The sequence below is a fragment of the Plectropomus leopardus genome, chromosome 8, assembly GCF_008729295.1.
Source record: "Plectropomus leopardus isolate mb chromosome 8, YSFRI_Pleo_2.0, whole genome shotgun sequence".
Classification (NCBI taxonomy): Eukaryota; Metazoa; Chordata; class Actinopteri; order Perciformes; family Serranidae; genus Plectropomus; species Plectropomus leopardus.
Window position 1 is genome coordinate 33207816 of NC_056470.1, and position 144179 is coordinate 33351994.

The 144179-nt window shown below is 39.8% G+C and overlaps 3 protein-coding genes across 3 annotated transcripts in view; all 3 read right to left on the minus strand.

Annotated features, from left to right (window-relative positions):
• Positions 1-5967, minus strand: part of cables2b (Cdk5 and Abl enzyme substrate 2b) — a 32933-nt gene extending 26966 nt beyond the window's left edge. The window contains exon 1 of the mRNA XM_042491551.1: positions 5338-5967. Within this exon, the coding sequence (XP_042347485.1) occupies positions 5338-5936 (599 nt within the window). The 5' untranslated portion in view covers positions 5937-5967. The remainder of the gene's footprint in view (positions 1-5337) is intronic.
• A 5201-nt stretch (positions 5968-11168) lies between these two features.
• ccm2l (CCM2 like scaffold protein) lies at positions 11169-23446 on the minus strand. The gene is given in 14 exon segments (XM_042492204.1): positions 11169-11734; positions 12748-12895; positions 14073-14211; positions 14826-14861; positions 14863-14983; positions 15349-15406; positions 16298-16427; positions 18166-18272; positions 18275-18540; positions 18542-18773; positions 19419-19602; positions 20223-20306; positions 20380-20547; positions 23224-23446. Coding segments are annotated over 14 exon segments (1836 nt in total). The 5' UTR covers positions 23254-23446; the 3' UTR covers positions 11169-11601.
• A 13590-nt stretch (positions 23447-37036) lies between these two features.
• LOC121947286 (XK-related protein 7-like) lies at positions 37037-119858 on the minus strand. Its single transcript, XM_042492267.1, is given in 6 exon segments — positions 37037-37844; positions 40122-40341; positions 45898-46097; positions 117415-117482; positions 117485-118092; positions 119838-119858. Coding segments are annotated over 5 exon segments (1836 nt in total). The 5' UTR covers positions 118025-118092; positions 119838-119858.
• Positions 119859-144179: the final 24321 nt, after the last annotated feature.

Consider the following 144179-nt stretch of genomic DNA (forward strand, 5'->3'; position numbering starts at 1 on the left):
GGGAATATATTAACACTAGTGAGTCCATTTCTGCATGGAAAAAAAACTACTGTATTTAAAGCAACAATACAAACAACTTTTTAAATTTCTTATCTAGATTGTCTGTTCATTTGTTATTTAACTAATCATTTCAGTACTAATCGACCTAATGAGCTCGCAGCCGTAGTGTATCAGTGGAGGGTTTATCTGTGTATGTGAGGACAGCTGAGATCCTGTTAACTAGCTCAGAATAGCAGTGAGCAGTGGAAACAAACTGAGCCAAGTGCATGGCGGGGAATCCTCAGTGTCACGGTCGGCTTCTTCACGCAAACTTGGTTGACACCGCAGCTGAATAAAGGTAAATACAGCTGACACTGCTGAGGGGAGCCGTTAATCCTGCAAAGCACACATCAGGTTCACTTGACCTGACGTCTTAATTAAAGAGTGGATGCCGTCAGACTGAAGAGTATAAACCTGAACAAGCAGGTAGAGCGTGAAGCTGTGTGGGCGATCAAAGCTGAACGTGAAGATCTCTTTTCCAATTCATAATAAATGAACCCTCTGAAACCTGCTACTCCTACTTTCAGATGCCTTTAATTAATATTTAAACCTTTGAATTTGGAGCAAATTGGTACAATTTCTTTCAAAAACAAAGAAAAAAAGGCAAAGAACTTTATTTCTTAAGTGGCTGCTTAATCTTACTGTAGTTCATTTAACAATTTTGTATTATAGTAGTTTACAATAGAAAAGAGGATATTTCAAAATATCAAGATATATATTGTGTATCGCAACATGGCCTAAAAACATTGTGATATTGTAAAGCCACATCGCCCAGCCCTAGTTTAAATGTTATTAATAGTGCAAAAAGCTTCACAGATGAGTGAGTAAATGCACAGATGTGCACAGAAAGCCTTTCATCTACAGGATGAGTGATTTGCAGATGTAGTGAAAACTGTAAAAAGTGATCGTGTTAATTTGCCTTACATGGTAGCAATTAGATGTGAAGAATATCTTGCTTAACAAAACTTGTAATTATCATAAACGTTTCTTCGCCACGGGGCTTATTTTCTGCAATGATCCAAAAAATCTGATGAAAAAATCTCGGGCTTTTTGGCGAGGGAACCAGGGAGACGCTAACGTCTGAGCTGGTTTACAGAAAAACGTCATCCCTCGGGCACTCTGTTAATGCCCCTAATATCATAAAAAGCTCCATTACAGTTAGACTTAGGTTCAGGCCAAGGTCATGTTAAAGGATCAGGTTTAGTCATAGAGTTGTTTTGACTATTAAGGTTTGGGAAATGCATTACATCATCATGTCCTCACTCTGACTGCAGTGAAAATGTGAGTGTTGTCTCTGCTTTTGTCCTCAGAAAGTGTTTATTGTAGTTTTTAGCCCAATTCATGAATGTTTAACATTCAGTTTAGTAGAAACATCTCATTGTCCAAAATTCTAAAAACAGACAGTAAAACAGCAGCAACAAAAACACACTGTGTCTCTTCAGCTGTGAATGTCTCGTTCCTTTTTCTCACGCCTGAAACCATTACGTAATATCGCCAGGCTTCTTGTAAACAAAGCAGCCTCTGAAGTGATGCAAATTTTTTCGTTGTTCTCACTTTTTTTCACAATAAAAGATGCAGATTAACGCCAGTGAGGCAAAAACGCTTAAGCTTGTCAAAGGTCACAAGTTCAGTCCCTTCAGCAGCCAAAGTGTGACTGACCAGCCAAGTGTCCTCGCTCACTGTATGTAGAGCATCAGTTAAACAGCGCTGACATGTCAGTGTGTGTGTGTGCGTGTGCGTGTGTGTGTGTGCACGCTAATGAAGCAGTTGGCTGGCAGGACTTCACACACTGAGCCTTGTTACAGACAGAGATGCTAAACAGAGCGTGACTGATGATCGTATCTGACGACGGCCAAAATCATCACACCAGGAAGTGTGCAGGTGAGGAGAAGGAAACTTTAACTAGTTGGCAAGATCTTTAGTACTCAGATTAAACTTTAATGACTTCCATTGAGAACTGGGTTCCCGCAGCAGCAAAACAGCAGCAGCTACTTTAAAAAAAAGGTTTAGAAAAATGTAGTTCAAGTACAGTAATCATTAAAAAGTCAGTATATTTACATGATGTTAGAAAATTTCAAATTATTGTGTTAGTCCTACTAAAACTTGACTTTTCAATTACATGTAAACATATGAGTTTGACTAAAATGGGACTATATCAAATTTCTTGAAAACCTCCCAGATAATGCAATTAAAAGGACCTGGACCTTTAATAAAACATAAAAATGCATTTTTAAAAAAATGCTAGAGATTAAAATAAATTGCACATTCTACATGACACTAAACATTGCTTAGTGTGTGAATTACACTCGTTAGTAACACTGACAACAACCATTTTGGCATGAAATACAATGAAATACTGCATCAGCATCATAGTAAATCCAGCAGTACAGCAGGAGCTGTATATGGCAGCTGGTGGCTGCTGCCGCAGTCTGACTGATGAGCTGTTATGTGCTGGTAATTTCCCGGCCCGTTGTTAGGTGTAAATAGGTTAAGCAGTGTTTATCGCTGCAGGGCTGATTCTCAGGCTCTGATATGCTGCCAGCGTGGTGACGAAGCTGATCCATCCGTCAGCACTCACACAAGCGTATCGAACCACTGTCAGATGTGTGCACTTGGTACAATCTGTCACTCACGTTCCACAAACCACATTCACACAGTTAATATTTATTTTAGAAAGATCGTTTTTGTCCTGATGCATCTTTGCGTTCTCAGTCAGTCTCTCTCTGAATTCCCCCCTCTATCAGCACAGAAAATCCAAACTAATCCTGAGTTACTGTAGTAAACACCCAAATGAAAATGATTCTGGGTTACTGTGCCGCTGAAAACAGCTTGACTTCATGTTGTCTGTTAGTGGTTTTTAACCGCCCCGAGGTTAACTTCCCCTCTACAAAGCCACCAGCTACTCCAGCGAGCTAGCACTTTTACAGTGACGGTTCCTATTAGACTGCGTGTGCAACCAAGCTTAAAGTTATCAACAAGGCTTATATATATCGATTCCTGCAATATATATGAAAATCTATTAATAAAACATACCAAAGACCACTTTCAACAAAGGCAAACTGTACAAAGACAACTGTACAATTAAGCCAAATGCCTAACTGAAGGGAAGTTTGTGTTAGATTAACAAAAATATCTGCCTGGACAATTATTGGGGCTGATATTTGGCATTTTGCACATTATCTTTATCAAGATTTTATTTTAATAAATGCAGATAAAAATAATAATAAAAATACTTAAAAAGTGCAAAGAAAGTGTCAGCATGAGAGGAACTTTTACTTTGTAAAACACCAGGGAGCCGTTTTTATTTATTAATTTTGTATTTACATTTCCACTTGACTAAAAAAAAAAAGTTGCTTGGACATGCTGCAATGCTGCATATAATGTTGAAAGTTTTGGTTTTGATTAAACATTTGCAAAAGCATTTAAACAAAGTTATGTGTTGGAGTTTGTTCTAAATATTTAAAGTTATATTGTTATATTGTAAAGGCAGATCGGTTCCAAATATCAGTTATCTGGTCATCACACTCTCTAAAAAAAAAAAAAAAACTCTACCAATGTCGCTCAGTCAAACTTTCTCAAAAACACTGACGCTATTTTGATTCTGTTTACAATAAGTTAAACTTAAGGGGGAATCTACAAGTGTTGAAAAAACAAGGCACAGGTACTTGCTAGTTTAGGGAAAACAAAAACTTAAAGGAATTCTCAAAATAAGCAAAAATGCAAATTGTAATGCGGTGAAACTGTGATATTTTCTGAGGCTTCAGTGACAATTACTGTCTAGTTTTGCAAAAACAGCATTAAGTGAAATGCGCAGAAGGCAACAACAAAAGCTGACAGTGTCCTGAACTTTTGATAATCACCACCACCACCTCCGAAAGTCAACACATCAGTCATTTAATTCATACGATCTTGTCCTGATGAGCCGTCACCTGAGCATGTGTGAGACACGTATGTACACATGAAGGCTCTCTGTCAACAGTTAATGTTCTGCGTTCAGTTTCACCTGCAGGCAGGGAGGGAACAACCAGTGACACGCTCTGTCCTAATTACTATCCTTAATTCACTGAAATCACATGACAAACATTAAGGGGAAATGATCATTTACAAATCTTCAAATCTAGTGCCAAACAGCATTTCTCAGCATGTGACTAAGCATGTGAATACCATGAACTGGATCAAACTTGCCAGCAACAGATTACCACACATCTTCACGGACAAAGTTTCAAAACTTCAGTTTCCTACATAAGGACTGTCAGAAACTTGAAAAATCCAACAATAATTTTTTATGGTTTCTGACTGTGATAAATTGTTTAATTTTATCAATTTTTAAAGAAAGCACTCCTCTGAAAAATTTAAGAAAAAATGCCCCAAAATGTTTCAGTTTTCTATAAAGAAAATTTCAATGACTTACAAGCTCTATGACATTTCAAGGCCTGAAAAATGTGATTAAGAAATTCCATGACTTCCCCTGGTTTTCCATGATTATGGGTACCCTGACTAGAACCATATCACAAACACTAACGGCAAACAGCAATTTACAGATCTTCAAATCTATTGCCAAAGCATCCCTTGGTGTGTGAATACTCCGAACCAAAGTTAACCCCTTGAAACCTGAGCAAAAAAAAAAAAAAAAAAAAAAAAAAACATGGGCAGGAGACAATGAGCATCAAGACATGGCCCCAAATTTGGCAAAAAAGTAGTAAATAAATAAATTATTTTCGGTAACACAATTTAAATACCAAATTATTGTTATTTAATAATAAAAAAAAAATAATTATTAAAATTGTTATCATAAATGTAGCTTTTGGGACATTTTCCATATTTTTGGGGATAATTTTCTAATTTAAAACAACCCTATTGAATAATCCTCCCCTAATCTTTACAATTATTGTTTTGGGTAACTTGTCACAGTTTACTAATCTCTTGCAGTTTGTGGGACATTTCTTGCCAGGTTGGCCATTGCGTTTGCCCCCAATGTTTTCAAAGGATGTCAAGCCAATTTGTTAAGGTTTCAGAGGTTTAAATGCCTGTAAAATGCATCTGAACTCAGCACAACAAAACTGCTGTCGATCCAGTTTTTAAAAATGGTTTAACTGGATCAAACAGCCACAGTCTACCTACACACAAGTTTAGTGTGTGATATGACAACAGTGTCCTCCCTCAAACTTTCAGGTAACATCCAAGCTAACCGTTTAAAGGTGGAAACTACCAGCCACACACACAAAATGTAAATCCAACCGTGTAGCTTGATCAAACTGTCATCCGATTAAAGAACAAAAACACAGCCGTGTGTCTTACCTTTGTCGCGGCTCTGAGGACACCGAGTTACAGCTCTGAACCGACAGCAGTGTGGAAGACTTCCGCGGTCCCAGCGGCGACGGTAGCAGGCTAGCGTTAGACGGGGACGGCGAGAGCAGGTTACTGTTCCCCGGCGAAGGGAAGGAGCCTCTGCGGCAGCCCAGCAGCAGCTCCGCGCTCCCCACGTCGTCGAAACTCGCGTCCGAGGGCAGGACGAGGATAGGCGGTATGTTGAGGAGTCCTGTCCTCGGTGCCGGGGAGGGATTCCCGCTCACGTTAGCGGACAAGCTGGAGAATGTCCCGTAGCCGCTGTTGTTCCCCGGCTCCGGGGATAACCCGGCCGCCACCGCCGCAGAGCCGGAGTCCGCTCCCTCCAAATCGGTCTCTCTGTGGTGGCGGCTTCCTCCGTGCTCGGCTGGATTACTCTGGACCGGCCGTCCGTCCAGGGAGATATTACTAAGAAATAAAAGAGCGGCTTGTCTCCGACGTGAGTTCTCCCGGTTCCTCCGAGTGTGTTCCCGGTTACTATGCGTCTTTTTGCCGCTAACAGCGGCCGTGATCGCAGCGCTGTGCTGGCCGCAGGCAGCAGCCGCCGCCATGCTCTCCGTCCCGCTGAGGAAGTCAACTGAAGGACCAGCGCGAGACGTGCAACTGTCTAATCCCTTTTACCCGGCGCGAGGCGGCTTTACGCCCTCCTCGGCTCTGATTGGCCCAAACCGAAATACGTAATGACGTATGAAGCCCGAGCGTTCGGAGGGGCGTTTCTCCCGCCTCTTTACCATGTATGTTTGGCGCAGTTTCCGCACTTTATTCGTATTTTTTTGTGAAGATTTTCGTTGTGTTTGTGTTTTTGGCACTCATTTTGGCGAGATTTTGTATTTTTGTTTAATCTTGGACTTTCCAGATTAGCTGCTACAATAAGTCCAAAATAAATCGTGGAAATAATATGCACCATTGGCACACATTCAAACTGTTATTTTCATCCAACAGCCATCAAAGCATAAAACATGAATTATATAATTTCTGGGTGTCATTCTGGGCTTTTGCCTTAAAATTTGCTTTTTTTTTTTTTTTTTTTTTTACCATTTTCCACCTGATTACATCATTTTTACCATATTTGGGATATGCAGAAAATACATGTCTATTTCCACTTGGTGCACTGTCACAATCAATGTTGCTGCAAATGATTGCAAAAGTAGAAAATCGCATTAATATTAAAAAAAAATGTATAGCCTGATTTTTGAAAAGCGCATTTTGTGTGCAGAGCGGTATGAGTTTGAGTATTCAACACTGCACAAAAAGAAACAATGTATAAAAAACAATGTTGGCTGTATACAGACATACACACACACACACACACACACACACACACACACACACACGCACACGCACGCACACACACACACACACACACACACAACACACACACACACACACACACACACACACACACACACACATATACATTAAACCTGCACGTTTCGGTAACATCCAGGGACGGCTCATGAACAGTTTTTTAATGAGATCTGGTGAAATAAATACATTGTAATATTAAAATTGTGTCTTTTTGTGACTGTCTTCTGCTCTCATTCTTGCAGCGTCAGGGCTGCTGGGGCATTAACTGAACCGTCACTGCAGCTCTACCTGACAGCAGCTTTGATTGGCTGTTGGCACTTTGTTATGAAACCTCTGTGGATTTGCTCCGCACTGATCCCTGCAGTGACACCAACACTGGACTGAGTGGCACCTGGCCAGCTCAGCAGGATGACCGCACTGTGTAGTATGACTGTTAGCCTGCTAAATATAACCGCAGGCTGGACACACCACACGGTAATCCCTGCAGGCTGCGAGTTTGTTATTTTACACTCACCCCCTGATCCCCTACATCTGCAGAGCAACACATGAACCGCAGCTGACCTTCCAGCTGGACCAGCAGCAGGAAGGAAATCCAAGAGTGACATCACTTAATTCAGGTTGATCTCACAGGAAATTCATTTTTTATTTGCATGATGTAATGTTTTATTATACCATGCAATAGGTGTGTTTTGTCCATGTGAAGGAGCTGTCTGGGGCTCGACTATAAGCTCCACAATAGGGTTTGTTGGAAAGAAAAATACTTTTACTCTGCCCTCTTTGCATTGGAAAATGTTAATTTCTTAAACATTGATCTTAGGTGCTGTCTGTTGTGTTCATTGCCGCACCCAACTATGGTATTGCATTTCTCTAAACTGCAATTTAAAGTGCAAGGGATGCAGAAAAACTACTGAGAAACCTGTACTTAGCAGCAGAAGCTAGAAAGTTGCCTTAATGTAATTACATTTTAAACTGCAATTTAATTAAGCAAATCTTAAAAATGCAGCATGTATAAAAATGTTCTCAATACAAATATATCATCAAATGTAAAGCATTCAGTATACAATACATTTTATAATAATACATCTGTAGTGAAGGTAAAATAAAGCATAAATATTTAATAAAAACATTTCTAGAATTATGAGTGAAATTATGTTTTTAAATAAATGTTACTTTACACATTAATATTAACCAAATTTGAATATGGAATAAAAAATAATTATGATTTAATTAATAATTAAAATAGTTATACTGTAGCACCAGAGTCTTCAACAGGGGGTTCGTGACCCCAAGGGGGTCCTCAGAGTTACAGCAGGGGGGCCACCAAAGCATTGTTTGATAATTTGATTTAAATTTCAATTTAGGCTTTTTTTTGTTGTTAATACACATTAAAGTGTGCATATAACAAATTTGGTAATGAGTTTGTCACACCACAGAAAAATGTGTATTAAACCATCCAGTCAAATTTTAACTATTGAAAAATCGGCATGTATATAAATTAGGTTTTAAAATTGGGAAAAAATGAGCAGTATTCTCTGCTCTCAGGCGGTGAATTTCCCGTATTTTTAGTGTCACGGTGAACTAGAAATCTAACATGATTAAGTAGAATTATGCAAAATTAGCTAAAGATATTGTCAAGTTAGCTGTATTATTATTCCCAAAAATATTCTAATGAACCATGATGGATCATTTCGTAACTTTTGGAGACTCTGACACACTGTCCACCTGAAAAACTACCGACAAAAGTGCAGAGGGGGAGGCGAACGCACCTATCCACCCTACAACTGCTGCCGACTGAACAGCTACAGGCGAGTGCATACGAGAAACATCCGAAAATAATTTCAAATGCAACTCAGTTTTATACAAAACGTGTAGTTAGAGAGAGACCCCTGCAACAGAAAACAAAAAGTACTATTTGACCCAGGACTGACAGAGAGCGGTGCAGCCATAATGTTGCATGCTGGAGGAGATTATGTGTGTGTGTGTGTGTGTGTGTGTGTGTGTGTGTGTGTGATGATGATAAATGCCGCCACATGGATGATTGCAGAGGTTACAGAGCTGTAATCCGATGATGAGGATAGAGTTTATACAATGTGTCTGCTCCCTCTGACACACACACACACACACACACACACACACACACACACACAAAATGACCTTAAAATTTATCTCCTTGTGTTAACGGAACCAAACGTTATCTCATCGAATTTCCTGGGATCCTTTTGACTGATATGAACTCCTCAAATCACGACCTTTGACCTTTAGTAGTAGCTACATTGTTTGCCTGCAAAGAGCCCAAATTTGATTTATTCTCCTCGTGCATTCATCCTATTTAACCCTTTGAAAACCGAGCAATTTGGCTTTCTTTCTTTAAAAATATTGAAAAATAGCCATAAGCAACTTAACGAGAAATATGAGCAGTATATTAAAAAAAAGTTAAAAAAAAAAACAACAAACCCAAACAAACATGAAATTTACCACAAAAAGAAAAGTTTTTTTTTAAAAAAGGAAAACAAACAAACAAATAGGAAATCACCTGAAAAAGATGTTAAAAAGTTGAAGATAATATGTAAAAAATGATAAATACACAGTATATAAATACACATACACACACATATATTTAGTCTGCAACTCAGTTTTCAATAGAAAATTATAATAATTAGACATATCATTTTCTGAAAATGTTTCCCTATTTTTTAAAATCATTTTCCAATAATCTCTCTTTTCTTTCTTTCTTGCTAATATTCTCATCATCTTTTTGTAATTTCTTGCGATTTGTAGAACATTTTATGCCAAATTACTGATTGCCTTTTTTTGGGAAGAAATCAAACCAATTTGCTCAGTTTTCAAAGGGTTTAAATGCTTGTGTAAGGTGTCTGAACTCAGCACAAGAACACTGATGTTGGCCCAGGCTACAAAGAGTTAAATAACTGTATCTGTTACATTTCTTCACTGTGCTTGTGTTTTATGCAAAACCATCTGGTGCATTTACACAAATGTGCATCACTGCTGCTGTTAAACAAGTAACTTGGGATAAATTAATTGAAAAACTAAAAGCACGCAGCCTGTTACATAATGAGAGAGGAGACTAACTCGGGTGAGGCCCATGGGTGCACTGACTCCCTCTCTGATGCTCAGTGAGGCTGGCAGAGGAGAGGACCGGGGGGCACAGAGAAGCAGTGCACCATGGGAAGGTCATGATGCTGCCGCCGGCAAAACGGGTCAATGCAGCGTTAAGAGAGAGGAGAGGACATGGGAGAGAGATTTTAGATTTTCTATTGATGGTTTCCATCATTGCCATCACATTCAAATGTGAAACTACGTTGTTTCAGTAAATTAAGCTTTTGTAGAAAGCAGTCATTAACCCTTTAAAACCCTTTTGGTCGTCAGTTTTCTTGTTCTGCATTCAGCAACCTTTCACAAGCTATTTAACCCCCAAAACATTGGCAAAAAGGCAATGAGCAACTTGGTAATAAATGTTCCACAAATTGCAAGAAATTAAGTAATGTAAATGTAACTGATGAAATTAACCGAAAATTACCTTTTTAAAAAGGAGGGAGAATTATTAGAAAATGATCAAAAACTTGTACAACATGTTCAGAAAACTATATTCTAAATCATTATAATAATATATTTAATGCAGTTACAGAAAAAAATATACATAATTATATGTTTTTTTAATTTTCTGTGCTTTTTTACAATTAATTTTCTTTGTTTTTGCTTTTTACTTCTTTTTCAGCTTATTTTCAGGTTATTTTCTTGTCGCATTTTTACTAATATTTAGCTACTTTTTAGGCCATTTGTTGCTAAGTTGCTCGTTGCCTTCTCGCCATGCTTTGAAAGAAATCACACTGATTTGTGCTGGTTTCAAAGGTTAAAACTTTGAATTCTACCTCATAAAGCATCATTAAGCTCAGCAGCAGGAGTGCAAATCAACTGTTTTATCCTCAGTTGCCTCCCTGTGGTCACTATTAGGTATTACAATCCCTGCAGAAAATACCACCATAGTTCATAGCAGGTCTGTAAATTATGTTGAGGCCCTAATTTTAATGCAAATTAAATTGCACTGACACAAATTCAAGACCCCTTTAAATGATCCCAGGTAGCCAAAACTGGCGCGACTCGACCGAGACTGGGCATGGATGACGCCAAAAAACTGTCCTGATTCCTGCTGTCAACGCTGCAAACTTTGAGTTGCTGATTGATCTTTTTTTTCCATATTTTTGAAAGAAATCAAATCAGTTTTTGTGGTTTCAGAGGTTTCAATGCTCATGAAAGGCATCAGAAACCCCCCCCCCCCCCAAAAACAAAAACCCTGATGTCCATCCAGGTGTAAAAGGGTTATAATAATAACATTTTCCAAAATGGTAAAAATACTAACACTGTATCTGAGCTGACAGACTCTCTTGACTGAGTAATAGCTAAGAAATGTAGATGTCATTCAAATAAAGTAAATGAATAAATACATAAAACATGAGTCAGTTTTTTTGCATTTTTCATTTCAGTAACAATCATGCATTTCAAAACGTAGAAAAGAAATAAAATTTGTAATATTTGATCGTAGCTTTAATTGTGCTGCTGTGCATTTTTTGCTTCATGATACCCAGAAAATACACTACACTGACGACAGTGAGTTAAACTGAGTTATGTCAGTTTGGTTTTCTCTACTATTGTCTTGTCGGTTTTATCTGCTGTTCTTTATGTGCACCGAGAAGGAATTGCAATCTAAAACATCAGCTTTAAAAAAAGAGATTCATCTGTCTAACAATTTATATTTACAGTTTAGCAGAGGGAGAGCTTAACCTGTCGCTGCTCTTGCTCAGTTGCACTTGGGCAGACTGAAAATGTAAAAACAGTCTGAATTTATGAGGAATCAAACTCTGTCTCACAGCATTTCCCCTCAGCCCTCCATCAGAGGTAGTAGTCCTCCTCCTCGATGTCTCCGTGTGTGTCCTGGAAGCCGAGCGCCTGGATGTCGTGGGTGATGTCAGTGATGCGGCGGTTGAACTCCTGAGATCCTGAAGCCAGAGAGCAGTTGTCATATCTGCTGGGAGAAAAAATATTGACAATAAAATCAACAGATGATCTTGATGTTCCCTTGTCTCTTTGACCCCCTAATTGTGCTAGAAGGGGAGAATTTGGATTTAACTTGGACTGGTTTTGCAGTAAAGTAGGGCTAGTCGATAAAACGATAATGATATCAATCGCAATATAACTTTTCCTCGATTGAAACGTAGTTGATCGAGACGTAGTCCACAGAACGCATTACAGCCATGTTTTGACAGACAACACGAACAGCCACTGACAAACAAAAGATGAACCAAATGCAGTAAATGACTTTGACTGTAGAACAGCTGAGTGTTTGACAGCCACAGCACGTCATCATCGCAGATCAAACAGCTGATGGTCCGACAGCAGCGCAGTGAGACAGACGAACAGAGCGCAGCTTCTCCTCACAGCACCAAAGTGTCTGAAACAGACACATCTGCAGAGGTGGACAGTGACTTCTTTACACTTCTACAGACTACTTTGTGTTAGTTTCCGCTTTAATCAGAGTTTGGATGAATTATTTAGAAACACCAGGACGCATCGCTCCGTGTCTCATCCAGCGCTCGCGCTGAACTCTCATTATTATTACCAGGGGCAGATGTAATGTTTTGGGGGCCTGGGGCCACAAGCACATGACCTTATTTTCACCCCCTCTCTAACTGGGAACCTTGGCAGGCTGTTTGCAGCTATAGGAGAAGTAGGCCTACTCAAAAGTTTAAGAAGTTTAATAAATAATAATAATAATTAATTAAATACCCCTGCTGTAAACCATCTTCAAGGTGATACCACAATTATCATCATAGATCATCATTCCAATTATTATATATTATTATTATACATAATAACTCTCACATTCAAACAGACTTTTCAAATTCTATGACTTTCCCCGGTTTTTCATAACCGTACAAACCCTGTCGATAAACTTGATGGAATGGGAGACAGCAGTCAGAATCGATGTTCAAATCACACAAATCCCAAATCCCAACCTGCACCTCCTGACCTACGTACCCTCTCATGGCCGTAGCCGACGTGTTGCTCATGCTGCGTTTGATGCGTCCGAAGCTGTCAGTTAAAATCCCACCCTCCCGGATCCCGATGCTCTCCAGGAAACTCTCAAACACCCCGACGTCTTTGTCCGGGATGAACGGGCGCATGCCTAAAAGAGACAGAGAAAAAGAGTCAGATATCTGTGTGTTTGGATTGATTCTTAATCAGAATAATACAGCAAAAACATTGCTGTTAATAATATGTGTGAGTGGGAAGTGAAATAATTACAAGATTACAAACAATGTGACAAAATTTTACTTGAACAACAATTCAGGTCAACATGATCAGAATGAAATCAAATCGCTTTAAAAATAGGGCAAAATTCTGACATCAATGTCCAGTTTTTTGAAAAATACTGTAAATCCTAAAGCTTTTTGGCGCCAATATTTTACTGTAAACCGCACACTGAAGAATACTGCAGGTTTATTTGTTTAGTTAACGAAGTTACTTTTATTTTTTTATTATATTTTTTGTCAGATTTTTAGAATACAACATTGATAACATTGTTTTTTATCAATGTTATACCAATTTTTTTTTACTAGATTATTTTTTTATTTTTGCTTATTTTTATAGTAGGAAGTTACTTTTTTGAGATTTCTATGAAATTACATTGACTTTTGCACTTTTTACAATACATTTATTAATAAACTGATGCATTTTTTTTAAACACATTCTACAGTCTATAATGTGTATTCTTTTACAAAGGCATTTCTTTGTGTGACTGTTAAAGGGTTAAAGGTTTTAATACTTGTGAAAGGCATCTTAATGCAGTGCAAGGAAAGTGATGTCAGTCCAGGTTTCAGCAGGTTAAATACAGCACATGTGTAAATGTAACTGATTACATTTCACCACATGAATTCAGTCTGTGTGCGTCTTCCTCCTAAAGCCTTCATCATGGTGATTACACACCAGCATTAACAGCAGCGCCGCCGCACTCACCAACAGGAAGTTTTGGTTTCCTCAGTGGAAGTGGGTCAGAACTGATTTTGTTGTGGTAAACTCACACATAACAAAGAAACTCACACATGCAATAAACTCACCTACACACACACACACACACACACACACACACACACACACACAGACATGTTAATATCCAGCATGCAGCTCAAACAGCTCTTTCCTCTGCAGTACTACCACAATAACAGTTAAATAGTAGGTTGTGGTTTGCCGCAGAGTTTCAGTCAGGTAATGAGCTGCTTCCTGTGTGTGTGTGTGTGTGTGTGTGTGTGTGTGTGTCTGTGTGTGTGTGTATGTCTCGCTCTGTCTGTCTCTGTGTGTCTCACCCATCAGCAGGAACTTGCGGTTGTCTCCATACAGTTGCAGCAGCTCGGAGCAGAAGTGGTCGATGTTTGATCCCAGCCTGTACTCTCTCAGCAACACCGCGAAGTGCTGCAACTCCACTGGACTCAGCTTGTTACGCAGCTACACACACACACACACACACAGAAGAGCAACAAACAATGCATTTTCTTCATTTGTTTTGATGCAGACAGATCCTACCTACTTTTAAGGGACTGTACTTTATTTATTAGAGGAGTGTGTGTATTGGGTGCATCTTTTGTATATATATGTACCTATATATATATGAACCTAACCTGAAGCTACAGATATTTGAGCCTCCTTGAGGGTGAACAGGGTGTTTGACAATCACCAGGTGTTTACAGAGGTTACTGATTACGGATTTGCTTAATAATTATTTTTTTCTAGTTTATCTAAACACGTTTGTGCTTTTTCTCACTCCTTTTCAAATATGTAAACCAAATCATCATGTGTTTAACCATTTCTTTTGCTTTTTGTTTTTCCTTGTCTGTAAATATTATGTTGTTTTTTTGTCCATCTGCTTGTTTGTATAATCATATTTCTATTTCATTTTTTACATGTTCGAAATCAAATCAATAAATAAATCAGTAAGTATAAATAACCATATATATATATATATATATATATATATATACATAATTCTTCTTCTTATTATTATTATTATCAAACCAAACAATGGTCACTGGAGCTGTGGACACACACACACACACACTCACAGTGATCATGTACTCCTGCATCAGCAGCAGGGCGGGGGTTACTGTCTCCTCCATCGCTGGCTGAAGCGAGACTGCGATGGGAGTCCTGCAGCGAGAGAGACGAACTCTCACTGTACGTCTCACTGTAGTAGAGCTCAAAGGCCTCCTGGGAACCATCGCTGAGAGAGAGAGAGCTGATAAATACTCGTGACTACTGCAGAGTTATTTAACGAGGGGTGTGAATGCCGATTGTAGCCTTTTCTGTTACATACACTAAAAAGTACGTCATTAATCGAAACATCTATTAATCTTTCCCCCATTCCACTTTATAGAAATCATTGTCACTAAACTATCAATCATAAAGTCATCAAACAAAATAAAGAAAACTGGAGCAGCTGCTAATGAGATTACTTCATGTGGTAAAAGTTTCTCCAGCTGTCTCTTCAGACCGTCTGCGTCCAAATATGTGGGACATTTAGTGAATTGATAAGAGTGTATTTATCTGGAGATGCCACAGCTTCAGTCACGGTCGAATGTTACTCACTACGAGCTGCAGCAGCTGAACTCTGGATCATAACTGTAGTCAGTCAGACAGCTGTCACCTGCACAGAGACAGACAGAGACACAGACACAAGGCGGGTTTCCATCACAGATTTGCACAAAAATGAAGAGATATTTTTGAGAATGTCGATAAAACACCACTGAGAGATGACTGTGTTTCCACTGAGTGATGTAGTGCGACTTCTCCTCTGGCAATACATTTCAAAAAACATGGCGATGGATGTTCAAAACATTAGCAAGTTTTATTTCCATTGCAGCCACCGCACTAGCCGTCATTATTTTCTGTGTTATTCTGTGTTTTTACCAGTTTAAATCACTGGGTCAGTTTGTTTTAGAGAGAGGGAAACCTCTGCGGATAACTCAGCTCACGCTAAAATCCTTCTGAGCATCTGGATCAGGAAAAAGGTGAGCACATATTAGCAGGTGCTGCGCTAGCAGAGCATTTCTGACCTGCCAAACAGCAAAGGAAAACACTAATCTGCAACTTGAAACTGCTTGAACTGTGTTTTTACTGATTTGAAGCACCTGGTCTGTTTGTTCTGGAGAGGAGGAGACAGCTCCTGGAAAAAACCTCCTACCAAGAAGAAGTTTCAGCTGGTCGTAACCTGCAATCCTCATTGCTATATGCCCCTAAATCCTCCGAAATCTTACACATCAGACCTTTAAGCTAACAGGACCAAAAACAACAGGAACTTAAAAAAACAAAAAATATATGTATAAACGTATATTTTGTCATCAATATCTGAAGAATGTCTACCAGAGACCTCCCAAGAATGTGTTCAATTTAAATTACTAATGAAGTATGTGAAAATTAAAAAAAAAAGTCATAAAGCACATGCAAATTAAAAAAATAAAAGCTCATCTTTATGTCCCGACGGATTATCTTTTTTCTCTTCCCTACTTTTGGCATACAGAATATGTGTCACACTCACTCCTCTGAAGCCAGTAGCGGTCCGGCATGGAGTGGTGAAACCCGGCTCTGTCGACACACTCGATGGTCTGATGGCCGTAAATGATCTGGAACATCTGACAGATCAGAGAACAGTACTCCTCTGCAGCATCCTGCGCAAAACGAACACACAAAGAGGCGATCATCACACCGAATAAGTTATCACATCAGTAATATCTGTGAGTTTCTATGAAATGTTCTCAGTGTTTTAAACTGTGAATTTTCCCTTAACACACTTCTGTGGAGTGAACAACTTCTTCTGTGTGAGCGTCTTCACATCAGCAGTTTGCATGCGTTATTGCCTTGTTCAAGGGCACATACGCAGTAACAGGTGTTAGGATTTGAACCAGCAACCACCTAAAGCTGAGCTGGCAGTCTGTTGTTGTGGTGAAACATGAGTGGAGTCTGTGAGCTCCATCTGAGCCAGTTAAACAATGACACACTAATGATGCCAAATTAAACAAACTATTGCTCCAGGGACAAGGATAACAATGACTACACACACACACACACACACACACACACACACACACACACACACGCACACACACACCAAAACACACACACACACACACACACACACACACACACTCATGCACGCACAAATGCCATGACAAAGCTACTTGCAAATGTGATGTAATACTCCAGATTATGCAAGAACGCAGAGTCTCAGTACGAATCTGTGTGTGTGTGTGTGTGTGTGTGTGTGTGTTTATGTAAATGAGTTGAACAGTATTGTCCTAGTTTCCACAGTTCCAACATGTGAGTCAAATAACTAGTGAACCCCACCAATCATTTGACTCTTTTTGCAGGCTTATTTCCTGTCACTTTTTGTTTTTTTCTCTGTCGAGTCAGAACATCAGACGGAGTAGTAAATGTCCGCATTGAAATTTACATTGGCACATGTACCTTTTAAGTTTTAACCCTCAATTGGCATTGGAGCATGGGAAGAAGGCAACAAGAAACTGAACCAGAAAATGGCCCAAAAATTAGCAAGAAATTAGTACATAAAGTTCCAAGAAAATGACATTAAGCAACAAATATCATATAGTAATAATAATATAAGAGCCCGAGTGCACTTACAGGGCGGACGGGTGGGGAAAGTGGATGGATCCCATAAACAACTGACTTTTGCGTGGGAGTCCATCTGTCTCTTTTGCCTAAACCTAACCGTACGTGACTTTGTTGCCTAATCGCAACCATCATGACAGTCGGCACTGATGTGCAGATGTGTTAACATAAGGACTTTGCTGCATCATCCCACCATTTGCATTTGTTAATATCACAGTAAAGGCGTCCCGGAGCATAAACAGGTGACGCACAAGGATACCTGAAAGTAGCAGGGGTCGACAGATTAGTGGCCTGGCCGAATATTGGGGCCGATATTTGGCATTTTGGCGATTATCGGTATAGGCATTGTATGTTAATGATCGCCAATGAAAAACTAATGAATTAAAAAGTGCAAATAAGTGTCAGCATGGGAGGAAAACCTCAGGGAGCTATTTTTAATTATTCTTTTGTTATTTGAACTTTCACTTGTATTTATAAAAAAGTTGCAGGGAACTTGCTTTATATGATGTTGAACGTTTCAGTTTTGATTAAACATTTGCTGAGGGCATTTTAACAGTTTAGTGTTGGAGTTTGTTATATTCCAAATTCTAAATACTGACAGAGATATTCATTGTTATTGTAAATGCATATTAGTTCCAAATATCGGTTATTGAAGAATAATCGCTATCGATATCGGCCCTGGAAAAACAATATTGGTCCACCCGTAATAAGCAGACGCAGAAGGTCACTGCCAAAGCGCCTCATGTGACGAGATGGGATCGAACGTGTGATGTGACGCACCCTGTTCTCCACAGCCAGGATCACCAGGTTGCAGTAGGCGTCGGGGCAGGGCGTCGGCTCCAGTGGGTTGTGGTTCCTCCGCTCCCAGCTGCCGTAGCTCTTCCCCGCTCCCAGCTTCCCGTGCAGGCTTGTCGCCGTTCCCAGCTGCCCCCGCCACCGCCACCTCCTCCCCTCCTCTCCCAGCTCCCACCTCCTCCACCTCCCCCATGCCTCCTCTCCCAGCTCCCTCCACCGCCTCCTCCCACCCCCCAGCTCCCGCTCATGGGTCTCGCTCTGCGGTTCTCCCAGCTCCCTCCTGTTTTACGTGTTTGCTGCCTCCTCTCCCAGCTCCCTCCCCCTCTCTTCCTCTCTAAACTCCCTCCTCCTCCTCTCTCTCTCCCCACCTCCTCCTCCTCCCCCTCTCTCCACGTTCTGGTTTTTGTCGTGGCTGCTCCTGGACAGCGACGGCCTCCAGTCGACTCCACAGATGGTGTGCCGTCGTTCCATCGTGCCCCCCGCAGGCCGAGGGTCGGCGTTGCAGCTCATGGTTTGACGTCGGCCGTCGATGCCAGTTGGCTTTTTCCTGTCCAGACTGTCGTCCCCGGCAACCACTGTATCCACGTTCAAACCTGTGGGTTGAGGGTTTAAGAGTATGTACACCTGATTTTACTTACACAAAACCAAAAAGAAACAATAAATGCGAGAAATCCATCAATTAACCACCTGTGAACAGCAATGGATGTCTTTTTTCTTCACCCTTACAAAACAAAGTCAAAGACCTAAAAGTTGTGCATCAACAAAGCAACAAAAAAACAATTCAACGTGTTGTCATTCAAACTCTTCAAATGGTGCTCTGTCATTGACCTTCTGTGTCTACTTATGATGTTTTAGGTATTCTTCTGCGTCAGCTGTTTACGCATCAGGATGCTGTTATGGTGAAGTCAACAAATGCACATGGCAGGATGACCCAGCACGTCATTCTTTTTTTTAAACGTCATGAGCACATGGCAACGGCTCCAACGCCAACAATGGTTATAATGAGGCAAAAGAAGCACATGGTAAGGTGTAGAAGAAAAACACATCCAAAATGCTAACTCATTCTGGGTTTTAGGACTCCTTGCTGGGTTGTTGGGTTATCAAAAATACCTGTTCAGGACAGACACATCCACTGTGAGATGCTTTCTTATCTCACAGTCATCAGATGATATTACCGCCTTGTTTTGGCAGCGTAAAAAAAAAGGGGTGGTGTCTGGTCTGCAGGTGTGTCCTCTCACCTGTCTTGAGGACGAGCAGGTGCAGCGCGTCGTCCCTCAGGTAGGACGCGGCAGCGATCTCGTGTGTGGGAATCCTCACCAGCAGCTTCTCGTTGTCTCTCCACGTCAGCAGCAGACAGCGAGCGGAGAGACTCAGAATACAGTCCTGATCCACGCTGGTCTTCAATGGCAGCACCTTCAACTGCTACTGACCAACACACAGGAACACGTGATTATTGATTACTAATGATTAATGATAGATTAATGATTTATGAGTCACACATAGTTGCAGCAGACAGATAAAAGACTGTAAATACTGAGATTAGGGATTTAAGGATCACTGATGAAATGACTGACACATATAGTTTGTTTACCTCTGCAACTGTCAAATATTTCTTATTGATCATTAGCACTGTGTTTAACAGATGCTGCTCAGTTGGGGAATTTATCATTAAATAATGAGGTATTAAGTGGCGCAAATAATATTATTTCATACTTTTCTTCATTGAGTTAGAGGAAGTTTCCAGTACTTAATACTTTTTTTTTTAAGCTGTCAGTCTGTTGGGGAATCCTGGTTTTGTAGACACATACAGTTGAGTGTCATCAGCATAACAATGAAAAAAGATTGTATGATTAAATATTATTTGCTCAGAGGAAGAATGTAAATGCAGAATAAAAGAGGACCTAGGACAGAGCCTTGAGGTACTCCAGAGTGCATAAACACAGTGTATGACTACAAGAGTGACTTTAAACTGTGTGTCTGATATTATGTTATAGGTACATATATATATATATATATATATATATATATATATTATTACTTACCCTGGCCGTGTCCAGTAGTTGAAGCAGCTCGTCTCTGCTGGAGGGGTTCAGTGAAACCGACACCCACGTCAGGTGACCAAGGAACTGAGGTGAGAGGCAAAAGGTCAAGCAACCATTGTTTTTGTGATTTTATTTTGTTAAGTTTTTAAATTTCTACCTTGACCTCCTTCTCCACGTAGTCAAAGATAAGTCTCTCAGGATGAATGAGGTAGTCCGGAGGGTAGAGAGGGACGGTGTGCAGTCGGCGGCGGTAAACGCTGCCTCGATCCACCGGCCTGCGACCAGCTTTTGACCAGACCAGCCGCTTAATAGGAGAGACAAAACCCTGAGGGGAGACAGAAAAAGGGTAAAAAACTGTCAGTACCTTTACATGATGTTAGAAAAGGTCCAATTATTGTGTTGATCTGACTAAAACTTACTTTTAAAATACATCGCGTAAGTCTCGCTGAAATTGGACTAAATGTAGTTTCTCGAATACTTTGATTGGAAGTCGAGCTATTCCATCATGTAGACACTTAGGTCATATTTTAACAACAATGTGATCTGCTCGTGCTCTTCGTCGCCACACTGGTCTGTTTACGGTTAGGGACTGTTCGTCATTTATGGGGGAAGAGGTGCTGCAAAATGAGTCAGGCATTTTAGAAAAATGTAGGCACGGAGGAGGGATTTGCGTTTTTAATTTTGGCATGGGTGAGTGACATAAAACTTAATAAGGTAGTATTTTGTACTTGTTTTGAATAGATAAGTCATACTCCAGCCACCCCCCTTCTCTGAAAAATACAGTACAGTCCCACAACACCAGCACAGAAGCTAAGCGACGTCCTGCTGTGGTAGAGCAGCAGCTCCGCCGCTCAGTGGAGTAAAATTATTTTTTGATATAGCACTTCCAATCCCTGTCTGTAAGTGCTACTTTACAGAAAGGTATAGTGGTGAAATATTCTAAATATATAGCGTAGGCTACACTTAAAGTTTTCTTTAGGTGGTTCAAAATTGAGATTGCTCAGCGCCGTTTGATTCAGGACATTGATGCGGCAGTTTTCTTCCCTGAAGTTATTGTAAATAAACAGTTATGATTGTGGACGAATGGACGGTCACGTGTGATTGGATCACCGAAGACACATGTCAGCTACACATATGAACATGGTCATAGACGCAGGTGTCAGCGGGATGTGTCTCTGCTGTCCACTTTAGTTCGGATCAGTGAAACCTGGTCAAATGACGGCTGTATCATCAGCACGTTTATTTGTTACAACTCCTTAGTTTTCTGACTGTAATTATCACAGCCGTCACCGGGACGGTGTTTTGGGTTTGAATTTGAACTAGAACCTCACAGCGGATTTAATTTGTCTGTACATACATAACTCTGTGTGTGTGTGTGTGTGTGTGTGTGTGTGTGTGTGTGTGTGTGTTAATGCAGTACACCCCTTTGGCTTTTTCAGCAGTGATTGACAGGTGAGCAGTGATCTCTGACAGCTTCCTGCTGAGACTCACTGTCAACACTGCACACACTGTTAGACACCCACTGACAGACAGACAGACACACACACACACACACACACACACACACACACTCACAGAAACACATTAATATACCGTGGCTGGAAGGCAGGAGGCGGATGGACGTTATAGCACAAACACACACCGAACAGGGAGGACATTAGCTGGTTTCAGAATGAGAAAAGTTGTCTTCGTCTTTCTCTCGGAGTAAGAACAAGGACAGATTTCTACATATCGGAACGAAGCAGGTTTCTGATGAACATCTCTGTAGTCAGCTGAATTTAATTGTAAGACAGACGGTGGTTATAATGAGTTTAGTTCATCCTCTTGTTCCCGTGTTACTTTGAGGAGACAGAAAGAGGGAAATAATTGGATTTTGTAATGAATGTGCTTAATGTAGCAACCTGCCCAGGTCAGACCAGGGTGCTCTGCAGCTTGAAACAGTTTTCCCTCTTATATCTCTGCATTTGTCCCTATTTAAAATGTGTTTTTCTTTTCTTATGCTGTTTAGTTTTAAGTTTTAGAATACAGGAAGCCAGCTGTTTAGTTCCCAACCATTTTTTGTCGAGGGATCCTGTTTCTGTAATTTAGCAAAATGATGTTCCCTGACTAAGTGATATATTTTAGGGATTTTCCATATATATTCAATGCATGACAATAACAGCACAGAACTGATAAACTGCATAAATGACCCAAATACTGAACACAATACCTGCAGGAATTTGGATGAATTCTGAGAAGATTATTTCCGATTATAACGTCAGAGAATATTTTTCCTGATATTTTTGGGAATTTTTATACAATTCTCTCCCAGCTAGCAATTTTTGGTCCTTAAAATGTTCTGCGAATGGTACAATGCAACCACTGACTGTTTTATTAATCTTTCCAAATGTTTTCCAAATGTTCCCAGGACGTTCTGTCAGTGGTGTTGGAAAAAAGGGGGTTTTTTTGCAAATAAGATGATGTACATGAAACAGGCTAACATTATTTCTTAGCTGGCTATGACATTACACATATTACTTAATTTTAGACCCCGTTATAAGGGACAAGCAAGTTAAATTATTGTTAGGTTTTGATGATATAATAAACAACATTAAATCATTCTGCTTAAAGGTCCAATGTGATCAGTAGGGAAATATTGGCAAAAACGAGCCACAACCATACTGATGGGTCATTAAATTTGCCTCTGAATGTTTATTTTTTTTTCAGATTTGTACGTGTTGGTGTGACCGTTTGTTTGTAACTGAGGTCAGCGGGAAGAGGCGGCACATATACTCAGTTAGAGTGACACTAAAAGGATGACTTCACCCGCGCTCGACCGGTTTGTCTTTAGCAACTGAAAAAAAAAAACATCAACAGGTTTTCAAAACAAAAAGCTCCGAAATTTCAGGTGCAATAATGAAATGCTACATAATGTGCTCTGCAGGTTCAAGAACAAATCATCCTCGCCCAAATGACTTCAACAAAACGTGGAAACTCTGAGACAGGACAGAAACCACTGTACCTTCTTGGATTTCTTGGGTTCATAGTCCATGGTGGTTTCTCTGGTCCTGTTCTGGGTCAGATGAATCCTGGTCCTGGTCACACACTTCCTGAATGATTTTTTTTTGTTTCAGTTTGTCTTTTGTTGTCTTTGTGTCCGTCTCTCGGTTGTTTTTTCCATCGCTCCCTCTCTGTCTCTCTCAGTTCAAGTTATTTTAGCTTCTGTCCCGGCTGCTTCATTCTTGTTCTTTCTCTTTCCACACTGATTGTTCTTTTGAGACCTCTCCTGGGGGGGGCGTACGCACACACACACACACACACACACACACACACACACACGAGGACAGGAAGAAGAGGAAGTCCACTTCCTGTCCTAAAGGAAACTCCACCAGGGTCTGATAAGGCCCATTCTCTCTGCGCTGATTACAGACTCCAAATTAACCTGTAATTTAATCTGCACTTTAACTCTAATTATTGACACTGTTTATATTAAACTATGGAAGAATACTTGAGACCATAATCAGAATTTAGCAACATCTTATTATCCATATTTTTAATCTACTAATTCTTTGCCTTTTATTGCATGTTTTTGAAAGGAATCAAACCGGTTTACTCTGCGTTCAAAGGTTTAAATACTTGTCAAAGCACAAGAAAAGTGACGTGAATGCGGGTTTCAGAGGGTTAATAAGTTGTCTGATGGCTTTGAGGCTTTTCTTAGGTGTGTTGACAGATTGTTTTAATTTGTAAAACTTTACAACAAACAATAAAGGATGCATGCCTCATTGCACAAGCCCGATCTTCGTCAAAACTGGCCATTTTTCAGCGTGGATGTTATTAGCTCAGAGGTTGTTGCGGTTTTCCGTAGTGACGGGAATTTGGAAAAGTTAACACTCAGATAACTGAAGGAAGGGAGACTGCTGACCGAAAACGGTGAACCAGTGGCAGGCTATTAGCCACAGTCTGCATCCACTTATTCAGAATTGATTCAAAACTTTTGATTAAAATTAAGAGGAAGTCAGAGTTTGAGACCGTACTAGACCATAAATTGGGTGGTGGTGGGGGTGGGCTGCAAGAAAATAGTAGATTTGGAAAACAACTTTCAAAGAAGTTAGGGAAAAACGTAAAAAAAAAAATCCATATTCATAACAGCCATAATTATACATTTTAAATGATTTGAAAGAGTTATTATTATTTTTAAGCACTTTTTTTTTTTTAGGTCACTTCCTGCTTTATTTGTGTGTTTTTTCCCCCTAATAATAATTGTATTTTTTTTTTTTTTTTACTTTTTTTGTTGCCTAAACTCCAGGTAACATTCCTGTACTTTTAAAAAAAATTCTTTGCAATTTTTTGGGTTATTTCTTCTTAATTTGACGATCACCTTCTACCTATGTTTTTGAAAGACATCAAGACAATTTTCAAGTCTCAAAGGGTTAACTTGTCAGGGCAGGAAAAAAAATCACTACACAAAGTCTAAAACTTGCTGTAAAGCCCTCTGAACTAAAAAACAACAACAACAAAGGTTAGTTGGTATCGTCTTTGATTAAAAGGTTATTTAGTTTTTGGAACTTAACATTTAGGAATAAATATTTAGGATTTTGGGAGTCTTCAGCTGCAGTGAGCAGGTTTGGCCACAGGGAGGCAGCACTGTGACAAAGACTGACTGCAGGAGGAGGAGGAGGAGGAGGAGGAGAGGAAGGAAAGACATATTTCTTCTCAGTGGGACACTGATGGAGGCAGAGGAGACATCAAACCTGTGACCTTTCTCACTCTCACACACACACACACACACCTATTTTCATGGTGTTCGAAGGTCTAATGCTTTAACGATCGTCCAGTTACCCAGGCAACAGGAGACAAAGACGGGGCATTTATCTTTTGACTGTCTTTTCTTGCTCTGATGTCTCTCTCTGTCTCTGTCTCTGTCTCTCTGTCTCTATGTCTCTATGTCTCTCTAAGCCCTGAGAAACTTGGCCGGAGGCTTAACTGTGCCAAAATGAACAGAGGATGAAGTTTTAAAGTTTTGCAACGGACTGAGATTTTCCACCATCTCTGAGTGACAGATGAACACTTAAACGTGTCAATTTTGATTTTATGCTCAAGTAAAACACGTAACGTCGTCGCGTGATCCAAAGATTGAACACAAATCTGATCATTCAAGCTGAACTGAAATGCAGTTGCAGCCATTGTGCACCATTTTTAATGTTTAGCTTACGTTAGCTCCACTTAACATAATCGTGGAGACTGTAAAAAAAGATGGACGACATAACAGCTCCCCAAAAGTCCACGCCAAATAAATTTTAGCCCAAAATAGTTTTCGTCTTTTTAGGTAGTTCCTATCACCCTTTTGTCTGTTCATGTTTCTGATGGTGATTTTCTGATGGGAACACTGTTTTATCGGGTCGCACGCATAACACGCCGTCAAAATGCCCCGCCAGTCCCGCCCATGATCCCGCCTGCGGTCCCATCCTGTCAACTGTCCTGTTTACACAGGCGACATTTCAGAGCTGCGACTGCCTCCGATGACGGCTTCCACGATCACGCCTTTTGTACAAAATGGCAAGGCAGCATAACGGTGTAATATTCCCGCCTTTAACAGGTAGTGTGAAAGAGGTTTATGATTATTATTACTAAAATATGGGGTCCATACGTTGACTATTTAAAAGGAAAAAGACTTTTAAACGTTTATCATAATGGCTTGATGGCTGGATTCGTGTTGTCTGACAAATGTGTCTTTTTTTGATTGTTTTCTTGTGTTTTCCGTTTGTTTGATGGGGTGGGCAATTTTTTCTTTGTTACTTGCTTTCCTGAATATTTGAGCTGTTGGTATAACCATGCTGGTTTAATTTATTTTTTGTAAGGCAAAGAAATAAATAAATAATTAAAAATTATATACTAACAATGTAAAAATATTTATTTTTGGCTTTTTAAGTTAAGATTTTTCAGGACTACAATATATCAGTGTAAAGCCAAAGGAAATTATCCCGAACATTCATTTCTGCAGAAGGTAAGTTTGTTTCCTGTTTCCTGAGGTTTCATTTGACTAAACACAAAGAAACACACACGCACGGTCTCACACACACACACACACACACACACACACACACACACACACAGTCGCACATACAGAGTACATACATACATTTCACATATAAAAAAATGCACATTATAACACATTATATACATGTACTCACCTGCTGTTGATGTTTTCTTTTTTTGAGACACACACACGCACACACACACACGCACACACGCAGGCATGCATGCACGCACGCACGCACGCACAGACACACATCAATCATGCTTGTGTGAACTTCAAAGTACATCAGACCTTGATATGTTTTGGTGCAGCATCGACTCTATATCTTTGAAAAAGTGTGTGTGTGTCAGTGTGCATTGGGTGTATTATGTGTGAATTTATGCATGTACATCTGTGTGTGTGTGTGTGTGTGTGTGTGTGTGTGTGTGTGTGTGCATCAGCGATATCAAAGAAGCAGCATCCTTAAAAGACCCCACGCTTCAAAATCACACATGAGGTCTGACGCAAGAGGAGAGGAAAAACGAGGAGGAAAATAAGCATGAAGGAGACAGGTGGAAGAGGAAGAGGAGGGAGGGAAGGAAGAGATGAACGGACAGAAAACGGAGTGTGAGGAGAGGAAGAAAGACGTAGCTTAAAGATGAAGAGGGAAAGTTGAAAGAAGAGGAGAGCAGAAGGGGAGATAAAGAACAAAGGGAGACGAAGAGGTGGACAGAGGAGGAAGGAAGGGATGGAAACTGGAAAGAAGGATGTAAAGGAGGAAATGAAGAAGGTTGCATGGATATACAGAAGAAATGAATGAAGGATGGGAAGGCAGTAAAAAGGAAGAATGGAAGAAAGAAAAAGAAAAGAGGAAGGACTCAAAGAGGAAAAGACAGGAAAGACAGATGGAACAAAAAGTAATGGATTACTATGACAAAAAAGTGCTGGGAAGGAAGGAGCGAGAAGAAAAGAGAAGGAGGGAGAGAGAAATGATGTGCAGGAGAGGAAGACAGAATAAATAGGGTGAGACAGAAGGTGAAAAGGGAAGGATGTGAGCAGCGGCGTGCCCGGGGCATGCCAAACTAAAAATAGCCAGAATGACAGCGTTTATCACAGCCCGAAACTGTAAATACAGAAAGTTGTTAGATATTAACATTTTCTTGAACACATTATGTGGAACGAACACTTTTCCCAGAGTCACTCAGAGAGGCTCAAGGACAAATATCTGTAACTTTGGGGAGGTGAAAAAAATACATCCACCACCTCCCTCTGATAAATAAAGAACAGTCCCTTAGGCATGTCCTTTATATGAAAGACTGATAAAACTGAAAAAGGATGAAGAGGAACTGAAGGGGAAAGAGGTAAGAGTTGAAAAAAAATGGGGGTAGGACATAAGGATTGGGGGAATAAAAACAGAGGGAGAGACAAAATGTGGAAGGGAAACAAGAGGACAAAAATAAAGAACAAAAGGACATAAAAGTGGAGGAATACGCAGCCCTGTCCTGCTTCTGTCTGCTGTGAAGTAAAAAAAAAAGGAAGAAAACCCAAAAACAGAAAGAAAATCAAGAAAAAAAGACGTGAAGAGAAAGAGAGAAGGAGAGGATTCTTGTTTGGTCTCTGGATCTCCGGAGACGCCGACCAAATAAACAAATCCTCAGGATGGAGGGATGCTGATGCGGGAGAGAGATGGAGAGATCAAAGGATCTTGGTTTGAGGGAGAGATTTTGTGTTGTCGCCTCGAGAGGAAAGACGGAGGAGAGCTCAGAGGAGACGAGAGAAACAGGGCGGGAAGATTCAGGGGAGCGAGCTGGTGGGGCTCCAGCCTCGGTTTCAGCTCCGCCTCACTCCGGTTTCACACCTGGAAACTCGTCGGCACGGTTTGAACATACAGAATAACCACAGTTGGTGAAAAAGAGCCAATCAGAGGGCTTCAAAGAGGTTTTGTGCAACCTATGTGATAAAAACAGCAATACATAAAATACATTTTGGATTGTGATTCAATCAAATATCCAAAAATTACATCATAGTTGTTTGTACAAGCGTATTATAACCTCTTTTTACGCTTTTTGATCAGCAGCAAGTTGTAGTGACATTTGTAATTATCATGTGAGAAAAGGAGGAGGTCAGGTATAAAGTATAAATATCAAGTCCACATCGAGAGGAGGTCGTGGTGGGCGGATGGATCAAACAAACACAGAACTTTGACCCACGACACTGCTGTTTGTGTCCCTTGCGAAGCAAAAGTTACTATTTAGTCATTTTAACATACGTATGTACATACCGTCACTTTAAATAGTTAACATCATGTTTCCATGTAACGTGAAGTATGTATTGTGACTTATTTTAACCCAAACCATGATTCTATTCTTCAACTTATAACTACAAGGTTAAGGTGGCGTTTTTAGAAAACACTTTTGCAGGTTGTGTTATACCTCTTTTTCCAGCAAAATTATTACTTGTAAGTGGTTTTAAATGTGAGAAGATCTGTTTAAATAGGAGACAGACATCATAGTTTGACGTGTAGGGCCACTGCTGATCTCCGTTCTCGTTCGGAGATTGTCAAATGCTGCCACTTATTCAGTGATTTTAAGGTAAGATCTCAATGCCAAAAGCAGCCTTTCACGGCCGTATGATACGCTGCTGGGTAGCATCAGCTGAGAGTGCGGCCGGACAGAACTGTTTGCAACAACATGATACGCAGATGAGCGGCGTCGGTTGAGAACACAGGTGGTTACGTCATAATATAAGGAGCACGAAGGTATAGGTTGGGGGTGGTGGATGAATCCAACAAAACCTGGACTTTCATGCAGGAGTTCGCTGTTCGCTTCCCGTCTGAATTTGATGTTTTTTTCCCTTCACCTTACCAAGTGCCTGTTCTGCCTAATTCGTTGGTCACCATGTGCTTTTGTTGCCTAAACATAACCACATGCAGTGCAATCCCATCATGTACTTGTGTTGACATCGCGATTGCGGCATCCCGAAATGTCAACAGCAGATGCAGAAGGATACCTAGAACATAACATAGAGACCAAAGTCCACTGACAAAGCGGCAATATGTGATGACTTGGGATGTTGGTATTTGGTGAGTTGGGGGTGAAAATGTGCTGTCACTTACTATAACGGCGTAACAGAAAACAGACACAGCGGTTTATTTCGACGGCTGTTCAGCCATGTTTACTACAGTATTGTTCCCATCTACAGTTATCAGCACAGCTTGTTTAGCTCTTTTTTAATTTTTTTTTTTTTTTAACAGCATCATAGATATTTTCACCACTGGTATATTTTTCTGCTCGTTCACTCAGAGGATGTTTAAGCAGCATTATCAAAAGAACTTAGAGCACATCCTTACATACATACTGTACGTACGATACATACATACAAACCAAAGCACACGTACTCATACATACACGTCCTAGTATAGCGCCACTCTGGTATATACAGATATATAGAATGAGTAAAAAAAAATCTATTTTCAGTTTTTACATCTTAATATAAGAGTCATACCAAAGACATGGCCACCGAGTGAGTAAACAATAGATAAATAGATATAAAACAAATACAAAAATAAATAAACATAAATACTTGCATCAATTAATAAAAGATGAATTGAGTTTTTAAACTCACTGTTTACTTTTTAACATGTTTTTGTTCAAGTCGATATATAACCAGCGCACCACTTTTAACTGTTATTTTACCTCAACGACAAAGGACTGATTCATTACCCAATCAGAGAAAGCGAAGCCTCGCCCTTGGCCCATGATTGGGTGTTTGACATATGCATTATCTGTACATTGTCATGTTCGACATGACGTTTTCATTGTTGACAAAGAGTCGTTGTTTTCAGCACCATTAACATCGCAGTGACTGTCACCACTGTACCAACATCCACAAGTTCAGGTAGGACACAACACTGCCAGGATAATACAACTATTATCACCAAGTTATTACCAATATTCAGTTTTAATATCTAATCCTGATTTCCGTTTCGACCCACCAGAGTTAAAATAACAGTTTCCCTGCAGAGGAGACACACATGTCCGGAGAGAGCTTATAGGGACATTTTTGTCCTTGGTGCATTCATTAGGAAAACAACTAGAAACCTTGTGATGAACCGGAGTGCTTATATACTTGCTTTTAACAACGAATATGTTTATGCATGATGGCTACACAATGAATTCAGTGATCCTTCAAAGCACTGATTCGTCACAGCATCAGAAAATAACACAAATCAGCTGCAAGATGCACTTAGAAACATTAACATAGTGTCCGCGAGTGTTGCCAAGTTTAATTTTTAGTTTTCAAGATCATCAAAAGATGACACACAGACTATATAATCCTTCAGTCAGACTTAATGTTTGCAGTAAAGTATATGAACAATGCTGCTCGTGTTACAGCTGCTTAATTGTGTGATAACATTGTTAAAAAGCAAGTATATCAATCGCGCTTACTGACTTGCTCTACCCATCAACCTAAAGTAAACAAGGTTAGAAATACTTCTCCTGGAAGTCCATTCAACACCTCAGAATAAACACATGCATCGTCAGCATAAAGGTGATCATTAAAGCCCCACCCCAGCCAGGGTCACTCCCTATTTTTCGCTTAACGTTAAGTATGATAATGATTAACTGATGATCGATTAATCTGTTGTTAAGAATGTGAACATGTGGAATTTAATTAGTCAAATAAAGCTCTGATCTTGAAATATAAAAAAATTGTAGTCTCCTGTAATATTCTAGCAGTAAGTAGAATGGTGTATTTAAAATCCCGTTTTAATGACTAACATTAGAAAACAAAGAGCGCAATACAACTATTTTATGACAAGGTGGTAATCTTGGGGTCTTGAAGAAGAGCGCTGCAGCGACACTGGAAAATAAAGCGGACAGAGCAAGGCATTTTTCAAATATATTCAATCTGTTTCATATGTCTAAGCCTGCATATCTTCACGTTTTATAGGTTATGCAGCGGTGTTAAAGAAAATGTCTTTGCTTTGCTTTGATTGAGAAAAACAAAAAAAACATAATTGGTATTGTTTGGTATAAGCATAGTTTTTATGTTTTTTAAATCCCGATTAATTAATGTTACTAATAATCAATTAAGGAAAGTGCTTATAATTTGCAACCTTAGTTAATTTTTTTTTCATACAAAGAATCTAACTATGGTTAATAGTCTGCTGTAATCCATTACCATGGCAACCAGACGGCCTTTGTAGCAGATGTGTCAAGTGACATAAGTTATGAGGTGAAGGGGTTTTCTCCAACCTATTTACCCGAAAACGTGGATCTTATTGAGATGAGACTTTATTCACTTGAGCCAATCACTCACACTGTCAATGCCGGTACGACTTCTCAAGTTGCAGAGCCAGTGCCATACACTGGCATGTTTGGGGGGACATTTTGGTCCCCAGATTTTGCAGTGGAGTGAGCGCTCTTGAGTTTCTCACTGCTCTTTGGTAGAGGGAGCTGCGGACATGTGTGCAGCAGCACAAAGGAGGAGAGAGAAACGGCCTTCTGCTTAGATGTGGTGAATATGCAGTGAACTTAATATGATACAGTCTCTCCCTTTTGTTTGACAGTGCGTATCGGTAAAAAATGCTGTTGCACATTTCCGACCTATCGTTAGCCATTTTAGCTTGTTTACTATATTACTTGCATGCTGCTGTCACCTTATCAGGAAAAATATGAAAATAAAAACACCAAAATACACTGGAGTGGGGCTTTAAACTGGCACTAGATACTGCAACAACAAACCTGTTGGCCCTGGGTGGCAGCAGGAGGGAACCATTTGAATTTTAAAGAATTTACTTCCCCAAAATTAAACAGTACATTTCTCCAATCTACAGTTAAAGTTTTCTTGTTATTGTCTGTCAGGGTGGAGATGGTGAACAGGTTCAAACACGTTGAACAGCTTCCTCTGTATGAAACACTTGTTAAGTAGATATTCTCAGTTTTTACAATATAAACATCTTGATGTTAAATTTGGCTGTTAATGGGGGGAAAATTATAGATGAGATGTTGTTTTCAGTCATCTGTAAAAATTTGAATCTTTTACACAAGTTAATAGCAGTGAAATATGAGTATTTACTGTGCCATAACATTTTGGTTTTTGTGCTCATGTCAGTGAAGCATGAATTAGTGACCCCCTGACTATCGGCATCTTCTAAATGCTTGTTGGGTTATGATTTAAAATCTTGGTTTAACAGCTACTAAGGCTAAAAGAACAGGTAAGCTGAATACTGAACTGTCTTTACAGTATCATAAATGCATCTTCAAACGTGTTTCCATGAACATGTTTCTTGAGATGCATCAGGGTCACTATAGGGCATGTATTGACTGAACTTCTAAAAATCCTAACACCTTCTGCTGCCTTTACCTAAAACAATCACAACATGGGCTTAAATGTTTCTGAGATGGACTTTAAGAATTCCCACTTCATAACAAATCACAAGTCACCTTAAAAGCACAGACTAACCCTAAAGGCTTTTAAAGAAAATAAAGTGTCTTTGAGAAGAACTTCAAAGAGCGGCTGCTGAAGAGAAATCTGTTGTGTAACATGAGAGAGGACAGAAGTTAGCTTTGATGCGAGTGTTTCTTTAAACTGTTCTTCCTTCAGGTACTGCTGCTGACCATGCTCGACTTTCTCAGCATCCAGCTGCTTCTAATTGATAGTAACACATTCACACCTGGGAGCTGTCGCGTTTAAACTTCGACCTCTGAAGTCAGTTGCCAATCAGCTCCGCTGAATTTGTTCAGGTTGTAGCTCCTTGCTTCAGGGCATCACAACAGCAGTGCAAAAGGAGCAAAGAGGATTTCTCATCTGACATATTCATTTTTTCCCTTCAGTCGACTGGTGATGTCACTTACTAGTCCAAACCCTACTCCACTCATATCCGCTGTGAAGGCCTGTGCATGGTTTCATTTTGTAAACATCTTTCAAAAAGCCACAAAAACCCGTTAGGGCTAGGTATCAGTACTCGATACCTTTAACGTATAAACAGAAACAACCAAGTGCTGAGTATAGAAACATCTCTGCTCAGCACTCAATGCTTTTTGAACCGAGGGTCTGATACCGCACCATCCTGACTCCAAGTTAGTAAACTTTCTGTTACGTTTGTTGCTGTTCGATGTCTGCCCGGTTAGCACGAGCTAACACAGTAGGAGCAGTGGCTAATATCAAACGTTAAACACTCCAAAAAATCTCGCACAACACCTTAATGGCTCAAATGGGTTGTTAAACCTAAACATAACCGTTAAGGTAATGTTAGCCACCTGATGCGAACAGTTAGCCCTGTCACTGTGAGTGTGTGGCGGGAAAAGTCGAGTTCTGTATGACAGAGTTCAGCAGGCTGCCAAAATGTTTAAAAAGTATGTCCAGTAGGCTTGGGTGGTATCACGGCATTACGGTACACAAGGGTATTTAGAAATCCTGAAGGTATGTTTTTCAATAGTGCCATAAATACAAGCACTCCTCTTTTTATTTAACTCATTGTTTGTAGTGTACAGCACGCACCACCAGAGTTCAGTCTCCGGTCTCTAGTGGTGGAGCAGTGAACTGAGCTGAAAGACATCATGACACCTAGTGGTGGAGGGATAAGTTACAGGCATGTAAACAGCCTGCGGCCAGCAGAGAGAGAAACCGTGGGGAATAACGGCATCTAAAATGTTCACATCTAACTTGATGAAATAAGGATTTATTTTGATCAAATCAGATCTGGTGATTGTTGGAACAGTGAATTTACTAACTAGATTACTAGCAAGACTGACCAAGACGGTCTGGCTGAGTTTTATTTTGTTGAGTTTAAATGAAGTGTGTTTTATGATGACTTAACGAGGACATTAAGCCTTGTTAGTCTGCCGTGCCTGAGAGAAAGTTGAATTCAAAAGGTGAACAGTTGTATTTATTAAACTGAAAAGCTGAAAGTAAGAAGCTCAGTTGCTGGGGTAGTACTGCACACTTAAACTGTCAAATGCTGTATACCCTAGTAAAATTTAAAGGTATGAAATATTTCATACTGCCCAAGCCTAATGGCTATACTCTATTGGTATCGGTATCGCTTTAAGGGTACTGATATTGGTATTATCATTTTTCAAATGATACGCAGCCCCTAAAACCCATGTCAGCATCTTTTGTGTGACAAAAAAACAGCAGCTTTTGCTAATTAGCTAGCCTGCAGAAGCAATCCTGGTACTCTGCATCTTTAGGTATTTGTTATCAATTTGCTTTGCGTACATATTGTTGTTTGTATAACCGCATACTGAGCGTTTTCTATCACACTCCAACAAACCGTTCTAAGATTCTTTAAGGTCTGTTGACATGACTAAGAGACATCTCTCGTCAGCTATTGTTCTCCCAAAAACCCAAATACTGGAAAAATAGCATAATGAGGTTGTTCATGATACCCTCCCTACCCCTACATTGTATGTATTCCAAGAAAAGTGGACGACATTTAGACTCTTGCGAGTAAATTAAGCTTCTTCATCCAAAAGTCATTCATCACCTAACTACAGCTTATTATAATAGCTTATATCTGACATCTGTATTTCAACTGTACATCACAGGCCTGTTTGTGGTGAGTTACGGCATGCCATATGACGGTAGCCATTGCAGAAGTCGTCCACCTTACATCCTCCAGTCCTGATTGATTTCTCCAAACATGTCCTTTCTCAGGTTGGGGGTGAGAGAGCAGCTGGGATGTAAACAGCGGGACTTTTGCTATGGCTGTTTTTGTATCACATATGGATGGGTGACTGTTATCACTTTTCTCTCAGGCTTACATTTCAGAAACCACGAAGACTTGTGAACCTACATTTGATGGGTCCTCAGGTTCTCATGATACTGGAGTCCAATAAACGAGACTACATTTCTCTTTAGACACCACGGACATAATGCTGAAAGGACAGTCACCAAAGTTTGTGAGGGACATGCAACCTTTTGGCAGCATAATGGTATGTGAAAAATGAAAGTTGTTATCATCTGTGTTTCTCTGCTAAAACTGGCAAAGTCACTATATTTCTTACCATTTGAAGTATACTCAGGTAGTTCAATTGGGCGTTTGGAGGTTAAAAAAAAAATCTAGATGGGTTATTTAAAGGTCCAGGGTGTGGATTTGGCGGCATATATTGGCAGAAATTGAACAAATAATCATGTTTTTATGACTTTAGAACGAGCCGTTTCCATCTACATATGGAGCAGGTCTTCCTTCACGGAGCTCGTCAAGTTATTTCTACAGCAGCCCAGAGTAAACAAACTGAACCCTGGTTCTATATAAGATCATTCACGCCCTTGAGTCGGCCACTGTAGTTAGTTTACATGCTTGGCACTCGGGAGGCATTTCAGTTGGTTACCATGTTGGAACGTCACCACTAAATGCCACTAAATTGTACACACTAGAACTTAGAAACTGGGCTAACTGTGGTTAAAAAATTAGACATCTATGTTAAACTCAGAGACAAGCATATCAGGGCCTTATTCGGGGAAAACAAAACGTGACTGTTGTGGTGGAGAAGGAGCTGAGCCGGAGAGCAAAGCTTTCAATTTACTGGTCCATCTACATCCCAATCTTCACCTACGGTCATGAGCTTTGGGTAATGACTGAAAAAGTGAGATTGCAGATACCAGAAGCTGAAATGAGATTCCTCTGCAGGGTATCTGGGCTCAGCCTTAGAAACAAGGTGAGGAACTCAGGACATCTGGAGGGAGCTCGGAGCCACTGCTCCTTTGAGTTGAAACGGGCCAGTTGAAGTGGTTCCAACGCCTGATCAGGAGGCCTCCAGGTCAGCTCCTGTTAGAGGTGTCCAAGGCACGTCCAACGGGCAATTTTCCCCAGGGCAGACCCAGAACACGCTGTAGGGATTATGTATCTCATCTGGCCTGGGAATGATTCGGGATCCCCAAGGAGAATCTGGAAAGTGTTGCTTGGGAGAGGGACATCTGGAGTAATGTGCTCAGTGTGCTGCCCCCACGACCTGCCCTCTGATAAGCGGATGTAAATGGATGATGCATGGACATCTATGTCAGACATAGTTTCACAGATAGTTTCATTCACATTTCATCTTGAAGTTATGTCCTGCTTCACTGAAATACACAAATTTAAGTGCTGTTTTAACATAATGTCTAACCTAATATATGTAACCTAGATTTCTAAGAAATTGCAGACATCACTTTTCAACCAAATTTAGCCCAGTTTTAACCTAGACGTCTAGACCTATTTTGCCCTTTAAATCACTATAAGCAATATCTTTTAGGGAGTGAGTCCCCATTTTCTGTCAGTGTAATTTGCTACCAAACCAAACGATTGCATGTCCCGTGCAAACTCCAGTCTCCAACAGTTCCCTGGTAAGTCTCTGTTGAGTCTCTGGGGTCCAAGGCTCAAGTTCATGCAGCAGACTGTTTCTCAATTATCCCAAACTCCGCAACTCTGTTGCTCTCAAATCCTTTTACTTCTTGTTCTGACCATGCAGGATGAAACTAAATCTAACACTCCTTGGTCCCAGGATGAGAGATTAAATTTCTCACCTCCAAGCTTTTAGAAAAGACGAAGATTATCCCAGTTCAGTGTTACTCCATTTACTTCCCACGGCTCATTCATGCTACGTACTCCCGGACTGCGCCCTAAGGGGAGAGCTTTGGTCCCAGATTGCGCTTCACATTTTACAATCAAGTTTTGACAACCTCTTTTTTTTTCTTTTTTTTAAAGAGCTGCCTGACACTCTGTGTCTTCTTCCCATGCTTCTCCTGGTGAAGATAGTCCTGGGATGAGAGCTGATCTCAGGCTAAGCCTTGGTCCCAGACCGCACTTTTAAGTTTACGAGCCCCTGTCGGCTTAGACTGTTGTCTCATATTCTAATACCTCTTTGCTGCCCATCATGCTACTCCTGTACTGTATCCTGGGGCTGATGGCTGATGTGGTCTCCAGGAGCAGAATGGTCTTGCGGAGGCGCCGATCGATAAAGTGCGCATCCCAGGCTGGGTATCGCTTCCTTGGGAGGTCAATCCGGATCACGGGTCCCTCTTGTGTGCGGGATGATGAAGAGGTCCTGTGAAGAAGTGCAGGAGAGGATGAAGGAGAGGGACGTACCTGGAAGACAGGCAAGCAACTGTCCCTGTCTCTGTCCTTGTCTCGCTCCCCTGGAACAGGCTCCCCCGCGTCTTTAGTCCTTGGGAGAGTCCTCGGAGGGCTGGTAATGACCATGTCTGTTTGGGACCCTTGGGATGGGGTGAGGCAAGCATCAATCACTCCCGCTACCCCTCCCGCACCCACCACGCCCTCGTCCACACACCCTCCCCACTGTGAGCCCAGAACCGGCCCATCGGGGTGCAGCCAGCAGTAGTACACCAACATGAAGAAGGTTCCCAGGGCAAAGCTGCAGGCCACCAGGCACACCACCACCAGGGCGTAGGAGTCGGAGGTATGCGGGCCACGGTAGGTGTACCAGGCGGCGGTCAGGGCCACGTTCTCAGCCAGCGTCACAGAGTAGTAGACGGTCATACGGAAGCGGCTGGGGCCCTCCTTGACGTTGAACCAGCAGAAGATGTAGATGATGCCCACCACCATGTTGTAGATGATCTCCTCCCACTTGGACATGCAGAAGTCGGTCTCACCTTGGATGATCCAGAAGGTCATGACACACCTGAAAGACAACGTAAAAATGGTAGTACACGTCCAAGGAATTTTATGATGAGTGGTAGTAAGAATACTGTGGTAACTTGGACATCTTCAACAGGACTTTATAATTACTGGAAATTTTCTATTTTCTAAAAGAAAAAAAACAATTCTTTTACTACTAACATCCTTCGTATTATTACCAGGGATGAAGTGCTATTTGCATACACGTTTTACTTGTGGCTTGTTTCTCCAGATGCATCTGTGGTTGCTTGTATTACATAAACTGTTAGTGTACATCATAAACACAAAATAAATATGAATTTAAAAGTGATTAAAGTTAAATTTAGGCTTTAACGAGGACTCTTACGCGTTGTGTTTTCAACAGCTTCCGTCACTATGCGCAAATATTCAGCTGAGGTAGCATTTAACATGGCCTCTTGTTATTCTGTGACACCAGCAGCTACTGCCAATTTTTAAGGTGGAATACTTTCCTCTATGTCACTCAGTGCATGAGATGACTGTGTGCTTGTCTGAGACAGACAACCATTCAAAACCTACGGGCAGTTTGTAAGTCAACAATTAGTTTAACCTGCGTGTCTTTGGGGGCAGCACGGTGGCTTTGTGGTTAGCACTGTTGCCTCACAGCAAGAGGGTCCCTGGTTCGAATCCCGGTTGGTACGGGGTTCGGTCCAGGCGGGGGCCCTTCTGTGTGGAGTTTGCATGTTCTCCCCGTGTCCGCGTGGGTTCTCTCCGGGGTCTCCGGCTTCCTCCCACAGTCCAAAGACATGCAGCTCAGGTTAATTGATGACTCTAAAATTGCCCTTAGGTGTGACTGTGAGTGTGTCTGGTTGTTCGTCTATGTGTCGGCCCTGCGATAGTCTGGCGAACTGTCCAGGGTGTACCCCGCCTTCCGCCCGATGACAGCTGGGATTGGCTCCAGCCCCCCCGCGACCCTTGGGAGGACAAGCGGTTACAGAAAATGACTGACTGACTGACTGCGTGTCTTTGGACTGCGGGGGAAACCTGGAGAACCTAAAGGAAACTTCTGACACGCAGAATTCCTGGTTTCAAACCCCTCACTGTGAGGTGAGTGCTAACCAGTGTACCACTGTGTTGTCCAGGCAGCTATCACGTTTTTTAAGCAGATTTTAGGAATTCTGTTATATTAAATACAATTTGTTGCGTCCTGAAATGTCTGATTTCACAATGAAAATGCAGAAATAATCTTTATGTTGTCTCAGATTCAAAGCATGATAAACAGAGAGAAGGGCTGAGCGAATCAATATGCTGCATGCAGCTGTACAATTAAATTTATTTAGAATTTTATCAGTTTAAATGGTCAAAGTTGTCGTAAAGTTGTGGTGAATGGACAAAAAAGTTTGCGCAGAATTCATGGGGACTGGCTGAATTTGCATGAATTGTGATTCAACATAGAGAAGTCCTGGAGAGACTGAATTATTTACTGGATGTCACACAGCAAGGGAAACCGAAACAGAATATAACAGAAATCTAAAATTATACTGCTCTGCCTTCTAAGACACATTAACTACTGGTAATTGTAGTTTCAGTGATTCAGATCAATTATCTGGGTATAAAGAGACATTTGATCTAAGAAATTTTAAAACAGAACAAACGCAAAATGACCCAAAGGTAAATCATGACAAGATGAGACATTGATATTTCATGTCTGCCTACAGAAGACCACATTCTCTCTGAACCAATTTCATGAATGTATAAATAATGACAAAGAATTGGGAAGAAATTTATAAATCAGCCACCACTAAGCGTCCCTCCTTGGGGAAAAGAACCAGCAAAGTGCAGAAAAAGCTGTTTGTTTTAAACAAAGTGTTTTGATTTCTTCAGGCTAATGAGCGAGAATGGGCTCATGTTAGAAAAAATAAATTTACAGTGTTTACTTTAAAAAAAGCTGTTTTCCTGTCTAACACTGTAAACAGCAATGTATTTTAGTAAATATATTGTTGTTTGACTTTCTAAAAGCTCTGAATTTGGAAACACTGAATAATTAATCCTCTCTTTCTGCTGGTGAACCTGCTGCTGAGATAAAGATGACTGATATATTTATTTAATGTCAACAAAGCCAGTCGATGGTTTTATTATAATAATTATAATAATAATTATAAACTTGAGAACAACTCACTGAAAGAAAAACATTATTCTGGTAACTATAAGTGAGAGAAAGGACAACTAGAAAATTTGGAATTATCGTGTGTTTTTTAAGTATCAAACGCTAAGCTCCTCATCGTGGACCCAGTTTCTCTGCATCAGGACACTTATGGCGCACCAGTGGCTGACGATAAATATGCCAAAGTAGAGCTGGAAGACGGAGGCGAAGAGGGCGAAGGCCACGGTCCTCGCCCCGATGGTGAAGAAATGCCACAGCATCTGGGTGATCACGGCCTTGTAGGACATGGGCAGCTTGTCGTCGCGGGAGTCCCGGAGAACCTTCTGGTAGGAGGCGATCATCCAGGCCAGAGACACCAGTGAGGCGGAGGCCGAGAGACCTGGAGGGACAGACGGAGAGAGAGAGAGAGACAGAGAGGAAAAATAAGAGGAGGAGAAAGAAGAAGGACTAATAGAAAGACATAAGGGTGATGAAGGGGGAAATGAAAGGAAAGAAGGGAGATAACTGAAAAAAAGCATAAAAACAAAGCCTGATTAAAACAAAAACTTTGGACTGAAACACCAGCACAACATTTCTGTCCAATCAGCTCTGAACCTTCGATGCAATCATTCTGCACAAGCGTCTCCAACATGGAAGAGATTGATGAGGTCTCAACTCACAACAGTGAATCCACCGATTATTGCAAAGAAATTACGGTAACCAAATACCTGATGCATTTTTAAGGTAAAGCATGGAAGGAAATTAACCCGTTCTAAGTATCCCTTTGTGTCTGCTATTGACTTTCTGGGATGCAACATGTCAACAAAAGCACAAAACGAAAGGTTTGGTTAAGGCAGCAAAAGTGCAAAAGGTGTTTTTTTTAAGGTAAAACCATCATGGATTGGCTCTACGCTTATATTGGAGTCTGTGGTTAGTTGGACCTATCACCACCCCTCGTGCTCACATAAGGACCTTTCAGCTCGTTAAATTACGTCATTACCGGAAGCGTTTCAACCTGTTGCAATCCAGCAGTATATCCATCTGCTCTGTCCGACCGCATTACAAACTGACGCCACCGTCAGCGTATCATACCACGCAAAAGGAAGCTTTTAGCGTCTCTATCTTATGCTGCATTAAGAAAGCGGTGATATTTGACCGGGCTGAAGGAAATATTAGTGTGAGAAAAAAAATCCAACTCAAGGTTCATTCATGAGCTTTTCCCAGAGCTTTTAACCACACTTTGCAGTATAATGTACCAATGAGACTGACTGTGAGATGTCAAATCTGATGACAAACACCAAATTTTGCCGATATTTGTTAAAAAAAATACATAAATGAGCATTTGTAGATCATGTATATTATTCATGCTGTGTTAAGTTGAATTCATTAGGGTTTTTTTTTTGCCTTTGTGGTGAACCAAGAATACAAACAAGAATCCACAAAGGAGTGCGCGAGGATTTTGCTGAATGTTCAGGATTTTGCACGTTTAGGATTAAGCTGCAAAAGCACGGGTGGTTAGGTTTAGACGTTTTTTTTTCTTTTTTATAGGAGGCGAACACCTGCCTCTTGAGTAAAAGTCTGTGGTTTTAGTTAGACCTATTTAGCACCCCACCCGCCTGCCCTACAGGGACCTCATGGTACCTTATATTATGTCATTACTGGCAGCGTTTCAACCTGATGCCATCCAGTGGAGAGTTGAGGGCTTTTGTGTTTGATGTATTCTTTCACGATATCTTTTCCTGAATCAGAGCAAATAAAACAACTGCTGGTGAAAATCAAACTATAGGAAAATGACTTAATGTCTCCATGCTAAAATACTACTGTAGCATCTTTGCATGTGTTTCCTCCTTGCTTGTTCAGATGGACCTGAACCCGTTTCTGCTGAAGTCAAACGATCATCAGCCCGCACACGTGACCGGGGCGCGCTGCGAGCCACCCAGAGTGCAGTTTAAGACATTAAACATTCATGTGTGTTAATCTTGCAGTCTTGTCTCAAATTAGCCATGAATCACACTGAGAAGGCATTAAAATTTGAGCAGAAAAAGAGCACCGACTTTGCATTTTAATGTCATTTTGATCATCCTGGATTTTTTTTATTTTTAAATTTTTTTTTATGAGGAGATTGGGAGAGAACTTTAATATTCCTCTCATGTAGACACGTACTGGTATTTGAAATCGATATTTACAAAACTGCTTCTGTTAAAAACAAGTTTCTCTTCTTAAAGTGAGTCCCAGTTGCACTTTTTTAGGTCGATGTGGTCGCTGTTTAAGGGACACTGTGGAGTCCCGCTGAAACTGTTTTCTGTGAAGCGTTCCTCTGCAGCTTTGTAACTATTTTCTCTCATAAAAGAAAAAAGGAAACTTTTTATTTTCCTCTTAAAAGTCGCTTGTATCAATAGGCCTTAAAGTGATGCAGGACTTTTTTGTTTTATTACATTTACATTGTGCTCAGTTGATATGCAGATTGCTGTGATTTTCTTACATTCTACACACTAAAAACCAGCTCAGGCTCTTTTGCATAATCATGGATTACAAGTTTTTAGAACATAGAAAAACACCTTTTTTTGTGCAAACAAAACGTATAAAACACAAAGATACAGAATGATGATGTTCTGGTTCTCTAGTTGTGAGTGTCAGAAGGACAGCTTTATTTCACAGTGGGTTTTGAGCACTGCTTCAGGGCATATTTTAATTGTTCCTTGTTTTAGTAGTATTTAATTTAACTGTATGTTTTTAGTGTTTTCTTTGTTACATTTCAATTATGAAGTGGATTATGCATCTTGGAGTATTGTGAATGTCCTCTGGTGTTTTTATACCTCAAACATCCTTTACTTGATATAGTTTTACCTTTCATAAACACAATTAAAATCTGACATGAACATGCACTGTCATGTCCACCTACCATATGACCATATTTATTGTATCTTAACGAATTCAAATAGTATTTCTCTGCTGGAAAGATAAAGTTTATGTGGTAGAAAGTAGGCTTGGGTGGTATCACGGTATTACGGTATATCAGGGTATTTAAAAATCCCAAAGGTCTGTTTTTCAATACCGTCATAAATACAGGCGCTCCTTATCTATTAAACTCATTGTAGTGCACAGCACGCACCTGTTTAATGAAAAAAATATGGGAGAAAATATAACTTTTAAAACATTTTGTGGGTTTCTATTATGTCTTTTTTAACTGAAAAGCTTGAAGTAACTCACCCTCAAACACAAAAATTAATGCAAAATCTGCCAAGCCCAATGAATTCAGCTTAACCTTGTAATTTAGTCCAATCATTGCAACTGTAGAGCAAATTTGACCAAAATCTCATTTTACTGTAGAGCTGTGTATTGATTCACTCAGCCCCTCTGTCTCTCTGTTTATCATGTGTCACTTGTACCGGCATATACCGTATACTGGTGAAATTTCAGGAAGGTATCAAGGCATGAAATGTTACATACCGCCCAAGCCAAATATACACATACTACCAACATTTTTATGATTTAAAGCTGTTTGAAAATCTGCATCCCTTTAACCAATGTTCACACTGTTGGAATAAATGTCTTGGGACCATTCAGTCATCAGTGAGTTTTGTAGGTTGTAAATGTCACCATATAATACATGCACTTTATTTATTTATTTTTTAAATCTTAAAATGTTATTGAATATATATTTTAAAACACTATCTGCTATCTGGATCCCTATTTTCAAGCTTCAGATAGCTGTCACACAAGAACTGAACCAAGCCGACCAAAGCCACCGATCCTAAAGAACAACCACGTCCTGTTGATACTGGAGTTGATAAACCTCAATAACGTGACACGTTTCCTGGAACGCATTTTAAGAAAAGAAATTAAAGCTGCTACCGAGGAAATGAACCCCAAACAAGGGGATTATGGGTAGAAAGAGACAGATGCAGTTTGTTATGCTTGGAAAGCCCAGCAAATCCAGACATTTGGAGGAACTGGAACCAGTGAATGTTTGGGATTTGTACAAAACAGATGACTTGAATGATTAATTGGCAGCACTGATAGAGCATCAATTTGATTGGTTGGCTAATTGATTAATCAATGAGCCATCTCAGCTCTGAGGTCATCTACACTGTGTGGGAGAGTCTGTGAGTGCCCAAAAATGAATGTGTAGTTACCAAATATAGACAGAAATGTGTGTGTGTGTGTGTGTGTGTGTGTGTGTGTGTGTGTGTGTATGTGTGTGTGTGCGCACTCATAGCTGTATGAGACATATTGACATACTTATGACATTATTGAAAAACATAATTTGGGGATTTCGAAATACCCTGGCATACTGTTACACTGTGAAACCGCTCCAGCCCTGAAGCAGCTCCTGCACAGGTATCTCTGTCACACGGCCACAAATGTGCTAATACTGGCTGAAAAAGCTCCGCTCGACTTCCTGCAAGCCGGACAGGAGCTGCTCATGGATGATTTGCTCGGATGACCGTCACTGCGGCCATGCACGCCGCTCTCCGTGCTACACTGAGATGCACCGTCGAGTCAGTGTCCCCTCATAGAAACTGACCACTGGATAATTTTGGGAATGCACATCACTCAGTCTGTAAGCTTTTCTGTCGGTCGTGTGTGTGTGTGTGTGTTCTGTGTGTTTTGTGCAGTTCAAATGTGTGTCTGACACTTGACTTCTGTGTGTGTGTGTGTGTGTGTGTGTATCTGAGTCAGAGAGAGAAAGTTTTGTTTTATTCATCAAAGGCCAATCTGCTACTTGTAAGAGGTGCATGAATAAAGCATTGACTCTCCTACTGATATCTGCTCTCAATACACACACACACACACACACACACACACACACACACACACACACACACACACACACACACACACACACACCCTTCATTAAACCTTACTCTCTCTCGGCTGATTACGGCTGATAAAGTCCAATAAAAGAAGATAACTGTCAGTTTTCTTATTTTTATAGGTTTTATCAGTAATGATAAAATTGTACTCTAAAAGTGGTAGTTAAAATGCCTAAGTATTTTACCTGAGTTTTTATATTTCTGCAAACTTTTAATCTTAGGGGGGCGGGTAAGGGACAAATGGATTAATGAAGGTATGGGGAATGGAAAATTGGATTTTGTTTAAATTAAATTATTGTAAAAAAATAAATGTAATGTTTGCTCCATTTAAGGTGATGTATGTCACCAAGAAATAAACTTCATAATTCTCAAAATTCTGATTGCTTGCCTTTTTTAGATTAACAGCATTTGTTTTACTTTAACTTTCAATACGTAGTTATATTCATTACAATACAATGCTCGTGAAATATGAATCTAAAAGCTAAAAATGTTTATTTCTTTAACACTGCCTACTCCACCCACTAATGACTGCAAACTTATTTTTTAAACTGGATTTTATATTACTTTAAAAATTATTTTTTATCTTTGCATCTCTTGTTTGGAATTGCTATTTTTGATTTTTTAAAATTAAAAATAATAATAATAATACTAATTTTGCCTTTCATATCTTATCTCTTAAGTCTTTTATTGTAAATCTGTATTCTTTAGTATGTTTTTAGATTTTTTGGCTCTGTAAAGCACTTTGAATTATTATGTTGTATGAAATATGTTATATAAATAAAGCTGCTTTGCCTCACAATCACTTTTGATACTTAAGTACAGTGAATATCAGAAACTTTTTTTACTTAATTTTACTCTGTAATATTAAAAAAGGTGAAATTACCTTATTTTCAAAGTCATCTTTTACTAAAGTGTGACTTAAAGGTGTTCATGCACCACTGTCAAAAGTTTACAGCGCTAAAGTGATATATATGATTTGGTTTTTTTACATCCCTTCAAGCTCCATCTGACTTCACCATAATAGCACATCTGCGTTCCAAATTTCAGCAGCTGGTGAGTCGAGTTTTATCAATCGAAGGAATCTCTAAATCTGTACCGTACGACTCGTCGAGGCAGGAAGTGCTCAGCATCTCACTGACCTTGCAGGGGGAGGACGGCGTTTCCGTGGATCATGATGCTCAGCTGGAGGACGAGCTGCGGAGCCGACTTCAGGAAGGCCTCCAGGAGGCGGAGCATGGTGATGTCAGCGCTCTCAAACATCAGCCGCCAGTGGAAGTGGCGACGGGGCCCGTTGCTGTGCCAACGGCTCTGGGCGCCCAGGTAGAGGGCGTGGATGTACCTGAGGGAGAGAGACAGAGTGGTTTAGAAAAGTGACCTTTAATCAGGCTTTGATCGTTCCTCGGCTTCTTTCAGAATATCATTTTTACCAGACGTTTCCTGAGGATTTTTAATAGCAAAAAGTAAAGTCTGCATATTATTTTTTGCTCCCACAATGTTTTTTTTTAATTTCTTGTTGCTGTGGATTGCTTTGATCAATCAAATCTTCGTCAGGCACCAAAACCACAATATCTTCAACAGTTGATGGCACTAAAAAGTCACTATTTAGACCGTATGAATCCTCAGAAAACAATAATTTAATCATCGATCAAAAGTGTCAACAACTGGAGAGCACGACAAAGTGATAAACAGTCAGACATAACCCTTTTGGAGTTCTGACATTCCCCAAATCAACACATTCCCATCCCAAGTCGTCAAATATTACCTCATAGTCAGTGCGATTCACGTCTACATATTCACATTATTCATATTTTCAAAACACTCTTTCATTTTCAGTAACTCTGATTTTCATAAAACAGAACATATTTTTATGTGAAAACTCACCAATTCTAAAGAGAAAAAGAAAAAAGATCTCTCAGAGTATGATGAAGGCGCTGCAGGTGCATGTTTTAGAGCAGCAATCTTCATTAGACGAACTCAACCGGTGTAAACACAAACAGATACAAGAGGATAGCAGAATAAAACCTAAACGACATCTTTCAGGAGAAAAAGTGCGCCGTCAGCCCGCTGTTCTCCTGGGAGACAAAAACACCTCGAGTGTTGTGCGCTCCTCCAGGGAAACACCTTTCCCCTCACCTGTCACCGTTCAACTCTGATGTGCTTTTGTTTTGTTGTTTCTTTGTGTCAGTGACGGTATCGGTCGCCGGGTCGCAGCGGGTCAACAGGCGAACGCTGCAGAGTAGCCTGGCTTTTTTTTTTTGGAGAGAAATGTTGATATGCGGAGGAGGAGATGGGCAGCGCTGCTCAAAGATCTGATCTTATTTTCACCTGCTGAGGTCCACGTTACAGAGGCCCTGCTGTCAGTTTAAGAGGAAAACACAGGAAAACTTAAAAAAAAGCTTTATATTATAACTTTAGAAAAAAGGTGGAGTTTGTTGTGTTTTCAGATGTCTGGTTGGTGTTGATTAACTTACACGAGTGGTTTGTTTCCGATATCAGACAGAATTATCAACGTCTGTGCAGCGGGCCGATTCAACGATCTGGACAAAGTGGTTCCCACCTTGGGTGTCGTTAAACCGTAACAGATCCCAAAAGTCAGAGGGGGGGCTAAAAAATGAGTCTTTTTTATTCCAGCTCTTGGAATGACCTGAAGGTTAGACTCAATCTAGACTCCCTTATCTCTCTAACCGCTGTTAAAACAGCCAATTCTCACTGCAAAGTCGTCAAATTCCTGCACTTGGTCAAGGATTTCAGTGTCACACACCGACACCAAAAGTCACCTTTCGTAACAGTATGACGTGCTGACAGACTGCGACACTTTTCATAGCAGTATGACACGCAGCTGGACAATGTCAGTTTGTAACGCTGCCATTAACGACATCTTACAAGGAGCTCAAAGGTCCCTATAGGGCGAAATGTTGCTGAATGTTGACCCAAACAACCGGATGTTTCAATTTTTGTTGCACAAGAAAAGAAATGTAAATATGAGGTATTTAACTGACAGCCATGTTTAAATGAGAAATGCCAATAAAAAAAGATTTGCTATTATAAAAAAAAACAAAAAAACAAAACATGTTTATATGACAACATTGTGAGAGAGATCCTTGTGTCCGTAATCCGTAAAAAAAACCAAAAACCAGTAATATGCATGCCAGGCCAGTAGGTGTAGGTAGGGCTGGGTGATATGGAAAAACAGTCTTATCACGATAATTTTTCATTAATCAGTCGATATCGACATATATCACGATATACATCAAATCACTATTTCTGTCAAGCTTAAAGGTTTCCTTTGACTCCTAAGTGAGATATGAAGATATCATAACCAGTGATGCACGATGATTATTTCAACCGATACCAATAAACCGATCATTTCCAGCTTTTCGTGGCCGATATGACACCGATAACCAATAATTTTTTTTTTGTTTTTTTAAAGGCTGAGATGTGGTGAGTACAGATTAATTTAATTTGTGCATTTTCATCAAGAAAAGATTTCAGACAAAAAGCTGGAAAATCACATTATCTTTAAAAAGAACATCCCCCAAACTGTCAGGAAGCAGCAGCTACAGAACAGTCCCTAAGTAACGGCTTTGTTTTACTCATTTACGATGGATTGTTGTGTATTTTGTGATTAAGGAGTCACACGTTGGATGGATGACTGAAAGTTGTGATTGAAATGCATCTGATGTTAGTGTGTGTGGTAGGAGGGACTGATGCATTATGGGAGAGGAGGATGGCAGACAGTAGTAGTAGTGCAGCAGCAGGACGACGAAATGTGGAGGAGAAATGAAGCTCGCTGGAGGAAAAGTGAGACGACACTCACTTCCTGCACTTCTGCATCCCCAAGCAGATTTTAAATAGAGGGGTAAAAATAACCCAGAACTGTACACACACATGCACACACACACACACACGCACGCACGCACACACACACACACACACGTCAGCATATATGATGCTCTTCAAGCCTGCAAAGTACAGGCAAACACAGATACACGTGTATGAGATTGACACACAAGCACAACTCCTACACACCTTCATATACAATATGTCTCACGTGCACAGACACACACACACACACACACACACACACACACACACTGACAGACAGGCAGGAAGGCCAACGAGGCAGCCTGGAAATCTGTAGCTCTGCAAATAATTTGCTGTCCAAGCACTGCTGGAACTCCTCCTCTCAGTCCTGATGTCTCTGTGTCTCTGCACCTCTGTAAACCTCCATTTGTGTCTTTTGTCTTATTGTCTTTGGATCTTGTACCTCTCACCTCTTTATTTATCTGTCTTTATTGTACGTCTGCTGTTTCAAGTGCCGTCCTCTGAGGCTGAAAAATTAAGCCAAAGCAAAAGCGGTTCATCCGTGGCCACTTATGGCTCCAACAGCGAGTCATTGACCCCCCCCATGATAAAATGCCAAACTTTACCGCAGATTATTATTATTATTATTTTTTTTTACAGCTTTTTTTCTGGCTGTTATCATCTGGTCTGTGTGTTTCGGAGAGGAAGAGACCTCTGCAGATAATTCAGCTCCTGAAAAAAACTCCTAAACAATAAACACTAAAGAAATTTTAAGTTTCAGCTGGTTGCAATCTGCAATCCTCACCACTAGATGGCCCTAGATCCCCCTAAATTGTTCACACTGCTCCTTTAAATTTGGAAGAAGCTTTTCTCTAGATTCAGATTTCTCCTTTTGTTTCACAGTAACATAAATGTTTTATTCCTTAAGTCTTTCTTTGTCAACACGTTTCTTTCTATCCTCTTGCTATTTATGTTTGCCTTTTCTCTCACTTGTCTTATTTTTCTCACTTGGTGAGTATGTCTTTCATCCTCTGCCTTTCTTTCAGTGTTGATTTCTCCATTTATCTTCATCTTCCGCTTTTTTGTCCCTTTCTCTCGTTTTCTGCCCCCTTTCCTTTGCTTGTTATCTCTCATTTTGTTCCTCCCTCAATCCAATTTCATGCAGCTATTGTCTCTCTTTCACTCTCCCTCCAATTTATTTTGTTCTTCCCTCAGGCGTTCTCTCTGCCTCCAGCTCCCAATCTATAAAATCTATACGAATCCTCTCCTCCTGCTCCTCCTCTCCACTCACACCTCCGTCGCTCCTCTTTTCTCCTCCTCTGTATCCTTATTTTATCCTCCTTCCTCTGAGTGTTCTTCCTCTCCTCCTCTCGGCCAAAACTCTACTATCTACAAGGCCACAGTTGGACCGCTGAGACCCTGAACATTTGCAAAAAGAGCTTGAGAGTGTGTGTGTGTGTGTGTGTGTGTGTGTGTGTGTGTGTGTGTGTGTAAAGTCTTTAGAGAATTGCTGCCAAGTGTGATGGTGAGCCAAGAATGAACCCAAGGAGAGGGAGACACACACAGAAGAAATTAAACTCTTACACACACTTCATTTAAATCCCCTTTAAACGAATATTACAGGTCAACAGTTGAAACGCAGCGATCAGCAGCAAAAAGGAGAAGGAGGCACAGATTTGTAATTTAACTGAAATCACCAGAAGCAGCAGCAGCGCTTTTAACAGCCCAATCAGGAGGCTGTGGGATTATTGTGCCCCCCAAAATTAAACTATTTGCAGTTTTATTCTAATTCATTTACGCAAGTACTGCACTGAAAGTGATAGTTTGGGTTTTTTTTAAGGTTTGTATGAGTTATTGATCCATAGTCACTGTATTACATACAGTAGACGTTGGTTAGCACAAGTACCGCCACAGATGTTAACCCTTTAACACTTAGATCGCCGTCAGTTTTCTTGTGTTTCCTTCAGATGCCTTTCACGAGCATCTAAATCTCAGAAACTTCAGAAAATTATTCAATTAAATATTGCTGACTGTCTTGGCCAGGTCTCCAGTGGGAGACTGGTCTCACCCAAACAGAGCTTTGAATGTGAAAACATACAGTGATATTTTAGACAAAAGGGTCAAACTCCAACAATGTGGCAGCTGCTCAGTGAAGGCCTGGATCTGTTTCAACGTGACATTTCCCCCAAAGCCAGACTTATAAAGAAATAGCGTTCCCAGTTTGTTGTGGGAGAGCTTGACTGGTCTCCACAGAGCTCTGACCTCAACCCCATCCAGCACCTCTGAGATGAACTGGACTGAGAGCCAGACCTTATCAGCCAGCATCAGAGCTGTGGCTAAATGGGAGCAAATCTCTGCAGCCAGCGTCCAAAATCTGATGGAAAGCGTTCCCAAAATACCGAAGGCTGTTACAGCATCAGATAAATGCTCTTGGTTTTGGATTGGGATGTTCAACAATCACAATTGAAAGTTTAAAAAAAAAAAAGGTCCATAAACCACAAAGACAAAACTTACCAAAGTGTAATCAGCTGGTTAGTTTGTGAACCCTAAATATGAGTTGTAGTAACAATATCACTATATTTATAGGCTATATCACAATACACAATATACATCTTCAAATTTTGAAATCTCCTCTTAAGTACTGTAGACTACGAAAATACTAAACTATGAATTTTTTCTGGCTGAGGTACTTCCATTGCTGGTATTATTTGTGATGTTTTGTTAGTTTTACTTTCATGCGCTTGTCTGTACTCTTATTTTGTGGTTCTCATCATGTGTTGTCTTTATTAAATAAAAAGAAAGAAGAGAAAAAACTATGAAATGAACTAGTTACAATAAAGTTAAATAAAGCAGCTACTGTCATAATAAAGTTAAAGTAGGTGTAGTAAATTCAAATAAAAAAATGTTATAAAAAGTTGAATAAAGTAGTGTTACAATAGTGTTAAATAAAATGCTTGAGCAAGAATTTCGTTTACATCCAGCTATCCAGTTAGCAATATTTGGTTCTAAAAACGCTTTAAAAATGTATAATTTAACTAAATGTTTTAATAACACGTGTTCTTTTAGTTTGCAGAACGTTCTCTTTAAAGTTAGAGTATTATTCTCTATAAAAAAAAAAATTAAAAAAAAAATGTTTTCCATTGTTAACATATCACATGACATTACATTTTCATTTTTAAAAAATGGTCTGTAATCTCAGGCCTCAAAAATATGTTCTCGAACGAAGGCTTTTAAAATGTTCCTCTTTAGTTCTCATGTAACATTGTGGGAACGTTTTATTAAAAAAAAACATTCTGTGATCTGTCACCTCTCAACATCACCAAAACATCCTCAAAATGTTGCAGTTAAAACATTAAAGATTAGACAGCATTTAACCTTATAGGAACATTATTTCTTTCATAATATTTTTTTCAAAATAATTTATTTTCTTTTAATAATTTATTTAAGTATTTGTTATTTATATTTAATTACTGTTTATTTATTTGGTTAATAGCTATTTTTTCCTACATTGTCTTCTTCTTTTTTCTGTAATTAATCATGAAAAATCATGTATGTATTTATGTCATAAATTGTAGTACAGGTTTAAATGAATAAGGAAACCAGTTAATTAATGTTCATTTTTCATTGTCTGTAATTATTACTGTTTTTTTTTTGTCTGTCTGTTTTTGCAAAATAATTTCTCTATTTCCTTTTTTACATGTTCGAAATAAATAAATAAATAAATAAATAAATCAAAACATTATTGCAACTCGTAGGTAATGTTAATGTTGTGGGAACATTCCCTGATAATTGGGTAATGTTGTATTTCACTGCAAACCTAATAAGCTGTTAGCTGCCTCTTCTACTAGCACAACCACAACTGTTGAGGGCCAATTATTGCAAATTGCAAAATTCTTCAAAAATACAACTGTGACTGTATATGCGTGAGTAAGATGATAGTATATTCGTATATTGCCCACCCTGAACTACCTGATGTAACCAAAAATACATAAATAAATAATCCGGCTAAAAATGTATGAAAGGTATTCTGTTGATATTCACAATCTGTCTTAGACGTACATGTAAATGATGACTTCCCATTTTTATAATTAGGATCATTATTGTAATAATTATAGTTCCTGCTAAGGCATCAATTCACAGGCTGCAGATTTCTCATCATTACGGCTCATTGAGTTGAAATTGGTCAGCGGACGCACATTGAGGACACAGCGAGAGGCGGTAAACAAAGGCCAGGAAACAGATATTAGAGTCAGGAGTAATTAATGATTTGTTTACCTGGAGGGACAAACGAGACTAATAATAACTCTGATGATATCAGAAGTGGAGAGTTGGCACCAGGAGGCTGCTATAATGTGAAATTACTCAATTATTTCCTAATGATTAATTCTGTATCTACAGCTTGCAAGACTAATGACATCAGTGTATGGTTTTCTGATGTTATAACTACATCTAACCCGCGGTGACATCACCGACAGACGGGCCGTTAGTGTAAATCCTCCATCGATGAGGGACAACGGAGACCAGCGGGGGAGAGTGTTTATTAATAACTCGTCCCCGCAGTTGATCAAAGCCTGGACTGGAGTTTTGACCCGTGCCCTCATCAGTCTCCACGGCGATAAATTGATACCAGCACCGGGCTTTTAACGAGCTGCTGATCTATTAGCTTGACTCATGCACACAAATTTCTCCAGATCCTGCAAATCTTTCAGCCAGTGAAAGAGAAAGAGAGAGAAAGAGAGAAAACGCTCTTTAACCTTCATCACTTGTCTGAAGAGACTCTCAACCTGCCCATTATCACGCCAGCAATCAGTGGCATTTATCGCCTCTCTATGTGTAGGCCCGTGTGTGTGTCTGTGTGTGTGTGTGTGTGTGTACATACATTTACACACTCCGCCATCAAATGTCTGTTATGAAACACACAGCGCTGGTGCTCAATTCTGATTGGCTGAGACGTGTTGGAAGATGTTGTGCAAGAAATATATAAATAAAAGTAGCGGCCATCTTACAGGACGACTGAAGGATGTGCCGTTTTTCATTTGACGGACCAGGAGCTCCAAAACGTTCAACTCACCACATGGTGCCGCTCTGTCAGTAAACGTTCGTGTCAGATTATGACGTTTTTGGTATCCCTCTGTGGCAGTTGTTCTGGGATGCTGCTACTGTGATGTCAACAAATGCACATGGCTGGATGACGCAGCACGTGGTTATATTTAGAAAATATGAGCACAACGCCAACCGTCGACAAATGCACATGGCTGGGACGATGGTTAGGATTAAGCAACAAAGTCACGGATGGTTAAGTTTAGGAATTAGAGGTACGATGTCGAAAAAAAACCATCACATTCAGACGGAAAGTGCACACCGGACTCCTGCATCAACAACTCGTTCTCGCTCTGAACTTATCACATTGACAGTGACAGTCGGTCGGTGACCTTCCACATCAACCTGTGACATTTTAGTTATCCTTGCCGTGTCTTTCTATGACGTTACAGTGCGCCACTATGGTCATGTTAACATATGCACATAGTGGGATGACGTGGCACGGACCCTTTTAATGTACAAGTGCGAACTGTCGTGGATGGTTACGTTTAGGCAAATGAGGCACAGGGTGAAGTGTCGAAAACACACACACACACACACACACACACACACACACACACACACGGGACGCCAACTCTGGACTCCCACACGAAAGCAGGTTGTTTGTGGGACCTCTCCACCTGCCCTATAAGTGCGTCCGAGCTCCAAACTAAACTAACCAAAACCAGACTAGCCTAAAATAAACTAAACCAAAATGAACTGAACCAAACCAAAATGAACCGAACTAAACCAAACTAAACTAAACTAAACTAATCTGAACCAAACTCAACTCAACTCAACCAAACTTCACAAAAACCAAACCAAACATATGTAATCTCATGCATGTTGCATCCATGACGGACTTTGATTAAATCTCGATGTGGGGCCTGCAGTCACGATCTCTTCATGAACACTATCAACACAGCAGCAAAAGTAGAAGCTATAGGATTTATTCAGACTCCCTAAAATCCCCTGTAGTGTGCCTCCTGTATAGAGAATATATCTTTGAATGTTGGGACACACTCCTGCAGTGAATAGGAATATGCAAAACAGTTACCATGGATCTCCAGTCGGTGATCTAAAGGGATACACGGTTATTTCAAGGTTAAATTAACAGCAAAATTGAACAAGAAAAACAATTTATATTCATTTAAGTTTCACTTTGTCTCTCCTTTGTGTCTACGGCGCGCAGATCTCATCAAGAGCGGTGAGCATAACAACAGCAGAATTTAATTCAGACAAATTAGGTAAATCTACAACGTCTTCATTAACGGGACCGCGACGTGCTCACAGCCTCACTTTGTGATTTATGGGTGTTTTGTTTCTACCTTTAAACTGGTGCACAAAGCAGTTTTAAAATGGGTGAATGTTTAAAAAATAAAAAACGCTGTGGCGATATGGAGCCACACCGGCATACGTTACTGTGTCAGCATCATGGCAGAGCCCCCCAGCAGATGAAAAAGCCCCCTGCAGAGGGTGGGTGGAGGTTAGAACAGTCAACCTCCTGCTAGTCTGTGAATAATGCAGCTGTCAAAAATCTCAAAATTAAACACATTGAATACACACAGGACAGCTCTAGGCTCTGCAGCGCTCGCAAACACAGACAGACATCTATGTGCACACACACACGCAAAAAACACACTTTGTTTACATGCAGGCAGACACACACAGCCGACTATAATCCCGTACAGGCTCATTGAGGAAAAATAAACACACTTGCACTCACAAACACACATACAGAGCACTAAAACTGGTGCTATCACCTAACAAAGTGCACTATTTCATTCCCGTATCAAAGAGTATAGAGTATGTTTAGCTCATAAAGAGTTCATCTGCTGTTTAACGTCATACAACTTAATTTGGATCAATGTAACTAGGTTTAGGACATTAAGGGTTCATACGCATTTCCAGTTTAATTTATTTGTTATGTTGTTTGTTATGTTTTATGTGTTAGGATTAAAAAACATACATTTAACGTTATATGTCATTTCAACCAACCAACCAACATATCTATCAACCAACCAACATATCAATCAACTAACCAACCAACCAAACAACCAACATATCAATCGACCTATCTATCGACCAACCAACCAACCAACCAACATATCAATCAATCAACATATCTATCAACCAACCAACCAACATATCAATCAACATATCTATCAGCTAACCAACCAACCAAACAACCAACATATCAATCAATCAACATATCTATCAACCAACCAACCAACATATCAATCAACATATCTATCAGCTAACCAACCAACCAACATATCAATCGACATATCTATCGACCAACCAACATATCTACCAGCCAACCAACCAACCAACCAACCAACACATCAGTCAGCATATCTATCAACCAACCAACATATCAACCAACAAACCTATCTAACCCTAACATATCAAAGTATCTATCAACCAACCAACCAACAAATCAATCAATGTATCTAGCAACCAACCAACCAACATATCAATCAACATATCTATCAACCTATCAACCAATTATATTGTGATATTTTTAAGCTTTATTCCGATACAGGATATAAATCTCAAAATTCTAAAATCTTTGAGTAGTAGTTATATTAGTATTATTTATATAGTATAATATTTTAGTAGTCAACTACTGTTGTCTACTTAAATACCAAACTACTGAGTAAACTACTGTTACGATAAATATTTTATTGAATTTGACGTGTTGGTGTTTAGCAGTCTAAAGTTTCTCTTTGGAACAGCGATATCTCACAGATCTGTTTTTTTCTGTACGTGAAGCGCACATAAATATACCCACTCATTGAAAACAAGCCCAAATGCAACTTCTGAATAAAGAAATAACAGTCTTACTCAGAGAAACTTTTCAGTGGCTCTGGCAGCTCCCTCAGATCGCGCTGCATGTGTAACAGATGTTGCTGCTGTTACTTTTTCTCCACTGTGCTGCTGCTAACTGCATTTAAATAGATCACTGATAAACATTTCAGCGGTTTTATTACGAGATACATTTTCAGAACTCTGTGCCCAGACTTGTTCACTCATTACTGTTCATTATACAGTGGGAATATTAGAATATTTGAGTCCTTCGTGTGAAACAGAAATTTTCAGCAGACTTTAAAGCGACTGACTCAAAGGGGAGCTGCACTTTTGGCTCCACAGGGAGCTGTGTAGAGTTTAATAAATTAATGAATTAGCTCAAGTGGCTTGAAGAAACTCAAGGCTACTTCAGCTGCTAATGCTAAACCCAAATCGCCATCTGAACTGTCAGTGGTTGAATTGCATTGTGGGTAATGTAGGCATCCCTTTGACAAAGGGAAAAGAGTATGTGGGATAAAATAGATGATATCTCTATTTCTGCTGCATCAATTTTTATACTGTAAACAAACAAATGAACAAACTGTATATTGTGTCTAAACATTTTATGGACATATAAGGCTAAAGTAGTGGAGAAACTCGTACGAGAGTCTCACAAATTTAATGTGTTAATCCTGTTACCACAGCTGAGACACTGATGTGATGAATTCAGATGTTATCAGACTATACTGATGTTATGGTGTAGTGATCGTCTACGAGTGGCTGACAGGCCACATTTTGTCCCCCAAAGCCTCCCATCTGACCCATTATACTATTATTATTATATTATTTATTTAGTATATCTAGAACTTTTTTTTTTCTGTTTTAGACAATAGTGTCTGGCAGCTTTTGACAAGAACATAGATGGAGAACTGAGGCAATAATAATAATAATAATAATAATAATAATAATAATAAAAATATTTTTTGTTAATATGTTATTAATGAAATTTATCAATTTAAGTTTTTGTTTCGTTAATTTTAATAAAAATTATTTCTAAAAAAAAACAATAAAAACTGACAAGCATGTATTTCTTTCTATATATATATACATACAATCATGTCTGCTTTGAAAAAATAGAGGCTCGTGGACAAATGTAGCTGATGATCCCTGTTGTAGGTCAACAGATATCCATAAATCCACAAATTGCAATCAAAATTTACTTTAATTTCATTTTCTTGTATTTTGCTCTTTCTCATCTTCGCTTTAAATGGAGGATTACGTTGAATATATCACTCACTGTTGTCTCACTTTGAGCAGGTCAGAAAGTGTTGCTTTGTTTTAGACACGTTTGCGTTTCCTAGGATACCGAACTCTCCCTGTGATTGGCTAGTAGTGGTTGCCTCGTGGGTTCATTTGGTGAGATTTAGGCAAACGATTGAGATTGTTTAAGGTTTGACCAAGAAAGTCGGCCCAATAGACCCTGTATGTGACATAAATCCAAGCCCTCACAGGCCTCGTCAGGTCCTGTCGGGTCCCAGTTCACTTTAGCACAGATGCCAGACCTGTAGAGTTCAGACTGAAGCGGAGCCAAGCAGAACTACAAAGCCTGGACCTGATATCCAGTTCAAAGGTTGCTCTGGTTTTTTCGGGGATTTAGATCTGCCCATAGATGTGTATACCGAGAGCAGCGAGATTGAGCCGCTAACAGTGAGTGAGTGTTTGTATGGAAGCCCACACAAGCAGAAATAATGTCTCCTCTCTGTCTGTGTGGAGCTCAGCTGTCAACACCGACCTACTTAGACCGCCACGCTGAGAAACCCAGCACGGAGAGAGGAGGATGTGAGATTACGGGAGAGTGTGAGGGGAGGAGGAGAGAGCAAGACGAAAAAGCAGAGAGATGAAGAGAAGAGGAAGGTTATGAGATTATGTGTGAGTGTGATGGAGGAAAAGAGAAAGAAAAGGAGAAGACGGGCTGAAATGGGAAAATGCAAAAGGAGACAACGAAAGAGTGATGGAGAGAGAGCGACACACGGACAGGAAGGGAGGACATGATGTTTGTGTGTATTCCACTGTGTGTGTGCGTGCGTGTGTGTGTGTGTGTGTGTGTGTACAACGGAGGTGAACGAGCATTGATCGCTGCTGCCAAAGCTGCCGAGCTGCTGATCAGATAAGATCACGTCGAGCGCTGAAGTGTTTAATTGGGAATTGTGCGTGTGTGCATGCGTGTGCGTGTGTGTGTGTGTGTGTGTGTGTGTGATGTTATCACTTAACTCAAGGGCTCAAGTTTGATCTTTTATCTCTCCGCTGCTCTCTCTCTCTCACACATATCCGTCATTCAGGAGTTGTACAAAATTCAGAGCCGTCGTTTTACCGTGTGACGACTTCAAGGAGAAAAGAGGAGCAGAGGGGAGGAGAGGAGATATACGGGTTATAGGGAAACCTAATTGAAAGAGGTTAATGAGGAGGAAAGAAGCCAGAATTTGGAAAGTAGAAAGGAGAGCAGAGGAGGAGGAGAGACGTGAAACTGGGTAAACTTCCAGCTTACCTCTGTACCCTTCTTTGTCTTTGCTCTGGTACATTTTAAATAATCTTTTTTTTTTTTTTTTTTTTTTTTTAAAATAATCTTTACATTTCTTTTCTGCTATTTTTATTGGCAATTTTTATTATAATTTAATAGTTAATGTTAACTTTTTATAACTATCTATCATTCTTTTATGTAAATCTGTATCCTTTATTATATTTTTATTGCTCCATAAAAACACTTTGAATTGCCGTTTTACAAAATGTAAGTTGATTTGAATTAAAATATTCCTGCATACCGACTGCCTTGAGCAAAGAAAGAAAATATAACCATAAATCTTAATTTATGTTAACTTTATATCTAAGTGTTAAGGTCACTTGAAATTTAGCTGCATTATTTTGTGAAGTTGTTGCAACTTCACAAAAAAAGTGATGTCGCTGCAGTTTTTAAAGGGTTAATTCACTATATAAGTGAGCCCATCCCTGATTCTCCTCCTTGGCCCTCACAGTGTTTGTGAGATTTCATGTTCACGAGAACGAGACAGGTGGGGTCATAGTGACCTTGACCTTTGACCTTTGACCACCAAAGTCTGATCTGTTAATTGTTTAGTCCAAGTGGACGTTTGTGCCAAATTTGAAAAAAAAAATCCTTGAGGTGCTCTTGGGATATTGTACTCAGAAGAACAGGAAGTACTGACAGAAAAAGCTTTTGTATTTCTATATGTGAAGATCAAGAAATGTCAAAATCAGTTTAAAAAGAGGCACAAAGAAATGATGTTCACTAAATACAGGGATGAAGAGGCTGTTTACTGTTTATTTTATTTTGTTATTTACTCTTTTGTGTTGCCTTGAGTTGTGTGTGTGTGTGTGTGTATGTATGTGTATATATGTTTTAATGTATTTGTGTGCATGAATGTGTATTAGTATGTGTGCATGTTTATATACATAAACAGAGGATATTATACATAAATTATAGAAAAGCTGCCATGATTTGACAATAAATTACAAAGAAACAGATTATTTTTGATAGATTAATATGTCTGCAATTATTTTTTAGATTTCTGAATAAGGTTTAAACGTAAGAATTTATATATCTATTAAGATGAATATTTTTGTAATTTAATTTATATCTTGTAAGATAACGATTATGTTTCAGAATAAGTCTTAGATAATTAATTATTGTATGACTTTATATTGATGTGGAAGCTAATAATTGAGTATTATTAAGTTATGGATGAGGGGTGGGATTAAATAAATTAATAATTCTTCCCACTCCTTTTCGGGTTTGTGAATCAAATCGTACATTTTGTGATGTATTTTTTATGTCTGTCCACTACTTTATGATTGTTTTTTTTTTTTTTACATGTTCGGATTAAACTATTACTACTTCTACATACAGACGGAAAACCCGAAAAAAAAAAAAAACGTCTCCGGCCTCAGCTTTCGATGGCACAGAGGCATAAAAAAAGAAAAGATTAGGTCAGGAGAAAGTAGTGGAGTAAAGAAAAGAATAAAAAGGGAAAGTAAGGACACAAAAAGGATATAATAAGGTAAAGAAGGAGGTGAGAAGAGGTGATAAAGAGAGGTGAAAGGAGGTGAGGAGGAACAGACGGGAGAGAAGGGGGGGAGGAAAGAGGGGAGAGGCGAGGTGAGGAGATTTATGGCGTGAAGAGGAGGTAATGAAGGGCGAGAAGAAAAGGTAATGGAGGGAGAGAAGAAAAGAGGAACGAGGGAGGAGATGATCGGTGAGCTGCCGCCTGCGCTGATCAATCACTGTTTATGGAACGATCAGGAGAGAGGGAGAGATATTTATTACAGAGAGAGAAATAAACGATAACGGGGCAGTGAAAGAGAGATGGATGCTGAGAGTCAAATCATTATTTCTTTTTGTCTCTCCCTCTTTGCTTCTTTGTGTTGTCTCTGTGTCTTTCTCTCCCGTTTTCTCTCCTTCCTCCCGTCATTCGTCGTCATGTATGTTTCTCTCTCTCACGTTTCTTTGGCTGCTCCCTCGTTCTTCGGTCTACAGCTTCAACCCCACACACACTCGCATCGCTCTGCGCACAAAATATCAAAATATATCAGACTGTAAAAACATCATATTTAATATGATTTTCTACTTTCATTGATAAATATCACATACTCATTCATTTTCAGAATTTTAACCCTTTAAATGCCAGGTTTTTGTCATGATGCCACTATGTTTTTAGATGGAAAAAAATATATATATTTAATATACTACATGCAAAGCAGATTTTTTTTGTGGGGGGGGTATGTCAATAGGCGGGTTTCCCTTTGCCCTTAAATAGCAGAAAATGAAATTGTGAATACAAAATACGTCTCAAGGAAACATGTCAATTTAAAAAAACCTCACATTTATCGCAAAAATGTTTTTGCGCTCACATGAGGTGGTATTTCAGGCGATTCCAAAAAGCCATATTTTGCAAAACTGCAATGGAAACACTTTATTTGCTTTTATAGCTCATATAATGTGTAACACTGGGTGGTGGTAATGTGACTTCATGGATGCCAAATGCCATTAAACCCAAAAAAGAAGAAAAAAATACACTAAGTCGACTCGTTATGTTGGACGAAGAAAGAGACCGAGATCGTCTCAACTCTGATACGAGACAAAGAAATGATGGCGATTTTAGCTCAGCTTCAATGAGTGGCTGCAATAGAAATAAACCTGCCAATGTTTTGGACATCCATCGCCGAAAATCACGCAACAATAGCGAGAGAAGTCGCACAATATAACTCAATAGATAGATCGAAGATATCGCTTAAGTTTTGTGCAAATCTCCAAAGGAAACTCCGCTACTGATTTGCAGCAGCAGTGATTGTGACAGTGCACCCAGTGGAAATAGCATGTACTTTCTCCAAATGCCAAATATGGTAAAAAAAAATGAAAAACAAAAACAAATAAAATTCAAAGGCGAAAGCCCAAATTGATACCCAGAAATATTACAATGCATGTTTTTATGCGTTGATGGTGTGGGATCAAAAAGTGCAGTTTGAATGGGTTTCAATGGCACAATTTGTTCACCTAAAAGTCTGAATGTAACAATTTAGTTTAGACAGTGTATTTTTAGACTTTAGAATATTATAATAAAATAATTGTCTGAGGAGCCGAGTCTTGTCAGAATGTATCATATGCATGAACACAGTCAAATTATCAAAAAATGAAGAATGAAAAGAATTCACCAAACAGTCCCGAAGGGTTAACAGATCTGGTGTTTGGCTTAATGGTGACTGTCTGTGTCTCCTCTCCTCTCCTCTCTCTCTCTCTCTCCTCTCCTCTCCTCTCCTCTCCTCTCCTCTCCTCCTCTCCTCTGTCCTCTCCTCTCCTCTCCTCTCTCCTCTCCTCTGTCTCTCTCTCTCCTCTCCTCTCCTCTCCTCTCCTCTCCCTCCTCCTCTCCTCTGTCCTCTCTTCTCTCCTCTGTCCTCTCCTCTCCTCTCCTCTCCTCTCCTCTCCTCTCCTCTCCTCTCCTCTCCTCTGTCCTCTCCTCTCCTCTCCTCTGTCCTCTCCTCTCCTCTGTCCTCTCCTCTCCTCTCCTCTCCTCTCCTCTGTCCTCTCTCTCTCCTCTGTCCTCTCCTCTCCTCTCTCCTCTCCTCTGTCCTCTCCTCTCCTCTCCTCTCCTCTCCTCTCCTCTCCTCTCGTGTCTCGGCAGATTTTGAAGGTCATTACTTTCAGAACATTTAATCACAGTAGGACGCCGAGTTCTGCTCGGCCTCCTGCCGCTGAGGGTCAGCCCAAAATATTTCAACAGTCATTCCCAGTTTTCAACAGATGAAATAACTGCTGCTCCCTCTCCTCTCGTCCGGCCTCCCCTCCGCAGCTCGCCGGGGTTTATTAAAAACACTCCTTTTTGCTTTTTAATCATATTCATCTAAAAGCTGCCTGCACAAACTGGCTAACATGAAAAGAGCAGGATTGGAACAAAATAAATTAAATTAATCTCAAAAGAATTAAAAAGATAAAATATTAAATTAAAAAGTGGGGAATAAGAAAGCATGAAAGACAAATTACTTCACATGAAAAGCTGGTTTTTAAAGTCAGTCTTAAGAAAAGATTTTAAACCATTATGTTCACAACCAAAGACTTAAGACCGAAACTGTTGTGTATGATTATATAATCCTTATAATCTCATTTATACTGTTTTTCTTTCCTCTATCCATATTTCTGAGTGGCCCAGTTTTACTAAAAACAAAAAACTGGAGAAAATCCACCTGAAATCCCCTGAACTCTGTTAAAATATCAATTATTCGTGATGCATCTTGCTCGCTGAATGCGGGTGTTGTTGAGATGTTTGTGACGGCAGAAACTGTTTCAGAAACAATCATCAAACCAGCAGGAAACACTGATGTTGTCAGCTGTCTCAGAGTTAAAAACTAAATCTGCTTTTTTAGTCCAGAGGCAGAAAACCGAAAATACAGAGATTATACATCTTGTCAGTACATTGTAGAAAGTCATTCTGGGAGATTAAATGTTTAAAAAGCTTTTTCAAGTTGTTGAGTGTAATTTTGTGTTTCACCACAACTGATACATTGGCTTATTTTACCGTCAGTCGCACACTCATATACGGTCTATAGTACAGGCACTTCGTACGCGGCGCCGATTGTAAAGTTGTGCACTCTGAAAGAAACGGCAACATTTCTCCACCTTAAGCTCTAAAACAGAATTAAAAAGAGGTCTGAATTTTTCAAAGTCACTTTTCAATCATATTTAGAGCAATATTTGCAAACTTTGTCAGATTTATGTCATTGAAAAAGGTGTTCAAGATAATGTCACTGTCAAATAACAATGCTTAGAATTGAATCTAAATGTTAAATATTAAATCTAAATGTTATATCTTAATATTAAATCCTACATCTAAATGTTAAATATTAAATCTAAATGTTGTTACGTCTTAATATCAAATCCTATATCTAAATGTTATATGTTAAATCTTATTTCTAAATGTTATATGTTAAATCTAAATGTTATGTCACATCTAAATGTCATATGTTATATCTTATTTCCAAATGTTATATGTTAAATCTAAATGTTAAATCTTATTTTTAGATGTTATATGTTAAATCTCATTTCTAAATGTTATATGTTGAATCTATATGTTAAATCTTAGTTTCAAAATGTTATATCTAAATGTTAAATCTCAATGTTTATGTCACATCTAAATGTCATATGTTATATCTTATTTGCAAATGTTATATGTTAAATCTAAATGTTAAATCTTATTTCAAAATGTTATTTGTTAAATTTTAAATCTATAGGTTATATGTTAAATCAAAATCTTAAATCTAAATATTAAGTCTTTATGTCAAGATTCCAAATATTTACCTGTATAATATGCAAATCCACACTGCCGCTAAGCAGAAGTACCTAAATAAGAGCTCAATGTATTGATTGGCGGATGGCGACCGACATCTTTCCGTTTGAAATGAGAAAATCAAAATCGGGAAATGAGATGCGACCCCACGGTTTCCTCTCTGCCTCACTACAGGCCTTTAGGAGAGCGGCCCGCACCTCAGGAGAGACGGACTCACTGTACTAGCCCAATTCAGCCAGAGCTAACAGGTTAATATACTGTATATGTGTGTGTGTGAGTGTGTGTGTGTATATATATATATATATATATATATATATATATATATATATATATATATGTATGTATGTATGTATATCTACATATTTCTTGGAGCAGCATCTAGTGGCCATTAGAGGAACTGCATCTTCAGTCACGTCTGTAAACTACAGTCTACATTCACTCACCGTGGTTACTGCACATTATGAACACATCCTGCATTAAAGTTTCACAATTCTTACACAATTAAGTTTGCTGTTAATAAGATTACACAAAGAAATTTGTAGAAGTGTTGCAGACGACTGCAGATGGTAGCAGTTTGACTGCTGAAGGTGACGCACAAAAGCAGTTCAGACAGAGGAAGAAATAAATGGTGGGCTGTTCACAGATCACCGTGTGTGTGTGTGTGTGTGTGTGTGTGTGTGTGTGTGTGTGTGTGTGTGTGTGTGTGTGGTGTCTAGGAGTTGCTGTCCAATATAGCTTCTCCCAACACGCCGCTACCATGGTTACGCAGGGATATGAGGCGCCACGGAAACAAACAGAGAGACGTTGGAGCACGCTCACTGCTGATCACCTGGCTGTTGCTCACCCTCACACACACACACACACACACACACACACACACACACACACACACACACAAAAGAGGTGATACACGTGCAAAAGCATAGAAACAGACACACATACAGTATGCACTAAATCTGCTGCTGCTATGAAGTCAGCACCCATCACCTGCTGTCTGACACATACACATGCATACATGCACACACACACGTACGCATGTGCACGCACGCACACACCAGCTATAAATATCCATGTGCCACTCAAAGTGAATCAGTTGTCTATCCCCAAGCTGCTGTCCCACATAGCCACTCAACTGAGCTGTGTGTCAGATTGTGTGTGTGAGAGAGAGGAAAAGTGTTATTTTAAGTCGTGTGTTTGAACGACGGAGCGAGGGGTAGAAATCCGGGGAGAAGAAGAAACAGAGAGTGTCTGTGTGCGTCAGAGTAAGCTTGTGTATGTTTTGCAGTTGCGCTGCGTATTTTTGCATGTGTGTGTGTCAGAATAAACATTTCATCCGCCTGCGAGTGATGCAGGCACCCCCTCGGCCAATCAGTAATGAGTAAACAAACGCAGCGCCCCCCTCGGGCCAATCAGAGCAGCTTTAGAAAAGCCAGAAGGAAGTCAGAACGAGGCCGAAGAGGGTCTGAAGTTTCAGATAAAATGCTCGACATAACGGCAATTAAACCGGTGATTGTGGCGCCCCCTGAGGCCAATCAGTGCAATATTTGAAGATGCTGCAATAAAAGAAAAGATCACACAATTTCTGGGAGAATTACAGTAAAAAAAAAAAACAACAAAAAAACATCTTAAAGCAAGGAGAAAAAACTGAAAATATCCAAGAAAGAGCTAATGTTTCTCTCCCCCAAAACAGCTCGTTTACTATCCCTCTCTGTCCTGTTTGGTTAAAACTGTCAGATGAGTGACGTCTTTGGTTTGGAGAATTTTCACACCGAGATTCATGTTTATTACTCTGAGCCTTTTGTGCTTTTTGATTCTGGCCTAAATGGTTTATTTTCTTTGAAGTGTGATCTTTTAAAGGCTACACTTACTCCGCAGTATTTTTTTCCTTAATGTCAAAAACTTCCACTTAAAGACCAAAACCTACAATGTGTTCACACAACAGGATCGACTTCCCCACCCTGACATAAAGACCTAAATCTTAAAAAAAAAAAAAAAGTTGTGCAGTAGTTTCATTTTCCAAAAAGCTCAGTATGGTAGTTTTTTTTTGTTTTTTTTTTTTTTTTGATTTTTAACAAATGTTACTTCACAGGAGAAAATAGTACATATGTTAGGGACTATTTTCAGAGGTGGAGTAATACACATTTGTATTTACATACTTCTAGCATCATGTCAAGAAAAGCCTTTTTTTTTGCAAAATATATGACTTTTTCAATCACCTGAAATACTACCTCAAGCGAGCATAAAAACAGTTCTGCAAAAAATTATTATTATTATTATTTTTAAATTGGTTTGTTTCCATTAGGTTTATTTTATATTCACAAGTTGAATTTGCGCAATTTGAAGGGTTAATGGAAACCAGCCTATATTCACCCATTCACACCCATTCATACACAGTCTACCGTAAAAGGTGCCACCTGCTACACGGTTTATTCATATATAATCACACACACATAGAACAGCCATCGGGAGCAATCAGGAGTTCAGATTCCTGCCCAAAGATACTTCCACATTTCGACTGCCAACCGAGCCACAGTAGTGTTTTTTGAAAATTAAAGCATGTAAACATGTTCTAGTAGAAATGAAAAAATACAGGTATGAACCTGAAAATTAGCAATACTGATCCACTTTAAATAATTCTGCAAAGTCACAAATGCTTATTCACTGACAGCTCTCACAGCACCTGCAGGATGAAAGGTTTTTTTTATTGTTCTGTCTTTTTTTAATGTTTAAACACTGTGAGCACTAAGGTTAGAGTAAACACTGTCAACCTGAATACACAGCAAAAAGCAGAGACAGGTTGTGTTTACCTTAATAACATTTAACTGAAACCACAATCTGTGCAGCCGCGTGTGCGTGCTGCCTTCATGTGCTCGTCCAAAACTTCTACACGCTGTTCGTCAACGAAACTCACAAACAAAATCATGCAAACAAAGCTCTTCTGAGAGGCGTCATGCAAAATTAGTGGCATCTTCTGATTTTTTTAAAGAAATCCTAAATCCCCACAGCCCCTGAAGGCACCGCGGCACGACAACAGGTGTCAGCCGCAATCACACAACCAGCCTGAAGCATTTTAACAGACAGGAAAGAGACTCAGGTTAAAAACACTGGCGTGAGGCTTGAATGAGGTTATAAAAGAGCGAAGGAGAGGAATTCATCGTTCAAAAGCCGAGAGCTCGGCAGCACCGGAGGGACGCAGTTTGAAAGCAGATGGATGATGTGATAAATATCTAAGTATACACTCAGGAGGCCTGTAGTATTCAAGCAGCAGTCAGACTTCCTGCCTCAGAACACTCTTCCTGGCACATTTTCATTTTATTCATCGACACAAAAATAGAACTCTTATTATCTGTTTAGTGAAGATACGTCACCGCTGCTGCTGAAACCTTGGAGATGCTTGAAAAAAAAGTCACAAAACACAACTGAGTACATGTATATACAGCACACACACACACACACACACACACACACACACACACACACACACACACACACACACACAGAGGGGGCAGAGGTGCTCAGTAAAACCAAACTCACACCCATGGTTCAGCATATAATGCTTTAAGCATCACAAAATGTCACCCCAAACCCCCCCAAACAGTCGCCATGGATACTGACCCACATTTGAGCGCCACATGAAGATCTGCTTCTCATTTACATTCACCTCAAATAAATCCTCATCATCCAACCTGAACCTGCAGCACCTGGACTCGAGAGGAAAAACTCAAAAAGTAGGAAATATTAAATAAAAGTTAAAGAATTGAGATTTTTTTTTTTTTAATTGTGTTAAAAAAAACTGCGTTCAGAGTTGTTGTTTTTGTTTTTTTAAGATAGCGCTAGAACTCTGCGAGGTACAGTTTAATGAATCATGCTCCCGCCAGATTTCTGATCATTATTTTTCTGTCCCACAGTTTCAACAAATTCTCAAATCAATATATTCTACGTTTACTTATTACGCGCTTGCTGACCTCCTGTATTTGTTATTTAGGTGTCAAGATACGCGTTACATGTGTTGTGTCTTTTTCAAATACACTTTTCTCAACATTCATATAGGAAGCAAACAGCAGCTTCCAGGTGAAAGTCTGAGGTTTGTTGGACCCATCCAACAACAAATCCCATTTAGGGACTTTCCAAACATTTTATGCTGTCACTGGCAGCATTTCAAACTGACTCCATCAAGTGGTGTATTATACATTATAAACTGACACCTGCTGGTGTATCATACCACCCAGACAGGTGCCATATAGCCGACTGATGGCGTATCATACTGCCACAAAATGTGGCTTTTGGTGACAATGTGTGATGCTGAACCCACTGAGCAATATTCCTGTATTTGACCATTTAGGAATGAGAACAGGATGGTGAAACAGCTCGAGGGGTTTTGAGACAGGGCTTGTTTAAGGTGCTTGCAAAATGCATTTTCCTGGAAGCTTTCTAAAATTTGTTTGCCCTGTAGTCATATTGTTTTTTTGTTGTAATTAATTTTGTGATGAAATTTTCTGCTATGTTTTCTGTCTGTCTTTTAACACAGAGACCATCTGAAAAGTTGGTGCTGTCATTGTAAGTTGACTTCTCTTGGATTCAGTCTGTTTCGTAGAATCACAAATACAGAAAACTCAAGATTAAATCTTTGATTTGGTCCTGAAGTTTCTCACAGCCTTTATACATGTGACTGAACATGGTGTTACAATAAGCCGCTTTTGTAGTTTTTTGTGTGTGTGTTTCAGCAGGTGTTGCTTCTTTCAAACTGTGGTGATTTGATTTTGGAAACAAACTCGTGAAATGTTCAGCCAGGATTAGTGGAGGCGTTTTGGTGGCTTTCGGAGTGATTTGGTTGTTAAAAAAAGAAGCAGCAGTTACTCCGACCGACGGAGGGAGATTAATTCTCAAATTTCAAACCGGAGACACTCAGATGAGAAACTGAAACATGTTTGGATTTAACACAGTTTTACATCTTTAAGACGCCCACTTCTTTACAAACACATATCTGAAAAGCTGAATTCTCTCCCTCTCCATCGCTCTCGCTCTCTCATACACACTATAATCAGCTCCGTCAGCTCTGGCACTAAACACAGTCCAGTGATATAAGATGCCATTAAACCATTAACAGCCTGCTGATTATCTCCGCTCATTTCTCTGTTGTTCTGCCTCAGTCTGGATGTTTGTTCATGTTTGTGTCTGCGTGTGAAAATTAGGTGTCAGCTGTGTTTTTTCCAGAGAATTGAACGTTTTTGTCTTTACATATTCTGCCTCACTAGCCGCTGGGACAATACCAGTACCAGATCAATCAACTTATCAGGCTTGTTTTTGCCTCTCTCCCTTGACTGTGAGCATAAAATATGTCGTCTCAAACTAAGCCATCACTTTTCATGCATTATTGGCCAGATTTTTCTTATATTGTTCTTGAGGTTTGGTGAAATTAAAGTTCCAACTTTAGACCCTTTAAATTGGAAACACATTTTAGGGATATTGACAAAGACCGGACAGCCCACGCATAACGATTAATTCCGCCAAAATACACCATTTTTTAATCTCGACAGTCCAAATAGAGAAATTGGACAGAAACGCTGGGTGACGGGCAGACTATGATTAAAGTTGTGCTGCTCGGTAACCTTATAAAACCTAAAAGAACACATATTTCTGCATGAACCTCCACCAGAACAGAGAAAGATATCCAGACAAAGTTGTTTCTTCTCAATAAAACACAAAAAAATGCAATAAAACTGAGGAAAAATACAAATTCTGAATAACACGGTGAACAAATTGCACATTGTGCAAAGAGAATTTAAGTGAAATTACCTTGATTAGTGTGGTAAGTAACTAAAAAGGTAACAAATCGTAAAATATCTGTATTGAACAGTCAGATCAAACACATTCCCATCCTAGCTTGTTAAATATCATCTCTAAGTCAGTGCCATACATATCTTCCTGCGTCTCGCATATCATACTGCTGCCAAACATGCCATCCAGCCACCTGGTGGCGTATCATACTGCCATGGCAGGTGGTGTCAAGCCACATTATAAACTGATGTCGCATATCTGTGTTTCATATTGCCATGACAGGTGCCGTCCGGCCAACCAGTTGCGTATGATACTTCTGCAAAATGTCCCGTCTGGCCCTATTTTAAATTGATGCTGCCAGTGTATCATACTGCCACAACAGTTGCCGTCAGGCTGCAATATAAACTGATGCCTTTTGCTGGTGTGTCATAGTGCCATGACAGGTCCCATCCAGCTGTGTTATAACGTTGTCTAGCCATACAGTCACCAAAAGTGCCTTCTAGCTGACCGGCGGCATGTCATACTGCTGTGGCAGGTGTCATCTAGCTGTATTATAAACTGGTGCTTCCATTGGTGTATCATATTGCCATGACAGGTGCCTTCCATCCAACCAGCGGTGTAAGATACTGCCGCGAAATGTCCAGTCCGACCACATTATAAACTGACGTTGCCTGTCTGTGTATCATATTGCTGCGACAGATGCTGTCTGACCATGTTATAAACTGCCGCTGGAGTATTATACCGCCGCTAAAGATGCCATTCAGCCAACCAGCAGCAAGTCATACTGCCACGGTAGTTGCTGTCTGGCTACGTAATAATTAAGTGATGCTGCCCGTCAGTGTATTATATTGCTGTGACATTTACCGTTCAATTATAAACTCATGCCACTCGCGAGCGTATCATACCAACGAGAACTCTGTGTTGGGCATACAGTCCTAGTTATTTCTTGTGTTTAAAGTTAGTCTCGCTTTAAAGGATGAATCTGATTTGGTAAAAGTTTTGGGAGGGGATAAGGAATAAAAGTAAGGAGCTGAATGCGGAGTGAGGAGGAGGTGGTGGGAGAGTCCTACCTCCAAAGAGAGCTGTTAAAATAATCTGGATAACGTGTGTTTCTTACATTTAGCCCAGTGGGACTTTGTTGAAGTGATGGTGCCATGTTCCCAGATCTCAGCCATTATTTTCATGAATACAGTGATATTGTAGCAGATCATAACCGGTTTGAAGACCAAAGACGAAGAGCTCAGAGAAGAACATCAGTTGGAACGAACCATGCGCATTTCCCGCCCCGTCTCGTCGTGTTCACTTTCTGATTAAAGTTTCCACGCTGCAGCTTCTTCCCAACCACGAGGGCGTCTGTGCTGCAGCTGAAATCTGGCCAGATCACAGCTGGAGGTAAACGCTGTCTCTCCAAAAAATACAAAATCAGATTTTTTACAAGGAGAGATAAAAGGATGGATGAAGGCGGGACGGAAGAGAGAGGGAGGGGATATGGGAAATGGGGCACGTGTCTGAGGGAAGGAGCGGAGCGTGGAGCGAGAGAGGAGGAGGAGGGAGGGTTTTCTAATTTAAGAGGCGAAATGAACGGGAAAGGATCGTGTGGAGAAACAGGTGAAGAAAACGGAACGAGAAGAGGATGGAAAAACAGACAGATGCAGAGGAATGTGAGAAGGAGAGAGGAGTGATAACGAACCGTATGCATCAACACTGCCTGCATTGTTCTCTCTCCATCTCTCTTTCTCTTTCTACACAAACAGCCTGGATTTTCCTTTACACCTTCACACACATTTTCTGCACCTTCTCTCTCTCTCTCTCTCTCTCTCTCCATCCTCCCACTTCTGCACAAAAAATACCCCAAAACTCATCTGTCTTCCCTTGATCACACACAAACACACACACACACATGCACACAAAAAAATTGCACACACAAACACACACACGGGTGAGTGAATGAGCCGAAAAGAGCCCTTATCGCTGCAGCAGCTGCCAGTCCATTCATATCATTATAATAACTCTGAATGACGCTAATGAGGAATACACACCATGAATAGACTGGGATGAGACTGTATGTGCGTGTGTGTATATGTGTGTGTGTGTGTGTGAGTGTGTGTGTGTGTGTATATGTGTGTGTTTAAGTGCGGATAATAAGTAGCAAACATAATAAATAGGCCAGGATGGAATGCTGTAAATATGTGTTTGCATGTGCGTGCAAGTGTGTTGTGTTATTGTGAATGTGTATCTGTGTGTGTGTCTTTTCCTGTATGAATAAACACAATCAGTAATCACAGAAAGAGTGAGAGAGGATGAAGGGAGAGGGAAATGCTGAAATTAACTTTACAGGAAACCCATTTCACATCAGGAAAAAAAAAAAGCCCATTTATTGATTCGAAAACTCGCAATAATTAATTGACCTGTTATGCAAGAGACCAATTAAAAGCTCTGAATGCAAAGACGACTAATAAAAAAATTAATAAATAAATAAAAACAAACAAATGAGAAAACAAGTGGGTCTGATTTCATCAAGAAGCGTAATTAACCGAACCCTTCCTCTTGCTAACGTTTGTGCCTTCAGGGCAACAGATGCAGCATTAAAAATGCAGTTCATGTACCCATTTACAGTAATTCATTAAAATAATTTCTGTAAGTTCAGCTGCATTCAGACCGGCGTTAGTACGGAGTCGAGACATGCAGCCTCTTCATTCATTTCGACAAAGCTGAAGTTTTGACGTCACATTGGGACGAGCTTCTGTAATTCAATGCAATTTCTCTCTAAGCATTTCTGTCATCTGTTTTTCTCACAGTCTGTAAACGCAGTGGAGCCTCCGGGTCTGTGAAGTGTCTTTCTAACAGCCACCAGGGGGCGACTATATTAGTTGCTGACAGAAGTTTGATTGTATAGAAGTCAATGAGGAAATGACCCCACCTCTCTCTTGATTTACAACCTCTGTAAACATTTTCAGGAGTTGATGTTCTCAATCATTAATTTTAAGTCTTCCTTAATACAGCATGGAGTTCATTTTATAAATTATGGTCCCATTTAGAGTAAAACAGACGATAAAGCAGGGTATGCTTCAGTGTGCAGCTACCTTGTGATTGATAAGTTGCTACCACAGCAACTGATTTCGACTGTCCTATACATAAATATTAAAGCCGCATTTACACTGCCTGTTCAAGGCGGGAATATCACGCCGTCTGCTGCCTCGCTTTTCTGTATATAACATCCGACTGTCAAAACGAAGGACGGAGTCGTCTCACTACTGAGTCAGTAATAGACATAGTAACAATGCCGTCATGAGGTCTGGGTAAAACGTAAAGCTAGATAATTATAAAGTTTAGCTTAAACTTTACATGTTTTTTTTAACAGGGTAACCAATAATCTGTCAGAAGTGACCTTTCCCAACACTTATGGCTCCAAAAGCTGAAGATGGCGATCACCAAGGTGCCAAACTCATGGCTTCAAAACACCCAAAACCAACAGGTGATGTCAAGGTGGCTACGTTAATAATTTTATACGGTCTATGGTGGCACTACTTTCCAATATCCATAATATCCACGTGTGCTCGCTTCCCATGTCAGCTTGCAACTTGAAACTTTTAGCTAAAATCTGAACCCGTTTACTAAATGACCCCATCCTGTCGAACGGTTGATGTTTAACTTAGATGAGTGGTAGGCAAATAGTGGTTCATGGCTCAAATCTAGCCCTACTGAAGAAATATTTGGCACACTGACTTAGTTAACGATTTAGTGTTTTGCTCCTGAGAGTTTGTGGAGTGTTTGATTCTCTACAAACAACTTCAGAGTTCTTAACATGCACATCTCTTCTTACAAGATTTATGGCCTCAACACTACTTTGGGAGCACCATGCAAATGAATTCTTAAATCCTACCACGTCTGGAGGTAATTCTTGCTCAGAGCAAACACAATATCACTGCTAAAGACCTGCAGAAATCACAAAAAATTCGGTTGTCGACGACTTTTTTGAGCCTTTGTCATCACATCGGTTGAGTTCCCCTCATTGCTCGGCTTTTTAGGAAACAGACCCGTGCTGCGTTGGTTATCAGGTGGTTCTGTGGGGTTTGGCTTTCACCTGGCTGACAACATCCCACAGAGCCCCGGGGAGGAAGACTGACGCCTGTGAGCTATGATCGGGATGATGCAAACAGAGGGAAAGAAGAAGATGAGCTGATAAAATGAACCTGAAGTTTCACAGACAATAACCTGCTGGACGATATTAAAGAAGACGGATGGAGTGGAAGGAACTTTGTGGTAAATAAACGGGTGGAAATGGCTTTTTATCAGCTTCAGTCAGAGGAAATTCACACTAAACAACATCAAACATGTAATTCCTCTATGAGTGTATGTGTACATGTGTATACGTGTGTGTGTGTGTGTGTGTGTGTGTGTGAGGAGGGTTTTTTGGCTGTGTTCCCAGGAAACAAACTGTGGTCAAGTGAAGGTAATTAAAAAGAAAAACTCGTTATGAGCGAGACACGCCCACTGCATTTCAGTCTCTTTCTCTCGCTCACACACACACACACACACACACACACACACACACACACACACACACACACACACACACTTCTGCCTCACTTTGCAATTCTTCATCTGTCATACACACTGGATGTAACATGTCTCTCTCTCCTGCGCGCACACACACAGTTCATTGATTTTCATTGTTTCATCCATCCATCTTTCTGACAGTCACTCCTCCCCTCCTATGACTCAACTCCCTGATGTGTGTGTGTGTGTGTGTGTGTGTGTGTGTGTGTGTACATTTGTATATTCGAGGCGTCCCTGTTTGTTCGGGTTCTCTGCAGATATTTCTAACACAGTGAAGTGGGCTGAATGTCTTTGTGATGACTGACAGTTTGATGGGTGTGTGTGTGTGTGTGTGTGTGTGTGTGTGTGTGTGTGTGTGTGTGTGTGTGTGTGTGTGTGTGTGTGAGGAGCTACAGTTGAATCTGAATAAATGTGTTTATAATACGTCTTACACATTGCTAGTGTTTATAGCTCCAACAATCAATACTTTTCATTTTAGAGATGAATCAAACGACGACATTAATGTCAAAGTCTCTTGTAACGAAAGAAGCCACAGAGAAATATCACCGTCTCTGCAGCTCTGTGGAGCTTCATTTGTTTTGGTTTTGTGGCACATTAACTGTTCAGTTTAGCATCGGCGCTCAAAAACAGGCAGCTGTTTTTAGCAACAAATCTCTGATAAACAAACCTGAGCACCACAAACTTTAGCTCCTTTGACACAAAGATCTGGCTGTAAATTGGGCCGCAACTAAGTCCTGTCGTCATTCCTCCTTCACATTTTTACACAGAACCAAATCACAGCGGCATCGGGTCGCTCCAGAGTGCGATTTTAGACAGCATGCTGGCACCGCAAAATCAAAAGAGGCGTGACAGGTGTGATGTGGAACACTACAGCGTCTGCCTCTGATGTGACGTATAAGAAACGTGTTGGCAGGGCATTATAAACAATAACAATGCTGACAAACTGTCCGTGCGTCATTTCAGGGAGAGTTCTGTGATTAAACAGGCTGAAATTAGTAAATGTGACAGGCCATGATTGTCACAGCCAGGGCCGTACGCAGGGTTTTTGAAATACCGAAGTCCAAAAACTCAGCTTGCTAGCGGGGGATCATAGGCATTCTCTGACAAAACGTTTTTTGAGTTCCCTGATCTAAATATGTGCATTTTTAAACGTTTGGAGAGAAAAGATTGGATAACAATCTTTGGATAACAATAGCTTTAAAACCAGCGGGCAGAAGCATAAATGAACTGTTTTTGTATGTGTGTGATATTGATGAGTGGTGTGAAGTACTAATACTTTGTTACAGTACTTGAGTATTTTCTGAGGCTATCTGTACTGTACTGGAGTATTTGTATTTCTCAGTTTTAACAGGAACATAATGCTGATCCTGTGAACGGTGGGCAGACGGTACCTCTCTCATCTCTCTTTTTTCTTTTCCTCTCCTGCTGCAGTTCACCGTCAAAAGCTGAGCTCTGTTTGCTGTAGACTTTCATTTTCATCTCTGTGTTAGTGAAGAGAGTGAACAAAGGGTCAATTCATATTTGACTAAGCTGGCCCGCTAAGGGTTAATTAATTCAAGTGAAACTTGATGCTGCACCTCCATGATGGATGGTAACTTTTTATTGGAGCATGTATGAACACAACCGCGGCACAGAGGCTATTATAATTCTCATCAAATTTTGAATTATTATAGCTCAGATGATGTCTGACTGGGGATGAATAACACTGAACTACAAACAGTTTCACAAATAGAGTGATGTAGTTACGTCGCTTCATCTGTAGTATCTTGCACTGATTCTATCTGATGGAGTCTCTGACACCTCACATGCCATGAATATCACCCGTGGAGTACCCAAAAACCACTGCGACTACCAAAGATTGCATATTGACGAGCACTCACTTCATCACCCACACACACAATCATTAGCTGGGTTTCCATTACAGATTTGCACAAAACTTAAGTGATATTTTTGAAATTACGATTAAACACGTAACATCAAGTGCATGATATTACGTGACCGCTCTCGTGATGTTACGCAACTTTCCTCTCGTGATAACATTCCCATAACCATGGCGATGGATGTCCAAAACATTGGCAGGTTTATTTCTGTTGCAGCTACATAAAGACAATCTAATATCACCGTAATTTCTCCGTCTCGTACAAGAGTTTAGAAGATCTCGGCCTTTTCCTCCGTCCACACATACTAAGTCATGTTTCGTAGAATGTCGTGACTTTGTTGTACTTTTTCTTCTTCTTTGGGTTTAATGGTGGTTGGCATTCATAAAGGTGCATAACCGCCACCCGATGTTACACATCATATGAGCTGTAAAAGCAAAAAAAAGTGTTTCCATTGCAGTTTTGGGAAATATGGCTTTTTTGCCTGAAATACCACCTCATGTGGGTGTAAAAACTTTTTTTGCAATTTGAGTGTTCATGGAAACCCGCCTATTGACTGTTATCAGAAAAGCAAATCGCTCTGCTGCACGAAAGTGAAGTTATTTTTAGGTATACATCTCTGAAAAAATATCTTCAAATATCAAGGTCCCGACCTCGGTGACCTCGGTACGGCCATGGTCACAGCTTTTCATGCACTCACCTATAATAATGTGCTCTTTTTGATCCAATCCTGTGTCTGAAACTACCAAAGGTCTGCTTGGCACACGCCTACGCACTTAGCAAGGTGCACCTGACTGCGATCTGGTCGCACTGCTTGATAAACGATCAGAGAGCCTGGGATTTCTTGAATGCACTGAAAGAAATATCAGAAATACAGAATACAGAAATATCAGGCTCTGTAGCTGCTAAATGCTCCACTTTCCTCACAAGCTGACTTTAGACTCTCCCTGCTCAGCACCAAACAGCAGCAGGTGGATTTTTTCGGAGCTTTTTCAGCTGAATGAAGCTGCTGCTGAAAAGGAAAACTAAAGCTATGATCTAAAAAAAGATTAAAAGGCCACGTAGAGCTGAGGAGAAATGTGGAGTCTGAGTTTTATTCTCTGTAGGTTTGTTATTACAAGTGACACCTTTCACATTGCACATAATCGTTCGATCAGATGTGAATACAGTAATAATGGCATCAAGTGCATAATACCTGTACTTTGCATCAATGTCGGCCAAAGCGGTCTTTAAATTGCTCATCACGGTTGATTTCTATGAAGCTTGCAGAGATTTCTAACTCTGCAGAGAGATCAATCAGCATCCATTCACCTTCAGTTTCTGCCGTGGTCCAGCGTGTTAGATTTAGCAGGATTTTGATGGTGCAGATCGAAACCAGCTGAAACTTCTTCTGGTTAGAATTCCTTCAGTGTTCATTGTTCAGGAGGTTTTTTTACCGTGAGCCGAATTATTCACTGAGGCCTCTTCCTCTCCAAAACAAACGCTCAGAAGCTGTTTCTGATAACTTATTGTGTGTTCACCTTATTTCTGATCCAGAGATTCAGGAGGTTTTTGCTTAAAGCTGAATTATCCGCAGAGGTCCCCTCCTCTCCAAAACAAACAGACCAGGTGATTTAAACTGGTAAAAATCTGTTTCTTTTTTGCTGTTTGGCATAATCTGTGCTCACCTTTTTTCTCTGATAACGTACGTTCAGGAGCTTTTTACCAAAAGCTAAGTTATCCACCAATTTCTTTTCTAAAAATGCCTAACATGAAATGAAGCAGTTTCACATTACAAATCCGTGTTTCTCAGATGCTGTTAGGCATGTCTGAGACCTGCACCTGCGAACATGTGCTCACTCTTTCCTCTGATAACACAAGATTCAGATGTTCAGGAGGTTTTTACCAAAAGCTAAGTTATCCTCAAAGGTCTCTTCTTTGACTCTCCGATTCCAAGCGGTGAAACATTAAATAAAGAAGTTTAACCTTACAAATCAGTGTTAGGTGTCTAAACTGGTTTGGCACGTTGGAGACGGGCCGTCAGCTCAGCACCCGTTGATCTGTGCTCACCTTTTTCCTCTGATAACTGCAAAAGCCAAAAGCCAAATTATCCTCAGATGTCTCTTCCTGTCCAAAACAGATGGACCAGGTGATTTAAACCAGAACGCTTGAATACTGACAATAATTAAAAAGTCTGTTTTTACAATGCTAACAATGCTTGCTGAAGTGAAACTGCCAAAACAGCAATATAAATTCGCCGGTGCAAGCATACCGATCTCCAGAGACGAGGACCCGCTTTCTACATAGATTCTAAGATACAAAAACATCACAATATTTTGAGGTGATTCAACCCTAAAAAAACCATATATCCCCTTAAACACTTCATACTGGACCTTTAAGCAGCCGTAAACACAATTTATGCAAACTTGGAGCAAAAAAATTTCAGCACTGTACAGTGTAATGCAATCCAGCACAGCAGATGTAGATATACCAGCACTGTTATTTCTTAAGGGAGACTCCTCTATGTGTGTGTGTGTGTGTGTGTGTGTGTGTGTGTGTGTGTGTGTGTATTACAGAGTTTGATACTGCTGACAGTAGAGTATCTGTTGCCAGGAGTCACAACCACACTGAAAATGTCACTGTTTGACCTGGGAGCGCGCGCACACACACACACACACACACACACACACACACACACACACACACACACACACACACACACACACACACACACTCATGCACGCACGGACACACACACTCACACAGTTAATATTATAGCACATATGCTCATATCCTGTATGTGGACGCACACTCCCTCTATCACTCCACTATCGACTGTATTTTTTATTTACTTCTACCTTTTTTATTTTCTAGCTTCCACTCGACTTTTTTCATCTTTCACACACACACACACACACACACACACACACACACACACACACACACTTCCGTAGTCTCTCATCTTTTTTATAGTCCATCTTCGTGCTCTATCTCCTTCTCCTCACAGCATCTCTCCATCTCTCTCCTCACTCATCCATCTCTTCACTTCCTCCTTTTTATGTCACTCTGTGAATCACGTACACTCGTTTCCCGTCTCGCTCCTTCGCTGTCTTTTTATTCATCTTCCTGTTTGATCTGCTGCTTTGTATTCTGGATGGATCTCAATCTCTCTCTTTTCCCCCCCTTCTCTCCGTCTGTCTGTCTTTCTCTATATTCTCTCCGTCTCTTTCAATCACTCTCTGGCTTTCTCTCTTTTACACTGTTATTTCATTCTTCATCATCTTGTCCTCCCCCTCTCTCTTCCTCTCTTCTGCTCATCAGCGAGCAGACGGTTGGTTTTGATGAGGGAGATGTAAATGTCAGGTCGTGTTTCTGCAGGGGAAGACGGGCTTCAGAGCGAACATGACAATACTGGCTTTAATAATGCCTCAGGTCAGAATCAAAGGGGTTTCCCTGGGCTCCTCTCAGGGCTTCAAGTCACTCCGCTCACATTACATCATCATATCAACTTATTTTGACCAAAGTGCCAGGAACTTAAAAAGTAGCAAGTACTAAAAGTCTCATTTTTGGGAGTCCTGTTGGCTTTTCCACCACAATTATAGACCAGTTTGGACTGAGGAGTTACATCGCTGCAGATGTGTGTGCACATCGTGGTGTCAGAAAAACAGCAGAAACAAGTGGAAAGACGTGAAAATCAGAGGGAAACGGCTGAAATATCCAGAATTAAGATATCTTGTTGCACTGTTTAATGTCAGAACAGGAAAACAAATAAAAAGATAGAAAACTGTTGTTTAGAGCAGTGTTTGAAGCTAAAGGAAAACTCTTAGATAATATTACTTAAAAGATGTGTAGAAAAATAGCAGTGTGCACAAAATATATTTGAGGAAAAAAATTAGAAAAGAGAAACACCATAGGCACTCATCAAACTTCATTTATGTAGGGCAACCATGGACACAAAATAAATAATATTCCAGCTCGTTCTCTTTCCAAAATCCTTTCATTTCCTCTCTGTCAGTGCTTTTGGCGTACAAGTTTGACGGCAAAAGCCAGCGTCCGCTTGATGGTGTTTGATGAGAATATGCTCGGACTGAGCCGGTAGCATTGTTATTATATGCTGGTGGACAACCAGACGTCACCAGGTCCACATGCAACTCGCACAAGCGGTACCACTTTGAGAACTTTGTGTGCATGACATGCTAAAGGTCAGCATCAGGTAACAACGCTGCCAGGAACCTCGTGATACAAGCAGTGCGAGTGCGTTTATATGGCTGGCGGTTGGGGAGGTGGATGGGTCCAACCAACGACAGACTTTCGTGCAGACGTCCCGAGAGCTTTTGTGCAAACAAGACTGTGCTGCTTCATCCCACCCTGTGCATTTGTTGACGTCATGGTAACGGCATCCAGGAGAGTAAACAGCTGACTAAAAAGGATACCTAAAACGTCATAAATAGACGCATACGGTCGCTGATACAGAAGCGAAAATATGCACGCACAACCAAACATAAGTGAAAAGTAAAAAAGCAAAATATGTCTCACACACTGCAGAGCTGCAGTTATCTCTTATTTAATGCACCAAAATAAAATGCAGTTAGAACAAAACCGCTCTTCATCAGACTAGATTTACACTATGAGGCGCTACTTAAATACGTATGAGACCAATCACATGAACGAGATACATGTCAATTAATATCAATAAATAAATACATACTCACTCACACACACAGACACACAGACACACACACACACACACACACACACAAAAACCCCAAAAAACTGCAATTGGGATGAGAACATGTTCAGTGTTCAGCTGATAAACGGGTGCATTTCCAGGTAACTTCTAAGTGAAACTGCTCTGTTTATTGGTAGTTTTGGGGAAATTAATTTGAAAGTGTAACTCTGCAAGCTACAGTCATACTGTGACGCGTCTGATCACATCAAGTCTGGAGGGATAAAACCTCAGTTACACTCATGTATGGGATTATTTTTAGCCTGTCAATCAATCTTACAGAAGTTTTCTCAACAGCTGAATGGATTTATGTCACAAGTGCAAAGTCAAGTCTATTTCCATCAATGAACTTGTAATTCTAAGAATGTCTTCAAATAAAATACAAATATAAAAGGTACATTTGTGCTTTATGCATCATTTGTGCCTCGTCAGTAGACGGTACTGTTTAAAGTCTGCATGCATTCAGGAAACTCTGGTGTGGATGAACTGAGAATTTGGACAGACTGAGGCAATCTGGAGTTCACTGTTACTCACCCAGAAAGTCAGCGAGTCTGCAAATGTGTGGCGGTGCGGACAATTGAATGGAGCCCTGTAACCCTGGAGCGCCAACAAAATGTAGACCGTGATTCCTCGGGTCAAAACATAGGTATGGCTCCCAAAAAAAGGCTCCTGTATTATAGAGACGAGGCTCAGTCTCCAAGTACAGTAGTTTTTATTTTTGGGGTTTTTTTTTTGACGTATTATTGGAAAGATTTGGTGTTTCAAGGAGCTGTGTACCCGGTTATTTGAGGTTTGGTTTAACATGTAAATGTTTTTGAAAAGAATCTGAACTTTTTCATTTTTGATGTTACTTTCATTTGAGAGTTTGGAGGACCTTTAAATGTGTTTCTTTTATATGGAGGTCATTTAGTCCGACTGTGGTTTGTTAAAAGTCTCTTCAGTGAAGAGCTTTCCTGTCAGAAAACTATTCGTGATTCAGAGCAAAGTTCTTTTCCAATAGTTTAATGTTATTTAGAAGAAAAATTTCAAGGATAAAATGGTTCATTTCTGCTTGTTGTTTTGGAGTCACTGCAGTGATGTTTCAGCCAAAAGTTTTATACAGTCTGTTTTATTATTTCTGGTTTCAGCGGAGCGTTTTGGGACACATCGTCTCTGTGGTGATTTAAGATTTAATATGAGTTTCACCTGAGCTTTATAATTCTGAACCAAAGAAAGAGAGGAATACAATTTCTATAAAAGTCAACTTATAAAAGTGATTTAGGGCCTCACAATGACTCTCAGTACTACTATTGGATGGGCTGCACCAACTACGATTAAATATAAACCTGGACTAACTCCTGTCTTATTTTATGATTATATTTCACTATGTTTTGAATCTGTTCGGATTTACATGTAAAACTTTTTTAGTCTCTTTGAGTGAAGACGAAATTTGAAGAGAGACTTGAGTTTTGCAGCCAGTAATGCTACAGAGCAACATTTCAGAAGCATTGTCGGAGTTAGGTGTATTTAAAGATGCTTCTTTGTTGTTGTTTCCCTTAAAGAAGTACTGCAGAGCTGGAAACATGGCTTTTAATTAAAAACTAGACTCTTTCAGTAGTAAGATACACATGCTTATGAAACTGGTGCTACAAGACCAGAGAAAACCAGAGAAAAAGGATGCTTTTGCTCAAAAGGTAGAAAGCCTACAACTACCAGAATGCACTGCAGTGCACCAATAAACAGTCCTGCAGGTGTTACATGCAACCTCCATTTTTGTCAGCGCTGCTTAGTTTGATCTCTGTTTTTTCCGCCTCTGTTTTCAATGTGCAGGAAACAGTACGGCACCCAATTCTTGTTCACAAACTCTCGCTATCACAGCTAAACACGGCACTAAAATCTTCCTCTGAAAACATTTTAGGTGAAAAATGCAACAATAGGAATGATTGTTTAGATATTTGTTGCCCAGGTGGATTGTTGTCGCACCTCGAGGTATCCGGAGGACTAACATGCAGCGTGAACGCGTGCACCTTTGAAGTTTAATGAAGCTATCGCCCGAGGTGAAATCAGGAATTCTGAAGTCTTTGTGATCATAAAAGATCAGAATTCAACAAGAAATAAACAGTTTTACCTTTTCATCAGATTTTGGTTCGAGTTTGAGAGACAAAGAGAGAGAGGGGCGGGTTTGTATCTTAGTCCACTCATATATTCTTGTGTATGAGGTGGCAGCATGGGTGGCGGCCAATAAGAAAATGATGTACAGGCGTTCGAGCAACAGTCCCACAGGGACGTTTAGGTGTTGGTTACATGGAGCGGAGGTTACCACAGTTCATCTAAACATGCTACCCACACTGTTATTATACAAAGGTAGTTTAAAACCGGCAAAGTCTCCCTTTAAGAGCAAAATGTCTGGAGCACTGATGGGTTTTACGTGTGTTGGGAGGTGTTTTTATCATCTTAGCAAATTTAAAATCAAGCTATTATAAGTTAAAGGCCACAGGATCTCCAAACAGGGAATCAAACCCACGGCCCTCAGCATGTTGGTACAGTTATCTTTCCACTGATACAGAGAGAGTAAAAGCTCTGTGAAAAAAACAAGAAGGCAGTGAATATACTGTGTGTGTGTGTGTGTGTGTGTGTGTGTGTGTGTGTGTGTGTCAGAGATGTAGAAGTGCTTAAACAGCAAACAGCCCACGGTGGAGAGAGCTCCGATGGGAATACTGTGAGGTCGCTAACGGCAACCATCCCTCTGTGTGTGTGAATCAAGACCAAAAGACTGCATCCACACTATAGCGCCCCCATGAGGCCGTGATGCGGACTACACGGCAGACAACAACATTATCGGATGGAAAATAAAAAGACGACTCTGCTGCTGTCAAACCCACTTCCTCCATGCATATGCAGGTTCAAAGTTAAGCTTTAAGCCAACATGGAAAAGCAATCCTTAACCCTTTGAAACCCGAGCAAATTGGCTTGATTTCTTTTTAAAACATGGAAATAAAGCAGTGAACAATGAAAGAGGAAATGACTCCAAAACTAGAAAGAAACTGGTAAAAAGTACAAGAGAAGTACCTGAAAACTAGTGAAATAAATAAATAAATGCATTTTCAAAAAGAAAAAGAAAGTTAAAGAAACACAACGAGAAACTGACAAGTAAAAACGACTTGAAAATTACAATAATTTTGTATCATAATGTTAAATATGTAATTATGATAATTATAGAGTTTTACCCCAGTTTTTTTATTGTTTTCTTCAGACATTTTTCCCTAGCTTTTAAAAAAATAATTTTCAAAATCAATTTCTTGCACTTTATGGAACTTTTTTTTTTTTTTTAAAATGTCTTTTGAAAAAAAAAAATCAAACCAATTTGCCCTGGGCTCAAAGGTTTAGATACTTGTAAAAAGCATCTTCAAGCAGCACAAGAAAGGTGATGTCTCTCCAGTTTTTAAAGGGTTAAAGTGCTGTAAGTATACAAATTCTAGTGCAATGGCTGCAAAAGAAATAAACCTGCTAATGTTTTGAACGTGCACCTGCCACTTAGCAAATATTGAAAGAAAAAAAATTACATGAATTGCCATCAATTATTTAAGGTAAGGATTTTATTTCTTTTAAATAAATAAATATTTTAGGTGATTTTAATGCAAGAGAAATTTGGTAAATTATTATAATTTTATTTTTTTTAATTAATTTTTTTTTTTTTTTAAAGTTGCCTATTATGAGCTTTTGCAATGATCTGTCTGTAAAAGAATCAAGTCATAAAAATCCATCTTCCCATGTCTGAGCTTTTTTATTTTTTATTTTGAAAGAGTGATTTACGACATTTTAATGCCAATTAAGACCTCATACTTAGATTAATGGATTCAATGCCTTTTAAGACTTTTTTAAGGATCTGTGAGAACGCTGAGCTTCTGATTCAGTTGACATCACTTTCTAAGGAATTAAATCCCTCACAGTTTAAATATTTAGGCTGCAGCTCGCCGCCGTTTGAGCTGCCAACATGAGAAACTGCACAGTGCCGCTGCTACAGGCTGAATATTGTCTTTGTAGAGTAATTTCTGTCTTGGGGATCTTAAAATCAAGCTGTTACGCTAATATATAAATGTGATTTATAACCGAAAAATGTCCTGCTCTTTCTCCTATTTTGTTATGCATCTGTAAGGAGAATAAGATGATTTCTTTATGCAGCTGGACAGAATCCCTTTTTCTGCTCTTCTTCATGTACAGTGTGTTTTTAAGACTTGTTTCCCTGAACAATCAGTATTCTCACTAATAAGGACAACTGAGAATATGTGGACCGATCTCACGTCCGCGAAGCTGTACAACCCAAAGTTCAACATCACTTTAATTGTCTTTCTGTGGGGCAGGAGCCCAGCGTTACTCATTCGCCTTCGCAGCGCCGCTCTGAGGATCTGAACCTTTGACCTTGACCTTTGGGCTGCTGTCGCCCTCAGTTCCAGCCTGCAGGCTCAGGCTGCCTGCTGCTCTGTTATCTCTGCTCTGAGCGAACGGAGGAGAAAGAGGAAATGGGAACATCGTGACCCGCAGCGGAAAGACCAAAGTCTTACTGGCTCGTATCACTCTGCGGGCACTTACTCACAACTGCAAGGGATTATGGGAAATTGGGACATTTTATTGTTTCTGCTCCAATCATCTCTTTATCTGTTCGCCTTTCTCACCCTCCTGCCCCCCCCTCTTGTTTTCTCTCTGTCTCTCATCTCTCAACTTTACCCCCCTTTTTTTCCTCTTCCCCCTCCATCCCTCACTTCCTATCTTAATTATTTCCCATTTCCACTTCTCTCCATCTCCCTCTCTTCCCTTCATCTGTCTTTCTCACCTCCTCATCCTCACCGTCATCCCTCGCTTCCTATCTTAATTGCTCTGCCCACAGGAGGACACAGCCGGGCCGGACTCCCTGCCGGCTGTATTGTCAGCACCAGTTTTATTGTAAGGAGCAAATATAAAAAGAGAACAGAGAGAGAAAGAAAAAGGAGAAAATTGTAGAGACCTTTGTTTCTCTTTCAGCGTGTCCTCCCAGCAGGGTTCAGTTATATCAACAGCTACTGCGGCGAGGAAATAAAGAAAACTTTGCTTAATGCCTCCTATTTAAGACGCTCTCGTTTAAAGAAAGTGACACGTTCAGCTCATGAGAGCAGCAGGTGTTACACGCTCGGGGACGTTTGGTGACACTTTGATTATGAGGCTGGACGTGTAATGACGTTTTGTGACAAAGGATAACAGAAAATGGAAATCTGCTCTCTGTTAGTAAAGTTGTGCAGTCAAACGCTAATTTTTCTCAAACTGGGGACTGATGAGTGCACACTTGTCCATTTCAGCAGCATATATTCAGCACACATACTTACAGATTTCCGCCAAAAGACAAAATACTGTTCGTCACCGCTGGTGTCAAAGCACATGTCATCACGGACTGACTCATGTAGCCGGATCAAGTCACGTCACTGTACTATATCCCCGAGCTGGTGCACAGTTACGCTCCAGAAAAGCAGCATTATTAGAAGCCATGATGTACTGCTACGTCTGTCTTTTTAGTGAGTCAGATGATGCAACAGTACATCATGTGTGTGCTGTCCAATCATCGGTGTGGCTGGTGTGTGTGAAAATGGGTTTATAGTTGTGTATGAAGGGGTTACAGAATGTTTTTGGGATTCTCCGTTCATCATAAAGGCAATATGAGAAAAACAAAGTTTTCCTAATGAACCAAGGTAATAAACAGTAACACAATGACACATTTTAAAAAAATAAAATTCTCGAGTATTTGTTTATACTGTACAGCTATGATACTTGATGTGCATAAAACAGCATCAAAATAGAGCTTTTTAATCAAAAAAAGTTCCAGTGAAGGATCCCCCACACCCCCTCAGACAGAGGTCCTAAGACCCTACTGTCCTAAAATGTCCCAAAGTCCTAGAAACATCAGAAAATCTAAAAAACATCCAAAGTCCATGAAATGTCCCAAAATCCAAGAAATATCCTTAAGTCCTAAAAACCTCCTATAATCTAAGAAACGTCCGAAGTCCTAGAAATGTCCTGAAATCCTAAAAATGTCCAAAAGTCTAAGAAATGTCCTAAAATTCTACAAATATCCAAAAATCTAAGAAACATCCTAGAAAGTCTAAAGTCCTAGAAATGTCCTGCAATCTGAGGAAATCCTAAAATCCAAGAAATGTGCTGAAATTTTATAAACATCCAGAGTCCTAGCATTGTCCTAAAATCTGGCAAATATCCTAAAATCCAAGAAACCTGCATGAGGCTGCTGCGACTGGCCGCTGTCGTTTTGCTGTATCAACAGATGATCATCCTCAAATCTAATTTTCACTCTAAACTCGGATCACGGGGATGCAGCCTCTGCTCGAATCAGCTTGTTACGTCACATTTCATTCCAATTTTTATTGATTATTCAATAAATTGTGTTTTTGGCTGTAATGTTTGCAGCACTTTGAGAGAAGTTGCAGTGTTTGTTTTTCGGTAACAATGCCTTGCTGATATAATATTCTGTGCTCTGTCTTATTTAATCTGCTTTCTCATTCTTTTCTTTGTTTTTTTTCTTCTCCGTCTTACTTTATTTCATTGTTTTTCTTTGTATTCTCTGGAATTAGTTTCATTTCTTGCTGCTGCTCACAGACGTGTTTTCAGGTTCGTAGGGCGGACACTGTTCGGTTTCCTTGTTTGTTTGTTTGTTTGCAGTTTGAATGAAGAAGTGAGCCTTTAATTCATCAGGCACCTGCCTCTGTTTGTGTCATAATTGGATTTGGGGGATTACGGGATTGTGTGTTTGTGGTCTGTATTTATGAGACTCTCGACGATACAGGTCAGCAGGTTTACATTAACCTGAGCATGTGTGTGCATGTGTGTGTGTGTGTGTGTGGTGTGTGTGTGTGTGTGTGAGAGAGTCTGTTTTCCCTATTACTGCATGGATCAGTGGGCATGTATGCATTCAGGTGTACTTTAACATTATTGGGGTTTTTTTCTGTGTGTAAACAATAGACTGACCACTACATGTGACACACACACACACACACACACACACACACACACACACACACACACACACACACACACACACACACACACACACACACACACACACAGAAAGCCCCTTACTCAAACATGTTTCCTTGTTTCTGTGCAAACGTCCCTGCAGACAGAAGTGAAAAAAAAAAACACAAAACAAGAGGAGACACGATAACAACAAGACTAAAACAAATCAAGCCAACAGAAAAAAAGAGCAGATATGAAATATTGATGTAACGAGAGAGAAGGAGAGGTGAGAAGAGCAAGGAAGCTCAGACCTATTTCTCATTGTTTTTTGTCCCTGAAGAGAGAGGAAGGCAAAGGAGAGAAATGACAAAAGAAAAGAGGAATGAAGGAAAAGGGCAAATAATATCCGGGCAGAACGCGAGGAGAGGAAAGTGTATATTTTTTTGTTAAATTCACTAACTACTCAGCTTGAGTTGAGCCAACATTAAAATGCGTCAGATCCGTCAGTTCAGTGTTGCAGCTTCTGTGTGAAACTATCTGCTCGCCTGATCGTGCCGCTCGTTCTAAAATATAAGAAATAAGAGCAAGAGATGAGGAATGACGTGCAACAACTCTGTCTTTTAGAAATTAATTTTATATGCTACTGATCTGTAACAGCAAATATGCTCGGGCAGAAACGTAATGCCGCCTTGATTATGTTTTCAATTAATACAGTGAGAGAATGTTGTTAATTAACTTATCGGGCAAATCACTTCATGTTGGTGCCAAAGAGACAACACATTTCATTTGTTTTAAACATCCTCTCCTCATAAATTAATATCTGCTCATAACACGATTAAAGGTTTCCATGGTTATTGTTGCAGCACCCACAGAACTCAGTGCAGGTTTGGGGAACAATCACAGATCAAACACTTGAGGTTTGAGATATGACGTGTTTAAAAGGAAACCGTGATATTTCTGAGCTTACAACCAGCCATCCGAACTGCGTACGGTCAAAACAGCATTTTATTCCCTGAAAAAAGTTGACCGTGATCATAAAATATGAGGCAATAATTTGTCTTTGTAACACAAACACAGCGACGTTACACGTTTTTATGCCATAATGAAGCACGTAAGGTCGTTTTCTTGACAGAAAAACCACATGAATTTCATATGTGCAAAAAAATTGTGGTCACGTGTGAAATATGTGGAACCCTTTGCACGAGAGTTTTGTGGTTTTGGAACAATTTCTCAGAAAACGTGAAATTCATGTGGTTCCTCTGTTAAGGCTCCAGCTCCTATTGACTTCGAATTGACAACTGACTATAGCGTGACACTATTGCTAAAGGAGCTGATTGACGAAGGTTTTTGGCACTTTTGTGGACAACAGCCACGTTAAGCCGCACAGAGCAGATCGTACCAGGCAGGAAGTCGAACAGCGGTGCATCTGGTCATTTTCAAAATGAAACGCCCTGCACAGACTTGGGATCATGTTTCACTTCACTAACATCAGCAGTATCTGCTCTTTCTCCCTCCACCAGCCCGCTGTACGTCTCCAGCTGCAGAACGAATGCTCCTGCTAACAGCCACTGTACGTGAAATACACAGAAAGTAGCTCATAATTAAGAACAGCACTGTATTTTTTTAACAAAAACACAGTTAACCCTTTGAAACCTGGAGCAACATCACTTTTCTTGTGCTGCTTTCAGACGCCTTTCACAAGTATTTAAACCTTTGAACGCTGAACAAATTGGTGCAATTTCTTTGAAAAACATAGAGAAAAAGGCAACGAGAAACTTGGTGAGAACTGTTCCACAAACTGCAAGAAATTAGTAGATTTATTTATTTATTTTTTAATAGAATTTAAAAAAGCAGAATAAAGCGAGGGAAAAACAGTATTTTTTCTCCAAAACATGGCTCCGTACGTGAAGACTGAAGAAGGAGAGACTGAGATCTTACCTCCTATGCGATACAAAGAAATTACGCCGACATTTGATTGGCTATATCGAGTGGCTACAATAACAATAAACCTACCAATGTTTTGGACATCATCGCCGTGGTTACTGAAATGTTATCGTGAGAGGAAAGTTGCAAAACACCACTAAATGGAAACGCAGTCATCTCGCAATTGTGTTTTATTGAAAATATCGCTTAAGTTTTGCACAAATCTGTACTGCAAACCTGGCTTATCTCTTTTTTTAATTCCCTACCTGATATTCTCTCCTATTTGACGTCTCCTCTCTTTAGCCTCAGATCCATTCCGCCTTAAAATCCCAGAGAGAGAGAAAGAGACAGAGATGAATATGCATCGGGACGAGTCATAAAGAGGTTAAGCTCTCAGTTAAGGGATATTTCTCCTCTTTTCTTGATGTCTCATTACTCCTTCGGCTCCTCTCTCAATCCCTCTGTTCGTTTCCTTTCTTTACCTCCTCCGTCTCTCTGCTCGAGTAATGAATCATTGTTTTTTGTAGGATTGTTCTTTAACATCAAACGTCCAAGTCTCGCCTCTGTTTCTTCTTTTCCTCTTACTATATTCTGCTCTTTTCTTTCTGCCACAGCCATTCCACTAACGATTACCAGCATTTTCTCTTTTTATTCCCCCCTCATCTACAAAGCGTTAACACAAGGCTTCATTAGCAACAACACACACACACACACATCGTTCCTTTACTTCTCTCGCTCTTTTAAATGAAGGCAAGTCTGAAATCACACACACACAACACACACACACACACACACACACACACACACAACACACACACACAACACACACACACACACACACACACACCACACACACACCCACACACACACACACCACACACGGGCGTTCTCTCAAGAGGACGCCTCGACAGAAGTATTTTGTCTGTCAATTGCAGACATGTCTTCTCTCTCTCTTTCACCCAGCAAAGTACAAAACACGAGGGAACAAAGAGAGAAAAGTTGCGAGGGAGGAGCGAGGGAGGACGGGGTGAAAGAGAGAGAGAGATGGATGGACATGAAGATGGAATGAAGAGAGAGCGAGAAAACAAGGCAGAATGAAAATGTCAGATTTGATGTTATTGTCTGCACGTCAGGATTTGCAATCTGCAGCTGGTTTGAGTGACAGAAGAGGAGGACCCGGCGTGTTTTTTAAGAGCCAAAACAATAGAAAGTAGAGAGCAGAGAGCACGGACTGCACAACACATCTGCGCCAGGCGGGGGCCTTGATTTCAAGGCACACGGATATATACACTGAAACATACCCAGGCCTGGATTACTGACATATGACATCACCTACAAGTCTTTATAGGAAAACAATGAAAACAGAGTGGCTTTTAACACTGATATTCCATTATTACAGAGTCTACATGACTGCAAAATTTGTTTGGATATTCCAAATTAGGCCTTTTTCTGAACGTTGTATTTTCCATTTTACATATGATTATTTTATACGACCTCTCAGTTTTTGCCTGTTAAATGCATTAGGTCTCTCAAAATACACTTTTCACGGGTTATGTACAGTTTCTGCTGTGGTATGCGGTATGCCTTAAGGCCCAGTTTAGGCTGGACTATTTAATGCAGAAAGAATGGACTAGTTATGATTATTTCTGTTAGAGAAAAGTTATAGTGTTATTCAAATTGCACCAATTTTACTGTAAGATGTTTTGTCGGACTGCTAGATTTGAGGTTTGTTACTGTAACAAAGAGTAACTGTTTTGTTGAGTGACTTGAAATTTACATTGTTTAATTTATTTTGCTGTTGGATTGCTAAATGTAGATTGCATTACAATCCTTTTACTTGAGTGGAACAAGCTCTTGCGTTAATTTTGGAGATACTTTATATCAGACCGTAAGTAAAACACAGATTACCAGTTAAGAATAATGCCTTGCATGACAATTGCATATTGTTATGTATTAATCAAGTAATAAAAAAATAATAGTTAGATCAATTAAAAAAATAATCGACAGATTAACTGATAAATAAATAATTGTTAGGTGCAGCTTAAAATCCTAGAAACATAATAAAACCCTAGAAACGTGCTGAAGTCCAAGAAATGTACCAAGTCCTAGAAACGTCCTAAAAAGTTAGAAACATTCTAAATCAGAAATGTGCTGCAATCCTAGAAACACCCTAAAATTTGAGAAATATTTTAAAATCCTAGACACATCCTAAAATCCTAAAACGTGCTAAAATCCAGAATAGTCTTAAAAAATCCGAGAAAACACGACTGCTACGGCCCCTGGCCCCCTGTCATTTTGCAAAAGTGGCCCCCAAGCAAAGCAAGTTTAGTTGGCCTATATTTGCTCTTCTCACTGGGTCACATTTACTCCAGAGACCCGGGAAGATGAACAGCAGTTGATGAATGTTTTTACAGAATGTAAATAAAGTTCTTGGACTTTTTCTTCAAATAGACTCCTCGGCTTGTTCATTACTTTTCTATTGAACTGGACAGAAAATGTGAGGAAGAGAAGAGGACAGCCTCAGTCCAAATACTGGAGTCCTCTAAAAAAACATCCAGACAAATTCAAACATGATGAAGGTGTAATAAATAAAATGTGGCATATTCCTCGACAAGCTTGTTTCATTATTTTCTCTCCTGAAGAAAAAAAAGCCTCTAAAAACTATATATACTTTCCTTTATAGTTGTGCTGGAGGCGAGCAGAGAGCAGGATGAGGCCCGGCGAGTCGAGTCCAGAGAGGAGGGGAAATGCAGCCGAGGCTTTGAACTGTGGGTAGGTTGGTGATTGATTTATCAGGCCTGTTCCTTCAGAGCCTCATTTCTCACTACAAACAGGAGAGAGAGCTGATCAGACGCGAGTGTAAATCACCAGCACAGGCACGACGACGAGCAGTTCAAATGACTGCAGGCTGAGAAAGCTGTACTCATGTTTACCTACAGTATGCTGCCTTTAGCAGCTCATCCAATTATTGATGCAGTGCTTCATATGTTTCATGTTTCAGAGTCGCTGCAGCACAGTTCAGTCTGCCTATAGATGTTAAGACGCAGTATGTCCCTAAATATTTGGAAACTTTAACCTGCTGGCTGCACAAGATGAAAAGTTGGAGAATCACGAAAGTCAGCAGAATTCATCCTCTGGGGAATTTGAATCTCTCTACCAAATTTCACACCATTCATTCAATAGTTGTTGAGATATGTCTGCACAAAATTGGGGAACAAACAAACAAATCCATTTTTCAGAGCTATGCAGCTTGCTTGCAAAATATATAAGGCCTCAGACTTAGAGTTCTGACCCTGAAATCAGTGAACCTTTTTTTTTTTTTTTTACCTCTATAGCAGAGGACTTGCAAAATTTGAGTATTTAAGACTCACTTGACTACCATAGAAAAAGACTTACTGAGCAGACCTGCATGAGGACGCAAAATTAAGTTCAGTATAAACTGCCAATAAAGTTGTATCGTATCGTATCGTATCGTATCGTATCGTATTCGTATCGTATCGTATCGTATCGTATCGTATCATCGTATCGTATAATCATTATGCTGTGAAATGGTCGCATCTAGGTTTAGGCAGCAAAAAAACTTGGGTAGGTTTATAAACAAAGATCATGTTTTGAGGTAAAAGTATCATAAATATGTCAAATGAGTGATGTCAGTGTGCGTTAACCATACGCAAATTGCCTAACGTTACATAAAAAACATCTCGACTTGGTTTCACACAAAAATTGTTGTATCTTGGATGAAAGTCTAGTTTTGATTGACCCAGTCAGCTCCCCTCCCTCGCCCTAAACACATTGCTCTTTATAATACGTCAGCTGCTCTCAGCATTTAGTATTGCTGCTGATGGTTTTACCCTGGACTTAGTTTAAAGTCCTGTGCATCTTCTAAAGATGTTTAAGAGTTCCTCTGGCATCGCTAACACACACTGAGAGGCCTAAATTCATATTGAACTGCTGAAATCAACCGACATATCAGGTACAGCCCTAATCGTATGCTTGGTTAACAGAAATGTACAATTCCAACATTTATTATTGTGATTGGGTTGGACAAAATGGGGAAGCTGGAGGCAATATATTATTTTAAGTTACCTCTCTCTTTTGCTCTTGTTACTTAAAACAAGAGTGAAATCAAAATCACCTTTGAAAAAAAGATTATCAGGCAGTCTTACGACTTCCATGTTTTTAGTTGCATAGCAACAGTGTTTTCACATTTAATCACTTGTGTGCCAAGTGTATCATGTACTTGACTTCTCGTGTCAAAAACAAACTCAAAACATCCATTTGAAGGTAAAAAAAAACAAACAAACTAAAATGCATTTCTTCCTGGACAGAAACGGGTACCATGAGTGTTAGAGCACCAAATGGAAAATCTTTCAGGAACCGGATATAGAACAACTGTCGTGATTAGAGCAGTCAAAGAAAAGCAACATGGAAATTGTGATAAAATGTCAAACATTTTTCCGTCTGAAATCCAAACTGACTGGAACCCTTAATTTAAACGTCAGATCCTAAAATGGTCCCAGTGTCTTAGTCTGGAGAGAAAACACATCTCATATTTTGAGGATTCTCCTCTAAAACACACACACACACACACACACACACACACACACACACACACACACACACACACAGAGTCGCGCAGAGGAAAATCCAGAGAGACAGATCAGAGAGTGTGTGAGTTCAGAGAGCTCAGAGAGAGAAAACTAGAATCCACAGCGATACAACTGTTCCTCTGGGCTTGGAACATAAAGTTCACACACTCGAGGAGAACGTGTCTGAATGTGTTTGTATGAACGAAGGCAAGAGGGAGACCAAAAGAGAAAGAAAAATCTGTGTGTGTGCACCTGCAGGGTACACGCTAATAACATGCATCACTGAAGCGCACACTGAGATAAACTAACAAACCCTGTGCAGGCCCGAGTCCATGTAGTGTCCCAGATTACACCATCTATCCATATCTATCTATACATTTATATCCATACATCTATAGTGATCCCTCAATCCATGTTTTCTGCTGTTAACCTACACTGACACCATGAGCAGAATATATGGAGGTTAACATAAAGCAAACGGGTGAATCCCAAAACCTAAAACAGACATCTAGGAAAGGAAAATGTTCTGAGGCCACGACTGAACTTTATGCATCAATAAACTCACTGATGACATGATTTCGTTGCCATTTAGCTGGTGCGACTGGGGAAGTTCGGATTGACCAGTAAGACTGGTAATATATTACTGATTAGCTGACTTTATTGGTTTATGCTGCTGCAAACTCATCCTTACGAGAGCTGTTGCACTCACAAAAGAGTCGTGTTGCTTTACTAATATGAAATAAGAGACAAAACAACAACAACAACAAAAAACGTCCACAAAGGGTGAAATACTCCTCTAATTGCGCTACCAAGCAAATAGCATCTTGGTGCTTGTGTTAAATTTGCATGTATTTAAATTAGGTAATATGCATACATTTAGTGCAAAATTGGACCCTTTCTGTGCAAATGGGCCTCACTGCAAAAACAATCCAATTTACAAAGATCAGAGGTAATAGCCACATGCAGTTACAGTGAAATGACTACTCAGAGAGTCTGTGGTCACTGAAGCGCACTGACAGACTGGGATATTAAATCCCAGATATGGTTTCTCTCTTTTTCACATGTAAATTCCATGCCTGAGGTTTTGAGGAAAGCCTCTGCACCTTGTCACAGAGCTTTAGCCAAGAGTCTGATAATTTCAGTTTTTGTTTTCTCTCTGCTATTATTCTACCTACTATGCTCTTGGCACAAGATCAAAAGCAAAAAAGGGCAAGTTGCACTTAGCTACAGCATGTTTACACTGTAATATCACTAGAGCAAATATCTTTTGTGAATCATACCTCCAGATGAGGAAGACAATGTTAACAAGTAATGCACAATTCATTGTGCTATCAGCTGCCGCAATCCATTTGTCAAAAATGTCAAAAACCAACTGGTAACAACCACTGGGGCTGTAAAACAAAGCCAATGCTTAAGTGCCAAAAACCGCAATTCCTCCAATGGCCACATGAGGCTGGCTCCAAAACTGAGTCAATCCCCACAGATGGCCATGTTGAAATGACCAACTTTGCAGCAGCATTAAACATCTTTACATCCTGGTGCAAAAACGGCTCTGGTATATATAACTAATTCAAACATTTATGAATACTGTAACTCTCCCTTTTACATTTTATTAAGGCTTAAAGTTACACATAATTAGGGGCAGGGAGTAACAGACTGTTGCTGTAATCTACAAGTCAGGTCCACCACTCGCTCATTCCTAGCTCCACCATTTTGTCCAAATATGTCCACCTCTGGCTCCAGAAAACCGAGAGGGCAAGAGATGAAATGCTGAAGCCTCAAGTCGCCAGTCCACAAATCAATGAGTGACATCACAGTAGCCACATCCATTTCAGTTCAGTTTCCCACACATTCATATATTTGTGATCGGCCACTACAGTTAAAATATCTGCCTCCACAAACAGATTTTTTTACCGCTATTGAAATATATAACGGGAGGTTATTCATTGCACCACACTCTCAGAGCACCGAGCGTACTCTTGCTACCAGTGTCACTGCAGAACATCAGGCGCAGCGACAGTGAAAGTTAAGTGTTCATTTTACTGGGTCTAAAAGTTTGCATTCACCCACTCTGCACTCTGCTTCTCCTCTCACCCATCAATCTGATCAGCTCAGACTTGATCAGCTGATCAATTATCTATGGTGCAACTCAAACTGTTGCAGAGGGATGAAAATAACTTAGAATGAGTGCTGCAAATACTGGCAAAAAATGTCCGAATTTAGAGAAGCAGCACAGAATGATAAAAAAAAAAGGGAGACATGCAGCCATTGTCATCTACCGCAACACACAGATTCTAACTTTGTGGGAAACACCGCACAGTCTGTGGAAATCACGAAGGAGACTTATGCTGCGGAAAAATCAGTAGAAAGCCATCATATCCAAATAGTAGTCTCATTCCAGAAAATACCCAACAACAACAGCATATAATTTATTAACATTCACATGACAAACCCACAAGTGGCTGAAGGGATTACGATACTGGTCTGTTGGAAAGAAAAGATGAAACACATAGTTCTTTCCCTTCTTTTAAGTAGTTGCATCATCGTCAAAATTCACTTCAGAGTGTATGTGAGTAGTGACGACATCAGCGTTCACACAGACGCTTCGCTCAGCAGTGATTCTGACTGGTTTCAGGTCAGCTTGTTTAAAATAAAAGGGTCTACTGTGTGAGATTTCCCTCATTTTCATTTTATCTGATGAATATTATCAATGTTTGTATATTAACTGGCCCCAGGCCTCCTGTCATTTTGAAAAAGTAGCCCCTGGGCAAATTAAGTTGAGCATCTGTGCTATACAAGCACTACACATAAAGTTAGTAGCTCAGCAGCCTAATATTTGGGACCATGCTCTCAGATAGTGACTGTTTCTGTGGCACTCTTGGACCTTTAATATAAATACGAAGCCTGCAGATTCTTGCTGGTGATTGTGATGCTGACCAAGTTCACTACAGCGTCTTTTAAAATGTAAGCTACACATGTAGAGGCATTCATTGAGATGAAACATGGTTCTATAATTACAAATTAACCAGAACAAAACTTAATGGTTGTTAAAGCACTGAAACAAGACAAGGCAAGACGTCAAATAAGGTTCAATGCCAAAGTTTTTAAAATCTTTTCTTTCTACATGTGCATGGAGTATACATGCACATGTAGTACAGTATGGTAAATCGGCCTGGGTGGTGTGTATTACTTCACATCTTTACACCTTCCTGAAATTTCACTAAGGTATACAGTAAATGGCAGTACAAGTATTTGGTGGTAACCTACACCCTCCTTGTTGGTGAGCGCGTTACTTACTTTCAGCTTTTCAGACAAATAAATATGCAATAGAAACCCCCAAAATGTTAAAAGTGATATTCTCACACCACATCAGCGAACTACAACTGAACACCTTTTAAATGAAACTTTCTCTCAGTCACAGAAAACTGACAAGGCTCAATTGCCTCATTAACTCATCATGAAACACACTTTGTTCAAACTTAGTCAGTCCACTGTTCCAACAACCACCAGCTCCAATTTGGTTAAAATAAATCTTTAATTCACTAAGTTAGATGTAAAAAAGCATGCCGTTATTCCCCACACTCAATGTCTCTGCTGGCTGCCGGCTGTTTACAGTTCTGTAACTTCACCACTATGTGTTGCTGTACAGGTGGAACAGCGGCCTGTTCCACCCGTAGAGACCAGAGACTGAGCTCCGGTGGTGCGTGCTGTGCACTAATTAAAATGAGTTTAATAAAAAAAGAAGCACCTGTATTTATGATGGCATTGAAAAACATACCTTTAGGATTTCTGTGTATTTTTGTGATACTGCCAAACCCTAGTTGCATTGCCAGTGTTTTAAGTAATCTTTTCTTTCCACAATATCTGTGCATGGCAACCAGTACAGTAAAGGTTAAGGAAAGTTAATGGTTACAGATGAAAACACACAATAAGGACACAAGGGCCCATGCACCAGTACTGACCTACACTCTTACTTTCCATCTCATTAAAGGACTTTCTTAAATGAGTGTCGACAGTGGACACAAAATCTTGAGCTGCAGACTACTTCAATATAAAAATATAATCCCACAAACCAGGAGCCAATCATCAGCAAGGATTCATGCCACAGTTAACGGTTAAGGTTTGCAGCCTGCACATGCAAGAGCATGTCGACTGTTGAAAAAGGCATGTCGGAGCCCTCAGGAGGGAGGCAGCTCGTTTTCCTCCATCTGACTCAAACCATAAAAACCCTCCACTCACCAGCCATAATCTTAAAATACAGTCTGCTTTTCCAAATCCATCAGCTGATAATGATCAAATTCAGACGGTGAAATGGAGATATTCTGACTGAGCAGTTAATTTGGAGCAAAGGGCCGTAAAAACAAGATGAACTTTCTTGATCCCCGAGGAGAAACTGGGTCATTACTGCAGCGCTGAGGCTCGGAGCGAGCGCCGAGGTGGTTCACTGTTCAGGAGGCGGAGAACTCTGCTGAGGATGTTTATACACTCAACACTGTGGTTGAACCAGTTATGGGGGGTTAGAATTATCTGAATTCATTTTTTGCTGTGCCTATGAACCATTTGTCTCAAAATATCTATCATGAAAATGTTTTGTCACTGATACAATACTTAAGATAACAATTCGGCCGAAACCTGATGCTGATAGAGATGATTTTTTTTCCCCCTTGATGTAAATTTCTCATACCGTGGAACTGATCTTTCAAATGTCACTGATACAAAGAAAAACTAGTACTAGTACTCGTACTACTAACATGTTTTGTGAGAGATGTTATGTGACTTCTCCTCTGGATGTTCAAAACATTAGCAGCTTTATTTCTATAGAAGCCACCATACTAGCCGTCATTATTTTCAATTGAAGGTGACGTAGGCGTGTTATGTGAGCAGTAATGGAAAGGCGAGCCCCTTATACGTGGGAGCGGCCACATATGAGGGATTTCTGGGAGCTGATGTCCACGATTTCACAGAGGAATTTGGGATTCAAAACTTCGGATGATCCACTTAACTTTTGAGGAGTTATGTGATCAATAACACCTCTTGTAGCTCCTGCTGCATTATGCCGAGGGAGCCAGCTCCTACTGACAAGCGCATAGCCACATCATCATGTGACCTATAAAAGCGGGAAAAAAAGTGTTTCCATTGTAGTTTTGCAAAATATGGCTTTTTCGAATTGCCTCTTTTGCCTCTTGCCACCTTTTAAAACTTTTTTGCTATAAATGGGAGTTTTTAAAAAATTGACACGTTTCCATAAGGCCCAATTTCAGTTTGTGCAATCTGAGGGTTAATTAAAAGCAATTTCTATTTAGTTTATTGAGTCCAAGTGGACGTTTGTGCCAAATTTGAGGAAATTCCCTCAAGGCCTTCTTGAGATATTGTGTTCATGATAATGAGACATTAATGAGATATTGTATTCACAAGAATGAGGCAGACGTAACACCAAAGTGACTTTCACTTTTAACCACCTAAATCGAATTTGTTCACCCTTGAGCCCAAGTGGATGTTTGTGCCAAATTTTTAAGAAATTCCTTCAAGGCGTTCTTGAGATATCACTTTCATAAGAATGGAAATAATGTACATACAGACACAGAAACATAATGGAACTGGTTCTTATTGTTATAATTGTGGCAGTTTTAAGCAGACTTAATTTAACCTGATTATGTCACCAATCTCCACACAGTGTTGTTAAGTTGATTCAAGTCAGACCACTTGGCTCCAATGCAAAAGTACATTTATGACCAGTGAAACACACTCTGGTGACTGGGCTGCTCTACATCCTGATTCCTACAAAAATGTCCCTGTTAGACACATTAAACCTTTTTTTCATGAACGCTTTGAATGCATAACACAATCAGCGATCAGTCTGGACTTTTCCATTTAGCTTTGCACACAATTCTGCTTTTGATTGCTTTAAACTTGGGAAAAGGGTCAAACAATTCTTAATTTAAAAATCACTGCTCCTGCTCAGACTTATTGAGTTATCAGTTAATGTCTTTAGTTTCCACAGTAATAAGCTGTTTGGTGTCGGCGGCGGCGGTGCATTTTCAGGGGGTTACATGTCACAATCACAAAAGCTAATAACTGGTGATATGTAATGAAATGGGAATAACATACTCAAAACTGTCAATTACTTCACAATGAGTTAATTAGTGTGTAGGCTGCTGTTTGGGATCTATGTCTAATTCAGTGCTGGAATATGTCAGTTTAACCCTTTAGAACCTGGACCAACATCAGCTTTGTTAATGCCTTTCATGAGAATCTAAACCTCTGAGACAAAATTGATTTGATTTGTTTTGAAAAAATGGGAAAAAACTAATGAGCAACTTGACAAGAAATGTACTGCAATTTGTAAAAAAGAAATTAGCATATAGTGACAAGAAATTTACTTGAAAATTAGCCGTGGGAGATTATTAGAGTTTTTAAAAAATATGGAAAAATGCCCAGAAAACAATATTTATAATTCTGATAATTATATATATAAATTATGCTACAGAAAAAAATATTTTAGCACTTAGAACGATATTTTTGTCATTCCTGTTTTTTTTATACTTTTGTTTTTTTTCTTACTTTCTTGTAATGTTTTACTCATTTCTTATGCTAATTTTTAGGACATATCTTGTTAAATTGCTCATTGCCTTTTTCACACATTTTCAAAAAAAATCAAGCCAATTTGCACAGTTTTCAAAAGGTTAATTGGTTTTGTGATTAGCTGCAGAACCAAAGCTCATATGAGCTTCAGTGTTTGTCGGTATGTTTGCAAGCGTTCATTTTGTCTCCCTGAATTTATTATCTATACATAGTTGCATTCTTTATACTTGTGTGTACCTGCAGGGCACATGCTAATAACATGCATCGCTGAAGCACACGGGCCAACTGAGCATGTGCAAACCGCATTAGCTGTCCTACATAGAGCACACAAACACACTCAGACACACAAACACGCTCAGAGGACCGTGAAGGGAGGATGAGAAGCACATGTCAAGACTTTTCAAACTTTTAAACGCGACATTTCTCCAACGACACCCGCCTCCACCTGCGCTGATTTTAGGTTAACGACTAAAAGCAGAGAGACTGTAAACAGAGAGCGAGCGAGTGACAGAGACAGATCGGATGACAGGGGCAGCTAGCAGGAAATGCTACATCCACACACACACACACACACACACACACACACACACACACACAGAAAATGTGATTGACAGCTCCCTCAAGGGCTGTAGTGAATTATTCAGCACAGTCTGACGGACCGACAGACAGGAGAGCACACAGAGAGACAGAACATCAGTCAGAGACACCGGATGAGAGGAGGACAGACAGACAGTGAGACAGGCAGACAGAGAGACACACAAACACACAGACAGGCAGCCAGAAGGCTATGGATCATCAAAACTTCCCTCCAGGCATATTTTTATTCATAATCAATGACTCTATTGAATTTTACATAAACCCACATGCATTTACAGTCCCGGGATTTTAAATTCTTAAAGAGACACATTTTGAGATTCAACGTGTTCCCTCACCTGCTGCTGGGCACCACGAGGGAGACGGGTTACAACTCAAACAGCCACAGAAAACAGTTTAACGCATCAAAGCCAATTACAAACGGACAGCCAATCAGATATCTGTGCTGAAGATGTTAATTTCAGACAGACACACGTCAGTTTTCAGAGTCTGATTTACATCCTGCTGATGCTTCACAGTAAAAGTGTTTCAGGTAGGTGACATGATTACAGCTCAAGGCTTTGAAAACTGGAACGGCATCAGTTTTCTTCTGCTGCATTCAGACACCTGTCACTATTTTTTTTACCTTTGCAACCTGAACAAATTGGTTTAATTTCTACAGAAAATATGTGAAGAAAAGGCAATAAGTTGATGAGAAAATGACCTAAAAGGGAAATGTCGAGTTCTCATTATAAATTAAAGGTCAATTTACAGAATATACGTAGTTTGTTTAAGTTTTAACAAAGAGTTAAGGCTTTTATTGTGAAGCAGTTTTATTTTTTATGGTGGACCATAGAATTTAAATACTGAACTCTGAAACTGAACTCTAGCTGCTGCAATTTGGCAAAACCTCCGACAAATCTCACACTAATCAGCAAAACCTATTTTTTCTCTCCAGGAATCATCATTTCTAACAATGAATTCAAATTTAACTACCCAGAAAAAAATGATGGCATTGTACGTTCCTGCAAACCCAGGATGTGTTGCATTTTCACGTTATTATGTTGCAAATATGTTGCAGCTTTACATTCTCACAACACTGTGGTTATGTTTAGGCACAAAAAACACTTGGTTGTGGTTAGGAAAAGATCAAGTTTTTTGGGGAACAATATCGGTGTGAAACACAGTGGTGTCTCAGGAAGAAACAACTGCTATTTATGGCAATTTTTGTGGTGCTCTCCAGGCAGGATATGCAGCAATGTCTTGTTAAAAAAACAATAACTTTTCGTGGTACTATTTGGCAGGAAACGCAGCAACGTCCGGTGAAGAAACAACTGCTTTGCCTGCTTTTTGTGGCAAAACCCCAGCAGGAAACACATCAACATCTCACTCAAAACAACAGCTTTTCTTGGAAATATCCAAGCAGGAAACGAAGAGACGTCTGGGGAAGAAACAACTGGTTTTCATGGCAATATCCCGACAGGCAACACAGCAACCTCCCCATAAAAAACAACTACATTTCATGCCGCTATGCTGGCAAAAAACACAGCTATGTCCTGGAAAGGCACTTTTTTTTTGGCACTATCCCAACAGGAAACGCAGTGATGTTTCAGGAGAAATAATGACTTTTTGTGGCACAATTTTTAAGATAATGCCACATAAAGCAAACATACATACATTATTGTCATCTTGGCAGGAAACTCAGCATCATCTCAGTAAGAAAAACCTGCTTTTTGTGCCAAGAAAGCTGCTGGAAACACAGCAGCGAGTTGCTACATTTGAACCAGTTTTGTTGATGATGAACATTGGGCTGCAGTTTGGGAGGTGTTTCGCCTAAGTGTCGTGCTACCAACCATCTCCTCCACTACCCAACGGCAAAAATCAGCTCATAATCTACGTCACTTTATAAACTGTGATATGAAACGTATGAAACTTCCAAACTCAATGTATTTGTGGTTTGCAAAAAAACGTACAACGCCAACATTATCTTCAGTAGTCTTGGCTGAATTTAACCAATCAATGGAATATTTCAGTTGAAAGATTTTCTAATTCAATAAATATTTTATGAAAAAAGAAGAAATCTTCCATATAGAAAAATGACACCGAAAACCGCTGCTATGATCCAACTGAAATGTATTCAAAGCTCAACGAGAAGACTTGATGAGAAAAATCTCACAAGAGACTTTTTTTCCTTTTGAGTCGCCGTCTCAGGCAGCATTTACTGCCCGGCTGTGTCCCTCCCAACAAGCTACACCACTTCAAACATCAGCAAACCGTTTCTAATCTTCTGCCTGAACTAAACCGTCAGTAATATAATAAAAAAACGAATCATTTGACTAAAGGAGCTCTCTCAGTCCAAACAACCAGACCACCGGCTGTTACAGGAGCCCAGAGATTCATTTGCCTTCCAGTCTAACAGTCAGCTCCCTGCAGGTCTAAAGCTCCGAATATCTTTTGTACTCAAAGCAAAAGAGTTAATACAAATAGATTATCTACTGTAAAGTACATTAAATGTTTTCAGCCTTCTCCCCTTTATGTTTTCAAATTTAAACAGACCTGCAACTCATTGCACAACAACATTAAAATTAAATTGTGTTGCATTTTTACTTGGACTGAACAGACTGTGGCTGGAACTTACTAGAGATGAATCAGTAAATCAGCCAAGTGGAAATATCTGCTGGTATTTGCTCATGGAAAATATTTTGGCATCAGCCTAAAAATGATAAGAAATTAAAAAGTACAAAATGGCCAAAAGATGCTTTTTAAAAAAAAGTGTCACTATTCTAAAGTTTGCCTCCAGGGAGAAGGGAAAGTTAAAATAAAGCAAAAAACATGGAAAAGCAAGGAAATGAACTGAAAACAGTGCTTAAAAATGATAAAAAATTATGTAAAATAATTTGAATTATTTATTTGTGATGATTCTAAATATAGTTCTCTTGACATTTTACCCTAACTTAAAAAAAACTATATATTGCAATTTGCAGGACATGTCTTGCCATTTTATTAGTTGCCATTTCCCCCATGTTTTTGGAAAAAAAATCAATCCAATTAATTCGGGGGTTCAAATATTTTAAAAACTTGCGATGACAAGCCTGGTTTCAAAGGGTTAATATGAATATTGTTTCACGTTGGTTTGCTGGAGCCTCAAAGTGCCAGAATTTTTTTGTGGTTTTTACTTTACCAAGTTGAAGAGGTTTGAAAAAGAGGGACGATCAAAAAGCTAAAACACTCACAGGTTAGCGTTGTTAGTTAGGGGCCTTCACTTTGGTTTTACTTGATATTCGTAGAGGAATCCACAGTCAATAATTTGGCTTAAAGATGATATCATTTTTAGTAATGTTTTGGATTTTACTTTTGATAGCATTTCTTGAGGTGAAGTTACTGACTGCAGAGACCAAAAAAAGGACATTTTGTTCTTATATCTATGTTTCTGCAGGTCTGTCTCACTGTCCATCCGTCTGTCTGTGAGTCTGTGTTTCTGTCTGACTCTCATGAATCCCTCATTCAGGCCGCTGGATGCTGCAGGATCATACCTTAAGGGCAGAAACACACAGAAACTTAAAGAAACCTCTCCAGCCCTGTTAGAGAAAATGTCTTTACAGAGAAAACCCTGGTAAAGAAAGCAGAGACCTGGAGGATGAAAAATGACAACACATTGTCCCGTCTCACCTCAATTAACACGGTCTCTCTCAGAGCAGAGAGGAAAGAAAACAGCTGCTATTTTACTGTTCACCACCTGATCGTCTGAGGTTGTACCCTTCGAATTCTCATGAACAAAATCCTCAACCTGACAAAAAAGCAGCTATCAGTTCCTGTTGCCATCTTGGTCCGGGTCAAGAAACAGAGAATTAGCCCACAAAATCCAGCTTTTGTTACCAACAATTCAGTCTCACATACTGTGAATCCAGTAGACTGAGATTTTCTTTAGGATGGAAAAAAAAGGAATCAACAGGTAGAATTACTGCCTTGCGATTGTAAGCCTCCACAAACCCGTCAAGCTGCAGTTAAACATCGATGCGTCACACCTATTTACCCGCCGCAGCACAGAAGATCCTTACAACCACCACAGTTTCAAGATTAGTGTCACCAATTCACTATCTGACCAAATATCTCCTTTTCAATTTAACTCCATTTTTCTGAGATATATTGAGTAATGGCCAAAAAAAGTGTTTCTGCAGAACATGATGATGTCATATAATTTTATCCTATTAGACATTTGTGTGAAATTTTGTCTTAATTGGCATATGAATTCTTGAATAATGGCCAAAAACAAATTTTGTGAGGTCACAGTGAAATTGATGTTTCATGATCAACTGCCTACTTCTATTAGTTCAGTCTTGAGTCCAAGTGGATGTTTGTGCCAAATCTGAAGAAATCCCTCAAGGTGTTCTTTATATTGCATTCACAAAAATACAAAGGATGAGGTCACAGCGACATTGACCTTTGACCACCTAATTCTTGTCTGTTCAGCCTTAACTTGGTCAAGTGGTCAAGTGGATGTTTGTGACAAATTTGAAAAAAAAATCCCTTGAGGTGTTATTGAGATAATGTGTTCATGAGAATAAGACAAATGCATCCTATTTTTTTTTATCCTATCCTAACATGTTTTATGAGTTCACAGTGACCTTGACTGAACACCAAATTCTAGTTCATTTTTGAGTCCAAGTGGACGTTTGTGCCAAATTTAGGGAAACTCTCTCAAGGTGATCTTGAGATACCACATTCACAAGTATGCAACAGATGAGGTCACAGCAATCTTGACTTTGACCACCAAGTTCTGATCAGATCATCCTTGACTTAACATGGATGTTTGTGTCAAAATTGACAAAATTCCCTCAAGGTCTTCTTAAGATATTGCGTTCATGAGAATGAGATGGATGGTCACGGTGAGCCTGACCTTTGACCACCAAAATCTTATCAGTTCATCGTTGAGTCCAAGTGGACATTTGTGCCAAAGTTGAAGAATTCCCTTCAAGGCATTGTTAAGATATTGTGATCACAAGAATGGGCTGGACAGTCGGACAACCTGAAATTATAATGCCCCTCGCCACGGCCTTTAACGACACAGAAGCAAAAAAAAAAAAGAGAAAGGTATTTTCTGTACTGTCAAGATAGAGTAGAAAATACCAAAAGGTCTGTGCACGTCTTTTTTTTTTTACTATCCTAATGATGTTTTGGGGGGCTTTATTTTGACAGTGGTAAAAAAACGAAAAGCTCAGGGTGACATGCAACAAATGCCCTCCATCAGATTTAGATCTCAGACGCTGCAGTTTATGCAATATGAAAAACAGTCTTAATAATCTGACAGATTTGTCAAGGTTTTAGTGCGATTCATTTTCTGCAAGAACAGCAGCCTACTTCTGTGACTTTCATGAAATGTTAGAGGACTGTTTTTCAAACTTGGAAACTTAAAAAAAGGCTACTTTCCGCATAATGTCCCCACAGCTCCCATGAGCTGCAGCTGCGTCTGGATACATCACCTGACTTTGGACTGAGCCGCTCTTTTCTTCACCGCAGGAAGTTCATGTTTTGTTTAGCAGTACAAGATAAAAAACAACAAGACTTCCAAATTGTCCAAAACAAATGCTATAAAAATTTCCCCACGTTGAATTTATTGCTTCGGCGCTGCACAAACTCACGCCACAATCTGTCCTTCCTTTCCCAGGTGTGGAGTATCTGCAGCTAGTGTCCAGATAGACCCCGCCCCCTAAATATAATGTGATCTCTGACCCTGCACACACCTTTGTCTAAAAACGGAAAGATACTTTTTCCCTTACCACATAATAATAAAATCACTTTACTTTCTGTCATAGCTACACGATGCAGTACGTTTCCCATGTTGAGCATCACTAAATGATGCAAAAAGACAGAAAACTAAATCTTTTAAAAGATTTACTGATTATTTTTTGTCTCACCACCATCTGCTTTTTCTTTTTCAGCCATGAGTAGCACAATAAAAGTGACAAAAAAAATTAGCCTTTTTTTTTCCAACAGACAAAAGTCCAAGTGAACGTGTCTCACAGTGCACCTTATACATAAAATAACCTGCAAATGAACTCTTACAACATTACGGCTGTTTAAATGCCTTATTTCAGATCTTGATTTAGTGTAAGTGATTTTATTTGTAATTCTACACCATAACATGTTTAATATCCTGATTTTTTATTGTTAGCTACTTACATTGCTATTATTGTTTGATGTTTTGTCTGATTTTATTTCTATTTTAACTGTTTTTTGTTTGCTTGTTGATTGTTTTTAATTTCTTTGTTCATGCTCTGCATCTCTGAAAATAAGAGGCTGCCTCAATTGATTTCCCGAGTCTTAATCATAGGTTTGTATGAATGAACATAGCTCCCACAAAAATTATACAAATGCAAAGTCACTGTGACCTTGACCTTTGACCACCAAAATCTGATCATCCTTGAATCTACTTGAGCATTTGTGTAAAATTCGAAAAAATTTCCTCAAGCTGTTCTTGAAATCTTGCGTTCACAAGAATGAGACAGACGAGGTCACAGTGACCTTGACCTTTGACCTGTGACCACAAAAATGTAATTCTTGAGTCCAAGCCGATGTTTCTGCTAAATTTGACCAAAAAAACCCAGACCCTCGTGGCATTTTTGAGATATTGCATTCACGAGAATGGGCAGGACAGATAACTCGACAAAAATACAGAAAAGCATAAAAGGTTCACTTCAGACGTATTTGGTTGAAAATCAGAATAATACTGTGAATCGCTAATATTTCGGCCAGGAAAATAGTGACCCCTGCCCAGTACAATAATGATCATAAAGTCAATCATAAATGTTTGCAAAGTGTCGATCAAAGATCTCAGCAGCAGTAAAGACAAATACATGAAAAGTGGATCAAACTGGAGCATCAACAGAACATCACGAAACTGGGTCTTTTCTCCCAGATGAAATCAGAGATTCAGTTTATCATACATCGATCCAGCAGTACAGGGCTCTGTGAAAAGGGCTGATTTCAAGAGGGAACGATAAAAACGAGAACACGCGGTAAGACGGATCCTGTGTTTGGTCTGGACCTCCGCGACACGTCATCTGCTCTCGTCTATGTGATAGAAAAGTCGCTCCAGGTCGGAGAAAAAGGCCAAAGTTTTGTTATTATATCCATTTATAGAGCTAAAAGACCTGAACTTTTTTTCCTTTTAAGTGTCGTTCCCCCAACATGGCTGCCAATCGCTGGTAACCCCCGGCAACCACCATTTAAAAAGCCTGGCGGGGACCGGCCAAGAAATTAAAATGAAAAGTAAGAGCAATAATCACGGAGAGTCACTTCATTTGTGAATGAACAGTCAAGCGACCCCTCTCTCTCTCTCTCACACACACACACACACACACACACACACACCTAAATTTGAATGATTCAGCGTATTAAGCTATATCGAGGCTGCCAGTTACCCACTCGGGCTGATTATGAGCCGCGGCCGGACGGACATGGCCAGCAGTCAGACCACCTGAGCTGAGTGACCATTTGGAGCCGATTCAATTACTTCTGGGATTGATTGATCTGGTCTGGCACAGGCAGGGACCGATTGGATTGTCCTAAAAAACTGCAGCACTGGCCGACCATTGAACTCCAGGAGGGAGCTGAAGCTGATTGTTGTCTGTCCACCTGCGTGTCCATCTGTCCGGTATTAGCTGTTTCTCTATTTATTTTGATTTATTTGTCACGACCGCCTCATCATCACCTTCTTATTACTTTTTTGTAAACATATGTATCATTATGATGATGATGATTATTATTATTAGTAGTAGTAGTAAAGCTTTTTTCTTCTTTTATTTTTCTCCTTTTATATTTCCCCTACAACACTTTTAAAATATATTAATTTAATTTAGTTAATTTAATTAATCAAATTTATATAATCATATTTCAGGGACCGTAACAACAAAATGTTAGCATTATAATCAGGTTTGCTATGTTATATATATATAGTTGATATATAGTTGAGTCCAAGTGTATGTTTGTGCCAAATTTGAGGAAACTCTTAAAGCCTTTTTTAGATTTTGCATTGACGAGAAAAAGAGAATAAGAGAATGAGAGAATGAGTCAGTTCCTTATTTTCAAGTGAACATTTGTGCTAAATTTAAAGAAATTCCCTTGAGGTGTTTTTGAGATAACTCGCACACAGGAATTGGACAGATGAGAGCACAGTGACCTTGACCTTTGACCTATGACTATAAAAATCTAATCAGTTCATCTCTGACTCCGAGTGGACGTTTGTGCCAAATTTGAAGAAATTCAATCGAGGCGCTCTTGAGATATTGCATTCGCGTGAATGGGACGGACAACCTGACAACATATTATATCAGTAAAGGGGAGATCTCCGAATTTCATATTTTTAAACAGATAAGGAAAATTAGTATAAAGTAAAAAAAGTTCACGATCACCAAAAATTACATCACCCAAAATGATCCTACAAACCAACACAAACTGAACATTACAACCTTTAGGATTTACTGCTCGACTGTTGTTGTCGTTCGTTCGTTTGTACTTAGACAACGGAGTATTTTTGTAATCAGCTGAAAACCTTCAAATTAAAACAACTAATCCTCCAACAGTTTATGACTCTTTTAACAGAATCCCAATAACTTGGGATGGAGTGCTAAAACCACCTCGAGTGCTTCACCTGCTTCGGCCAGAGATTTGCTACACTTCCCAGCATGCCTTTCACCAACCCCCCAGATAAAGAGATGTGACCTTGCTGCTTTTCAGCTGTGGATTTTAAATGTAGATTCAGAAAGCGATATCAACAAGCAGAGCGAGAGTCTCCAGTCGAGGAAAGATGAGTCGACCTTCAAACCTCAACCTGCCCGATGCATTGTGGGATCCCTCCTGCTCCCCCTCAGTCTGTGCGTCTCCTCTGAGATGGACTTTGCCCCCAAACGATTGATTGACACCAAAACTTGTTTTTTTTTAGCTGGAAATTCCTACGCTCTCACACTGCGGCTGAAATTATCTGTACAGAGAGTTTAATTATTGTAATATTAGGGGGAAAAGATGTAAAACAGAGTGTAATCACGACTCGCTGCTCCGTTTCTTTATCAGTATTTACGCGGATTATCCTTTAAAGACTGACAGAGAGATGCGAGACAAAAAAGAAAAGATAAAAGTCAGCAAAAATAGGGATTTTGCCTTAATCCAGTGATTTAAATACTAAAAAAACAAGAGCTCAGTGGATGTTTGCTGAAACTTCTCATAGAGGCTAATTTCATTTAATTTTTAAAAAATGTGCCAAAATCCCAATTTTTTTTAAAAAGGTCGGCGTTCACAATGAGCTGAATAATAAATAATAAAAAAAAATGTTTAGGCAGCAGGATATGCAGCAGACAGACAGAAACATGACATGCTGTTTATCTTTTCAGACTAAATAAAGGTTAAATAGAGATTAGAGATCCATCTGATACTTTTAACTGTCGATCAGCCGCACTAAATCTAATCGCCGCTGCAGAGACCTTTGGCAGCAGAACCATAAATAAGTTTCATAAAGCTGCAGCTAACAATTATTTTTATCTGCAGATGATCTCAGATAAAAGTTTGGTGGTAAAATGTAGGAATAAAACGCCTGTCAAGTTTTCCCGAGCCCAAAGTTTGTCCTCAAATGTCTTCTTTTTTCCCCCCAAAATAACAAATATGAACAAATTTTAAAAATGGAAAATCTAGTGCACATGCTGCATACTTTGGTGCACATTTGGTCTATTTTTTCTGGCTTGGATTTTGTTTCTTGGTTTCAAATAAAGAAACTATTAAGACAATAGTGTGCTTTCAGAATTTTAGGAACAGTCAAAAAATATGGGGGAAAAGGCAATCAGTAATTAGGCAAGAAATGTCCCTCAAAATGCCGAAAAAGGAGAAAATTATAAAGAAGGAGAGAGGATTATTAAAATAATTATTCATTTATATTTTCACTTTTTTCCAGGTCATTTATTTGTATATTTTCTTTAAAGTTTATGGTATATAATTTATTTATTTATTTGGTAATTTTCTTGTCACTTTTTTCTAATTTCTTGCTCATTTCTTGTTAAGCTGCTGATTGCCAATTTTGTCAGGTCTCTAAGGGTTAAGACAAACTGGAATGCCCGACATGATTTTACAGAAATATGTGAAAAAGCCACAGAAACTTAACGCCAAATGATGTGATGGTGGCACGAAATGTCTTAAGTTACGTGCTGGCGGCAAGTCAGTTTAGGCACCACAACTACTTGGACAGGATAAAAAAAACTTACATTTTTGGTCAATATTATGATGTTCATTATGTATGTGAAGAATGTAAGTATGCAAAGTTAAAAGAAGTCAACATCGACTTTTATTTGGGGCAGTCAGCTTTAATGCGTTAATTGTGATGTAATTAAGACCCGTGCATTTTTTTTTAAAGCTACTAATATCATATGACACTAGAAGACTTGAGAAATCCATGATTTAAAATGTGGTTAAACAAGATTAACTTTTTAAATCCTAAAGTCCTAGAAACATCCTCAAATCCCAGAAACATCCTAAAGTCCTGGAAAATGTATAGGGCTGCTGCAGGTGGCCCCTGGCCTCCTGTGGCCCCTAAGCAAAGCAAGTGGAGTATCTCTGTCCTAATAGTTTACTGCCAAAAACTAACGCCAATGTAACTATTTGCCTGTTTCATTCTTATCTATGTTATGCCTCACCTTAAATGCCATTTAAGTTATTTTTTTTTCTCCTCATCATTTCCTCTCAGCATCGTCTCGTCACGCTGGCTCTGCAGAGCTGCTACGATGCAAAATAACACAATGTCTCAGGCGATGGACTTGAGACACGAGCAAACACATTCAACCTCTGAGAATACAAATGTGGGTTTATAACTGTACGCTGTGACTTTGTTGAACGAACCACGGGGACCAGATGTGAACTGAGGAAACAAGACATCTTTTGCACTTCAAATTGATTAGCAGATCAGATCTGAATCACATGGGAGGTAAAAATAAAATGAGACAGAAATGTTCAGCTGCAAGTGGAACTCATTTCCACATGTGCTGAATAAAATCTCATCTCCTCAAATTTAAAACCGGAGTCAGACTGAAATCCCAGTCACACTCAACACTGTCCAACTCTCCCGGCAGCAACTATCACGTTAAAACCAACTCATTGTCATTCTCCAGCTCTCAGCATCTTATTGTTGTTCATTAATGCAGTTCATTACAGAGTCTGCATGTAATTATACTCGTGTGAATTCCCACACGCTCTATTTCTGAATTAGCTGATGTAAAATCCCTCAGAAAAAAAAACTGTCTTCCTCTCATGTCACAGAGGTCAGAGGTCAGCTGCGGCTCTGGAGGGAGGAGTTTGGGCACTTCAGCAGGGCAGATGGCACATTTACCTATCATTGCTTAACCCTTTGAAACCTGGATCAACATCGGTTTTCTTGTGCTGCGTTCAGACGCCTCTGACAAGCATTAAAACCTTTGAAATGTGAGCAAATCAGCTTAACTGTTTTCCATAACATGAGGAAAAAAGGAAATAAGCAACTTGGCATGAAATAACCACCAAATAGCAGAAAATTAGTAAAAGGTCACAAGAAAAAGGTCTGTAAATTAGCTTTAAAAAGGGAGAGAATAATTAGAAATTTATCAAACTAAGGAAAAATATCAAGAAAACTATACTAACAATTAAAACAATTATATATTTAATTTAGGTTACAGAAAAAAGTTAATAGTATTTCTATTTATTATTTTATTTTTGCACTTCAGGTCATTTTCTGTATTTGTTTTTTTCAATTTCAGGTAATTTTCTGGCAACCGTTTACTAATTTCTAGCTATTTTGGGAAAAAAGTCAAATTCAAAAGGTACCAGCAGTTTGTCCTGTGATTCTAGAAATCATGCTCTGTTTCCTTAAAAGTTAAAATAATAAACAACACAGAAACGCACGCCTTCTGCCAACAGCCATCGACATTAACACGACACCAACAAGCCGAAAATAAAAGCTTCCACTGAGCTGCTGCTGGAAAACATATTCAATAAAAAAAGTTTTTTCATTACCGATGCTGCAGGGAGGAACACGGATTTCAAACTACTTTGTGACTATTTGTGTTTTGTTATTTCAAAGCTCCAGCAGGATGTTACATTATTGTTTCTAACACTTGTATATCAGTTCAGCATTACTCATGTCTGCTCTGGTGTCTGGCCTTGGGATGTTTTGTTTTTTTCTATCATCTCAGACTTGTCTCAGTCTCGTGGGTGTTTGGACTCTGACCTGTTTCAGTCTTTGGTCGTGATCAAGTCTCGTTGGCTTTTTTCAGTTTTGGTTTCCTGCCTATAGCGTCAGCGGCTGCTCTCACAGCAGACTAGACGGGCTGCTGTCAGTCAGGCGTCGGAGCACCAAAGTGCAGAGGATCGTTATATTCTGCGGTGCATCTTTGCAACGCATTCTTACTTTAGACATGTTAGACAAAAGTGCAAAGAGATATTACAGAACTGTGGTTCCCAACTGGTGGGTCGCGGTACAGAAGTGGGTTTGCTGGTCCATTCTGAATTGTCAATGTGTCAGGTTTGCAGAAAATCACGCTTTATTTTGAAGTGAGGTGTAATGCAGCCACAGAGCTTTTATTTTGAAGCACCAATTTTGTTTATTCTTGGAATATGTTTTATTTCTTTGTGTTGTAAGCCAACATGTTGTTTACATTTTGTGAAATAGAATGAATAATGTGGAGAGACCACTTTACTGATCCTATATCTACTTGTTCTTGTTTTTTGAGATTGTAGGATTCAACATTTGTTGAGGTGAGATTTTCTTATAAGCCTTTTGGTTTTCTGTATCATCCGCACAATCTGCTACCTTCTGGTGACTGGACTCTGGTTACCACTGATTTTGGGACGCCATTGTCACAGAAGCATAGCAGCCACCCTCCAGTTCCCACCTTATTAACACTGTTAGCTCTGTCAGCACTCAGTACATTTACATGCACAGTGAAGTGGAGCTACGGTTATACCTCTATTAGGCCAAATAATCAGCCCCGGTATACAAGCACGGTCAAATGGTGACAATATGGATAACTTTTCAGCGCGGTACATTTCCAATGTGCTCTACCCCGTACTTGGTGCCTTCATCTTCTTTTTTTTCCTTCTCCCTCTTGCTTTGTTTTTCTCGTCTTTCTTCTGCAAATTTAAGCTGTTTGACTTTCGCGTTTAAGCACGGGGGACTATTGAGCATACACAGAACACCGAGGCCAGGTCCAACTAAGGAGAATACAAGAAAGAGTAAATCGGCCCCCAGAGGCATTATCTAGGTGTGTTAGTCTGACCTCGAGAAATTGGACATAGTATGATTTCAGTCGACTAACGTGTTTACATGTATTTTTAAAAGTTCAGGTTTAGTCGGACTAAAACAGTAATTTGACTTTTGATCATGTAAATGTACTGACTGTTGCCACTGTTTCCTCTCTTAGCACTATTAGAGCAGCCGGTTCAGCCAAATTTGTGTAGAGATTCATGTTCAGACTGTTCATCACTGATACACTCCGTGCACCATACAGAGCTTCTTTAAGACAAGTACCAAAGTATATTATCTGTTAAATGTATCAAAAGTACATGTTCTGCAGAAAATGAGCCCATGTGACTGACAAATTTGGTCATACTTCACATGATACGACAGCTAATGCTGCATCAAGATGTAGAATTGTGCATACGTTGCTGGTTGAGGTGAATTTTAGCCCAATTTTTCTCAACCTCAACCTCCTCCAGGCTTCCCCCAAAGAGTTAAATGGAAAGTCAAAGGGGTGGTGAGATGATTAATGGGGTAAAAAAAATAGGAGAAGAAAAGCTAAGTTCTGCAACACACATTTGTCTTCATTTTTTGTACTTTTCCCTTATCATAGGTTTTATTTATTTATTTTGAGAAATATTTGAGAGTTTTGCCTCTGTGGGTCTTGAATAACTGTTCAAATGAAAGCATTTGTGAAGTTTCATGGGGAAACGTCTCTCCATTGCTTTAATCTTTAACAGTACATTGCATTTAATGAAGTAATCATATTTTTTCTGTTATCTGTTAACATGAAAAGTAACTGTAGTGTAGTTTCGTAAAAAGCACAATATTTCCATCTCGAGATTTTGTGGCATATAAGTACAAAGTAGGAGAAAATACTCAAGTAATGCATCTCCCACATGCTGCGCAGATAAAATAAAGATAATAAAATACATATATTGCTTTAATACATGCACTTGGTCACTTTCCAACACCACTAGCTTGTAACATTCTGCAAGTGCAGTTTTTTTCCAATAAATATTTACTATATTTTCTTCAGAGTTGTTTTAATGATGTGAAGATAATGCAACATATCTGCATTTTTTTTGTGGTCCTATCACTAATACTATTTCAAAACACTTTTGAATCCAAAGGACTGAACTGACATTACAGTTACTCTTACTATGAACATTTGGTCGCCTTCTCGACCTCCATTTGGACTCTGTCTTGAATGTGTCTGGGAGCTGCTCAGACTTGACTTAAGTGGACTTGACTTCAGCTCTGGAGCTGCATACAAAACTCTATTCTTACCAAAGGACAAACATTAGTGAACATTCTTGTTCATGAAGTATAATTTATGTTTCTGTCATTATATATTTTGATAGAGATAATTTCTTTGACATATAGACTGCATGCAGATGTGGTTTCATTACTGCATATCACATGTGAGATGAACTGACAACCTGACGATGTGTGAACCTGATGCATCATGATGCTAATTATGTTTCACAATGCTTGGAAAACGATTAGACACTCGGGGTGTTGTGAAACTTTCATATTCAAGCCAACACTTTGTCTCGTATCAAGTGAACGTGGCTCTGGAGGAATTTAAATCAAAGCAAAGCACATATCTGACAGGGAATACACACAGCTCAAAGCGCAGGGTAGGACATCAGTTTGGATGTGTTGTGGGTGGAACGCACCTTTTAAAGATTTTTGCATCCTTGCATTTAAGATTTTATGTGGAGTGTGGAGGAAGAAAAGATTCAGTTTCAACATGACAAGCAGGCAGAGGAGAAGAGGAGCGGAGCACGGAGCTTTGACAATACTCCTGTCAGCATGTCCGGACCATGACAGACACAGAAACCAGAGAAAGAGACTGCATGTTAGAGCTCAGGCGACTCTAAGCAACCGTCCAGATTCAGTCACAATCAGGGTAAAAGGGGTAAATGGACAAAAAGCCACATGGGAGAGTAATTCATATTTCTACTATCACTGCTGGAAGTGTTGTGTGAAAGGAAATGCTACAAATTCAGCTTTGAAACCAGAACCTCACTCTATCCTGGTCGATTCGTGCACATTTCTGTCACCAGCGGATGGGAAGAAAAGGTAATATTTCGGGGGATAAGCGCACATACACACACACACACACACACACACACACACGGTGGGACATGCACACATGTAGCGAGCGCATACACACACACACACACACACACACACACACACACACACACACCACTATCCTGTTGGGAATACAATTCTCACATGTGCATATATCAAACACACACCAGCAGCACGTATGCACACACACACACACACCCCTCTTGTCCCCAAACCCAGCGGTCCTACCTCCAGACTTGCCCCAGCTGCAGGATGTGAAGAACGGTTTGAAAGACCCACATGCAGACGGTGCAGCACACCTCTGGGGGCCCCCGACTCTTGTTGCCGTCGCAGGCGGGGTAGAGGACGTGTAAACCGGGGTGGCATTCGCGGCGTTCCCCGCTGCCGCGCTCCCACCGCGCTGGTCGCTGTCCTTGGTGCTGAAAGTGCTGTCGCCCGCCGTGGCTGCTCCGCCTGCCGCGCCTGCCGCCGCCGCGCCGGTCCCGCTGCCGCTCGCGGCTCCGTCCCCGCTGCTCAGATCCGAGTAGTCATACACGAACCACCGGAAACTCAATACCTGGACGACAGCGGAGGGCACCACGACGAAGACGAGCGTCAAGCCGAACCACCAGTAGTCACCTCTCAGGTAGTAGTCGGCGGCCAGCCACAGGTCGGTCGCGCCGTCGGAGAAAAAGACGAGCAGGGCGCAGAGCACCCAGCAGCAGTCCAGCAGGGTGTAGGGTTTCCCGCCGGCGGCGCTGCAGCGGGGCCGGGCGGCGGGGTTCCCCGGCTCCGAGAGGCTCCTGGGCGTGTTGTCATCTTCCACAGACACCGCTGCTCCATCCGACTTAGCGGCCATGTTGGTTAGGATAGGAGAGAAAGACAGAGAAAGAGGTGGGGATACAGGAGAGAGAGAGAGGGAGGGGGCTGGCAGTGTGCAGGGGAGAGAGAGTGAGAGAGATTACATCATAACTAGCCTCATCATCAGCCAATTAATTGTGAGGCATCATTACTAACAGCGCTTTTAACACCATGACACCAGCGCGATGTTTCCAGGACATCCAGCGCGCACACGGACAATTCTGCAAACATTTAGGACCTGCAGGGTTTTCAGTTTTTTCTCCCTGTCATTAAAATCTCTCCCACTTACATTAGGCTGTCTCCTGCAGCAGCAGCACTCTGCTGCACATGACAGGAATGTTGTTAAACTCATATTAAGGTGGTTTATATGCAGCTCCTGCTGAGTATCCGTTTCTGACTTGGCACCATCACTGAGAGGACTCTTCATTTTTTTTACTATAAATCTTGTAAACCGGTGAATGTTTTGCATCCTGTCCACTGTATTCTGTGCGATGAATGTCCTCACAGCCAATAAATGTTAAAATGTGCTGTGCTTGACTTAAAAACACGAATTTATGAGACACCGTGAGACAATGCATTAAGGAGGATTTATAGAAGTAGCACAAATTGAAATTTGGGGTTTTATTTATCAAGGTAAAAGGGTTGCTGAGGTTTTGTCCTGTTTCACATTCAGACATACGGAGAAATTCATACGAGATTGTCAGTAAAATCACAGTTTGCTGTCTCGCTGGGGCAGAAAGGTTCATATCACAGTTATTTCCTCTCTCTGGGTCCTTTTCTCTCTGCATACGCTCATACTTGTAGATATGAAGGACTCATTTTCATCTTTCAGAGGCACTGTAGTCTGCATGTTTATGCTTGTTCAGTACAAAAAACAGAAAGTGATAATCCATTACAGTAAATATTTGAATCTTAATCATTAAAAGCCAAAAAAAACTCTATGCCAAATTCAGAGTGTATTGTGTGCACATTGTTCTCAACATGGAGGTTAGCTGTGTGAACACGACTTTGACACAGATTTACCGACTTGGAGATCAATTCATTGACAAATCAGTTGCAACGTGCCCAGATGCCCTTAATCTATTTCAGTTTTCTGGAAAAACTCATCAAAGACAGTCTGAAGCCTATTTTCTTCAAATATAATCAAAGTATAATCTATTTCAAAGCCATGTTGCCCAGCCCCAGTTGCTACTGATTTGTCGATGAACCGATCCCGACTCTGGATCACAGTCAGGTTCGCATGGCTACATGGAGGTGGCTGAGCTGGCGGCTATCAGCTAACAGTGCTAACTCCATAAAAATGACGGCAACAGTGCTGACAGAGTAAACGGTTTCAACAGGGGGGAACTGGAGGATGGGTGCTACGCTTTCACAGTGACACCTTCCTCATATCAGCTGTAACTGCAGAATGAGTGCAAATCGGTGGCAATGAGCTAGCCAGTGGGATACACACATGCACTGACATGCACACACGGCCGGACCAGCTTATAACAACAAACCACAGAGAAGCTCAGATTACAACACGCTGAGTTAGTGTGACGTCCCTCTCTGCTCAGTACGACATTACCCCACAAAACAAATAAGCCCAGCGGTTTTCTACTGTACTAACGCTGTAAATGTAGCATACAGAGCATTTAAAACTACGTCACCTGACACATTCATTCCTCATTTTATGGTTGTGCCATGGGTTTGAAAATATAACAGAAGACATACGTACAAATAACACAATAACACAAAATATTTAAATAACAATTACGCAAATTTTCTTGAATGCAAAATGCTCTGAACACATTGTTCTGTGTATGTCTTACCTTGATTTGTCCTTCTTGATTGTCCTTGTCCCCTGTTGAGAAATGAAAAAAAGGGACAAATGTCTTGTATGTCTACACACAGTTAGCCAATAAAGGGGATGTCACAGAAAATCGTGCTTTTGTTGGGGACTATTTTCAGTAGCGGATTGATAAACATTTGGTGCTGTACTGAGTATTTGTTGCAGTAGGACAGTGTTTTTGGACAGTTACAATAGGCGGGTTTCCATTACAGATTTGTGCAAAACTTAACAAAACAATAATTCTGAAATGTCAATAAAACACACTTAGGAGATGACTGCGTTTCACTGAGTGATGTTATTCAACTTCTCGTCTCACGATAACATTATCAGAAGCACGGCGATGGATGTTTAACACATTAGCAGGTTTATTTCTATTGCAGCCACTACACTAGCCGTCATTTTTTCCAATCCAAGGTGACGTAGACGTGTTATGGAGCGGTAGTGGAAAGGCAAGCCCCTTAAATGTGGGAGCAGTCACGTGTGAGCGATTTCTGGGAGGTGATAGTCCACGATTCAAAACTTCTGGCTAAGCCGCTCAACTTTTGAAGAATTTTGTGATGCTGAAAAAGTGTTTCCACTGCATTTTTTGCAAAATATGTCTTTTTGTAATCACCTGAAATACCACCTCATGAATGCATAAAAACATTTTTGCGATATATGGGAGTTTTTTTTCAAAATTGATGTTTCCATTAGGCGTATTTTATATTTGCAATTTTAATTCGCACAATCTGAGGATTAATGGAAACCCGCCTACAGTGTGTGTTAATGGTAATAAAGGGGAACGTCACCCAGAGAAACAGTTTGATCTGTCTGTAATAGTTTTTGGACAACAATGGAGCTCTACGGCACAGAGGAAAAAGATTAATCAGGCTTTGATACACACACAACACTGTTAGTTTGATCACTCACTTCATCATTTGATGTTTTCATGGTTAAGAAACTGTTTAAGAGTTCATCATCATCAACTGTTGAGTTTCTCCTTTTGTCTCCTCTGCCTCAGCTGGTCCCACACCAGCAGCTCTCTAACCTCACAGGCCGCCTCTGTTTTAGTTCGAGGGCCCTTTTAAGGGCATTCGCCTGATTGTAACGAGGCAGCGATGCATAAAGCTGACAAGACACAGAGCAACTGGTCTGTTTACAGCAGTGACCGTACTAATTGAAAAGATCCCATAAACTCTGAGCAGAATAGGCAATAAAACTCTTTGGTGAGTTACAGCTCTGCGCTTCACTGCCCTCAATAAACCAATCAGCCGCCGTGTTTCCACATCGGGACAGAACAAGGCTTATCTGTGCAGGGGTCAATCCAAAATGTCTGTGGAAAAAGATATAGAGCTGCTTTGTTAATCTGAAGCTATCGCTGCGCTCACAAACCACCTCAGCAGCAGCGGCAGACACAGCCACAGTGATTTTTGGGTCCTGGAACAGTTTGGCTCTCGTGTGGAGATTAACATGATTTGGCAAACGGGTGAGCTGCATGAAGAGCCCCGATAGGCCGTGAAAAAACAAAGACGAGAGGCTGTATTACAGAAACTGTGAAACTCTGAAAATCCTGTCTGATCTAATCATAAAAACTTTATTCATGGACTGAAAGCATCTTAGATTTGAGCGATATGCTGCAGTTTTATTTTATGAGTCAGAGCTGGGATAGGCAGAAAATCTGAAAAAGCCAAAAAACAGAAAATTTGAAAATACACCTTTCCTGCTGCAGCTCTTCCCTCTCTGTCCTGAGTCAGAAAACCACAGGTGTGTACATGCTTATGGAACCAGATCAAGGCCAAAAGGTTTATTAATTTGAAAAATGAAAAGAAAATTAAAAAAGAAAAGAACATTTTAAACTAAAAGTTTTGATCTTGAATCATAAAAAAATTCTAAAATATTTTCAAAAGAAAAGTAAGTGTAGGAAGGGGTTAATTTCTATTCAAATATAATTTTGATTTAATTCTGATATTCTTTTGAATAAGTTAATAATCTTTTATTTTTACTTATATATAATTTCATATTTGAGGACTTTTTTTCAGTTGTCAGATCTTATGTCTTCAGGTTCAGATATTACTTTTTTCGCATCAAAATCTCATGTTTTTGAGATTTACATGTTTTTTCTCCACTTTCAGACCTTCTTTTCAGTTTCAGAGTTGTGGCTCAAGGGCTTACCCAATGTTTTTTTTTTTAAAGATCAAAACTTGAACTTTCAGTTTTAAGTCAAATGTCCTAAAATCCCAGAAATGACCTAAAATCCTAGATATGTCCTAAAATCTCAAAATGCGTCCTTAAATCTGAGAAACTACTAAAATCCGAGACACATGAAAAATCCTGAAAATCCAAGAAGTCTTAAATCTGAGTATCTTAAATCTGACAAACCCTAAAACCCTAAAATCTTAGCACTGTTCTAAAATCCTAGAAACATCCTAAAAGGTGCAGAGTCTGGTTTTCTCTCAGTACACTTACATTCTGATATGCTCAAAGTTTATTATGAGATTTTTGCCCAATAAAGCCAAAATAAAACTTCCTACCCCAGCTTTAATATGCTGTTTCAGGTTTGTGCCCCCAGACTGGGATTAAACTCTAACTAACCTGATATTTCAAAAACAGCTGAGCCTAAGTTTCCTCCTAATTTTATACCAGGAAGCTTCTCATTGTATCGCAGCTACTTAAAACATCTGTACACCCACGTACTTCAAACATTTAAATGGTCTGAACAACAGAGACTAAAATTACTCCCCCAGATGGTCTTTAACGCCTCAGTGCTGTTTAATTCAAAGCAGGCAGTGTTTCAGTTTTTGTTTCACTGCATATATTAAAAATACACAGATTTGTCTGAATATTTTTTTTGATAAATGACGCCTATTATGAGTTTGAGACTAAGGGGAGCTAATTAGAGATCCCAGATCATCACGGCTGCGACTCTGACACACTTTAGAAAAACAGAGGAGAGTTTCTGCATTGAAGAGAAAAACGCTGTCACATTCTCATCGCAACTGTAGAATTAAAAGTTTTATGAAAAGTTTTTCACAAAGCCCAAATAACCCTGAAGTAAAATCCACAAGCTTGTAGTAGTTAAGAAAGTTCTTAATCACTCCTGCCAGGGTTAGATCCCACTCAGACTAAACGCGTAGATAATCTCCAGACTATGAAAGTGTCAATACATTTTACCTCCAAATTACGAAAAAATAAAACCAATAAACTGCTCTAAAACCCAAAGTAATGTCCTAAATCACTGATACTCAATTTATGGCCCACGGACCAAATCTGGGCCCCAATAGGGTGCCAGATGGTCCCCCAATCAGTGATTCACACTGGGAACTATTTTTGTACTTTCAGTATGCATAAGGTGCCAAAGTGCAAAAAAAAAAAACCCAAAAAAATCTGCATCATATAGAGCTTTTTTATCCAAAAAAAAGTGCCAGTGGAGGTGGAGGATCCCCCACAACCTCCCAGAGAGATCCTAGCAAAGGACAAAATGTCCTAAAATCCTAGAAACTTCTTATAATCCTAGAAACATCCTAAAATCCTAGAAACGCCCTAAAATCCTTGCAATGTCTTAAAATCCCAATGACTTTAAGTCCGAGAAATGCCCTTAATTCCTCAAAATGTCCTGAAATCCCTGAATCCCATGTTCTAAAATCCAAGGGATGTCCTAAAATCTTAGAAACGTCCTAAAATTTTAGAATTATCCTAAATTCCGAGATACATACTAAAATTCTCGAAATGTCCTGAAATCCTCGAAACATGTATGGGACTGCTGCCACTGGCCTCCTGTCATTTTGCCAAAGTGGCCCACGAGCAAATTTAATTGAGTATCCCTATCCCAAATTTATTTATAAAACATAAAGATACTGCTGGTAACGACGTCACACTTCTAACAGCTCATAAAAGAAATTCAACCACACAAAAAAACCTCAGTCAACATGTTCTCACTCCCAACTCATCAAACACAGCAGCCTGGGACGGTCAGGTCCCCTGTTCTTCACACTATGATCCTCTGGGTAGCCTTCAGCATCAGTTTTAGATGCTCAGGGGCCAATTTCCTTTTATTACATGCATAGTGTCTTTTCAAAATAAATCTTCATGTTTACAGAAAACATAAGTTTTGTCACTAAAACTACTTTTTTTTCTAGATTTAGAAAAAAATGATTTGGGTTAAAATAACGTTTGTTATGTAACTTAAATTAATGACTTTGTCACATGTGGTATGTGACTTATGACACATAAGGTCAGTGACATGTGACATGTAACACATATGTCACGTAGTATTAACTATGTTGTGCTTATTTGCTTAAATAATCCAGACACACTTTTTTTCACAATAAGACTAATATTTTTGGGGTCTCCCTATGAAGGACGTGTGTCCGCAGGGAGTTTAACAGACTCCGACCTATGGGGGCAGAAAGTTGTCGGTTTGAATCCAGCACCTTCATCACGTGACTCCCATCTTTCCTGTCACTCTCCGCTGAAAGTCACAGAGCAATTCAAGATGTGGAAATCATTATTTTAGTGACGGTGGTGGACTGGTGCAGATGTTTTAAGAGTCGCTCTGAAGCTCGGAGTCTGTCTGTATTCACCAGAGTGTATCACAGCAGCGGCAGCGCTGATCTGAGACCTCTAATTAGCTCCCTGCGCTCTCAAACTCATAATGACCCTCATTTGTCAGGGAATGTGCAGCTTGTGAGCGATACAGCGACAGAGTGTGAGTTAAGGTGATGCAAAAAGAAGAGAGCGGCGACTCCCGGGGGGACACAGTGAATTTACACCCGGGGGTCTGATGAGGGCGCTGTGATTAAAGAGCACGGTTTCATTAAACATCAGTCAGGCGCAACAGGTCTGGTTGGGGAATCACGATGCATTTTACCTCTGGGGATAAAATTACCATGTGTTTAAATTTTACTGTCCAGTGCAGGAGCAGAAACTCGTTAATGTCTGAAAATTGACAGAAAACCTCAAAAAGAGCTTTCAAAACGTACTTTAATACATATTGTCAGACAGAGGCTGGTGGAGCTGAATGAATCACATTTTCGATGCTAATGACTGAACTCATTTTCAGACCTAGATTTTGAAAGTCTGGGTCAGAAAAGACAAATTTTAAAAATGTGCACTGAGGTACAATATGTAGTTGGATTCAGTACGAAAACTTTTGGTGAAAGTTTAGATTTTGTCCTTTGTACAGTCAGCATGTACAGAGCTGGAAGGTAATGAAGGTGATTACCTTTGATTATTTGTGTGCATCTGTTACTGTAAGCGTTTTTTTATTATCATTATAAAGAGACAGTTACTTGTACACTTCACACAATCTGTGTCCTGCAGATATTTCTGGGTTCTTTTACCAGTTTTTCTGAAGTAGATTTCCAGTAACAGTTTTGAAATGAAATAAAATACATCACTACTACTACTATTAATAATAATAATAAACTATATCTATCCATCTATCTATCTATGTATGTATGCATATATGCATATATATTGATGGGGTGAAAAAGTAATCCTACACTGCCTAGGAGCCCACGACATCCAAAGGCCCATAAAAACGTCAAATTCACTGTAAACATAAAATTCACTGTTTTTGGGTAATGTCCCCTGCACTTGAACAAGTGCTAAATGTCATCAAACCTTTAAGTGCTTTTAAATACTTTTTAACTGCATCTCTCCCCATCTCATGTGATCTTGTTTTTCTGAACCTAACCAAGTTGATTTATTGCCTAAACCTTAACTTTATGTTGAAAAGACATGCATGCCCTCCCTGGGTGTCCAAAACCGACGCAGGAGGGATGCCCAGCGCTTCATATTTTGATGTACGGGGCCACTGATCACGTGTCAGTATTTGATAAGTTGGAAATGTTTTGCACCTCTAATAATGGCACAGATGGGTTAACACTGGAGTTTGTTGGAAACCCTTTAGCATCTCATACAGACGCTAAAGGGTGCTCCTGGCATCATTATAGTGACTATGAGGACACTACTCAGGCAACATATTTTGACCCCCTGAGATTAAGACCCGGCTGAGAATGTGCTCAGTGCTGCAGTAGTGTTTTTTTGTATTACACAAACTCAAAGGTACATTAATACGTAACACACCTACAACTAGGATAACAGAAACCTGAGGAGAGAAACCTGAAAAAGACTTTTTTTCACATGCATCTTAAAAGAAATTTGATGGAAAAGAAAGCATGAAATAACTTTTGAAAAATTGAAATCTTACAACAAACACGGCTCAAAAGAAAGCTTAAAAAGAAATTTAAAAATAGGATTGAATTGAAGGTTGGGTTTCAAAAAGAAAAAAACCTGTAAGGTTGGACATAAAAGCACGAATGAAAGAATGACAGAAAAACAGAGACGCAGAAAGTCAGAGAAGCAACATTGAGAGAAAAGAAACCAAAGCTTCAACCAAAGACAGCAGACGGACGACGAAAAATAATAACTTGACTTTGCACTTATTAATTTTGGCACACATGCCGATTTGCCAACAGTGACGTTTCTGCGGTCAGATAAGCAGACTGAAGAGCCCGAAGCTTTCACTTTCAACATCAGTCAGAGGATTAGGAGGAAACAGAAACTCCCCCAGAGTCATTAAAGGAAAGCAAGTCCATAAAACTGAGTTCTTTAAAGTGATTTATTACATGGAGAATTACATGGAGCCTGCTGAGTGTTCACTGATCTGTATCCCAAAATGTCAGCTTTCTCACAAAATCGCTTCATTTTGTATTTCAAGCCATAGACGGTTGAAATCCCATTATCAGTTTGGTGTGTTTAAATGCCTGTAGGGTCTGTGGGAACCGTTTCAGACTGATCAAATCAGATCAAATCATGTCTCCACAGAGAGAGGGAGAGAAAAACTATAAATAGTCCAGGGGCACATGCAGATTTCCTGAGATTATCCTGATTAACAGAGACACTAAAGTTATTCATGTGTCCAGTTTGGCTCCATGGTTGTGTTAAATAAAATATGGTAAGTGATGGTAGGAGATCAGTATTAACTGCCCTCTTTAAGCACAGAAAGTGTTTCTTTTAAATTTTTTATTATTACGTGACTTGTAGATCCGTTTTTCTTCTTAAAATGAAATCCAAAATTGCCCATAGGTGTATTTGGTAAAAGCACTGAAGTTTATAGATTTTTTATATTGGATTTGACATCAGTTTTTCTGTGCTGCTTTCAGGGAGCTATCACAAGGTATTTACGTTTTTAAAGGTGCTATACGGAAGATTCTGCAGAATTGTAATGTTTTATTAATAGTTTTGTACTTTTTGCACTGATGCTGTGATCCTTCTCTACGCCAACTACTACTGCCATTATTATTAGTCATACCTCCATTATTACTGTACATATAAGACTGTTATTGCCACATACATAAACTACACTATTTGCATGCAATATACATGCTATCATAAATCACACTTATTCATTTTTATGTATATTACTATTGTTATCTGTCATTTTATTATTGCTATTATTGTTGCTGTGCATCTCTCCTAGCTTACTCTCTTTCTCTTTCTTTCCTTTGTATCAGTTTGTCTTTTACTGAAATTCCATTTTATTGCCCTTTATGACATATATAACATATCCGCACTCTATTAAAAGCATTGGGAACTTTTTAGTACAGTGTGCAGAACTTGTGTTTGATTTTTGCCTTGTTTTGATGTTTTGATCCAGCATCTTAAAAAAGTCCTTTGGATGAACCACTTTGCAGGGCCCTCGACTTCACCTGCAAAATGTCACTCAATTACCAACCAGGAAAAGACTCAAAAAGACCATGGAGACACAAAATAACAATAAATAATAGCAAAACAACCTCAGAGGCCTCAAAGACACGAACAAAACATGCATGAAGACTAAAATAAGACACAAAACAACAAAAAGAGAGGCACAAGTCTGTATGACTTGTTCCTATGTTGGAGGGGGGGTGGGGGCTTTTGCAGATCACTGCCCAGGGGTCGATTATATTATAATCCACTCATGGTCCCTTGCATATCATATCAATGTTTGTAAAGTGACGTAGTATATGAGCTGACTGCAATCGGCTGCCAGGCTGCAGACCACTCTTCAAACCAACAAACAACAAAACCGGTTGTTTTTTTAGTGAGAGATGTCCAAGTGTGACTGTACTACTAAATATGGGTGTTTTTCAACGACCCGTCACTGTCTTTACACCGGGGATAGTGCCACAATTAGTGTTTCTCACTGAGATGACCCTACGTTTCCAGTTTCGACTGTGTCCCAAAAGGGGGTATTTTGAGCCAAAACATGATCTTTTTCTTAACAAAACCAAGTGTTTTTAGTACCTAAACCTAACCACTTAATAAACACAACACAGCGGTGTTGAAACATTAGATTTAGACCCATCTGTTATACAATAATACCAGTGTAATATATCCATGAAGCACAATTTTTTTAATGACTTTTTTTAACATCCATCAAACTACTCCCCTTTGACTTCTGAAACTGATTAAGAACACAAAAATGCCTGGAGTGGAGAAAAAAGACAGAATATTGAACAAAATCCAGGCAGCAATCACATTTAGGAAAAGCATTTTTAGAGGTCTCCAGCCCTGCGACCCTACATGGAATGAGCTGATACAGTAAATCGATGGATTGATCCAGTGGTTCACTTTCTTAACAGAGGGATTTCAAAACCAATCATAGATTTTGAAACCCAAGCTCGACTCTCAAAGCATCATACAGGTCTTGAATATCTGCAGAATTGTCAAATCTTTTATGGCGTAGGAGTGAATCCGTCTTTGTTTAACCAGCAGCCACCAGTTTTGCAGTCACGTGGGCTCCAGCTGACTGCTGGATGTGAACAGAGTACAAACTGCTGAGTGGAGAGCTGTCCATTAGCTCGGCCCCATCAGCTAGCTTAGCTCATTACTGCCCCTTCACCCTCATAAATCCATCCAGCGGACTTTTCTGCCTCCTCATCAGAGAACATCCAGCCTGAGCAGGCTCGAAGCCTCTGGCTCTGTCTTACTCCTCTCATATTATTAGATTGGGTCTAAACACCAGCAGTAAGCTTCTCTTTTGCAAAACCTAAGTAAAATTTTAAGTTAAGGCTGTCTTTTTTTTTTTTTTGGATTTGTCTCTCTCTTTACGCAAACCATTAGCGACATCTTGCCAAACGTCACATCTCCTGAACTATAGTTAATTAGAAAAGTGCTTTTGATGCCACTCAAAGGATCCAAAACTGTGTTGGTGGTAAAACTGAAATAACTTTAATTTCCTGAGTGTTGACTGGAAGGCAGTTAACCCCTCAATGACCGCCAACACCGGCCACACCCCACTGTTCACCTATCCAATCACAAGCTACAGGGCTGCCTCATCCCCTCTGCCAGCAGTGACGTCTTTAATGCAGCCCACATACATCTGACACCCTCAGCACACAGCACACACGCTGTACAGGCAGCAGCAGCGAAGGTGTACAGGGATTTAAATGAGTCGCCAGAACAAAATGATGGCAGTGTGCGTTTTGCAAACCACATGTGTGTTGCATTAGTATATTTCGTAAGCGACACAGTTTAGATTGCATATTTATAAGCTGAGTTTCTCATCAGATGGATGGTGTATGGTGTGTAGGCAAAACAGCTGCCAAGCAGCAAACAGCTGTTTCCAGCTGTGTTTGTTGGTTATTTCTAACGTGATTTTGGGACTTTTCCAGCCATGTTTGTTATGACAAAACCGGGTAATTTTTTAACTTGAAATCGAGAGCCGTCACCCATGCATGCTGCAGCAGAACTGGGTATTTTTTAACGTCACATCAGCACATTTGCCTCAGGGCCTTGGCTTTGGAAGGACCTGCCTGAGAAGATAAGGCTGGCAGAAGCAGCGACTTCTCTTAAATCCTCTCTTAAAAGCCATTTTTATACACTTGCTTTTATGAGAGGATTTAAGAAATTTGTCTCGTAATCTTTCTTCAGCCTGCTCATTATTATTATTATTAATTATTATTATTATTATTTTATTTAATCATTTCATTATTATATGTTGTGTTTACTGCCTTTATTCTGTTAGAGTATTTTTTCAAACATGCTTTTCGCTCCTTATCTCGTTTAATTCTGACTTCACTCTTGTCAAACCTTTGTTTTGCATTATTGTCTGACTTTTATTGTTATATTGCCAATATTATTATATATTGGGGTTTATTGCCTCTGCTTTGCTTTGTTCGCCAAAATACTTTGTAAATTCTATTTTAAGGTGCTATTTAACATTGTTATTATGATATTATTTGTTACAATAAAACTATTTTTTTATTCACTTTTATTTTTTAAAAATAAAAATAAAAATAAAAACGTTTTATTTCTTTTGTTAACATGATGTTGGGACATTTCCAACGGTTTTGCTGCAACAAAACCAGGTATTTTTTAACATCACATCAGGACGTTTCCGGCCATATTTGTTGTAACACTGTAAAACAATTTTTTTAAAACGTTTTTGTTGAAACCAAACCGGGTATTATTTCCATGTGATGTCAGGATGTGTTTCATCATGCATATTGTAACAAAACTGAGTAGCATTTTATTGTTTTTTTTTTCAGCAAAAAAATATTTTTTCATGTTATGTTGGGACTAACCACATCTGTTGCAACTAAACCAGATATTTTTAAACGTCACTTTGGAACATTTTCAGCCATGTTTGTTACAACAAAACTGGGTTTCTTTTTAGGTGGTTATGGGTCACTTTTAGCTGACAAAAATTTCTTTTGGTCATACGTTGGGAAATAGATCTGAATGTTGACTTTGCTGATGTTAACAAATGTCTAAAAATGTTCTGTTTCATCTTAGCAAAAAAATCTGCGTGGGGAAAATCAAATGAAATCCCTGCATCAAACTAAAACAGCCTAAAAAATAATTAACGGTGTTATAATGGCATGCAAAGTGTTAGAAAGACAGCACACTCTTTTCGCACTAATATTAATATTGATGGAGTGCACTCATCCACACATTAACACACCGCTAGATAACAGCCAGGGACATGTACGTGCTTGTATTTATTGCATCATGAACAGCAGGAAAATGTAAATATGAACCTGAATGCATAGCATCAAGAAAACACACACACGCACACGCACGCACATGCACACACACACACACACACACACACACACACACACACACACACACACACACACACACACACACACACACAGGGCTGACCTGCACACCTGGCATTCAGATCCGTGATGGTCAACAAATCATCTGAAGTGGTTGGAAAAATAAACACTGCAGTACTTGACTTCGCTGTCCTCGAGGCAATAATGTTTAATTTTTAACAGGGTTATAAATATGATTTCTCACAGCAGAGGGCCGTAGGTGGATAAAACAACACACAGCAAACAGCAGAGTGTGAAGACTGCCCGAGAGACGGAGAGGACAAGAGACTGAGTCGACGTGAAGAGAAATGGAGACGGATGGGAAACAGGAATAAAGAAGTCAGAATCTCGAGGGATTCCAGCTGAACCCGATGATATTGTACATAAAACTGAAGGTTTGATTTGAATAATTGCTCGCCTGTTGTGTCTGTGTAAATCTGTGATTGTTTTCTCGGAGACAGTCCTGGGAACACAGAGGAATCTGCTCACTCCACAGGAATGATGTTCTCCGCCTGCTGTCACTGTTAGACAAACAAACAGTAAATAATCTATTTAGCAAAAATAAAACCTGAAGTATTCATTGAGCCTTTTGTTCCAGACATGTATCATCATAACGGAATAAAAGCTTTTGACGATGAATTCCCCTATGGTAGCTGATGATCTTGTAAAATACTTAATTATGAAAAAATTATTTCTGATATGCTGTTCTTATTTGTTTTTTTTAATCATTTAAATTTTATCGAAACTATTCCTTGAAAGTAATCTCAACAGGAATAAGTGGCAAGTTTTACTACTACTACTATGAAACTATGAAATAATTCATGAAAATGAATCATTTATGATTATGAAAAAGACCAAAAGTCTGTGGTGAATACACACCACATTATGAGAGTGTTGAGAAGAATAAACTTCATAGGAGGAATTTAATGATTTCCAGATCCTGGTGGTGATCCTGGAGAATTGAAAATGGTGCATCCCATGAGGAGCGTGGACACACTCAAAACTTTGACCAGATGGTGGCAGAAGACGAATGCTTTCATATTCAATTTCTGGTTCAAATTGTTTTTTGAGGTATCTTATGATGAATGTTCAATGGCGAGTTACAGCCTGGAAGAAAAAAATGACCAGGATCACCAAAAACAGCTTCAGACAGATCTTCAGGGGATCATAATTATCCACAGAAAAACAAATGGAAATCTGAAGAGTGTAGATGGTCTGGACGGACAGAGACACACAGACCTACACTGTCAAAGTGGCATATTTTAGGGGCCCTATTTAAATGATGCACAGCGCATGGTGCAAGTGCCTTAAGGGCGTGTCCAACTCTACTTTTGCTCGTTAAACAGTGCACCACCTGGCTGCACAGCAGGGTGCAAGGCGCAAAAGGGTTTATCCCCTCAGTTAATCATTGGTGTGTTTTGGGGGTAACATGAACTTAACAAATCAGAGCGCCATCTCCGTTCCCTTTAAACGCCTGGCGTCCGCCTGCTGCTCTGCTTTTTACATCTCAGCAAGTGTACAATCAAGTGTATAGGGATGGCAGATTCGGGAAATTGAAGAAGTTAAAAGTTTTCTGCTGAGAGTACTGCAGTAAGAGCAGTAATGCCACTGCAGCAAAACTGTATTAACTTGACAGAGGAAACACTGAAATTTTTATCTGAATGCATCTGAATGACAACCAATAAATGATGCTGCTCCTCGCATATAAATGTGCACAACATCTTTCTTATTGGGAAGTTAAACAGCAGCTTTGCAGCTCTTCTCTGATCTCTGCTACGTTCACATTTTACAGAAATGCCTGCCACACCTGCCTATGTAGGCTGTCTTACTACCTTAATAATGAACCCTTTAAATATCTTGAAAATACTGCCCCTGACTTTAGACCATGTTTTTGTTGGTCAATCACTTTCTGCTGCCTCAAAATAACAATCCACTAACAAAGTGCCCGACCACACTCCATTTTAGGACCTGCAAGGGCGCACAAATGGGCACAAAACCTTTACACACCATTGGGGCGATTGTTGTGAAAATGACAAGAGTGTGGGTCAGAAACTAGCAATGACAGTTGCACTGCACTGTTTGCTGCTTTATGTCGGGCGTAATATCGGGCCCATGATGTGTTATGCAGAATTTTTGCAGAATCAAGTTTTACCGGTTTGAGCAGACCTCAGCTCACTGATGGCTTCTGTAATCCAGGATTTAAGGTTTCACAACCACATAGCTGTATTTTTTGCAAGCAATTATGTTTTAACTGTGTGCTACATTTGGAAGACGCTAAACAAACCCTGTTTTTCTTCTCTGTACACATCGGATGGGATGAAAGAAAGCAGGAGTTTGTGTCGCTGCCGCTTCACCACAGAGCTCTTTTTTTTTTTTATTAAAGCGATGGCTTTACACGAGATTCACCACCATAACAGAGGAGATGTCTGCAGCAGAGTCGGCCCTCTCCAGTTTCTGCTGTTTTTTGGGGGGGTGAAGTGACAACTGCAGTCTTTCACTGCTCATTATGCTCGGCTGGAGACGAGAGGAGAACAGAAAGGCCAGTAACACAGTGTTAATGTTAAGGCTGGACATGCTGGGTTAGGCAAGCTGAATGTACGGCACACCAGTGTCCTCACAAGTTACGATTACACACAGACCTCTGAATGTGTGTGTGTGTGTGTGTGTGTGTGTGTGTGTGTGTGTGTGTGCTTATACATACCTCTATCTTTATGAGCACAGGTTTTCAGTGTTCAGTTTTACAAAGTTTGTTTAGCCCTCATTCCTTTAAAGAAATTTTAAAATTAAGACCTGGTTAAAAAAAGGGCTGCACCTAATGTTTATTTTCATTATTAGTCTTGTTAAGCAGTTAATCATTTGGTCAATGAGATATCAGAAAATAGTGGAAAATGTCTAAGATGATGTCTGAAAAATTGTTCATTTTGTCTGAGCAGTTTAAAACTACTAAATATCTGTTATCAAACTGTTTCAGTTTTTCATTTGAATTTTTGTTTTCAAAAAACTCACAAATAAGCTCCATAAAAAAAATTTCCAGAGGCCAGTCACCAGGAGAAAATGTTGGCACTGTACATTTCTGAAAACCACAAATATGTTACATTTGCACATTTTACACATATCGTATTAACGTGTCTGAGGTGACGTAGTATGTGAGCTGTCTATAGATTGAGATTTTTTTTTTTTTTTTTAAGTCTTTGTGTTTTTTTACAGCAGCTTAACAGCCCCAACATGTGTGTGTGTTTCCAGCAGTCTTCTTAGCTCCCAAACATAGGTGTTTTTTAACGAGTCACCTGTGTTTCCAGCTTGGCACCAAATAATGATGATTTTTAAGGATCCGCCGCTGTGTTTCCTGTGGCTTTTAGCCCTCAAAAATGTTGAAACATGAATTTTTTTAAGCAAGTCTTCTCTGCATTTTTACAACCTGCGGCAGATTTCCCAGTGCAAAGGATTTTTTTTGTTTGGTTTTTGTTTTACACTGACACCCCAAACCAGGTTTTTTCAGCTAAAAAATGATATTTTCTTAACCATAACCAAAAGGTTTTTGTGTCTAACCCCAACCATACATTAAGTTTCATCATATCCACTATATAATACATACAAATGTACGTGCTTGCAAAAACGTGCAATGTACAACAATGTATTTGGGTGCTAGCCACATTTAGATTAATGTTAATGTTAAGAATAAGAGGCTACAGCTGTATTATGCCAACGAGAGTCCTCACAAGTATAGAGGCCTAAGTGTGTGTGTGTGTGTGTGTGTGTGTGTGTGTGTGTGTGTGCGTGTGCGTGCGTGACTGTGTATATGTGTGTGTGTATGGTTCATCTAAGGAGTGGGAGTTTGTGCAGCATGGCAGCTGCCATGTTCACTTTCTGTTGTTTAGTCACATGCTGTGCACGCACACGCACACACACACACACACACGCACACACACAAAACAAGTCTCCACACACATAATCACAGTGAAAACAGAGAAAAAAAGAGAGAGAAACATTCAAGCACAATCACCTACTGTACAGTCTCTACACACACCACACTGCCTTGTATATACACACACACACACACACACACACACACACACACACACACAGTCCAGCTGACTGATTCACAAAGACAGCCTGAAATAAACAATGAACACAGAGGATAGAGCGAGGCAGAGAGACATGTGAGGACGACAGAGAGAGAGAGACTTCCAGAGAGGAGTACGACTGGGAGTCCAGAGGGGAGGGGATGAAGGGGAGGGCAGGGGAGGATGTGGGATCGTTTTAATCCCATTATAACGTTTATATTAAGAGGAGTAATTACTCAACCCTTCATTAGGATTTTGTTCTTCCTGAAACTCGCTGGAGGGCTGAGAGGACTAAAGAGCAGAGGCACAGAGACGCTGCAGCCGTCCAGACAAAACAACGGCTGTGTTTACACACTCGGGGAATTATGGATACCTTTTTTACATTCTGTAGCATGCAGGCAATAATGCAAATAATATACGCTGTGCATGAAAAAAATGCACAGCAGAGAAAAAAGATTAGAGGGAGACTATCAAAGAGAAGTTGTTTTTACAGAGAAACAGAGCGATGGAATCAATCTACATGGATAGATCTACAACGAAACATGGATATGTAACGTTAACAATCCTGTTCGTGACTTACTACAGGTTGAAGGTCTTTTGCTTTGAAATTTTCATTTTCTCTTGGAGAGGAGTATAGTGAGCTAATATAAGATCTCAGCTGAGTTGGGCACATTGTGGCTGACAGTTGCCGAAGTGTCAAAATATCTTGCAGCATTTATGCACCCAAAGTAAGTTAACCAGGTTTTGGGCGTGAGGACTTTCTGGGCATCTAGACCAAAAGTCAAACCATTAAATAATGCAAGAGACTGCACTAAAAATGCTAATACTAATAGAAATAGGCTACTGATACTAATAACAAACAAAGCAAAAGCAGAAATAGGAAATATAGAAGGCAGTACAACAACAGAAAGCCAAACAGTCCCTGTGAGCACTCCAGATGACACAAGGGTAGAGTTAGGAGTCCAAGTGAGCGTTTGTGCCAAATATGAATCAGTTCCCTCCAGGTGTACTTTAGATATCATGTTCAGAGTGAGACAGACAAAGTTACAGTGACCGAGCCTTTGACTTGTGACCACCAAAACCTGATCAGTTCATCACTGAGTCCAAGAGAACATTTGTGCAAAGTTTGAAAAAAAATCTCTCAAGGCGTTCTGGAGACATCATGGTCACAACAATGGGACAGAAGGACAAACCGAAAACATAATGCCTCCGGCCTCAGCTATCCCCTGTGAGGAGGCATAAAAAATATGGGCTGTAAAAGTTCTGCTAGATGGTCAAAACTTCAACCAAAGTTACATTTGGTTTTAACAGTCCCTAACTTGCCTATTCACACTTGTTTTCAACCATTTGTACAAAGTCACAGCAATTTGGATAAATAATGTTAAAATCCAGAGCTAAGAAGCTTAGAAAGGCAGAGTTTCTTCTTCGGAGAGGACAGAAGACGTAGAAATGTAGAAAAAGAAAGGTTTAAATCCGAAGGGAGAAGGTAACACGAGGTGCCTCTGACAGCCGACAGCGACTTACACTGCTCATAGTGTTTAAATCTAACAGAAAAGCTGATCGAGTTGAGAGACTCTTTATTTCCAGCAACACGTTGCTTTATATTCCTACACTAACACATTCACACCTGGAAGCCTCCCAGAACAGTGCCGAAGGAGTGTTTGATATTGCACCCCTGTCTTGCCAAAATATCTGTGGGTACCTTTGTGTGTGTGTGTGTGGGCGTAGATATACAACAATATTAGATAAAAGAGCAAGGGTAGCATTGATTTTTGAGTTCTTAAAAAGCCTTAGAAAAAGAGAATCTGGGGAAAGATTATTTACGTCAATGGTGGCGGAAATATCTCCTGGAACATTTTGAGCAATATTTCAAACCATCTTTTAAAAAGTAGTATTTTTTTACTGAAGCAATTGATCCAATTTGAAAGCTGAAGACTTTCTGACAAGCCCACTGAGAATTATCACTCAAGTCTGCAGTATCTCTTTAGCTCTGGAGCTTTGTGGTCTCTTTAAGCTTTTAATTTAAGTTCTGGTGCACATTTACATTTTGGTTCAGTGGTTCTTGATGTCCAACCCTACATGAGCTGTAAAATCTGACAAATTGATTTTATTTAACCTTTAAAACCTCAGAAAATGGACATAAACAGAAGGTGATGGGCAATGAAAAAAAAACCAAATTAGCAGGAAAGAAGAAAAGAAGTGCAAGAAAAGTACCTGAAAATTGGTTTTTAAAAAGGAGCTTTTTCCCCATGATTTTGAAAGAAATCACACCAATTTTCTTACATCTAGAAAACCAATTGCCTTATAAAAGGTAAGTCAGTAAAACTATTAATCTGAAGTTATATTTAGTTTAGATTTAAATGCTAACTTTACTTATTTTTTTATCTACTTAATTTTGTGAAGTTGTTGCAACTTAAAAATTACACAAAGAACAAGGTAATTTCACTTAAATGTTTTCAACTTCAGTAAATTAAGTTAGTCTGACTTAACTTGATCATGACAACAAGGATTTTACCAATAATGAATTTAGAAGAAAGAGGAAGACTGTTTAAGAAAATACAACTACGAATGACTAGTTTGCAACCGGCAGAATAAAGATATATTGTTTACACAGTAAACCTGGTTTACCTAAGTTGCTGAACCTTAGAAATTATTAAGCTGTCTTTTTTAAGTTGCATAAACTTAACAAAATGAAGTAACTGCAACAAAATTTTAAGGCAACTTAATTAGAAAATAAATATAAATTAAGATTAAAATTAATGGGTTTCCTAGATTTTTTTTAACATAAAATCAACTTGTCAAATTTCACAGTGTGCAAGTGCAGGTCAGTTAAAACTTTTTTTTTTTTTTTTTTTTCTTTTAAAAGCTTTTTTTGAGCATGTTTGCCTTCATTTGACAACAGAAAGTAAGTGTGACGGGGGAAGAGAGAGACGATGACATGCAGCGAACGGCCACGAGTTAGAAGCGAATCTGCGGCCGCTGCAGCTGGGGCCTTTGTACATGACCGCTCACGCTATCCACTGAGCTAACCGAATTTCTGCACTCAGCTAAACTGGAACTGAACACTTGTCTTGTTCTATAGTAAATTCTGGCTAGAAAACATCAAGCACAATTGTTTATGTGATTTTTAAAAGCTGGACATGGAAACAAATGGTGCGCTCTCATCCATACTCTTCTAAATGTAATTTAACACCAGTCCTCTGCTGCTGATGCTTCACAAATCCGACTCAAGTGAAATAAGGGCAGATTCTTGTACATTCCCTTTCTCCAACTTTTGTCATAGCGCTCAATAAATCTGGGCCTGGCTTGTCTGTCTGAACAGTTCAAACTCTCAGCAAATCCATCACTCACTGTCTGAGGGCTGAGTGATGTTTCCACCGGGGGACTCCGTGATTGAGAGCCACCGCTGGCTCGCAGCACTGATCCCATATTAAACTCTGCACTTGTTGTGCTGCAATATCAATAATTTAAGTCCTGCTACTTTATCAAGAGCTCTTCATGTACTTCTTGAAATGAAATGAGATGTAAGAAGAGGGAGGGAACGATGAGACACGACAGAATGCAACACTGTCAGATCTGGACACAACGGAGGCTTCACGGTTCAAATCGACGCGACAACACGGAGGTCTTCCTCTGTTCTCCAAAACATGCTGGTAGCTAACTATTATGTACGCAGATTTACGTGTTTACAATCTCCTAATAATGCTTTAAAATGTTACATTAGCTTTGACTTGCAGATTGATAGGAAACGACACCCAAAAACGGTCCCTGCCAGAAGTATACCGGGGACGCCGCAGGCCGCAGGCCCGTGCCTTTGAGCCAACATAGTGTAGTCCTCCAGAGACTGCACCACTACAAAGATAACGCATGGTTTCCTCAGTTTGGCTTGAACCAGGCCTGCCATCAGGGAGGGTCAAAGGGTACAGACGACCCAGATCCAAGGCCAAGGGGAGGCCCATGAGAGGGTTAATTTAAACAGCTTTCTACTTCAGCCAAGATAAACTGATGGTCCTCTTAGTGAAGTCAGTGGCTGCTGAGGTTTGTGCCGTTTCCAGAGAGGTTTACACTCTAAACCCTAATTCCCACCAGATCCGTTTGCGGCCCGGCTCCGCTCCGTCACGGCAGACAGAGCCAAGAGATCACACTCTAGTCTTCGTGTTAACTTCCACTGGCTCCGCTACGTTGTGGATCGACTCCGTCTCAGCTTCGGCAGTCCGGATGCTTGCGGATCAGATACACAAGGCTTCTATTTTTGCCGGAGCACTTCGTATCAATTCAGCCAAATTTAACAGCAGACAGGAAATCAGACGGCAATACAACATTAAAACATCCGGTTAATTTTCAGAATAAAACACTCCGTGTGTACGTCTGATCATATTTCGCTTAACAAAATCAACAAAACGTCCCAATGAGCGGATCCAGGCCTGGATTCAACCGGGCAGAGGTTTTCAGAGGTCACTACAGACAACACGGACGAAGAGAAGCTAATTATGGAGGTGGAAAACCACCAATTACTTTTTGACACAACACATCTTTTTTTACAGGGACAACCATAGAAAGGAAATGGCGTGGAACAAGTTAAGGGAGTGAACAGAGTTCTTCTTCTGTACCGATATAATGTGCGTGATTCTGTAATTACGGCGGGAATTCCTCAGTCTCGCCACTCTAGCTGATCCGGCAGTGCTGCGCCGTGCCGGACTCAAAACCACAACCGGTTGAGGGAGCACGGAGCAAAACAGCAGCGTAGCCGTAACACAACGCACATGCAAGTGGTGGAAATCCTGGGTTAGGAACGCCAGCAAACTATTGCTGAAACTGAGACACTGTTGGCACACTTTCCAAAAACTTGAGCCGATAATAGATTGTGATTTAGACACTGGAGTCACTGGTAAATGGCATTAACATCCTCTCTGAACCTGAGTAACTGCGCGCTCCATCTGAAGCCCAAACACCAACCCCAGCCTCATTCCCAAAACTCCCTCATCCTCTCAATTATTTAGCTTCAGCAATGAGGATGAATTACTTTCCCAATCTCAGTCTCCAAAAACGGCAACAGTCTCATTATGATTTTAATGGAGCTGCTACAAGAAGGATGAGAGAGAAGAGGAAGATGATGGAGAACTGGATGGGTGGAAGGCTATTTTTACGGTCACATATGCTTTGCTATTTTGGGGAGAGATATTTTTTGCTTCTCTGGAGAATTTTTCATCAGCCGTTTGGTTTCAAATCCACAATTTAAATCCTGTTCTCATAAAACAATTGACAGCACATAATTAAACCAGAGTTAAGTACTTCTAAAAGTGTCCCAAAGGCATAACAGCATGTGTGTATAAAACCTGACACACTGAACAAAGCCCTGAAATTAAGTCAACCTTTGGTTGATAGTTTTCTTTTCAAAACAGCATTAAATATATTTGTTGAATCTGTTGTTTTCAACACTTTCTGAAAAGTAATAAATACTGATACAAATATGTACAAAGGCTGCTATCAGGAAATTAGCATATCCCTTAAATTAAAACGAGTCTGTCATATCTCTGTTACACATCTGCTCTCAGTTCTGCACATTACTATGTTTGCACATCCATCTTCACTTTTTGCACACTTATTTGCACTTTTTATTTCTTTTTTATTGCTCTTCTTAATCTTGTTGGCTTTTTTTTGTTTGTTTGTTCTCTGTACATACCGTACATATCTTTATTATTATTATTATTGTTATTTTATTTTTTTCTATTTTATCTTATTCTATGTTAAGTGCCTTTCTTTGTATATATATTTGCATTATTTTGCCTTTTTAACGAATATTTGATTCACTTGCTGCTCTCTTATTTGCTGCTGTAACGAAACAATTTCCTTCAGGGGATTATTAAAGTATTTCTACTCTAGTCTATATTTTATCATAACTTAACAAGACCTTATCCTAGTTACTTCAGCAAATTAGATTTAGCCTACACGAGGAAAAATTACCTTCATTGTTCAAAGAAACTGTTGACTACACAAAGCTGGATGTCAGCTGACAAATGTGTGAATCAGAGGTGTTGGGTGAGTCAAAAAAACTCTGTCCTGTGTAAAACAAATGTTGAGTTACTTTAACTACAAAACGTAGTACATAACGTGACATACTATTGTTATGTTAGAAACAAATGAACTTATTTGAACCAAAACCATGATATTTTCACCTTGACTAAACAAGCAATTTTCTTGCCTAAACCTAAATCTAAGTAGGCATTGGTTTTAGTTTATTTTCTGTCACCAGTGAAAACTGCAATATTATTTTCAGCCCGAATCACCAAGCCCTAATGGTAAACATCAGTTCACATGCTTCAGATTAACCACTCATTTCAAACGAGCTCTCAACATTATAATTGAAGTGTGTTGTGATGTAAATATCAAGGACATCTGAAGGAGGTAAACATTTTGCACAAAACAATTATCTGAAAAAGTATAATGAAACATGACCAAATTACGTCTAATTCAGCATCATGTTATCCAGCAGCTGTAGAGTCTCAGATCTGACAGTATTTTGGAGTCGATTATGATTCTGTGATTATAACAGTCATCATCCACTCATCATGTGATTACACTACACTGAAGGAGCCTACCTCTTCAAGTTGCTCTTTTTTGTTCAAAATCTAATTGTCCTTTCGCCCTCATGTCCCTTTTATGTCCGTTTCCTCCGCACTTGCCCCCAGTTTTACCTCTCGCTTTTATTCCCTTTCACACTTTTTTCTCAACTTCATTTTCCCCTCGCTTCACCTCTCTCCTCCGTCTCAGCTCCTCCATCAGTGATTACACATAACCCTCAAGTAATTAAGCTAAGAACACAGACGGGGATGCGGGTCATAAATAAACAACTGTAAGTGATATTAAACTATCGGGCCGAGTGTTGGCAGGGGGGAAACACACCGTCAGGAGTTTTTAAATGAACTCGGGCTGAGCAGCACTTCTGACTTCCCACAAATTGTCTCTGTAGCACATGACAGCGTTAGAAAGGCTTTTTCATGTTGTGCAGAGGATTATCAAGCCTTGTAGATGATGAGGAGTCATTTGCATCATAATATTCCAACTGGTAGCCATCGTGCAACATCGCTCACCCAGCAGGTGCCGAAAATTCGCACCGAGCCAGGAAGTTCAGCCTTTTCCTACTATGCCCAACAAACTTGGAAGACGCTTCAGCAAAATTTCAAGCTGTTTAAGGTTTAATGTGTGATCTCATTGATTGTGACTGTAATTTTTTCTAGATGTGTTTGTTTATTTGTTGGGTTTCTTTGAAATATTGAAAAAAACTTGTATTTTTCTGTATTGATAAGTGTTTTGAGCTGAAAGTTGAATATACCTCGGCACCACTGAAAAAGAGGGTTCACCCTCTACGTGTTTCTCGAGGCTTTAAGTAAAATAAAATAATTGAGTGAACTGGTTTTATGTGTAATACCTTCAGAAAGAGCGACAATCAATAAGGTGAGAAAGAAAAGAAAACACACATGACTTCAATACGCAAACTGCAAAAAAGAAATGGAATTTGTAGTTTTTACTATTTTCCACCTGATGACCTCTTTTTTTTTTTTTTAACTATATTTGGCATATGGAGAAAATATAAACTATTTCCACTCGGTGCACTGTCACAATCAATGTTGCTGCTAAACACTGACATAATCCAGGCTGTAACATTTTAAAAAATAAGAAAAAAATATATAGAAATAAAATTCTACTTTGCATATAGTAGATTAAAAATAATTAATTTTCTGGCATTTAGAGGATTAAAAATATGAAAAATAACGAATATTTGATATTTATGATTAGGACTGATGTTTGTTTAAAAAGTTACTCAATTAAAGTAGAAAATACTATTAGTGTGTAATATTTTTTAATGCTTGATTTTGCAAAGCGCATTTTGTGAGCAGAGTGTGTGTAATATTAAAGAGGGCCTTCGGGGTAAAAGCAAGTACTCAATTTAAACCAAGTAATGACTCTACAACTTTTACTAATATTGGAATAACATTTGACAAGGAGTATCTACACTTTGACTCGAGTAATACAGTTGTACTTTGTCCTCCACTGCTTATATCGGATAAACGGCTGCGATTGGCCGGCCAGGTCTGCTGGAAACCTTCACGAACGGAAGGAGCACCAGACGCATCTGCCAGAGCAAACAAAACACGAGCTCACAGATTTGTTTGGCTCACAGGCTGGTTTTTGCGTCGCTGACCTCCACAGGCAGGTCACTCCAGAGTCCATGAGGCTCGACTGTAAAGACATCATCACCTCAGTGACCAAATCTGAAAATGGGGCTCCTTTCAACCAAAGCGCCTCAGTATTAGGGCCAAAATATGAATTTGAAAGTTCCAGTTTTATGTGACAGAAATCTGCTGCAAAGCACCGCACTGTGAGATTTTAGGGAAAAAAAGCTCAAGGAAGTTTCTTGACACTAATTCTGTGTGATGCTGAAACGATTACTCACTTTATCTGTCAAGCGGCTGAGTTGAAGGAAAACGAGGGAAGGACCCAAATGCGGATGGTCCAGGCAGACAGGAGGAGGTAAGTGATTTATTGACTAAAGAAAACGACACGGACGCTTACTGGCATGGAGAGGAAGTCCGAACAGCGGCGCAGTAACACGGAGATCAGGGGTAAACCGGAACGTGGCAGGAAAAAGCTGAGGCAGGCAGATACAGATTCCAGTCAGGTTCAAGTACGGGCTCAGATGGCTGGAAATGGGCTTGTAAATACACTGCAAGGCTGATCAAGGGGATTTAAAGCAGGCGAATATGTGGGCAGGAAGGTCAGGCGATGGAAAAGATGGGAAAGCATGTAAGATGGAAAGGGATTGGGGCAGGTGGCAAGTGGATTCATGTGGGTTTCCCTTGTGATGGGACTGAGGTCTAGGCCACACGTACACAGGTGTTTTAAAAACCTGCTGTAACAAAAAAAAAAAATCTAATCTACACCTTCAGTATGTAAAAAACATCTCTAACCAAAACTCAAAAGCAGGATGTCAAGTGCACGCCAAAAAAACGTGGCGATATAACCACCACCGTAAGGCCACATTAGCAACAACAACAACAGCAACAGCAGCAACAACAACAACAACAACAGCAACAGCAGCAACAACAACAACAGCANCAAAAAAACGTGGCGATATAACCTCCACCGTAAGGCCACATTAGCAACAACAACAACAGCAACAGCAGCAAC